Here is a 144,179-nt window from a genome sequence, read left to right as displayed (position 1 = left end):
TGCAGTCAATAAATGCTACATGAGGTGCCTGCCTCCCTGCCTGTAACTGCAGCCCTAGCATTCAGGAAGCAGAGGCAGGACATTCTTGTAAGATGGCTAGCTAGACGAGCTAGTTCGTCAGCTCTGGCTTCAAGTGAGAGACCCCATGTCAGTGTATACAGTGGATAGCAATTAAGAAAGATGCTCAGTGTCAATCTCTGGTCAACACACGCATGTGAACACACACACACACTTACACACTCGCACTCACACACGTACCACAGACACAGATAAGATGCACACACACAGACACACACACACTTATACCCACTCACACACACACTCAAACTCAAACTTTCACACACTCACACACATATCATTCCTATGTATTGTTATGAATCATGTATTATGCATCATGTATCATGTATTCATTATGTATTATGTATCATATACCATAATATATCATATAATATGTTGTGTGTGATATGTAATATGTGCGATACTATATATCACACACCACATATTGCATATCATATTATATTATATTACACATTATGTATTATTATCTATTATATTTGCTATATTATATGTTATACATTATACTATGTACTGTATATTATATATTATGCATTATATATTAATTATATATTACATAATAATGTAGTATGTTATGCTTATGCAGTATGTAGCATATAGTATATATATTTTATACTATAATATACTAATAAATATACCCTAGTGTATATAGTATATATACTATATATAATATAATATGTTAATATACTCGATGTATATATATTATATAATATGCATAGTTTTGTATATAATATATAATATACTACATATACAATATATTTATAATGTTATACATATTAGTGTACTGGTTGACTTTTATCATCTACTTGACACCATCTAGGGTCACCTGTGAAGAGGAAAGCTCACTTGAGTAATTGCCTCTCTCAGATGCCTGTAGGGAACTCTTTTGATTGATGATGCAGGAGTGCCCAGTCCACTGTAGGCAGCAGTGCTCTGCGGTTCCTGCTTCTGATTTCGAGTGTGTGCCCATCCTCACATCCCTTCATTATGACCTCTGACCTGAAAGTGAAGATGAAATAAATCCTTTCCTCCTCGTGCTGCTCTTGGTCATGGTTTTGTGCAGCAACAGAAAGTGAAATTAGGAAGTATGACAATATTGCTTTTTGCTCTTTGGGATTTTAAGACGTATTTCCTCACAGCTTTTTCTTTTGGATTATGCTTTCTTGGGTCGTTTTGGCATGCCTCACAAGGTTTTGTTGTTTTAATGTCTACACTCTAACAGAGCTTTTCTCATCTCTGTCTTTCCCTCATTGGGATGTCTTTGCTGCGTCCCATCGTATATCAAGTATAATGACATTATTTGAAAGCCCCTTCAGAACTAGGTAAGAGTTAATTAATACCCAAAGTCCTACAAGTACCCAAAGAAGTACTTGAAATCTAGTTGGGGTCTCAAGAGAAGCAATGCTTCTCTGTTAGAAGACTCTAGCTCAAAAGGAGGCTGGAGATGAGGGAGGGTTTGCTTATCCAGGCAAAGTCACAGAGGATGAAGACCTTAAAGGACAACTAGGTGACTAACAGAAAAGGAAACGGGGTGGGGCAAAGGCAAAACAAGCCAGTGAAAACCCAGCAGAGATAAAGGTAAACAGACGTGACATTTGCTTCTTTGCAAGAAGAGCTGGTGAGAGCTCAGTTCCTATAAAGACACATCTACAAAGCTGTAGGGGGGCATTGATTCCAAAGCTGTGCCCCTTTCTTCCTTCCCTCAGGAGGAAACGAAAGGAATGACATAGACTCTTGAGCATGAGTCCCGCACATCCACGAGAAGAGCCATCAATGACATTTCATGCCTGAGACGTGAGCTTGTGTGTACCTGCACTAGAACGACAAGCAGAACTTTTTTCCATTTCCATCTGACATTTTCTCACCACCACAGACTAAATCTTATCACTAATATGTCGAAGACAATGGCACACAGCGAAATAAGACACCCAAATGGTGGTTACATGCCCACAAGATGAGGTCACTGGTGCGAACAATCTCACTGGCTTGATTCACTTTTTAAAACCAAATCTAACCCGAGATTTGAAGCCATGGAAGTAGCTGTGGAAAGAGCAGAGACCCAAACTCATAATTATAAGCTCTTGTTTCACCACGTGCCAAGAGAGAAACAGTTCTCTCTTCCATCAGGGTGACCTTTAAATTCCCAGCTCTGTTGGATATCTAACACTTCAAAAAAACCCAGCAGTCCTCTACAAAGAACAAATAATAATCACAAAAAGGTGTCTGTTCTGTGGTAAAGCAAATTCCTGACAGGTTCCTCCCTAAATAAAAATAAATGGAACGGCTCGCGTAAAATTTATGTGGTCCACACAGAAATAGTTGGACTACATCAGGACCTCAAAAATGTCTGCTGAAAAACACAAGAACCACATAAGGATGAACTTCCTATTGATGAGAACTTCTGGATTAAGGAATCCCCTTCAAGAGAAGCAAAGGGGACTGTCACTGCTGGAACCTTTGAAAAACATACCAAGTACTAAACACTGAAAGCATCAATTACCTGGAGCATTGAGATAGGACAAAAGTCCATCTCATCCCCAAATGCTCAGGCTCTAAGAGACCAAGGCAACACTATATTTTTGTTTCGTATCTAAAGCTGCTTTCCTTCAGTTCTGCCATTGTTTATCAGACCCATCAAGCTTGTAAAAATAGTTATTGAAATGTAAAGAAGAGGTTCCTTTGATAACCTATTCTCTCCAAACTCAAAAACCCCAGGGGGCATGCTCGGCCTGGGTGTCTAATCTACTGTGGGCAGCAGGCTTAGACAGGCTGCTTCACTGGACCCGGGTGGAGGGAAAGTTAATTAGATCCCAGAGACTGAACTAGTAGCCAGTGCTTCAAGTTAACTCTATGTGTGCCACGGTTTGTCAAACCAAGTTGACACTTAAGAAACTAGTATGCGTAGAGGGTAATACTAAAAACATCTGAGGTGTACTTAAATTTGAGTGATTGAAAGAACTGAGCCTCGTCACAAGATGGTGGAAGTGAAAACACACCTTGAAGACGTCAGCAAGAGCGACAATGTGCTATATGGTGGCAATGCATAGAGACCTCATGCTTAAACGCTGGGAGCAGCGTCATCTGTGCTCTGAGCGGTACTGCACTGAGTAACTTCCATTAATCAGAGCACAGATGCCTCTGTGAGAAATAGATGCAGTGAAGAGACTTCTCTCGACACTATCCTGTGAGAGTTTTCAATGCGTCTCCCTTCCTGGGCTTTGGGAATGGGAACCTCTCATATGTGAATCTCAGGTTCTCAATTAGTTCTCTAATAACCTTTAATGATAACACAGTTCCTAATGAACTGACTATCTGTTTTACTTCCTGCTTCTTTTCGATATCCATGAAAGAAGTACAAGAGGATGGAGCCAAAGTAATCAGTATGAACAATGTGTGTTCACATGCACGCACGCACACGCACATGCACACATCAATTGTCAATGCTTGTAAAACTATCTATGACTCCTAAGTACCTTCATGGAAGCCCTAACAGGTCAATGACCAGATTGCAAACTTGGGAATCTGTTTATGGAAGTAGGTAGGAAGAACATGATAGAGACAAAAATAATAGACATAAAGGACAGAGGTGATATAAACTAAAATATTTCTGCAAAGAAGGATGATCTGCTTGACTTAATTGATCACAAGGTTGCCACAGCTTCACTGGCAGAACTTACTGTCAGTTGTATAAGTCGACCTAACCCATGTGCCTCGAGGGTTTTATATGTATTTTCTGTGGTTGGTTTGTGATTCTCTTAGCAGCTGTCCGCCATGGCCTTGGGTCACTGATGTGGTTCTTGTGTTGCTCACAGGTATTTATGAGACTCGAATGTGGTCCGTGCATAACTGATGTGGTCTGCACAGGCTTTGAGGATCTTTATTTTATGTTTTCAAAGAGAGATTCATTTAAGATGACTGTCTGTGCAGAGGTTGGGGTTTTTCTGGTGGTTTGTGACCTTTAAGATAAGTCTATCAGTGGAGAACGCAGCATAGCCCTTGATGGCCTGTTAACAAAGGTACTTTGTCCCTGCAGTCATTTCATTATAAGACTGCTTTGCCAACGAGTCTGAGACCACCTACCTTCACACTAAAAACACAGCTGACATCTGTCTCTGACCCAGACACATGCCCTCTAGACTTCTCTGTAGCTGAAAGAAAACATTGCAGCCCAGGCCAGAAGAAAACAAGCACTTTCCCCTGCGTTTTCTGTGGGAAAGAGGAGTTGAAACCCAAGTTAATATATTTGAAACATCTAGGGAGAAAAACAACAGAGTTCTGAAAACCAGTTAGCTCCCTTGCCCTTTGGTATGTTGCTTGCAGAAGACTTACAAAGAAAACTTCTGTTGTAGTGGCAGACAGCAAGTGCAACCAGTGTTATGGGAGACATTAACTCCCTTGGGCTGGGAAAGTGGAAGAATCAGGTCCCTATATTCACAAGCTGTTTTCCTTAGTGTCTGAGACTGTTTACAGGGTTTTAAGAACTTCATTAGGAGTCTGCTTTGCCTGCTTGATACAGTTACCATGAGCACGCTAGAGAACATTTGAAAGAGACAATTTGTTACATGTAACATCCGGAAGAGTTGAGATGTTCTCATTCATTTTAATTGTTTTTTTTTTAACTAGTGATTTATCGTGAGTTTTGCCTACACAGCCATGTTAAAATCGCCCTGAATACATGACGTGACTATGTCTCAATGCCTTCTTCTCACAAACCCTGCCTTTGCTAGAAGATATGTGATTCGACCCAAACTCATTTTACTTCAGCTCGGTCTTGTAAAACCATTTGCCGATATAAAGCTCAACAACCTGATAGTCCTGTGAATTGTCTTGCTCATATTTTTTAGTCACTAAATTAATAACAAATTTAATGTACTTATACTAAAATAAGGACGTTTCAGGCTACTTGGCAATTTTTGCACGATGTTCTTCTCCACTAAGAAGAGTTTCTACTAAGCCTACTTGATTAAGATTGAACCTTAGAATTATGGTTCTCTAGATATTCAGGGTACCAACATTATTGAGAAATACATTTTATGGGGATGAAGAAATGACACAGTTGGTAAAACATTGCCTGTGTAGGCACAAGGACCCGAGCGTAGATACCCAGCAGTCACACAAAAAGCTAAGGCATTGTCCTACACACCTGTGAAGAGAAACGTTGCCAGGTAGAGCCTCAGAGGTCACTGGCAAGACATTTTGCCAGTCAGTGAGCTCACTTTCAGTGAGAAGCTCTGTTTCCAAAGAAACTATGCAGAGCAGAAAGTTCTAGCCAAAGATACAGGATGTCTGCCTCTGGACTCTACATACATGAGCACGCATGTGTGAACACACCTGCATAAATTCACAAACACAAACTGTGCAAGTATTTAAAAAGAAATAGGATAATAACTATACCTTGCATCGAGTTCCAGACAATCTAGAACAAAGTTCTCAGGCAGCCATTATTGCTCTTGCCTATTTTAGGTAGAGCTCTTCGGCCTGCTCTGTTCAAGTCCCCTTTAACTCATTTAAATCATAAGTAGAATTTTACTGCTTGTTTTCAGGTCATAAGTTGGGAGTTTAAATACATTCCTATAGATATCATCTGCTCTAGAATGGACGGATAACCCCTACATATAATCGTACCTAAAATAATTAGAAGCAAATTCCTTTTAAGTACCAACCAAAGGACTGTCCCCACTTTTATTATAGTCTGTAAATCTGCACCATAGCCTTAGAAGCATCTCCTTAGTGAATGGTAGAGAGGAGCAAATTCATACCTTGTCAAAGGCAGATGGCTAGTCGGTGGCAGGGCTTTGATGGAACCCAGTGTTGTTCATGTTCTCAGCCACTAAGCCAACACCTACAATAGGACGCTGATTGTTGGATTATCTTTTAGACTAAGGACCATCCTGTTCACTCGGACTGTCCACATTACAGGGATAGTTAGCATCTGTTGCTTGATTCTGAGAGGAACTCATTATCTCTGGAATACCCACATATTCCTCATGTCAAACCGGCATGTTCTTCAATGGTCAAACAACTACATGTGTGTCCACCTCGCGGTAACTGTGTGTCCAAGTGAGGTATATGAGAATTCTTTGTCTGGGATTGGTCATATATGAGAGTTAGTTCATCCTATGGCATGAGTGGATAGCTTCAAGGACAGCTGATTCCAGAACCAACAGAAGACAAACTGCAAACTGTAATACTGCAGGCTTTGAACCTGTCCTAGTGACAAGGGCTGTGTCAGACCATGGCTTCTTTCACTTTTCAATCTGGTGTGACCATGGCAACCGTATTGTTCCGTGGATGTAAAAGAGATTCCCAGTTGCATTTTCTATGTCTAAATAGACACTCCATCTCATTTGACCTCCAACCTCTGTAATGGTTTTGGAGACTGACCTCTTCAATGATCCTTCTTTCCTTTTAACGGATGACACAGCACTGAATAACTTGTGTTTTTTTGTTTTTTTTTTTTTTTTTTTTGAGGGGCAACTTTAGCCTGGTGCCTTAACATTTGCGTAAATAAGATAAATTATACTCTGATGCACTAATGCATTCTGAGGCAATCTGTTAAATGAGCAAGTAATTAGTTGCCTCATTCAAAAATCAAAACAACTGACAATTTCACAGAATTATTTAATAAATCGCTAGAAAATGTAATATGCCCCTGAGCTAAGTCAACGAAGAGAGCCATTTGTAAGTAAGGATGATGGATAAAGGGAAAATACAGGCAAAGGGCAGGCCTGGAGGCTGGGGGCCAAAGGTCAAAGTGTGAGTTTCTTATAGGCAGGTACACATTGGTGCATTCTTCTCCTCTGAGTTTTGACAAAACAGAGGGAAGGGGATTTGTTAAAGATCTTTTTTATAATGTTTCCCAGAATGTCTAAAAAAGAAATTCTGTGTAGCCGAAAATCATTTCTCTTCTTTGCTTTTCATGTCCTTGAAAGACAGAAGCACACTAAGAGTCCATTACAACTAGTGTGTGCTCATGGTGGGAACTCCATTCAGAAAGGCCCTGTCTTCTTGTCTAAAACTTTGTCCCCCAAGCACTAGATATTTTCTCAAGGATTTATCAGCTACATAAAAACAAATGGAAATTTTAAAGTGAAGTGTTTTTAAAGCTTTGAAAAGTTGTGAAAGCTATTAAATGTTCTTTTAGGCTATTTATTTTTAAAAGTACAAAAAAAAATTCAGCTGGGCATGGTGGCACACGATTGTAGTTAGGGAGTTCAAGAAGCTAAGCCAGGATGAGCACATGTCAGGGTCAACCTGGGCTACATAGCGAGTTTTAGTCTAGCCTAGGTTACATAGTGTTTATCTCAAAAAACAAGAAGGTGGTGAAGAAAATTAAAATATTTATTTTTTTGTAAGGCGATATTCATGTCTTTGTTAGCTTTTACAAATATTTGAATTGAATACATATTTTGCATATCACTCAAATATTTTTAAAGCATCAAAATGCATGCTTCAATATGCTGAAATATTCCTTGCGATTTTAGAATCAGAGATCTTTTCTTGAGACTGTGTCTTATTATAAACTTGTGTTTGGGGTCAGAAAGTAAAAGTTATTGAACCATAATTCTTGCAGTGTCTGTAAATCCTTTTCAAAATGGTTAGTGATGAAATAATTTGACGTTCTGAAGCCAAGTGAGTCAACTATTCCCTGAAGTAGAAAGGTTCATCTGGGCAAGAGTTGTTCCTAAACTGGACCTCAGTAATAGCGTTGGTCCCAGAAACAGTTCCTTTCCAAATAAGCCATTGATCAACTACAAACAAGGCTGCAGGTTTCTGGCGTACATGGAATTGTTATTTTCCCTCCCCAGGAAAACAACACCCTACACCAATATTCTCCTCTGGACTGTAGAGTGTGCACATCTTTGCTTGCATTTAAAGTTGTAAAGAGAGTTGGAAGATGTCTCAGTGGTTTAAGAACATGGACTGCTTTTCCAGAAGACAGGAGTTCAATTCCCAGTCCCCACAGCTGGTGACTCACAGCTGCCTGTAACTCCAGCACTATGGGACCTGACACCTCTGGCCTCTCCAAGCACCTTTCACTCACATGCTTCTACTCATAGGCAGAAACAAACACGTCTATGAAAATAATCACAATAGACTTTTAAAGCTGTGCAGCAATGGTTTGAAACCCTTAACACGAATCTCTTCACTAACATGAATAATTAAAATAGAAGATCCTTTCAAAGACTGTGAAAGCAGACACATGCTCTCCTGAACGATGTGTTAGCATCCACAGATGTGCTGTCGAGGTTAAGTGAACCCCAGGAAATACTGGGTGATAGGCAGACCTTGTACAACTCACTTGCAAGGTAAATTAGAGATTTCTTCTAAACCTTGAAACTGTAGTCAATTTATGAAAAGTGTTTGCTTCAATAGAGAATTCTACCATAAAAATATTTTTAAGCTATGCTTAAGTCAATATTTCTGTGTGTACTATAAATAGATTTATATGATACTGATGTCTGTGTGTATGTGTGCTTTAGATTTCTATGCTATTTTGAAGTATACATATCCATGTTCTATAAATAGATGTTTTATATATGTAAGCTATATATGAGTTAGTATAAAATTAGTGATAATTTCAGTAAATTATATAAATTTTATTTATGAAAATTGTTAAATACAATTTTCATGAGTTAAACTACTAATAGAACAAGAGTGGCCAGGGTACTGGCTCATGCACAATGGAACATGCGTAGTAGAATTTTACTGCCATTTTCACCTGATGGGGCAATCAGGTCTGTCCCCTAAATACCACAGAGGGCACTGAATGGAATCTCAGCCAAGTGTTTGTCCTGTGAGTTTGGGTTTGTTCTTCCTGTTGTAAGAGCGTCAAAGTTTTAAGACATTTTTTCCTACCTGCTCACTTACGAGAAGTTTACTTTCATGTTCCTGAGACACAGTCTCATGTACATGGACTCGTGGGAGGCCCCACGTTAGCCTCCACCTCACCATCTAGTCTAGAATGCCCTTGAACTTCTGATTCTCCTGCATCCGTCTTCTGAGGAGAGGATTTATGGGTGTGGGCCATCACATCTGATTGACGCGGTGCTAGGAATTGGATCACATACAGAGCTTTGTGTATGTTAGACAAGGACTCTAACCACTGAGCCTCTTCCAGACAAGAGATTTCAACAGTTATCATGGCTAAGTCGCCCTGAATACTGACGCCGATAACGTTTTCTCCACTGTTGTGTCAGTATTTGTAAACTTGCATTTCTTCCTAGCAGGTGCTGTATTTAGACTTAGGAGACAGAACCTAAATATGACTACTTAGGGACCAGAGATCCAGGAATGAGCAGTAGTGTGTAGTCCACAACCCACGTCATTCCCTTGCCAGCCATTCCCTTCAGTGTCATGATCCGGAATAGCTATTTCTGCCATTTCATTCTGGAGGTTTCTTTGCTCTAATGACAAGATTAAATGGAGTCAAAATGAAGTAGTTCCTTCATACTTTAGCTTGACTCCAAGTCTTTTGTAGGATTGGGCCCAACTCTCCATGATCTCACTTTTAACCTGTTAATATGTGTGATGTGACCTCTTAAGTTATATAAAAATTTATTCCATATTGTAGTTGGAGCCATGGCTCATGGGCTAAGGAAGCTACACATGCCAGGTATCACAATCACCTGTAACCTCAACTCCAGGGAGATCTGATGTCCTTTACTGGCTCTGTAAGAAAACACAGAGATACAGACACACACACACACACACACACACACACACACACACACACACACACACACACACACACACACACACGTATGCATATTCCCAAAAATTTAAAATAAAAGAAATGTTATAGTAATAAAATAAAAACGTTGTACTCCCATCCAGTCCTCTGACTGAGACTGCATCACCTCCATGGTTATCCTTCTCTCCTGTCCTTCAAGATACCGAGTTTGAAGCCAAAATAAGCCATGAGACATAATGACTTTTGTCACATTAATGTGAAAAGGTAAGTCAAGCAAAATATAATACATTGTTATGTTTTATAGTATATTGAATAAATAATGTTATGCTTTATGGTATATATAAGCTATACTTAGTTTCCTTCTATGTTTAATCATATATTTACTCTTTTTATGTTTTTTCAAGTTTTAAAACAGTACAGATAAAAAGGTATTACCCACTGAAACTAACCCAACCCAAAGCCTATTCATTTCCCTGAATTCTTACACAATCAGAGCAGACACTCAGACTCCAAGCGTGGAGCTTCACGTGATTTTTATGTTTGTACTGATGAATATATTCATGCACTTATCCACCACCAAAAATGGAAAATCCAAGACAATTAGAACTAGGGAAATAGTTACCTTTATACCCTCTTTCATAACTCATGTCCATACACTACATGGTGTCCTTCCTCATCCCCTAATTGTCAGCAGTTTTATTCTCTTTTCTACATATTATACTGTACATACATGTACATTTTCCTACACACACACACACACACACACACACACACACACACACACTATTGGCTAGATCCCACGTATAAAGGCAAACATGCAGGGTTTTTTTTTCTTGCTGAAATTATATTACTTTACATATTATGTGCCCTAAATCTATAAATTTTTAACATTCATAATAATGTTAATAATATATTTTTATTTCCCTAAGTTCTGATTTGTCTCACATTCTATATTCTTTAGTGTCAATTTCTCCTTACAATAGCTAACAGGTCATTTGGACTCATTCATCTTCAAAAGGAACGTCTTCAGGAGAGTCGGATAATGATAAACAGTCATGAAAATATTCAAGTAGTTTCACATGGTAAACATCCTGTTACCGATTTGTGACTCGTTGGATCATAAGCAAGGCATATTTTGCATGAAAAGAAAAGTTGGATTAACTAATCTCTGAGCTCTTTCTCAGCTCTTAACATTGTGGCACTTATTAAAAATGATAGATCTAAGCTCATGTTAATAAACACCTTAGGCTGAGTATGATTGCTTATGTAAGTAAGTCTAAGGAAGCCATATATAACAGATGAGCGCTCTCTCTCTCTCTCTCTCTCTCTCTCTCTCTCTCTCTCTCTCTCTCTCTCCTGTGTGTGTGTGTGTGTGTGTGTGTGTGTGTGTGTGTGTAACAGATGGGCCATCTTCTTCTTTATGCTGGTCTGCCAACAGCTAGAGCTGAGGCTTACCCTGACTCTGTTTTCTGTCTGTGCATCTTGCTCCCCTAGCTGGGCCACCTTATCTGGCCTTGGTGGGAGAGGATGTATCTGGTCCTGCAATGACTTGAGGTGCCAGGATGGGTTGGTAACCACAGAGTCTTCTCCCACTTCTCAGAGATGAAGGAACAGGGAGTCGAAGGGGGACTGCGTGAGAGGGAACTCAGGGGGCTGAGATGGGGGTATAAAGTGAATGAATGAATGAATGATGGAGGAATAAGGTAGATGACATTTTAAATGGCACCTTCTATAACTCCCCTAAGCCAGAGAAAGGGTCCAGGAGGTCATTTTTCACCAAAGAAGGACTGTCTGAGAGCCATGTTTACAAACACATTCCTTTGCTGATTGTCTGCAGCCCTTGCAAGGTCAGAGCAAGGAGTCAAGGCCTTAGCGGGAGGCAGAGGCAGTGATGGGTGAATGAAGCCTTTCTCAGAGTTGAAGAGCCATCCTCAATGAGGCCACTCTTTCATGGGAGATGGAAAGGAATCTGATGATGCCTGTTTGTGCTGGCTGCCCATGTCTTGAAGATGCACAGGTCCAGAGAGTGACAGAGACTCATTTTTCCAGGCTGAGGCTAATTTGTGTTCTCATAACACTGTGGGAACTTGAAAATTCAAGCCACACAGGTTTGTCCCAAGCCTGCAAATGAATAGTTCTCTGCTCTCAGAGATACAACCCCCTAAACCACCTCTTCATCCATTAAAGATTCACTTAAAATCTTAAGGAAGAAAATGCTACACACACACATACACACACACACACAAACACACACACACACACACAATTTAGCACATCCTACAGGATAAAGGTTATCAAATGAATAATGCTTTCTTAGTCATCAGCATACATGAGAGCTAAGGCAGCATCAGAAAATATATAAGTTCAGAAAAGACATGAAATAAAAAGGTTAAAGTATTCATAAATGTTCATGAGTACCATTAAAGTTGTTTATATAGGACTAACAGCTTTCCAGAGATCCTGAGTACCACAGCTCCGTACAAGATGTTAGCTCTCCAGTCTTAGCTCTTTAGTTCAACTTTCAGGAAATATGCACTGTAGCTATTGTATTATTGTTACTACTGATTTTCAGATGCATACTAGGATGAATCTGCCATTTTCCCTAAATGACTGGTAGAGGTTGTTACCATTATGACCCAAATGTTACCATTATGTTAAAAAAATATCTATAGGACGAACTATTGCTTATGGCAGTATAGTGGACTAAACTAACTAAACTAAACTAAACTAAACTAACTAAACTAAACTAACTAAACTAAACTAACTAAACTAAACTAACTTCCTACTGAAAAATCTAAAGGGTGGGTAAGACAAAAGCTCAGGTCACCAGACAGTAAAGCCTAGCACGGACAGACGTCAATGGTTCTGTCCGGGTGAGACATAACTAGAGTGAGGCAGCGAATTTGGCTTTGGGGTCAAGTGTCCTCAGAAAACTTTGGGCTTTGTACTTGCTTCTGTGGCTTCATGGCACACAAAGACAGGAGATAAAACTCACGGGCTATTCAGAATTGTCAGCATGTAAAAACGCATGTACCTTCAGGGAAATTGTCAGCATGTAAAAACGCATGTACCTTCAGGGAAATTGTCAGCATGTAAAAACGCATGTACCTTCAGGGAAATTGTCAGCATGTAAAAACGCATGTACCTTCAGGGAAATTGAACCAGAAAGGAAAATGCTTCCATGTATTCTGAGGCTGAAAAAAAAAAAAACAAAAAAAAACCAAATAGCTTAAGAGCCGTGGCGCCCCCTGTAGGTGGGGAGCTGTGCCTTGAGGATACTGTGTGAGCTCCCAAGTCAGTTTATACTGCGTGAGTCCCCTGAGGAATTTTCAAACCAAGACCCTAAGATGGCAAGGGGCTAACTGTAACCCTAGCAAGAAACTCACAATCTTCCCTGGAAGAACTCTCAAATCTAGAGCTCAATTAATTCCCTAGGCAACACTCCAAAAAAAATGTTGTCAAAACCAGTAAAACAGAACATAATGCGGACAGTGAGAGACCCTGCCACCATGACAGTCTTTCATCTGCCAAAGTTATAGACCATGATATGGAAGAATGGACTTCCTACTTTGAGAACGATGAAAATAAAATAAAAATAGTATTTGAGGAAGGATGAAAGAACTACTGAGCACAATTCCCAAAGCAGAAATGTTCAGGGCACAGACATTAAAGGAACGACTCTTACGTAGTCAATAGGAAATACTAATGACTAAAGTAACGTTTCATTAAATAGAATATAAATTTGAAAAAAAAAATCCTGAAGACCAAGTACTGAGTCCCAAACTAGAACCTTTGAGAGAGGTTTCAGAGGCACGGACGATAAAGAGAGAAAATTCAGCATCCGTTAGACTGCTGTCCCAGGACCAGTTTTTTTTTTTTTTTGAAGAGATTAAAAAACTACTTTTCTGAAACTTAAAAATAATAACTCATGACTTAAGAATCCATTTGAATCCCTATTGTGATAAATTAAAAGAAACACTCACCTAGCTATAACGAGTTAAATATCAAAAAAGTCTGAAAAGAGAATCAAGGTAAACAATCAATAAAATATTATGTTGGAAAAAGATGAATTGAAAGTATGAGATAATCATGTACTTGCAATAGAGGAGCTTTATTATAGTATATATATTTATTAATGTGCAGCATATAATATATGCAAATAATATAATATATGAAATAATATGAAACCTTGATTTTTTTTAATCTTTAATTTTAGTGATGGTTCTTAAACACTTTAACCTACCTTGCAGTCCACCATTACCAAAGGGAGTGGAGAAGAAAGGATATAGGGGAGGGAGGGCAGCAGTGGGAGAGGGGTGGGGGGAGTGGGGGGTGGGGGAGTGAGGGGGAGGAAGTGGACCTGTTTAGATAGGTTCTTTGGAGCAACTCCCATCTGTGTTGTCTGGAAACCAGCAGTTCAGTTCACAGGTCAGTAGCAGCAGCAGCTCAATCAAACACTTCACGGCTGTGCCAGCCGTCCAGTTGGGAAGAGCTGGGACAGCAAACACGAATCAGCAGTGGTGGCACTACCTAGCAGCTAGGCCTCAGCCTCAGCTCGAATCAGCAGGAAAAACCAGGAGGGAGTCCAGGAGAAGTTTTTGGTTGTGAAGTTTTGGAAGCAAAGATCAACAAAGAGGGGAGTCCCACAAATGTTGCGTGTCTAGCTGTACCAGCAAGCCAAGCTCTGTCTCCATCACTCCGGGGAGTCCTGTTTCTACCCTCCAAACATCTCATGTCCTCCACATGCCTTGCCTCATCCTGGGTCCTGCCTCAGCAAGGGCATTCCATCAGTGAGAGGAATGGGCAAGGAACGGCAGCACACCACCGTAAGTTTTTTGGTGTGGTTCTCTCTATAGAGTCTGGACAGATATAGCTCAACAACATTATGTAAGGCAGACCGATACATGCATGTTGTTAGCAAAGAATCCATCGTCACGTGTTTTTACACATGCCTGCTTTAGCAGAACATCCTCTCTCCTGTGTCTGCTTCAGCGAAACCTTCTTTCACAAGTCTGTCTTAGCTTTTCACCTGGGTCCACTTTAAGGAAACACTCCTTCATGTGTTTGCCCCAGCAAAACACCATCCAACCGACTTTCCAAAGAACTTCAATAATATGCAAGGATATAACAAATATGTAAAGTATCCTTCAAGGACGTTTATTTTTAAAGTACAGATTAGAAAAGGCATCAAGAAAACCTGCACCCAACTGAATTACTGGAGCTAATTTCGAGAAATAACACTGTTAACACTTGGAAGAGTACAACAAAATCCAGCAGGTATTTGAGAAAATAAATATCAGGTTAAAGTTATAAGCCCTTCAGAAGTAACTTAGGGAAACAATAGCTAGGTATTGTGATTCAGGTCTTTAAGGTCCTCTTACCCTGGAGGTCAGAGAAAGATGGCAAGCTAGAGCCCATCTTGGTATGTTGCACTGAGTTTTTGACCAGGTAGAGAGATATTGCAAGGGTTTTTTTTGTTTCTTGTTTTGTTTTGGTTTTGTTTTGTTTTGTTTTGTTTGTTTCCATCTTTATTAACTTGAGTATTTCTTATTTACATTTCGATTGTTATTCCCCTTCCTGGTTTCCCGGCCAACATCCCCCTAACCCCTCCCCCTCCCCTTCTTTATGGGTGTTCTCCCCCCATCCTCTCCCCATTACAATCACGTTCACTGGGGGTTCAGTCTTGGCAGGATCAAGGGCTTCCCCTTCCACTGGTGCTCTTACTAGGATATTCATTGCTACCTATGCAGTTGGAGCCCAGGGTCAGTCCATGTGTAGTCTTTGGGTAGTGGCTTAGTCCCTGGAAGCTCTGGTTGGTTGGCATTGTTGTTCATATGGGGTCTCGAGTCCCTTCAAGCTCTTCCAGTTCTTTCTCTGATTCCTTCAACGGGGGTCCCCCAAGTTTTTTTTCTTAAACCTGCAAGAATTCATCTATTCAAGCCACCAACTTCAAAAGTCAACAGATGTTAATTCAGACAAAAAGACGATCCCAGATATAAGTCCAAAGAAAAGTAACTGTCAAAAGGGATGTGCATTAGAGCCAGTGAGATGCTCAGAGGATAAAGGGATTTGCCACCTCCGTTCAACCTCAGGACAGCATCTTCGAAGAAGATTACACACTCCAGAAGGCCGTCCTCTGACCTCCACAGATTCGCCTTGGCTCACGAGCCAAATGTAAATATAGAGCGTTGCATACAGACAAAAATAAATGAAAAGGTGTAGAAAAAGTTTTAAACTGATTCACTCCATAAAGCATTTATAACAAATTTTAGAGTTTAAAAAATGACAGATAAATACATGACATGCTATAAAGAGGCATAAAATATAAATAATAAAATAGTCATAAATCTAAATTTATAGCACAGATTAAAATTGAGTAATATTCCAATATAGAGATAAAATTTTTATGTAAGTAAATCTAGCTGTATCTATTAACTATAGCTGTAACATATACATAAAGATTAAACCTCACAAGAAAAGAAAATATATAGTAGAAAACACTAATTAAATAAACCTATGGAAGCTACTTTAATATATCAGATAATATGGGTCTAAGGGTATTTATTGAATAAGAGAATAATTAATTAATAAAGAAGACATGTTAATACTAAACTAAATTTAACCAAGTGAAACATTATCCAAGAAAAACCAGACATTTATGGAAAAGAGATGTTTTTTCCAAAGGACAAAAGATTTGAGAACATCCCTCTCCACAATTGAAAACAGGAAAAACGTCAGCAGAAATCTATTTGAGTGATACTATTAAGAGAAAAGTTATGGTATTATGACATGCAGCACATAAAGAATTAATTATAGTTTGTAAGCAAAATGTCTAAAAACTAACCATATACTGGGTCTTAAATCAAAGTTTTCCAATGTCAAAGAGTTAACTTACTGCGTATTGATAGGATCTGTACCATAAAGAGTTGCTGTTGTTTTTAACATTGGTGTTATTGGAAATTTTTATCAGATCAACCAATTAATTTTTCATTTCTCTCCAAATAGGAGACTATTATATACCTGTGAAAATAGATTACTTCTGCTAAGTAGCAATGTGTATATCTCACAAATATGAATTTGAATGAAAAATATATTTCAGATATGAAGGTCAAACATAATTCTATTCATAGAACTAAATAATATATTGCAAGGTAAGAGAAACTAGTGATAAAGTAATACATTAGTTCCCAGTGTTGAATGAAAATTAAAAAATTACAGCCTGACATGATTTAAAGGTTTTCAACCTTCCCAATGCTGCAACCCTTGAATGTAGTTCCTCATGTTGTGCTGATTCTGGACCTTAAAATTACATTCATTGCTACTTCATACCTTTAGTTTTGCATCATAATTAAATATTTTTGGAGACAAAAGTTTGCCAAGCAGGTTGCAACCCACAGGTTGAGACTTAATGACAGTACTTATTATCTCTCTCAATTTCTGATGTTCCTGAATTTACACAAGGCAGAAGGACATTCTCCACAATTCTGGGACTTGCAAAACCAAAGGCTGTGTGATATAGAATGACCCAGTGGCCCTTTCACTCATGTACCAGTTGTATGAAACTGTTTTCTGCTCATTGGTTAGCAGAAGTTATCAGCCAGGATAGCATGTGGCCTCTCCATGTGTCTTTCCACTGCTAGAGGGGGCTCTGAGTGTCAGCATCCTTAGTGGGAAGGCCTATCCTGAGGAATTAGTCTCTGCAGTTGCACTGCACCATCCCCATGGACTGTGTTGTTGTGGGTCATCACAAGCTGTCGTTCAGATTCAAGCAACCATAGACATAAATTCTTTGCAGTTCTCTCAGGAAGAGAAGGAGAGGGTATTCCGGAAGGGCTCCCGGAAGTCTTTTAGGTAATGGCAGGTATTCCTTCTTAAAGCTAAAAGAGAGGGGTGTTACATGATCATCCTTCCTCATCTATTCTGAAATCCCTCCCAAATTCGCCTCCCCATATCCACCGATTGCTTAAAACTACCAAAGAATCAACATTATTTGAAAATTAAAACTCAGTTCTCTAAATATGTCCAATTAGAGTGTTCCGTGTTCCTCAGTTTACCATTTTGATTTCACTCTGAAACCCACATCTGGTTTGCATTATACAGCAACTTCTAAAAAAAGATTTTTTTCATATCTTAAGTGTGGACAGACATTTTGCCTTCATGAATGTCTGCCCACCCTGAGAGTCCAGAAGACAGTGACGGATCCCCTGACGTGGAGTTATACGTTGTTCTGAGATACCCCATGGGTGCTGGAAGAGCAGCCTGTGCTCTTGACCTCTGAACCACCTCTCTATCCCCAAGGCAAAATTTCAATTCTTAAAAGAAGACCAATTAGAATCAGAGGTCAGTGACTCCTGATATGCCTAGTTTCACATCAACTGGACACAAGCTAGAGTCATCTGATTGGAGGAAACCTCAATTGAGAAAATGCCTCTATGAAACTGGGCTACAGGCAGGCTTGTAGGCTATCTTTTTGATTGATGGGGTGAGAAGGGCAGCCAATTGTGGGTAGGGTCACCCCTGGGCTGGTGGTCCTGAGTTCTATAAGAAAGTAGACTGAGTAAACCATGGTAAGCAAGCCAGTGAGCAGCACTCCTCCATGGCCTCTGCATTGGCTCCTACTTCCAGGTTCCTGCCCTGTGTGAGTTCCTGTCCTCACTCCCTTCCATAATGACCAGTGCTATAGGAGTATAAGCAAAAATAACCCTTTCCTCCCCAGGTTGATTTTGGTCATTGTGTTTCCCCACAGCTATAGTCACCCTGACTAAGACAACTCCAAAACTCATTTGTTTTGTACCAGACTATGTGTTTCTGCTTTTTCATCTGCATAGTAATTTATGTATGAACTTGTGACATCCGTGTAAGAGCTTCTCGTATTTGTAAGTAAGATTGCTTTGTGTGTGAGCCTTTTGGATCTGGGTGTGAGCTCGTCCTACCTGTGGACACTCTTCAATACTTTTACTTAAAAGCAATGCATTAAAAATGGCCCCTAGGGCTCGAGACCCCCTATGAACAACAACGCCAACCAACCAGAGCTTCCAGGGACTAAGCCACTACCCAAAGACTATACATGGACTGACCCTGGGCTCCAACCACATAGGTAGCAATGAATAGCCTAGTAAGAGCACCAGTGGAAGGGGAAGCCCTTGGTCCTGCCAAGACTGAAACCCCAGTGAACGTGATTGTTGGAGGGAGGGTGGTAATGGGGGAGGATGGGGAGGGGAACACCCATAGAGAAGGAGAGGGGGAGGGGTCAGGGGGATGTTGGTCTGGAAACCGGGAAAGGGAATAATAATCGAAATGTAAATAAGAAATACTCAAGTTAATAAAGATAACAAAAAAAAATGGCCCCTAGAATGAAGCAGATTCTTCGGGTCTTTTCTGAATCATGAAGAGGACAATTGTAGTTTGCACATTGGAAAGGCTCAGAGCAGCCATGTGGGCTCTGGTCTGATTTAGAGTACTGACTTCTGATTTGTTAACACCTTCAACTAGTGTGGACATCTAACATACATGTAGAATTCCGGGCCGGGTTTACATCTTGGGATTGTGTGTGTGCTTTGCATCCTGGTTAACACTGCTTAAGTTTGGCATGCCTGGTGGCTACGGGGCCTCCCTGAACTAACTTTCCTGTTAGAACATATTCCTTATGCTCCAGTCTGTCAGATTGCATTGGTCACACAACTCCTGCCTGCCAGGCATTGTGTGGAGCCCTAGCTAATCTGTGACTTCCTGCAGCGTTGATGTTTATAGTCTAGTGAGGTTCTAGATTGGAGGACTTGGTTTTGTTATACAAAAACATCTAAAGTTTATCTTTAAATTTATAAAATGATAAATTCTCTTCAAAATGCCCCATTTGAATGCTCATAGTAGCTCGAGGCCATAATCTATTTATGAATATAGCACAGAATTTGACAGGAGCAAAAGCCCAGAGTATAAAAGAGAAGCGTGAAGATGACCAGGGTTGTTAGGTTTAGAACCTGTGAACCCTGGTGATCTCAGCCAGATGCTCTGCCACACAAACAACGTGGAAGGAAGGAAGAGGAGATTTATTGCGTGTGGTCACATTGAGGAAGAGACAAATAGAGAGGCTCAAAGATTCCCACATCCGCCCGTGGGATTCTGACAAGGGGTTAGAGTTAAATAGAGGCCAAAGACAGTGGTAACTAAGCAGTCTTGGTTAAGATGAGGCCCCACACTTCAATGACCCATCATTATTTCCTCCCCGGTTTGTTGACTGAGAATGAGTGGACAATTGTCAGAGTGGTATTGAATCCCTTCCTCAGACATAAGCTCCCGGGACAGTGCCATCAAAGCTCCAGTCTTGCCTCCTAGCAGCGTGCAACTCTCACAGAGGAAGTCCAGTTCTTTGGACTCATGGTCTCAGCTGAAGCCAAGGGGATGCTTTTGCTCCTGACAGGAGACAGGTGCGACGGTACGGCAAACTCAGTGAGTAGCTTAGAGTGTCCGAGTTGCCTGGCAAGCAGCCATTTTTTCTATACCTAAAAAGCGTGCTTCATGAAATAACTGAGAGTTCCAATGTCAGAAACTTTGTACTTCCTACACGATACACATTTTAGACTATATATTTTGACACTTTTGGTAAATGAATATCCTATTTTCTTCAACCACACAACCTACATAACACCTAACAAGTTATTTACATAACTGATGAAATATTGACAACTTTCTATGTTAAAAGACATTATCGATTAAGTCCTATGGTACTGTAAGTATTCACTGCCACAGACAAGGCAATTTATGCTATAAGAAGTGTTTATAAATAAGGATGCTTTGTTGTGTTCCTTTCCTATTTGTTTCTTCTTTATTTCTGTCACCTGTCTTGCTGTTCCAGCTAAGCCTTCAACCAATGTAAGGAATGAGAAAGCAGACTATGGGCATCGTTGCTCTTCCTCTTGATTATGATGGAAATGCTTTGAGTACTTATTTGTTTAGCATGATGACAGTTAGCACAAAGACCCACAACTTGTTTACATGCAGAGAATGAACGACTTTAGAGGGCTCAGCCCTTAAACTGGACATCTGTGAGACAGCCGCCTCCTGAACTCTCGAGGATAAGGTACTCTTGGCAGAGGTGATGGATGACTACCAGAAAACATTTTCTCAGGACACAACCGGGCAAGTGTACCTATGAACTCACAATAGTTGTGATAGCTAGCATAAGACCTGAACAAGATCAACACCAGACAAAAACCCCAGCATGGAGAGGGGAGGTGAAGAAAACCCATGACCCTAGTAGAGGGACCATTGGCAACCAATGGCAGCTAGGAGAGGTAGAACTAGCTCTCTTAAAGGTTGTGGTGTCTAAGGGGCTATCCATGAACCAGAAGATGGTCCTGGACCTATGTGCAAGCAATCTGCACTAAGTAGACTCAGTGGGTATCACATACACACACACACACACACACACACACACACACACACACACACACACGCCATACATGCCAAACATGTCACATATACATATATACATGAATGCACACACACCATACATACATACACATACACACACATACATGCATACACACATGCCACACATACATACACATATACACACACATGCATACACACATGCCGCATACCACACACATACATATACATGCATATAAACATAACACACATGTACACATACACATGTGCATACACACAAAGACACCACACACACACACACACATACACACACACACACACACACACACACACACACACACACCACACACCACATACACAAAAGTTGGAAAAAAATGATTGGGGGGAGGAGAGATGTTGAAGAGGAGGAAACGGAAGATGGATTCTATCAACACAATCTATGCATGTATGAAAATTGCAAACAAAAATATTTATAAAAAATGTATTTGATGATTGTGACTGGCTCATGAACCTTCCTCAGTCTAGGCCAGCGCTCCTGCTTTCAAGTGCTTGCTCAAGCCAGGGAGGAGACAATGGTATCTAGGAAGGATCTGCTTTGGTTTTCGTTCTGATCCTGGGTGTACCCAGGATGTTTCTGGAACTACTACAAAGTCAGTAGCATTTACGAAGGTTTTAAAAACGTGACTGCTTTCCACAAAATGTTCTCTCGGGTATAAGTAATGGTGAACGAGAAATGAAAGACTTCTATAGGATTCCCCTTGCCTGGCTTCTACCCCATAAAAATAATGCTCAGAGGAAACTGATCTGCATCCAGCTGTGGAGCCATTTGTCATATGGAGGTCATTTTCCATGGGACCCTGAGGCAAATTGGAAGCTACTTACCCCTTAATTAATTTTCCTAAAAGTTTGGTGGAAACATTAACCTTCATAAGCTGAGGGAGATGCCATAGTTTTCCGTGGTGAAATGCCTGTTTCTACACACTGAGTGAATGTGTACACATGTGAGCAGATGTGCACAGCTGGTACAGGTAAGGAAATATGGCAGGGTTGAGAGAGGAACGCGGATAGTTTATTTTGCCGTCTCTCCTAAATCTATCAAAACATCCTCCTTTGCTTCCTATTCAAACACTGGCGAATTCCTCAGCAACAAGAGTATATATTTGGGGTGTGTTTTCTTAGTCACCACATCAGTGTCAGGGATAAGAAATATTATCAGGTATGTGCGGCTTCCAAAAATACCACATTATCAAAAAAAATAATATTGTCCCAAGTAGGTCAACCATTCATTAGAGTCTGGGTAACACAGTCACAGACTAATGTCAAGAAAGAGTGGATCTAGGCCAGCAGAGAGAAAAGCACTTTGTTTGCCGTAGACCAAACATGGACACACAGATATAAAGGAGGAAATTACTTCCTCTTCAAAGGGTTTTTTCCTTCCTTTCCCTTTTTTAATCTTTAAGGGTTCATTCATTCAACAAATATTTATTAACTGTCCACTACATTAAATATGCTGTTCCCGGAATTTGGGATTTGGCAGTAAAATCTTCTGTTCCCATCCAGTAGGGAGACAGAAAATAAACAGATAGTCCCTTGGGCACTGATGTGCCGTAACTCCAGGGCACACATCTTCCGTTTCAAATTCAGCAGCAGCCAGCATTACACATGACACTTAGCACTGGTGTGAACGTGTCCGGTGGTTTCTATAAATATCCATCAGCTACACAATATACAAAGAAGCTAGGTGATATTGTCTACGTATTGCAAGCTGACTGGCATACGTGAAACTGGCACCAAGCCAACAAAGGGACATTAAGTTTGTATGCTGAAGTACAGCTAATACTTAAAATACAGTTCACAATACTATGAAAAACATGACTACCTTTGCAATAATTCACTTATGAGACCATGTAATTATATTTCTAGCTAAGCACATATTTGCATATATGCATGCACACAAATTTATGTCGTATGGGTTAATACATGATGATCAACAACTGGTAATATGCACTGTGGTGTTGTGATTATAGAAATGACAAGAAGCCAATAACTGTGTAGAGTAGTGGTTCTCAACCTGTGGGCCATGACCTTTTGGGTGTCAAATGACCCTTTCACAGGGGCCACCCAAGCCCATTGAAAAACAAGGCATTTTACATTATGATCCATAACAGTAGCAAAATTGGTTGTGAGGTAGCAACACAAATAATTTTCCGGTTGGAGGTCACCACAGTATAAGGATCACAGCATTAGGAAGGCTGAAAACTACTGGTGTGGAATCATGAGCGAACTTTTATTTACGTCAGAGCCACCAGGGACTTTTTCTGTCTACAATTTCCGATTAGCCTTTGGTCATCCCTTGACACCTCTAGCTGCAGCCAAGCCAGGGTTTGGTACAAATAAGACAGGTTCCTTCCTGGGTTAAAGAACCAACCCCAGATGTGTCAAGGGTCGAGATTATTGAAGCCAAGGAACAACACATAGGAAAGATGTGTGTGAACCAAATCTCAGAAGTGGGCACCGGAAGGCCCCTCGTCACATCTTCCACTTTGTGGTTTCTCAATTCAGATGGTGGCACTCAGTGGGCTTCCTGTATAGAATTCCTAAAGATGAAGCAGACAGGACATACGTGTACCTCAGCAGCGGTTTGTATGAGATGATGTCCCAGAGTAAGGGTTAAATTATAGAATGTCATTTAGGTCCCGCATTCACGCAGGCACCAATCCACTATCACAGTGCATTCCATGGCTTGCTAAGTGCTGCACAGGAAGCTCCTCGGGGTGAGTAGTGAACAGGAGGGGTGATTAAGAACAGTGACTGCCCACGTTCCATGAAATCTGTGACCAGGACTTGGCTGCAGACTGCCTACTGTATATCACATTAACGAGGCATCACTTCTGATGCTCAGTGTCCCCTGGCAATGAGAAGGACAGCAGCGTGGTTGACACTGGAAAGAAAGGGGTAAGGACAAAGTGATCAGCTATCCAACCTAGGCAGAGCCAGAAGTTAGGTAAGCGAATGCGTCCTTGGGAATACATTGCTAACAGTGGAGAATTGAGCTCACACGGGAGCAGGGAGGAATTCTAATTGCATGTTAACTGTCAAAACACAGTGGGTTCAAACTCACATCTTCTCTTTAATTCTTTATGTTTTGCTGGTGGGCCAGACCTCCGAAGGAAGCACTTTCAGTTTCCATCCTGATCATTAACAACATGGATGTAGTTGTGATGTTTGTGAATTATCTAGCAAGGGAAAAGACCGAAAGCATGAGAATGAAGAAGCCCGCAAATCTTTCCGGGTTGATGGGAAAGCAAACACAGCCCTAATAGGATGTATCTTCCCAAGCCACATGGTCCTCTCTGAAAACACTCAAAGACTCAACTCCTTGTCTTTCACAGGAAGCGGGTATGATGTCTGCCAGGAAAACCACTCAGGCTGTACTCTGGGGGTTGCCTACTCTTCCCCAGAGGGTCTGCCACAGGCCTGAGAAGCACAGGGGAGAAGCAAACTCCCGCCAAGTACCTCAAGCAGTAAATGAACACGCGATCTGTTTGTTTTCTTTGAAATATATTTTTGAAAACATTCTCCGATCCAAAATATGTGTTTTCGATTTGGCTTGCCATGCCCTGGACCGTGAGTGATGTATTTTATCCATATTCATCACCAGACACAAACTTTCTATTCATAGCCCACTGGGCAGTATGAATTCTGGTTTCCAGGAGGCATTTCCTTATGTGGTTCACATATGGTAATATTTTACCACAGGCCTGGCTCCAGTGGGGGTATTTGCATTCCTCCGAGGCCTCGGGTTAAATGTAAAGGGGTCGTCCTTCAACACGCTGTTTCATGTCAGGGAAAGGTAGGACAGTGTGTTCTTAAACCCTTGCTAGCTTCAGGAATGTCTAACCTGATTTCCTGCCATAAATATTTTATTTGAAGAGGGAAGAAAAAAAAAGAAACTTTTCAAATATGCCAGTTCAAACTCAGTGCAGACCCCTTCAGCGCAGCAGCTCTGCGGTGATGGGAAACCAGCCATGTGGTCCCTAGAGTCCAATACTGGGAGGTCATGGGTATCCCCATGGTCCTCCTCCTCATGTTTGGTATGAGGGGAAGTCACCTACCTGGGGGTTTTCTACTGGGTGGTAGAGGGAGAATTGTGGGTGGCAGCATAGTTTGTGTGCTGAGAGCTTGGACTAGAAACATGTTTACCAAAGGGTGGCTTCAAAGCCTCCTCAAAACACCAGTCTCTGTCCCCACGTCCACCTCAGCTCTGGAAAACAGGCCTTTGGTCTCAGGTAGGAACCCTGGTTGGATTTCCCTCTGTGGTGTGCCTGATGCCAGCCTCTTTCCTTTGCTCCTTGATGAGGTGATACCAGATAATCACAGGTTCCTGCTGGTGGCCAGGTTTGGAGGGTACCATGCAGGGTACGCCTGTGGAATGATATCTGGAGTGATCCGGATTTTGGAGGCGAGTTAAGCTGCCGCTTAGTTTAAACCAGTGAGCTCAAGCAGTCCCTTTGCATGGTCCCTTACCCAGTCACACCTTTCTACTCGGCCCTGGTTCCCAGAGCTGCCAGTGAACTGAAGCTGAGAGACCGTGAAAACAGAAGCAGGGGAGAGGGGTAGGGAAAAGGCCTGTGTTGTTACTCTGGGACCCAAAGATCCAACTTTCTCCAGTTTCGAGCTCTCTTTCGTCGCTTAGGAGTCTTGCCTCAGAGAAGCTAGACTCCTATTCCCTTTGCTTTGCCTCTGTGGGAATGCTGGGTACTCGGGCGGGAAGAGAGCTGTGCTCAAGGCCGTTAGGAAGCAGCCAGGGTGCTCCCACTTTCTGACAGGAAACATTTCTCTGGAGCAAAATGGAAGCCGAATCGGGGTGTTTGTTGATATCTTTCCCAGATGCAGTCTCAGGTTTCCCTCAAGGGGAACTCGGGAAGGTCCTGTTTTCACTATTAGACTTGGACCCATTCACGCAGACTTGTCGCAATCGCTGTTTTGACTGTTTTCAACCCGACTGGCGCAAAGCTAATAACATCGGCCCAGGCCAGCTGTGTCAACAGAGCCCAAGGAATTATTGAATGGCTAATTCATTGATATTTTATAATGATCTTGTATGCGGATGGTTTGGTGATTATAATAAACAACAGATATTTAAAAACCAACCTACAATCTGCGCATTCAGACGGTCACTTCACCAAGAGCCTCATGGCTCCAGGCTTAAGAAAGATCTTAACTTCTATCTCATTCAGACATGCATCTGTGAAAGGAAGAATGACACTTGAAATTTCTGGGGCACTGTGAGATGCAGAAGATCCAAGGCTAGGAGACATGATCCTCATCCTTAGCAGAAAAGGAAGATGGGTAAAGAAAGTAATATCACAATTACAATTGGAAAGATGTTCAAGGAGCAATGGAAGCAAGAGAGACTTAGTCAGGTGGAGAGGTGAGTGGTCAGGAACATCCTTTGGCTAGAGAAGAGAATTTCTGTTGAGCTCTCAATGATGGATCAGATCTACTAAGAATAGAGTGGGCATGTGGTGGATATTTCAGCATATGGGAAGATAAAGACATAAATATGGACAAGCTTTAAGAACCAGAAGAGTCCAGAGTTTGCTAAGGTTGGAATCGAGTATGCTGCTTGGGGCTACTGGGAGTGAAGGTGGAAGGATTATGGGGCAAGATGATTTGTGAGAACTTTAATATCACCCCACTAAATGTATGCTGACAGCATAGCCTCCCTGGGGACGCCAAAGCAAGAGTCTACCTGGAGACACGTCTATACCACTTACTTTAGAAATATTTAAGCAGGAGTTTTGAAGACTGCTGGGGTTTTTTTTTAAAAAAAAAAAAGGGGGGGGGAACAAGGTGGGTCCCTACAAGGGACATCAGAGCAGCTGCTATGTCACTTCAGGAAAGGGGCCTCAAAGAAAAACTGGAGGGCCATCAAAGCTACTCATGAGGTTGAGGAAGGAAGGTTACAAGTTCAAGGCCAATCTGGGCTATAGTGAGTTCAGTTCAAGGCCCAAATGGGCAGTTTAGAGCCTGTTTGATTTTTTTTAAAAAAAGTAAAGCTATGAATGGGGATTCAGTTCTGAGGTAGAACACTTGGCTGACAACCACCAAGGCCCAGCACTCAATCCTAAGTACTGAAAAAGGACAGGAGGAAAGGGGAGGAATGGGAGAGAGAGGAGCTTCTAGTTCCAGTAAAGAAATCTGTGCATGCCTATGCCTACTTGGGTAATAACTTCTCAAGTGTAAAACACATCAAGAAGTATAGCAGATCTAACCCTATTTGTAAGTTAACAATTCTTCCTGCTGCCATTTCACCAGTGCTAAGAGAATACACATGCCCCCTGGATCTGAGAAAAAGAGTTAATTAGTCGTGGCAATTTCTATAAGTGATGTTTAGAAACCCTTATTTTAATAGGGATTTTATTCTTATTTTTATTTTATTAGATTATCTTAGATGAATAAAACCCTCCATCACAGGAATACAAAAATATCTATTCCATGTAACTCATACGTTCTTTCCTAATGTCATTAATGGCTTGGCTACTTCAGTGGAATCTTAGGATGCTTTGTGAAGAAAGTAGTGACTTCATTGTATTAATTTGCAGATTAAGTATACCCTTGTTACTGCTCTGAATTTTAATAGCCCAATTAGCATGTGTCTTCCTGCTGGCCATTTTAAAGATACAATCTATTTATGTGACTTAATGCTTTGCAGTTGCTACAGTTTGCCTGGACCCCAAGGCTTCTGCCACGAAAGCCATTACAACATTATTCAGTGACGTTAGCATTGAATAGGCAACAGTCGGTAGCTTTGTGTCTGACTCCTGACTATCATCTGAAAATCCAAGGCCTTAGAGTTTTCCCACAGGTTGATCTGGTCATAATGAAGAACATTTGACAGCCACCAGGAGAGTGCGGTCAGATCCCAGTGAGGTCAAGGATGATTGAACAGAGAACTTTACTGACATAAGGAAAGGTCTAGTGGGTCAGGTCTAGTGGATCAGTGGATTAAGTACTCACTGTGCAAGCTTGAGAACTCAACAATTTGACCCCTACGATCCCTGTCAAGTGCTCAGTGAGCATGGTGGGCTGCCTCTAATTCCAGCGCTCAAAAGACAAAAGACAGAGACAGGATGCCTGGGGCAAGCTAGACTAGACTACTTCTACCTTTTAGGTCTGTATTCATCGGAGAGACCCTGCCTCAAAGAGTAAAGACGAGATGTGGTTTCGGGAGCCTCCCACTGTCAGTCTCAGTGCCCCAGTCCCCACACACAGGCATTCGTGTGTATACCATGCGAATTAATAAAGAGGAGAAAGAAGTAAAGCCATTGGGTTATCTGAGGGAGAAAACGCAGGCTGGGAGTGAGGGCCTGTGTTTTAACAAAAGAGCCTTACATTTTGAAATGAGAGGAACCACATCCTAACTCCTGCCCCATAGTTAGGTTTGTTTGCTTTGTTTCCTGACGCACTTTGAATCTCATTTCTGAAACTACAAAGCTTCGGATGCAATCTCTGAGCGCGTATCAGGCTTAGGGATACTTTATGTCACTTGCTTAGCACATCAAAGTGTTTTGTGCATCACTAACTGTTCCCTTTACGATGTTGTTTCCCACGGATGATGAACTTGGCATCTCGCCGCTGTCCAGCCAAACCCAGGCTGCTCTCCATCTGCAGGGTCACCCTCCAAATCACCTCTTTCTTTAGTTTTCACATTTAGTCAAGGCGGCTGTTGCCTGCCATCGAAGTACTGCTTTCTATACATGAGCTCATGTAAATACTGTAAGCAGCCCAAGGGGGAAGGAGCTGTCTTTACTCCCACAGAAGGGTACATAAAGGATCATAAGTCGTCCAGGGCATACTGTGAAGTCAGCAGAGACTCGAAGTCTAAGTGTGACTCTAGAGATCTTAACTGCTGCACCTCCCTCCCAACCCCTGTTTCCTTCTCTCCATCCCTGCCCAAGAGCACCTTGTCTCCCCCATCTCATCTTTCCTAGGGCCAGTGTTCCACATGTTACTTATTGGTTTTCTAACTCTTTTGTGAGACCCAGAGTTCCTTCAAACCTATATCTGTCAATTTTTCTGCAACCGTTAGAAATTGAGTTCAAGTAGGAATGGTTTATTGTGGTCACCTTTCCAGAAGTCCTACCATTAGAGTCACTTGGTTCTGCTCTGTCTGTGTTTGCTGCAGTGCCCAGGATTGTGGAGGGAGCACATGGGGGCAGCAAAGCCGCTATCACATGCATCCAGAAAACAGAACAGGAGAGAGAGGAAAAGGCTGAGGACCGGACATATTAGAGGGGCTTCCCTTCTGTCATTTACTTATTCTAACAAGCTCTTCCTCTTAGTTTATATCCCTTACTATTCCAGTCACCTGTGAATTCTAGCATGAATCACTGCCTTCACAGAGCCCACTGCTACCTGAGGACCACGCTGGCCACTCATGAGACCTGAGCTGTAGGGAAGGCATTGGAGACTTAAACTCTAACAATGTCCTGCACTTTTCTCTTACCGTAGTGAGTCTTCTGGTACTGGGGAAGGAGTGGACATACTCCAGGGTCTTGCTATTTGTTGACTTGGATGTCTTTTCCAGATAGAAAAGAATTCTGTGTATTTCATGCTTAATATTGACCTTGATAGAAAGATTTTTCTCCCATCATAGAAGACCAGACACATTTATAGGAAGTTTCCCTTCTAATTTTCACTTTACTTGTAAGCTTCCAGGAGTGAGATAATTTAAGTGTTGCTGTTTTTGTTTTTGTTTTTCTTCACTAGGGAAAATTATGGTAGGGAAAAAGCAGGAGAAAACAGATTTTAACTGATATTTTGATGCAATTAATGGAACTCGTCAAGAAGTGCTTAATTTCCAAACCAGAGTCTATATCAAATTAAATGTTCAAAATAAAACAAAATGTTGGGTGGGCTCTTTCGTAGTTTTGCTTTGTATCTTGTAGCAGATAAAGTACTAAAACCATTAGTTCTGTAGAAGGGAGGATGTTTTTAATGAAACAAAGGGAAAATTATTTTGGGTTTGTAGCATGAGTCTTACAGTAGTTTATAGTTTTTAATTTTTTCATGTATTTTTCTTATTTGTGTGTTTTTCTCTCCCCTTCCCCCTCCCCCCTCCTCCCCTTCCTTCCTCCCTTTCTCTCTCTCACTCTCTGTCTTTCTCTCAGAGCTCAGCATGTGCTCACACATGGGCATGATGAAGGTCAGAAAACAACCTGTAGGACTAAGTTCTTCTGTTCCACCGTGTGAGTCCCAGAGATTGAACTCAGGTTGTTGGTTAAACAGCAAGCTCCTTCATCCACGGAGCCATCTTGAGAAACCCCAGTTCATAACTTAAAACCTCAAGGGTATTCGTTAGACAGACCTAGGCTGAGCCAGGAGAAGAACAGCAGTTTTTATGGCAGCATTTCCTGATATGGGAGTCATACTCGATACTTTTACTTCCCTGCTGTGATTAAACAAGCTCCTTTGAAATTCCACAGGAAGAAACATCGATTCCCATTGGCCCTGCCTCTGGACCTGGACCTGCTCTGCAAAGCCCTTCCTGCCCCAACCCTGTAGGAGGAAGCTGTGTGTTCAGAAAGCACCTTCTCCACATGGCCATTGGTTTGGCATTCGGGATCTTCTCTTCAGAAGCCTTGCTGTCTTATCAAAGTAAAAATATTACAATTTTGGTTTTCAATAAGCCTTACTTATAATTTGAACCAAACTCCATATCCTTTTCATCTAAATAATAGTCAAAGTTTCATGTGATTTTTGAAATTAAGACCAAATACTTGTACATTTTTAAAGGGTACTATTCCTATAGATTTTATTTTTGTCACCTAATGAGCTATTTATTAAAACAGGCTTTCTATATAGCCGCCAAAGCTAGACAAGATTGATGAAGCTAGAAAATGCATGCTGAAAGGGACCGGATAAAGATATCTCCTGAGAGACACACCCAGAGCATGTCCAATGCAGAGGTCAATGCTAGCAGCAAACCACTGAACTCAGAATAGGACCCCCTTGGGGGGAATTAGAGGAAGTTTTGAAAGAGTTGAAGGGCTTGCAACCCCATAAAACAACAATGCCAACCAACCAGAGCTTCCAGGGACTAAACCACTGCCCAAAGACTATACATGGACTGACCCAGGGCTCCAACTGCATATGTAGCAGAGAATAGCCTTGTTGGGGCACCAGTGGAAGGAAGCCCTTGGTCCTGCCAAGGTTCGACCCCCAGTGCAGGGGAATATAGGGGGTGCAATAAGGGGGATGTATAGGGGGGATACCCATATGGGAGAGGGGGAAGGGAGGGAATGGGGGCTTATGGACAGGAAACTGGGAAGGGGAATAACCTTTGAAATGTAAGTAAAGAAACATATCTAATAAAAAATTAAAAAAAAAACAGGCTTTCTGGTTTTTCCTGTTTCATTCCTACTCTGGATGTAGGTATCAGTGACAGCCATTTTGAATTAGATTAGGAAACTGTGTTTGTGGTGACCGTGGTTAAGGTATATGTATGGTGGTAACAGCAAATATGCAAAATAAGCGAGTAAGTAATAACAGGTGATGTATCAGTACTGAGGGCCAGCGATGCCTTAAGAGCAGTGGTTCTCAACCTTCAGAACGGTTGACTCTTTAATGCAGTTTCTCATGTTGTGGGAATGACGTAACCCCAGTGGTGGTTTGTATAGGGATGACACCCATAGAAGCATGTATATAAATACTTGACCCATAGGGAGTGGCACTAGCAGGAGATGTGGTCTTAGTGGAGGAGGCGTGGCCTTGTTGGAGGAAGTTTGTCATTATGGAGGTGGGCTTGAGGTCTCCTATGGCCAAGCTATGCCCAGTGTGGCACACAGTCCTCTTCTGCTGCTCGTGGATCGACTCTCAGCTCTTTCTCCAGCACCATGTCTGTCTGGAGTCTTTCTTGCTTTGCATCATGATGGAAACGGACTGAACCTCTGAAACTGTAAGCCAGCCCCATTTAAATGTTTACCTTTATGAGTTGCCTTGGCCTGGGTTTCTTTACATCAGTAGAAGCCCTAAGATACCTCCCCAACCATAAAATGACTTTTGTTGCTGCCTAATGCCAGTAATTTACTACTGTTATGAATAATATACAAATACCTGTGCTTTCTGGTGGTCTCTGGGCAGGGGTCGAGACTCACAGGTTGAGAACCACTGCTTTAGCGCTTTGATTCAGGTCCGTTCCCGAGTTATAATTCCATAATACATAGGAATGTATTATGACTATAACGTTTCCAAATGAAAGGACCCAAAAGATGAGGTGCTAAAGTAATGAGCTGGTCTCATTTTTGCCAGGACGATTGTTTTTGTTTAGAGCCTTCCAATCAGAACACATGTTATACTTGAAAGAATGACCTGGGCCCTGTAAACTGGTCTTACTTTTTAAAATCCTACCTCAGCCACTCAGAGCTATATAATTTTAGGCAATTTGTTTAAGATGTCTGCACCATGCTTGCTTTAGTTATGAAAAGGAGGTAACTTAGGACAACTCAAGGAGCCACTGAAAAGAACCGTGCACTGCACCTATTAAAGACTCAGTGAAGCTTGGCTTTGATCAGTGCTCCCCTCAGAACTCTGGGACCAGAGGCACCTCTCCTTGAAATGGAGCCACTGCCTGTGCTGAAAACTTACAACCATTTCTATTTCTCCTTTCTCTTCTAAAAAGCAGTCCCTGTTCTCTTTAAACTATCAGGGGGGAACATCGTCTCCTTTTCTTTGGGCGTGGAAGGACTTGCAAGCTCAGTCATGAGGATGCTGACTCATCTCCACGGAGAACAGCAACTCTGTAGAGGGCAAGATCTGTAGGCTCAGCCCAGACACACGTCAACAGCCTCAGTGCTCAGTAGGAACCAGAAAGTCGCTTTGCGTTGAGAGAGAAGAATACTGATGTATTAGGAGGCTCTTTCACTCAGATGTTCATGAGGCAGCTCTAGAAGAACGTGGCTGAGTAACGGCAGCCTGACAGAGCAGAACTTGTCCTGGGAGTGAACGATGTTTACTAGGAAAATAAAGTTTTCTGAGAGCCTTTTTTTGGACTGCTGAGTCTCAGATCTGTAAACCAGTAGAAAAACAATGTCTCCAAAGAATGCGACTCTCAGTGGGTAATAACGGCAGGGCTCTCTTTTCATGCCCAGGCCTTTCTCTGGGAAAAGGCAAACCAGCACCCTGCAGGGGGTTTTCCAGGTTGCTTTCCACCAACACTGCCCAGCTCTGGCAACCTGTGTTGACGGGCCAGATGGAAAATGTTGAAACAAGGACAAGCATGTTCTTCCAAGCAGCCGAAGCTGCTGGAATATTCTTTGGATATCGTTCCACTTTTCCATATTCTCCAGCTGAAGAAGGGAAGGATTGGGCATACTGTGCTCAGTGGTGGCCATTAGACCGGACGGATTGCTGTGCATAGACTTCAGGACTTGGTGGTTTACGTGCTACACTAGGCGTGGACTCCCATTAAACTTTCCATGGCTGAGAAAGTGGCTACCGAGGGGGTGGGGTGGGGGTGATTTTCTAAAGAGAGAACTGGCCTTTGAGGCAAGTTCAGAAAGAGGAAGCAGGGTTGGGGTAGATGAAGAGATGAGAAGAAAAGCATGTGGAAGAGAGAGAGGGGACTCAAGTGTGTACGGAAAGCCACCTCCCGGGAGTTCCTAACTTGCAAACACCCCTACTTCTTGCTCTCCTCTTCGGCCATGCTGCTCCTCCTCTCTGCCTGCCCACCCCTTCCAGGGGCAGTTTGCCCATTATTCTCCATTAGCTCCTACTTGGTACAAGACAACCAAGCTAAATGGACTCCTCATGCCACCTTGTGGCAATGCATGAGAAACATCATTTTTTTTTCTTCCTTTTTAATTATTTTATTTACATTCCAGTCATTGCCTCCCCCACCCCCACAGTTCCTCATCTCATTCTTCCTCCCCCTTGCCTCCAAGAGAGGGTGCTCTTCCCCACCAGATCTCCCCCTTCCCTGGGACCTCAAGTCTCTCGAGGATTAAGCACATCTCCCACTGAGGTCAGACCAGGCAGACCTCTCTATGTATGTGCCAGTGGCCTCAGGCAGGCCCCTGTATGCTCCTAGTTGGTGGTTTAGCCTCTGGGAGCTCCCTGGGATCCGAGTCTTCTTAAAAGGTTGCTGTGTCCGGAGTCCTTATCCCCCTCATGAAGCTACTTCCCTTCTAGTTCAATGATTTTTTTCCCCATTTTGGGGAGACAGCATTGGGGGTAGAACTGAGGTTCTTTCAAAGTGGTAATTTCTCTTGTGATGGCTGAACTTTGTCCTTACACATCACCAGGAAATATATGAAAAACTACCTTCTTGTTCAATGGCCCCCCCCTCCTCACACAGTGCATAGCCATTATGGTGTATTGTACACCCTTCTCTGCATCATGACTGGTGTCTCCCAGAATCTTCTTTGCTCCTGGAGATTCAATAAACTGACAAGCACATAGTGAACCTTAGAGGCAAAATAAAGGGTTTCTAGAGAATTTGAAGAATCCACAGCACTTAGATAGAGTTCAAGGCTAAAAAGAGACATGAGGGGCTAGAGAGATGGCTCAGTGGTTCAGAGCACTCACTGCTCTTCCTGAGGTCCTGAGTTCAAATCCCAGCAACCACATGGTGGTTCACAACCATCTGTAATGAGATCTGATGCGTGTGTGTGAAGACAGCGACAGTGTGCTCACATACATAAAAAATAAATAAAATACTTTTTAAAAAAAGAGAGAGAAAGACACGAATATATAACCAAAATCATGGAGGAAGTCATTGGCAAATAGAATAGTCAACTGGAAAGAAAATAGTAGATTTTTCTCTTTGTTTCTAGCTTAGAAGGAAATTTCAGTTATTAATGTACAAAGTTCTGTGTAAGATAAAAAGATGTTGGTAGACCGAGTGTCCCACAATAGGTAAGCCAGACAATTTTGCCTGGCCCTTACAGCAGCCCTGGGAATGAACTACTGAGGATAGATTGTTAGCCTAAACCTAAACTCCTAAAGATGGGTCCTGAACCTGTATTACTCCTGCGCTTGTAGCAATCACAAGTTTGCTCCCCTAGTGTACACAAGAAACTCCTGGAGCAGGCTCAGGGTGCGATGCTTGGTAGGTAATCTTCTTGGCAAGTCTTAGTTCCAACAGCGCAAGTCTGTGACCATTCTTTGGTCAAATCTTCTTTGTCATGGATGTCAATGGAAACTCTGTGTGAATAAAGATCACATCTGATTTTTATCACACTGAGCTAACAGACTTTCCTTCTTGTCATGGTATAAATAAAAATTGTGTTTCATTTACGTGGTTCAATCTGTATGAAGGGTAGATCGTGAGAAAGGCTCACAGTCATCTGGAATTCACACTCCCGCAGCATGTGGTACCCATGGTCCACATCTCTCTTGCTGATCGAAACTGAGGTAGACATGCTGGGACATCTATAGCTGTGTGATGTCAAAGCAGGGATTGCTACAGGCTTAGGCCTGACATGCTTTGAAACATTTCCCAGATTTTGTTGAAGCATGGTTACATTTTCCATGCAACTGATCCATTTTTTTATATTTGCTGAAAAGTGAGACGTGGGGAAAAACATGGAAAGTTCCTACACCTACAAAATGCTTGTTTCTTTATGTTTCTGTGAATTCTATGTAGACATTACTCAATGCTGTGAACTTGAGGGTGGGGGGAATGGTTCCTTCTAACACATTCAATTGGGAACCTGCATCTATCATTTTATAATATTCAGAGGCTGAAACAAAAGTTTGGCTTTCTCAGTGTGTTAGAACCTGAATTGAAAGTTGTGAGCAAAATAATAACCGAGTTTGTTCAAATGATTAGTCGTATTAAAATATTTATATAATTCGACCATTTGGCTTTTGAGAAGCCACAGGTTTATGTTAAATAACTTTCTGTAAATACCATTGAAAAAAACAGAGCTCTGAGAACCATACATAGAAGCATGACTTCAGCCCTCCTTTCCTAAGACTTCTGGAGAACTGTGGGGATGAATATTCTTATATAAATACGGTCATCCCTAATAGCAATTATGTTGACTGTAATATTACCTCAGTGATACAGAACACCTCATATTTAAAAAACATTTTACCAGAAAATATGTCATTTAGTTTTTATGAATTAAATAGATGGGGTCAACTGTCCTTACTTAAACTAATGTTCTAGGAAAGCTCTTTCCTTAGTGGATAGGTGGGTGGGTGGATAGATGGATGGATGGGTGGTTAGATGGATGGGTGGATGAACAAACTAATTACAAATAATACAAATTGATTCTACCTTAAAGCCATGCTTTTTATAAAGTCATACTGCCAGTAAGTGAAAAAGAGAAAAAGTATCTATGTTTAATTGGTGCTTTGTAGAAGAATAAATAGATGGTGGATGAATGGATGGATGGATGGACAGATGGATGATGGACAGATGGATGGATGGATAGATGGATGGGTGGGTGGGTGGGTGGATGGATGGATGGATAGATGGATGGGTGGGTGGATGGATGGGTGGATGGATGGGATGGGTGGATGGGTAGATGGATGGATGGGAGGGATGGAGGGATGGGTGGATAGATGGATGGGTGGGTGGATGGATGGGTGGATGGATAGATGGATGGGTGGATGGGTAGATGGGGTGGGTGGGTGGTGGGTGGATGGGTGGATGAGTAGGCAGATGGGTGGATGGGTGGGTCGGTGAGTAGGTGAATGGGTGAGCAGGTGGGTGGATGAATGGGTAGGTAGATGTGTACATGGGTGGGTAGGTAGTTAGGTGGATGGATGTGTGGGTAGGTAGGTGGATGGATGGGTGCATGGGTGGGTGTTGAGGTAGGTGAATGGGTGGCTGGCTGGATGTGTGAGTGGGTAGGTATATGGGTGGATGGGTAGGTGGGTGGACAAATGGATCAATGGATGGATGGGTAGATGGGTAGAAGGATGGATGGATGATGGATGGATGGATAGATAGATGGGTGGGTGGATAAGTGGGTGGGTAGAGGGATGGGTGGATGAACAACTAATTGCAAATAGTACCAATCAATTCCACCTTAAAAGAAATAAATTCAAATAGCTTATCTTTATTTGTTGTTTTTGCACCTCTTCTTTATGCTTATTACAAGTCATCATATTTGATCAGCAAGTTCATGTATGCACATATAACTATTGGAACCGGATGCTTAGGTATTCGTTATTGTTGCTATTGCTATGAGTTAGGAAAAAACCTGAGCGTTCCTTGGGGAAACAGAGAGGAAACACTACATTCTAAGACACGATATGATCTTCTCAGCTTTTGAGAACTTGGAACATAGAATAGGAAAAACGATGAAAAGCAGGACATAGACCACACAGGGCCCAACGCTTTCCCGGGGAAGCCCTCCTGAAGACATAAAGAAGTTGTAAGAATGTTCAGAGAAAACTTCATTTTTTTCTCTTGATAACTCTTGTAAAAGGATATGAAATTATCTACTATGGTTTGGAACCTCAGTATCCCACCAAGGCCCATGTCAGTCTGTGGTGGTTAGGGAGGTGGGGGCATCACTAGGAGGCAGGAGTTAGTGCAGGAAGTTAGGCTATTGAAGGTGCGCTCTTCTGAGTGCCTGGGGCACACTTGGCCCTATCCCTCACCTCTTCTTTCCTATCATAGGACAGACAAACTCACTTCATTATGCACTCCTTGCTGAAATGTTCTCCCTCACCACAAACACCCAGGGATGTGAACTTGCCATCGCCTGAAATCTCCAAATCCTTCCTTTGAAGTCGCTCTTTTTCATCAAGCATTTTGCCACAATGATGAAAGCCCGACACAAGACCTAGACATGTATTACACATGTACATTCAAAATTACTAATTTTCAATAGCGTGTATCAACTTATCAAACCTTTGTACCAAGTTACTTTAATTAACCGTAAACGTTCTACGTAAACATTAAGGCTTATTTCTGATTCTTAGTTCCTTTTAAACTACTAATAGTGTTATTTTATAGCAAGATTGTGGCTGGTATTTAAAAATCCCATTATGTACTTTTGTATCTATAATTCTAGGAAAAATTAGAAATGAGAATTTTTCCTTTTGCTCTCAAGAAATTCCATTCGTCTTAAAAAAAAAAATCTGATGAAAACATTGGTTCAAAAGTAATTTAAGAGAGGCAGGGGGAAGACAAGCAGACCAGGAAGGTTAAGAGCAATGAACACACCTCCCTTTTCTCCCGAATTTTAAATGGACATGGCTATTAGATTTTGCCAGGAAAACATGCTTAAATGAAAATTTATGATGCAAAAATCGAATGCACCGGTAATCTAGAATCTCTAGGCTCATTCACTGTAAAAGAGTGTCTACATCAAATGCTGAAACAGATGCCCAAGGCAGGTCTTACAGAGAGTCTGAGAAGTACGTGGGTCAAGGGTGACATTAGGATCATCTCCTGACCACTGCTCCTGGCTGGCACATTATGGTGCAAGTCATGGACAAAGTCTGTGCCAAACATCTGCAATGGATTTCAAGGAGAGGAATGGCCCGCAGACGGAGGCGCCAGACATGCCAGTCTGTCGATTTAATGGAGTATGAAAACGTTATTTGTAAGTTTCTAAACGCACACGATACAATATTTAAGTTGCGCGGCAATGAGCACTGATATGTAAGTGTTCCGAAGTAAAGTGCTTGTATTCAGGACGCATACGAGGAAAGTTCGTAACTGAATGAGATTATGATTGCGTAGGGTGGGAAACTATGAAGATACAGACACTTATACTCTTTAGAGCTTGAAAATGCTAACCCACGAGATGGGGATTTTCAAGGGCATTTAATAAATTGACTCAACTCACGATCTGCCAGTCTAGGTCAATTTTATCAGTGTCTTAAAATATACCCAATGCCTAGTACGCAGGACATACATACACTGCAAGTGTTGCTGGACCCACATAAGTAGATGAAGTAAGTGCTCATGAAAACTAGTCAGAAGCTAAATTCTCCCATTCCTTTTTAAATCTGATTCCATTTTTTTTTGAAATGGTGTCAATTTTCCTTAAAGATACTTGCATGTCTGTAGTCACCAAGGTGACTGGTTGATGAGTCCATAGTCCTTTCTATCACGGTCAGTAAAGTTACCACACAGACCTTGTGCCTGAGAGCAACACCAAGTATTCCCACAGTTCTCCAGCCTGAATCCCAAGCAAGCTCTTCTGCTCAGTATTGAGGGTTTGGAAGCAAGATGGCAGCTAGGTTGAGCTTTAGGAAAGAATTGTTCTTCGGTGACATCCAGGTTGCTCTGAACTCAGTTTTCTAGCACTTTGAAGACCGAGGTCACTGTCTTCTTGCGGGAAGTCGGCTGTCTGCTTTCCCAGCTTTCCAGGAACAGCTCAGTCTCTTCGCCTTCAGCCACTTCTGTCAAGCAGTTCACACGGCTATGCTGAATACCTCTCTCATGCTACAAATATGACTTCACCCTGCCCTGCTCCCAGCAACAAACAACTGCTTTCAGAGGGTTATGTGATTAAATTAGGCCACCTAGATAACCTCCATTTTCTGCACAACAACCAGAATGGAACCCTGAGGTTTGGGGTCATCTTCAGATCCTGCTTACTGCTTCTCCTCCCCCACCCCCACCCCTCCATCCAGTGAGCTGTCAGCCTCTGCACCCTCTCATTTTCTTTCCTTTGCATTACTGTCAGACAAGAATGAATGAACTAGGTAGAAGAGATGGGGGTGACTGACAGCGTCTTCCACCCAATGCTAAATTCCTCGCAATGTTAATTTTTTTATGTAAACCTTAAATATACAGATCTGGAGGAAAATATATTCCTATTTCAACCATATCAACATCTTTAAACTATAGGGACAAACAGAGATTTCTTTTAATTTTACTATGCATGTATAGCTAGCTAGATAGTACCAGACTTTTCACCCATAGCTCTTCTTTTTTTTTTTTTTATCTTTATTAACTTGAGTATTTCTTATTTACATTTTGATTGTTATTCCCTTTCCCGGTTTCCGGGTCAACATCCCCCTTACTCCTCCCCCTCCCCTTCTCTATGGGTGTTCCCCTCCCCATCCTCCCCCCATTACCGCCCTACCCCCAACAATCACGTTCACTGGGGGTTGAGTCTTGGCAGGACCACGGCTTCCCCTTCCACTGGTGATCTTATTAGGATATTCAATGCTACCTATGAGGTCAGAGTCCAGGGTCAGTCCATGTATAGTCTTTAGGTAGTGGCTTAGTCCCTGGAAGCTCTGGTTGCTTGGCATTGTTGTTCATATGGGGTCTCTAGCCCCTTCAAGCTTTTCCAGTCATTTCTCTGATTCCTTCAACGGGGGTCCCGTTCTCAGTTCAGTGGTTTGCTGCTGGCATTCGCCTATGTATTTGCTGTATTCTGGGTGTGTCTCTCAGGAGAAATCTACATCCAGTTCCGGTCGGCCTGCACTTCTTTGCTTCATCCATCTTATCTAATTGGGTGGCTGTATATGTAACCCATAGCTCTTCTTAAAGCAGAACCTTCGTATCTCTGACTTTGGGACTTTTTTTCTAATACCTTCTATGCTCTCCATTAAGATATATTCAACAAACTAATTGATTATGTTGATATTTAATAAACATGGGGTAAGTGGTTGTGTCATCTGCCTCTTTCACAGGAATGAAGTAAGAATCAGATAAGAATTCTGTCTACGTAGATGAGTTATTGCCCCTAATTTAAGATCACAGAAGAAACAATATTATAATAGGTGTCCCAGGAGCAAGGAGTACCCACAGAATATTTTTTAAAAAATATTCTTTATCATCAACACTAAAATTTATCAAAGAATTAATTACTTTTTAATGATATGCATACCGTATCCTAAAAGCACTCCTTCTGGCTACGATGACACACTTAAAGTTTCCACGACCGCATGAGTTATCACTTTGGAGTATTTAGAGTATTCTCTTAACTTTACCAGAATCTCTGGCTCCAGTGTACCTGATTAACCCACAGAACCGCAGAATCTCTCAGCAGAGTCCACTGCTAATGCATGTCAATTGATACTGGCTTTAGCATCAACTTCAAAGCTATCTAAAATGTAAATATTATATGCTTTCCAAAAGTAAGGCACCATCCAATTACTGGGCAGAGTTGATGAGAGGATTAGAGCACGTATCCAGACTGATGAGGGACCAAAACGTGCTTCTGTCTGCCACACAAATGACAAACCGAAAAGATGTGCAAAATATTTTGAAATTCTAGGTCAAAGATCACGCTCCATTTCCAAGAACCCATAAAACCCATTTGCAGCCACACAAAGGAAGTATATGCTTTTGCAGACTTAGAAGCTCTTCAGAAGACAAGCTGGGGTCGGCCATTCTGCTGCTACCCTGCTGAAATGCATGCCAACTGATGGACTAGTTGTCTATTTGAAGTTAGACTCTTGTCACATGCCACTTATTGTTGTAATGAAAGGCAGTGTAGATGAAAGTTCTTTTAAACTGCCTTCTGGTGTTTACATTTACAACAATGTTTGCACAGGTGTTGCCCAAGATAAATAGAAAATATGTATTGTCTCCTTAGTATCCAAATGGTGACTTCCAGAGCAGCACCATACTGGGCCATTAGCTCCTTTCAGGTGTCAAAATGATTTCCTCACCTGAGGCTTCCATTCATGAGGAGAATGGCAGCTAGACACTAAGAAACCTAGAATTAAAAAAAGAAAGAAAGCAAAAGAAGAACACGAGGCTGATTAAACCACAAGTCTGCAGTAGTGTGTTGTAACTTTTACTTCACGATTATAAAACTAAATTTAGATATTCAACAACAACGCCCAATACTCGAGGCCAATTGAATTGAATTTCTGAGAACTAAGAAAAATTAATGAAATGAAATGGGTCATTTTTAAGGGAAATAACTTCTGCACCATAAAAGACAGCCGCTTTTTAAATCAGACCAATTGGATTAGGATTTCGTTCTCTTTCCTATAAAGGTTGGTTTTAGTTAAATATAGTAACCAGAATCTACAGTTTTGGCTTTCCTGCCTTGGGCATTCTTAGGTTCAATTACCACTGTTTTTAGTTTTATACAGTTGTTCCAAGAACATACCTTTTCTCAAAAGCCAGTATGTCCTCTGCGTTCAAAGAGGCAATTTAAGCAAAAGGTCAGAAAAAGCAGACTCCCTAAAAAACGTACTTCACTTGCGTCTCGGAATTCATACACAGCTGACTTTCTTTAGTTCAGTCTATTCTAAAGAGCAAAAGCCCCAGAGGAATTTATAGTTACAGCTCCACAACCTGAACCAGCACTGATCGTCTAGCTGGCATTAGCCACAAAGATTCAGTTAATCCCTGGAGGGTCCCTCTGATTGAGAGGTCAGCAGTGAAATCCTAATTGTACAATGTCTCTCGAAGGGGTGACGGATAGAGGACGTAATGGAAGGATGTGTGGTAGCCGTATTTCTGCTATGTTGTGGGGAGGGGACAAGCTGAAAAAGTGACAAGAAGTGAACCCCTAGAATAGTAGGAGGTCAGGAGTCATGAGTGACTCATGGGGACTTTCGATGGTAAACATCATTAAAACCGGAGTTGACTCTGGTGACTCTCACAGTTATTTAAACAATTAGGAGTGGAACAATATGTCTTCTGCTGGAGAAAGAAACTGCCTAAATTTTCAAAGGTCTGATCCATGCAAGACACTCATAGATAGCTCTTTGTTGGTTGATGCAAATTCATAGGGTCTACGGACATGGACAGTGGGCTTAAAAGTGCTTGGAGTTTAAGACAGCATAATGGAGGCGTGTGGTAAAGTGAAGAGAAGGCTAAAGGAAGGAGGGTTGAATAGTGTGGCCAAGACTATCAGGGCAACCCAAAGACCTTAAAATAATTAGGCATGTTGCCACTCACATTGTGATACCTTATAATTATTTTACCTAAATGTTGGTAAAATCTGAAACGAACAGTGCTCTTGTGAATTGCACTTTGCTTAACTATTTTCAAACATTAGCCCAAATCTTGCCTTCCTGGGGTAATTTTATCTGATCATCAGTCTCCGTGAGAATCCATCAGTGCAATGGGAGCTTTTCACAATCTCTCTTTCTTGTAGTGCATCCTACAGAAGTTCTCGAATTTGCCACCTGAATTACAATGTTGATTCAGAGCTTTGTCGTTGAACTAGAGAGGGCTACTTCGTAAAGACACTTGCTATCAACGTCCGACAGCTCAAATTCCAGCCCTAGAATTACACAGTGAACGGAGAGAACTGGCACCCAGGCATTTCCTCTGTCTTCTGCATGTACACTACATAAAGTGAAATAAATAAGCGAGATTCTCTAATCTATAATTCTATGTGCTTTCTAGTTAAGGGACCTTTCAACTCAGCTTTTCATCCTCCGCATCTTAGCACTCGCTTAACACCCAATCAGCATTCGACGCGTGTTGCTTGACACGAATCAGCCAAGGGAGTTTTATAAGAACAAATAAGTGTTCAGTAACAAAGGAAAGGTTGATACTCAGGTAGGCAGGCTGATATGAAAGTCAATTCTACAAGTGTAGTGTCTAAAGTATACTTTAATGCTGTGTAGGTCTTTGACCGGGATACAACAGCCCTTCCAACAGCATTTGCACAGTTATGTTGCTGTTTTCTGCACCCCTGCATCGACCTGACGTTGAGAGAAAGAATCTAGGAAGAGTTTGAGAAGGAAATTAGACATGGAAGAATAGGAAAGGGGACAAATGGGAGGGAGGGAAAGTCAATATTAAAATTTGAGACTGTGGTAAAGAAAATATTATTAAAATGTCTCGGGGTATTTTGATAGGGTTGCAAGTATCTAGGTCAAATAAGGCTCCCAGACGTGCGTTTTCGTGTTGACAGTGATGGGGCCAGATGAGACTCTGATTCTTCCCGGTCTCCGCCTTATCCCTTAGGTGCCACATACACATCTGACTCACGTCAAAACAGAAGGCTGGACTCCTCCTATAAGAATGTGCTGGCTGGCAATCTGGGTGACCTTTAAGAATCAGTCATTCCAAATGGGCATTCTAGCGGAGGGAGTAAGCCTGCACTGCCGCGTTTCCACAGACGCTGGCAAGGAGTAACACTTCCAGTTACAAGCAGCACAATTTTTTTTTTTTCGTTTTCAAACTGACTGCCCAAACCTTCCAGTATTTTCCATAGAGCTGCTGCAGAAAATAATGCCAGCCTCAAGTTGAACAGGATGTGAAAACTCTCCCTCCCTGTTTTGAGACAGTCGCCCTCCCGTGCTCCAGCTCTGGCTGCTGGCCGCCTTTACTCAGCCCTGTGTGATTTGCGTAAATTGTTGTAGCAGCCAAATATTAGGAGCAAATACTGGGCTATCTTCTTCCCGTGTCAATGAGTTCTTCCTTTACCCCACGGCAGCCGGCACTGCACCGCAGTCAGAGCTGGTCCTACATCAGGCTTCTTGGCTCACCATGGGTAAACACAGCTGAGCGGCAGCTTCCAGTCCTGTCCTTACTCAGCCTTTTTTTTTTTTTAAACCTTTCCAAGATTAGGGTCCAACTGCCGATGCTTAGTCTTTCATTAGAGACTGTGTGGAGCAGGGTGGAGGCCGCCAATACGAGCCTGGGTGGACTTTTAAAGCTAAATAGAGATTAAGATCCTGGGATATTAGACCACTTTGGGATTTCTGAAAGCTCCCATGAGTGAAATGTCAAGGTTTTCCTTTTGAATATTAGTGGAAATAGCTGTTATTCGAAGGGAAACACATATGTACCTACTCACACATAGGTATACCTACACATGTGTACTCACATGCTTTCCAATAGAGACATAGATCTGAGGGCAGGGGAGGCTATTGCTTCCTTTGAGGCACTGTGTGTGTGTGTGTGTGTGTGTGTGTGTGTGTGTGTGTGCGCGCGCGTGTGCATGTGTGTGTGTTTTGTATGCTGTGTGCTGTGCGTTGTGTGTTGTGTATGTTATGTTGTGTTGCATGTAGGTTGTGTGTGTATGTGTGTTTTGTATGTTGTGTGCTATGTGTTGTGTGTGTATGTTGTGTGTGTATGTGTGTGTATGTTTTGTATGTTGTGTGCTACGTGTTGTGTGTATATGTTGTGTGTGTGTTATGTGTGCATGTATGTGTGTGTTGTGTGTGTGCATGTGTATGTGTTATGTGTGTGTTGTGTGTGTGCATGTTATGAGTGTAGTGTGTATGTGTGATGGAGGATGCTAATTTTTTGGCAATTCCACACTTATGTAAGTGCACTGGGATTACCACACTCCCATGACCATCTGTGCTCCCGCTCCCTTGTTGGTCTGCTTCTTTCTTCTCCCCCTTCTTACTTTCATTCCCCACCCCAATTTCTTTGTCCAGGCCCATGCAGACAGTGGCCCTGCATGTGCTCCTGATCAGCATGTCTGTGCTATATCCGGAGCACAGCATCCAACTGCTCTCTCCTCCATGTTGGTCTCTGTGGTCCTTCCACCTCATCTCCCATGATGCTCCTTGAACTTCAGAGATGCTGGGAGAAATGTGGAATCTGGGGCCATGATTAGTATATAACTTTTCAAAAATATTTATTTATTTATTTATTTATTTATTTATTTATTTATTTATTTATTTTTACACTCCAGATTTTATTCCCTTCCTGGTCCACCCTCCGACTGTTTCATATCCCATACCTCCTCCCCAACCCTCCTGTATCCACAAGGATGTCCCCACTTCGCCCACCCCCATCTATCTCAGTTAGGGTCTTATTGCTGTGAACAGACACCATGACCAATGTAAGTTTTATAAAGGACAACATTTAACTGGGGCTGGCTTACAGGTTCAGAGGTTCAGTCCATCGTCATCAAGGCGGGAGCATGGCAGCCTCCAGGCAGGCATGGTGCAGGAGGAGCTGAGAGCTCTACATCTTCACTTGAAGGAAGCCAGGAGCAGACTGCACGTCCTCAGGCAGCTAGGAGGAGGGTCCCCAAGCCCACCCCACAGTGACACACTTCCTCCAGCTTCAGCAAAGCCATACCTTCTGATAGTGCCACTCCCTGAGCCAAGCATATGCAAAACATCACATTCCACTCCCTGGCCTCCATAGGCTTGTTCAAACACATGAGTCTATGGAGGCCATAGCTAAACATAGCATAATAAAAAAGTACATTGAGTCCAACTTCTAAAGTTCCCATAGTCTATAGCAGTATCAACAATGTTAAAAGTCCAAAGTTCAAAGTCTCTTTTGAGATCTAGCTAATCACTCAGCTGTAATCCCCGAATTAAGACAGGCAATAGCTGGGCAAACTTCAAACTCTGCCATCCCCATGTCTGATGTCAAAGCGGTCTTCAGACCTTCAACTCCTTTTTCATCTTTGTTGACTACAACTAACTTCTTTCTCTTGAGCTGGTTCCACTCCCTGTTAGCAGCTTTCCTCAGCAGATAGCCTATGGCTCTGGCATCTTTAACATCTTTGGGTCTCCAAGGCAGCGTGTTTCAATGTCTGGGATCCACACATGATCTTCCAAAGGGCTGGCTTCACTTCTCCAGTTCTGCCCTCTGTAGCACTCAGGTTGATCCACTCCACTGCCTCATCTGTTCTTGGTGATCATCCCATGGTACTGGCGTCTCCAATATACTGTGGTCTTCCATTGCAACTAGGCTTCACCAGTAGCCTCAACTCCTTTTGCATGACCCCCTCATGCCTTCAAAACCAGTACTACCTGGGTGATTCTTACACACTACCAAGTCCAGCCACAGCACGAGGTACAACCTTGACATCTCTGGAACCCAGCTCTCAAAAAACACTTTCCAGAAGATTTCACCTCAGTGATGCTGATCTCTTTCTTAGCTCCAGCTGATCAGCATCAATTGTCCCAGGAGTCTCCTTCTCCTCTTGAATATAAAGCCAGAGACGCATGGCTGAAGCTGCTGAGTTCTGCTGCTTGCAGGAGCTGGAACATGGCCCCCTTGTTCTATTATATTTCTAACTTCTTTACTGCCTAAGCTTAACTGTCCTGAATCTTGCTCTGTAGATTGACCTTGAATTTAGAGATCTGTATGCCTGTCCTGGGATTAAAGGTTTGTACTAAATTGCCTGGAGCTAACCTAGCTGGGTGGGATCTTACCCCAAGGTCATTACTCTCTTAATTTAATTTAATATTCTTGAACACAGGATCCAGCTCCATTTCACTTCCAGGTGTGCCTTTAATACTCAAACCATATATTCTGTATTTTTCCTTTCTCAACTTCCCTTTTTTCATTAAAATGCTCTTCATGAGACTTAACCAGAGAACAAAGTCTATGATGGACATTTCTGAAACTTCTTTTGTCTGTGCAATTAATCTGAGTCTTTTCACTTTATCTACAGGCAGACTCTTCAGACAAGGGCAAAAAGCAGCCACATTCTTCAACAAAATATCACAAAAGCAGTCTTTACAGCACATACCGAAATTCTTTTCCTCTGAAACCTCTCGGGCCAGGCCTGCACAATTCAAATCATTCTCAATAACAAAGACTCCCGAATTCCTACTAAGATAGTTAAGTGTCATTTAAAGTATTCCAGTGCTTTCCAAATCCATAGTCCCAAAGTCCACATTCTTCCAAACAAAAGCATGATCAGGCCTATCACAGCGATATCCCACTCCTGGTACCAACTTCTCTCTTAGTTAGGGTTTTATTGCTGTGAACAAACACCACGATCAATGTAAGTTTTATAAAGTTTTAATTGGGGCTGGCTCACAGGTTTAGAGGTTCAATCCATTATCATCCAGGCGGGAGTATGGCAGCATCCAGACAGGCATGATAGAGGAAGGAAGCCAGGAACAGACTGAGCATCCCTAGGCAGCTAGGAGGAGGGTCTCCAAGCCCGCCCCCACAGTGACACACTTCCTCCAACAAGGCTACACCTTCTAATAGTGCCACTCCCTGGGTCAAACATATGCAAACCATCACACCATCCAAAATCAAAATAATAATTTTAATGAGGAATAACCTTAAAATGGAAGAGATAACATAATAACGATCTAATAATAATAATCTTGATAATCATAGTAAGAAAAAGAGTTTAATTCTGGCTCATGATTTTAGAGACCCTGGTGCATGACTGGTTAGACCCTTTGCTTTTAATCTGCAAAAGACCAGGCTACTTTTCAAGGAAGAATTAAATATGCCATACACAACATTTACAATGAGGGAGGGGCCTCTGAGCATGCCAGAAGGGGATTACCTTGATTGTGAAAAGAGTGATCTTGACTGTGGTTAGGGCCATTCTGTGGGAGAGATTCCTGGACTGTATAAAATGAAGAAAGCAAGCTGAACACGAACATGCATCCATCCACCTCTGTTTCCTGACTGTGAAATCCATGGTGACCAGTGGCTTCAAGCTCCGCCCACATGGATAAACTGGACCCTTGAACTGTTAACTTTTCTCTGTGAAGTTGCTTTTGTCAGAATGTTTTACCACAGCAACAGAAAAGAAACTAGAATGACACTTATCAAAATATATCCTCCCCCAGTCCTAATCACATGATTTCTTCTAATCATCTGGCCCAAAGTTCAAAGACACACAGGAGCTGTCATGAACTGAAACTACCTAGCTCCATGGGGGTTGATGACAAACCCACAAACAGTTCTTCCCCTGGAATACTTAACCACTGAACTTCAATTTTGTCATCCATAAATTAGGCTAATAATAGCTTACGCCCCACCCCCGGTTATTTTTTTGTGTGCGGGTTCTAAATTGCATGTAGTATATTAAAGATTTAGTAGGGGGCTGGAGAGATGGCTCAGTGGTTAAGAGCACCGACTACTCTTCCAGAGGTTCTGAGTTCAAATCCCAGCAACCACATGGTGGCTCACAACCGTCTGTAATGGAATCTGATGCCCTCTTCTGGTGTGTCAGAAGACAGCTACAGTGTACTTATATACAAAATAAATAAATAAATCTTTAAAAAAAAGATTTAGTAAAATACCTGGCATATTATAAATATCAATACATATTAAAATAGTTATAATTTTTATTACAACTGTTTATACATAGAATATTTGTAATTAAAACAAACAAAAATCATTTCAGTGTTTCACAGCCAAGTGTTTCTCAGGTTTAAATCTGCTTGGCCTGATTGAGTCATGCTGTGGATAAAGGCACCTTGGGGAGGGAACAGCAATGGCAAAATTATGGGCCTCAGAATCTGGACACACAAGCCTCTTAGCAGAGAGACAAGAGCAGGGACCTAAAATCCAGCAGAACTCAGTCTAACTTCTCACTCTTTTATACTTTAGGAGAAGGTAAAGAGAAAAACAGCCATGTTCCACAGTGCTTCCAACAACAAGGCCCAAATGCATAACAGTGGTCTCCTAAGAATATAATGGGCCAGAAAAACTCCCAACACCAAGTAACACCATAGCTATATTAGTGACATAATGCAACATTACACGTGTGTAGTGATCTGGTATAGATATGGTAATGCCAAGCACTGGAAACTGTAGTATGAACAATGACATATGGTGCATAATACTGTCTCATGACGACAAACATTTGTGCACCTGTGCTGTGGTAAAAATAAAAAATGGATCGGCGGCTACTGTTACCTGTGAGTTCCCACTCTGTGAGGATCTTCAGGAACTGCATTCTCTGGATGTCTCTCTGCCATCTGCTTTCTCACACTGACCCCCTTGACACGCCTGACACACACATCGCGTTCAATATTTCATAGGCCATTCTACCACGATAGCCCCAAGCATTCTATAGCCACCCTCTCTAGGTTGTCTCTCTGCTAGCCAGGAACTTTGCTCACATCCCCTGTAGCCCAGTAGAATCAAAGTTCTAGAAACTTGTAATTTATCCATCAGATTTATATGTTAAATTCTCAGTCCACAGTACAGCCACACAATAAATTCACTGCCTATTAATAAAGATATAAACCACCTACCTAGACAAGATAAAATTGACCTAGAATACCTGGATCTGAATCATCCTGTACCGTAGTCTCCATCCTGATTCTGTCCCTTCTCCTCCTCCTCTCTCCTTCCTAGAAGTTTTCCTCAGCCTTCCCTTCCTTCTCATCCAATGAGAATCAAATCAATGTAAATCAAAATTATAACCAGCCCTGACAAGAGGTTGAAACGTCCCTCTGAAACTTCGCAATCCAGCCCCCATCTTCTGCACTGTTCTCAACATTTTGTTTTCTGACTGGATTAACATACTTCAGTGAGAACGGTTTCCTCAGGACGTCCATCTGTGCGCTGAATCTGTGCGGCCTCAGGACTTTGCTTCCTGCTCCACAGGCTTCAGCTGCCACTGCACCACCAACTCCCCAGTGCTCTTGAGGCACGTGCTGGACATGGTCTCTTCTGTGGGAAGTCCCTGTGGCAGCTTCAGGGGCTGGATGCGTATCAAGTGTTTAACCACTTTAAGCTTTGCATTCACCGACGGGATGTTCTTGTGAATTTGAGGGCTGTGTGCCTTCTGCAGTCCCAGCATCTTGATTGTATCTTTCTCCCAGTATGAACGCTTCTTTGTGCTTCTTATTCTTGTAACAATGTGCAGTTTATGGGGGTTCTGGGGGTCTCCACCGTATTTTTCATGATCTTCAGGTCTAGGCTGAAATACTTTATCTGGAATTCTTGATGTAGTAAATTTGTGACAAATCCACTCTGTACCAATGAAGGATTCTGCACCTTTCTTCACAGTCTGTAGTCTGCCTGGAAGCCTCTGAAATACTGAGCACAGAACCCCAGCCATAGGTGTGGGAATTCTTCTCTTCAGAGGCAGCGACCGCTGTGTCCACTCCGAATGCCCTGTTCTCAACATTTTTATCTTCCAAGCTCCCACAGAACATCCCACTCTGAGCCCTCAACACTCAATACTTTTCTAGCCAAAGTTCCAAACTCTTTCTACAACCCTCCCAGAAACATGGCCAGGATTGTCACAACAATCACTCACTAAGATCATATCAACTTGTCTTAATTAGGGTTTCTATTACTATGACAAAACACCAAGGTCACAAAGCAAGTTGGGGAAAAAAAGAGTTGGTTTGGCTTACAGATTCAGATCATGGTCCATCGCTGGAAGAAGTCAGGACACGAATTCAAGCAGGGCAGAGACCTGGAGGCAGGAGCTGATGCAGACGTCATGGAGGGGTACTGCTTACTGGCTTTTTCCCCATGGCTTCCTTGGCCTGCTTTCTTATAGAACTCAAGACCACTCTCCCAGGGGTGACAATCCACAGTGGTGGATTGAGTCATCCACCATCAATTAATAATTAAGAAAATGCCCCACAAGCTTGACTGCAGCCCAAATTTATGGAGGCACTTTCTTAATTGAGGTTCACTCCTCTCAGATGACTTTAGCTTGTGTCAAGTGTCCTAAAACCAGCCACTACAGGTTTGCAAAATTTTCTTTTTAAAAGCATATAAGATGGAATTTATTGTTTGCCTTATGACAGATTAACAGGAAATATAAAATTTTAGTTAAACCGTGCATGGTGATATATGCCTATAATTGTGTCACTGAGGGGTTGGACACAAAGGATCAAGGTCAGTCTTAGCTACTTTGCCAGTTTGATGAGATAGTTGATAGATAGATAGATAGATAGATAGATAGATAGATAGATAGATAGATAGATAGATAGATAGATAACTGACAGACAGACTGACTGACAGATTTGATGAGATAGTTACTTACTTAGATAGATAGATAGATAGATAGATAGATAGATAGATAGATAGATAGATGATGATGATGGATGATAGATAGATAGATAGATAGATAGATAGATAGATAGATAGATAGATAGATAGATAGATAGATAGATGACTGACAGACAGACTGACAGACAAGAGCTGGAGGCAGCTGGCCATACTGCATTCTAATTTGTAGTGTAAATCTTTTCTTTTATTTTAAAGGTGTACAGTACATTATCTGCAATCTATTTTTACAATCGCACCCCAGAAATTCTTGCTTCTTCCTCTCTATAACCTACAACCCTTTAATCAAGTCTTCCCTTACTAAAGTTGGGATTGATTCTACAAATTTACCATTCTCTCTGCAAAGTGACATATCAACCACAAGAGGGCACTAAATTCTCACTAGCTTGGAGCCATTCTGGATAGTTTCAGAAAGTTCCAAGTGTTTGAAAACAAAACAAAAACAAACAAACAAACAAAAAACCCCTTCTGTTACCTGTCTTTTGTACTGAGATGTTGTTGAAACTGGTGAATTCATTTTGAGCTAGCTCAGCTCTAAGAGCAAGAATACAAATGTGAAGCATGGTCAACGGAGTTATTTTTCGTCTGGGCCACACGATGGCGCCTGTTCCTCAATTACAGCTGCACTGCAGTAAAGAACCAGAGTGCTTGCTCGCCCGCTCTCTCTCTCTCTCCCTGCCTCCCTCCCTCCCTCCCTCCCTCCCTCCCACAGACACACACTCTGAACTCTCATTTTGGAAATAGAATTTTTTTAAGTGCTTTTTAGCCTCTGGGTTTCTTTTTCTTTCTTTTTTTTTTTTTTTTTTTTTTTTTTCCGGAGCTGGGGACCGAACCCAGGGCCTTGCGCTTGCTAGGTAAGCGCCTACCACTGAGCTAAATCCCCAACCCCAGCCTCTGGGTTTCTATTGCTGCCACAAAACACCGTGATAGAAAAGTAAGTTGCGGAGGCAAGGGTCTATTTGGCTTACGCGTCCACACTGCTGTTTCATCAAAGAAAATCAGGACAGGAAATCAAGCAGGGCAGGAACCTGGAAGCAGGAGCTCATGGAGTGTCCATTGAGGGTGCTGTTTGCTGGCTTTCTCCCCCATGGCTTGCTCAGTCTGCTTTCTTATAGAACGGAGGACCATTAGCCCAGGGATGGCATCACCCACCATGGGCTGAGCCCACCTCATCAATCAGTGATTGAAGAAGTTGCCTTACAACTGGACCTCACAGAGGCATTTCCTCCACGGAAGCTCTTTCCTTTCTGATGACTACATTGTGTCAAGTTGCCATACAAGATCAGCCAGTACGCTTTTAAAAGAGACCTGGCAACTTTAGCTTTATTTTCTCACCTCATTTAAAAGGTCTGTAACTTCTAGACAACAGTCCCTCTAGAAATGATCTAACATTAAAAGTTGAAATGAAATTAAAAAAAACTATTATCATTTTAACTTTGTATTCTTTGCCAGATTCCAGTCCATGTAACAATGTGAATTTCCACATTGTCCTTAGTCTCCTGTGTGTTAAAAGTCTTAACAAAAGGGAATACATGAACCATGCTTCATCCATAGAACGGTGAAAAAGATGCTTTTTGCTCCTGAAAAGGTGGTCCTGCCGGGCACAATGGCCCATGCCTTTAATCCCAGGACTCTGGATGCAGAGGCAAGAGGATCTCTGTGAGTTCAAGGCCAGCCTATTCTACATACTGAGTTCCGGGCCAGTCAGAGCAATGCAACATAGTAAGACTCTGTCCCATAAAAACAAAAATCAAGGAGCAGCTGCGTTACTTTGTAGAGCAATTTCAGTTTTGCCTCTCTCTTGATTATTTGCCTCACCTCTTCCTTTCTGGACCTTAGCGTGCTCATTTAGTGATAACAGAAAAAAACTGACAACGGAAGTCAGTTCTTCTACTTCCTTGTGCATCTGGTGACAAAGTCTTCATGATCAGCAGTTGAGTCCTGTTAAGCAAACTGAACAATCGCTTTCTTTGACATCTGAAAATGGTTCTATATACAAAATTTCATCAACATGATCCATCATGTAGACAAACTGAAAGACAAACACATGATCATCCCATTCCATGCCAAAGAAGCCTTTGACAAAATTCAACACCCCTTCATGTTAAGAGTCTTGGAGAGATCAGGAATTCTAGGTACATACCTAGACACAATAAAGTCAACACGTAGCAAGCTAGTAGCTAACATGAAATTAAATGGAGAGAGAGTTAAAGCAGTTCCACTAAAATGAGGGATAAGGCTGCCCAGTCTCTCCCTATCTGTTCAACGTAGTACTTGAAATTCTAGCTAGAGCAATAAGACAAGTAAAAGAGATCAAGGGGATACAGATTGGGAAGGAGGAAGTCAAAGTATGATTCAAAGATGATATGATAGAATACATAAGTGACACCAAAAATTCTGCCAGGAAACTCCCACAGCTGATAAACGCCTTTAGCAAAGTGGCTGAATACAAAAATTAACTCGAAGTAGTCCTCCTTTACATAAACAATGAATGTGTTGGGGGAAAAGTGAGGGAGAAAATACCCTTCACAGTAGCCACAAAATAAAATAAAATATAAAGTATCTTGGTGCAGTTCTAACCAAGCAAGTAAAAAAGCCTATATGACAAGAAGTTCAAGTCTTTGAAGAAAGAAATTAAGATCTCAGAAGATGGAAAGATCTCCTATGCTCACAGATTGGTTGACTGAACATGGTGAAAATGGTCATCTTATCAAAAGCAATCTACAGATTCAATACAATCCTGTGGAGAGCTTTTGGTGCTGCTCATAGAAATTTGGCAAGTACCTGTCACTGGGCTCAAGAAGTAGACTCAGATAAGAATGTTCATATCTGGGCTAAACACAGCCAAGCAATGTGTGACTTCCCTTTGTCTTGATAATCCTGTTAAGCCCTCAGACCCAGTGACTCTGGGCACCTTATTGCTTTGTTTCATTCTTACCTGGTGTGATCTCTTTGATCTTTACCTCACTTGATCACTTTCTCTTTGATAGGAGAACTGACCATGTTCTTTGAATGTACCTAGATTGATATAAAAGCAGACTGAGAAAAAGTAAAGCTGCTTCAGCCTTAGAACTGGCTGGTGTCATGTTAAATGTTGTCTAATTGCCTTTTTTTTTTTCTTTTCAATCCTCAGTCCTGCCCTGGAGAACCTGTTGATTGACTGAGCTGGCTTGGTTACAATTCCATCAAAATTCCAACAAAATTCTTTAAGATCTTGAAAGAACTCAATTCTCAACTTCATATGAAAAAACCTAGGATTGCTAAAACTATCCTGAACAATGAAAGAACTTTTTGAGGTATTACTATCCATGACTCAAATCAAAGATCCAGAAATAAACCCACACACCTATGCACACTTGATTTTTTACAAAGAAGCCAAAACCATACAGTGGAACAGGAAAAGCATCTTCAATAAATGGTGCTGTTCTAACTGGATGTCCACATGTAGAAAAATGCAGATACGTCCATATTTATCACCTGCAAGAAACTCAAACTCAAAGGGATCAAAGACCTCAATTAAAATTAGACACACTAAATCTATTAGAAAAGAAAGTGGGGAATAACCTTGAACTCATGGATTCAAGAGACAACTTCCTAAGTAGAAAACCAATGGCTGATACTAAGGTCAAGAATTAATAAGTGGGCCCTCATGATCGCATGAAACATGAAAGTTTCTGTAAGTTAAAGGACACTGTCAACAGGACAAAATGGCAGCCTACAGATTGGGAAAAGGTTTTAGCCAACTCTACATCTGGCAGAAGGATAATATCCAAAATATGTAATGAACTCGAGAACTTAGACACCAGAATACCAAATAACAGAATTAGAAAAATGGGGTACAGAGCTAAACACAGAATTCCCCACAGAGGAATCTTGAATGGCTGAGAAACACCTAAAGAAATGCTCAACATCCTTAGTCATCAGGGAAATGTTAATCGAAATGACCCTGTCTTACACCCATCAGAATGGCTAAGGTAAAAATCTCAAGGGATAGCACCTGTTGGTAAGGTTATGGAGCAAGGGGAACACTCCTTCGTTGCTGGTGGGAGTGCAAAGTTGTACAACCACTCTGGAAATCAGTTTGGTGGTTTCTCAGACATTTGAGAACAGTTCTATCTCTGGATCCAGCTACACTCCTCAACCCATACACAAAGGGTGCTCCACCATCCCACAAGGCTGGACTGGGGTGGAGGAGGATGGGGGTGGGGGGCTATGGTGGGGGTGGCAATGATACCTAGAAGGGGAGTCTCTCTCCCTTACCAAAGGAGAAGGGGGAGGAGAGGAGGAGCTGATATTGAGATTTAAGTGAATAAATTAAAAAATGTTTCAAAAAATGTGAAGAAAAGTGATGGTCAGCTGTCAGTATTCATCAGAATTCACGGACATGAGTGTGATTGTTCCCGTGATTCCTTTTATACCGAACCAGTTGTACAGAGACACTCAGAGGCAACATTTTTTCTTATAAGAAAGTTAAATGAGGCTCAACACACAGAAAACTAGAAGTAGCCCTCATGTCTCGTGCTCAGTAGTGCGTTTGATTAAATAAACCATACAATGTGCTTATTTCTGCTTCCAAGGGTCCTTTCCCGGGTCTCGGCAGCCATTAGAATCAGGGTCACATCGAAATCTGTCTCAGTTAGCTGCATAGATCTTCTCACTGCTAGGGCCCCTGAACCCGTTCAGAAAAGTGTGACCATCCAAGGTCCCCCCAACCAGGATGGATTCTGAATTTCACGTCTCCTTCACATGCCCTGCAGGTGAGGATCAAGACAGAGGCTATTCCGTCTGTTTGGAGTCCATTCTTCCTCAGGTGTCAGGCTTCTCTGACAGACAACCCTAGGAAGCAGCTAATGTTGACCAGAGCGGCGTCACAAAGACCATGAAAACCAAGCAGTTGAAGAGGGTCTGCTGCGTCTGACCGAACAGCTTAGGCTATAGCTAAGCACTCACAGTAGTTGCACTACACAGTCTTTCCTAATCCTACGGTGTATGGGAGTCCTTGGAGCCATACATAGTTACGAGACACCCAAGGAGAACACAGTTCCAGCTTTGTACCCAGCCATGCCTGTGTAAAGAGGTCTCCCGGGTTGGCTCCTCATACACAGGCTTTTGAAGTTCTCCATTCTATTGTGCTTGCTGTGCTCGCTTTCCTTACCAAGAACAATAACGGTAAGTAAGCTACAATAAATAAATAATGACATAATAATAATAACAATAATAATAATAAACAAAGACAATAAATATAGCATTGATTCACTCCCAGTGGAAATCATTTGGTTTGGGTAACTCAGGTCTCAGGCATTCTGAGGCAGAAATAAACACAAAATTTCCAGTACGGGTATCTGAGGTGATTATATTTCTCAGGCAAGTATTTAAATGGAAAATATATAGAAAAAGTCATAGAATCTGATATAGACCATCCGCACAAATAAAAATGAGTAAAACTAGCCACAGAATACATCAGTATTTCCTCAAATGTAAAAATTATTCGAATCAAGAAGTAAAGGCTTTAAAGCATAATATTTATTTAAATGACAATATAGTTTATGTTTGTAAGACAGGAAGGGCTCAAAGTGGAAAAGATACAGTTTTTCAGATGATTTTGATGACGTCAGTACACGATAACTTGATTCTTTCATGAATCACATGAGATATTATACAAAACCTTTAATTCCATTAAGCTTATTACTATGATCGAAACATTCAGCTTAATGGCTGAAGATAGGATATAAAACAAGATTTAAGCAGCTAATACAAAGAGAACCAAAAGGATAAGATCCTCAGTTGGTGGAAAATTTATATCGGAGGTCAGCTTATTAACTAATATAAAAATAAATCTATCATAGGAAATGTGACTCAGGTCGACCCAGAGGGTAACACTGAGTGGTGAGGAACCTTACAGACCCCATGGCTGTCTATTCTTCTGTGGAATCTTTTCCCATCTAGAACCCTTCACAGCAAGGGTTTGCAGCGCTCCGTACTTTTTCTCAGTCAGCAGTCAGCCACCGTCACCTCTACACCTATCAGAATCTCTGACTTTTAAGAGAGTTGCAGAGTTTAAGAAAAAAAATTCCCACCGAGCAGCGCTGCAGAGACTGGGAAATACTTTGATGTGGGCTTGGGCATCGATCGACTCTGAGTGAGGAAACGAAAGATGCAGAGATAAACACCGAGGTCAGAGGGCCATGAGTAAAGTCGTAGAAAACACAGGGACTGGGACAGGACGGAGAGAGGGCTATGCTCACACTGGGAAGTTACACCAGAAAGGAATGCACAGAACATCGACTTTTATGAGGAAACCCAGAGGACCACCACAGGGACATCGCTCAGGGAGCCTGGGAAGGAAAATGGAGGGAGCGTGTGCGCGAAATGAGTTTCCAGGTTCTTCGCACCCATCCATCGCTTCAGGCCTAACGTGAACACAGTCTTTAACCTGACTTGAAAGGACAGTCTCGTATTCCAGACTCCATCCTGACCACGTACGGCAGTCACAAGCCCTGGGCGCTCAGCATACTTCCGAGAAGCAGAGAGCATCCCAGCAAGGGGAGGGGGAAAACGCCGTGCAGAGGTGAGGACGCTGATGTCCCGCACACCAGAGGTTCTGCTTTATAAGGGTTTTTGATGTCAGGAGGTAACGCCGTCATCCCTTGAATCTGAAAAAGAAAAACAGGCAAGCCTTGCGGCAGCTGTTCAAGGGCAGGGCTGTGGTCTAGCTCAGTTCAGTGGTCTGAATGAGAAGGGCCCCCAACCACGCATCTATTTGCATATTGGGCCCAGTTGGTGAACTGTTTGGAAAGGATTAAAGGTGTGGCTTTTTCCGGAGTATGTGTGTCACTGGGCGTGGGCTTTGAGGTTTCAGTTAGTGTTCTCTGTGTGTGTGCCTCTGTCTCTCTTACTGTCACTGTCTGTCTCTGTCTCTGTCTCTCTGTCTCTGTGTGTGTCTCTGTCTCTCTCTGTCTCTATCTCTGTCTGTCTCTGTCTCTCTGTCTCTCTGTCTCTGTCTCTGTCTCTCTGTCTCTGTCTGTCTCTGTCTCTGTCTGTCTCTGTCTCTGTCTCTGTCTCTGTCTCTGTCTCTCTCTCTCTCTCTCTCTCTCTCTCTCTCTCTCTCTCTCCTCCCCTCCCTACTCAGACAAGAATATAATCTCTCAGCTCCCCCTCCAGCACCATGCCTGCCGGCTGCTGCCAGGTTCCTCACCATGATAGTCAGAGAGTTAAACCCTCTGACACTCTAGGCCCCAGATACACTCTTCTATACCAGTGATGCTCAACCTTTCTAACTCTGAGACCTTTCAATACAGTTCCTCATGTTATGGAGACCCTCCCCCAACCGTAAAATTGTTTCATCGCTATGTCATAACTCTATTTTTACTACCGTTATGAGTCACACCATAAATACAGGCAGAATATCCAAAGGGATTGTGACCCGAAGGTTGAGAACCATTGTTCTGTAAGTTGCCGTAGCCACAGCATCTTATCATGGCAGGGCACCTGCCTCATCACCCCCACTTCTGCTGGAGATTAGGTGATAGGCTGTCCTTGCTGAAGAAGCTGCAGGTCCCCATGGTATCTAAGGCTGGCCTTGCATTACCACTTCACAAGCATAGTTTCAGAATAAACGTCTCTCTTCAAAGGGAGTTCTCAGGGACCAGAGGTTGTCCACCGTCTCACGTGATCGCTGAACAAATTAGGTAATCAAACAGCAAAGGACACCCCGTCCACTGGTTTATAGATGAGCGCCTGAAGCTCGGGCCTTCCTTTTGGGGACTCAGGTAAACTGTGGTAACCAGGTTCCCAGAGGATGGAAGGCTGGGCTTACCGACCACTCTGCGTTGTCCGCCTTGGAACACCTCACGTTCACCGGCAGGCTAAGGACGAGCTTGTTGAAGGACAGCCCTTCTTTTTTGGTCCATTTAAACTTGTTCATTGCGTCCATGAAAGAAAGGTTTCTGTACTGCTTAGGGCTTTTGATAATGAAAGGCCACGTCCTGAAAGGAAATAATCACAGTTGCACTGCATTACACTTCCTGAAGGGTTTTTTTTGTCATTTTAGCATAGACTTCCTGCACATTCACCTGTCACATGCAGGAATAACCCCACATAAAACATTTAGGGACTCATTAGATGTTTGGAGGAATCCGCTCCAAATAAAGGCATCCTTTTTTTTCCCCTTTCATGTTTATTTACAAATAAGAGTGTTTCCGCTGCATACGTGGGTGCAGACCATGCACATGCCTGGTGCCAAGAGAGGACAGAAGTAGGGTTCAGATTCCCCAGAACTGGAGAGTTATGGGTGGTGGCAGTGTGCTGACATTTGGGTGCTGAGAAACGAACCTGGGTTCCCTCTTAACTGCCGAACAATCTCTCTAGTGAACAAACGGGGAGGCTTTTAAAAGAATATTTCTTCTTCAGGCACAAGTTGCTCTCCCTTGTTTTTATTGTTTTAGGTGATTTTTATTTATATTTTTTTTTTCAGTTCCAAACATCTGTTGCTCCGTGGTTTGTTTTGCATTGTTTCATTTTTAGGGGGATTCTTTTTGTTCAAACTTTCTTTAGTCTTGAAATGTTCATACACAGACACAACAAAATACCATATAAACATCTATATACATATACATATATATATTCATATACATATATATATACATATACATATATATATACATATACATATATATATATACATATACATATATATATATCCCGTTTCATCCTTCTGCCCTCATCCCCCAACACACCCCCTCCCAACTTCATGTCTTTTCCTTTCCTTTGTTTATAATCCACTCGGTCCAGTTAGTGCTGTGCCTACGTAGATGGGTGCAGGGCCCTCCGTCAGAGCATGGGAATCCTGAAAGTGGTTTTTTACTTTTAGGCAGATTATTTTGCTTAAGAAAGCTTCTCGGGGTTTGAGAATTCCAGCTAACATTACAACGAAATTGGTAAATATTAATGTCTGAACGGGATATTGTTGCTAAGGATATAAGAAAGAACAGTCTAGAGCCTTGAAAGTTTCTGCATCGGGTATAAAGTTCAGAGCACCCAGTGGAAATGCCTCTCTACAGCCGCCGTCCTGCTTTGGCTGCTTGGGAGAACCAGTACAAACGATCTAGTTCTGAGTCCGTGGTTTAAAGCATGGAAGCTCTGTGGTGGCCTCTGCCTATAACCCCAGCATCCAGACAAAAGGAGGATAAATAGTTCAAGGCTAACTTTTGCTTCGCAGTGAGTTCAAGACCAGCCTCGAGCTACATGTGACCTGATGTCAAAAAAAAAAAAATTGTAATGAGAAAATTATACTTTGCACCCAATATACTCCACTTTCATGGGTACCCTTACAAAAGACACATTGGTTTTAAATGCCAAAGTAGGGAAAGATAACACAAGGGGGTCTCAGCCTGCTTGAAAAGCTGTTCAGGAATCTGCTGCCTTTTAATGTTGTACATTATTGGTTTCTGGAAAGAGAGAAGTGTAAGTATTTATGCATCCAAAACTTTACCTTAACTAATCAATCTACAGCTGTTACCCAAGATCCTCAAGAGCGACCAATGGGCGTCAGACTTGTGTTAGCCCCGCAGGACGATTCGGTGACTGTTAGTAGTCACAGATAATCATTCCTGGCTGCTGAATCCATGGTCTAAACACTTGGTCCCAGCACTCTGACCATTTGTTGTCTAACTTGAGGTAGTCCGGGTGCCACCATTTTAAATAAGCTAGACCAGCGTGACGGATCGGAGGGGAGGGATTATAAAGGGAATATTTTCACGTCAAATTTGAAAATTATTTCTCTCTATTCTAAGAAGTGGGAGCATGAGCGAAGTGGGTAGCATTTGAGCAGGGTTATATCCTCCAGTCCTCCCTCCCAATTAAAGTCAAAATGTCTTTGTAGAATCTTAAATGCACCATTTCACACTCTCTTCCAAGTTGAGTTCAGGAACTTCGGAGCGATCTGCATCACACGACATTAAATATATCACACAGTTTCCTAAGACCCGTAGCATTTTCTCAGCAAACCGTGGTGGCAGATAACCCAGGATTGCAGTAGAGCAAACCTTGAGTGGAAAGAAGCCTATTAAATTTGCATATTCTACATTTGACATTTGCTCCTAGTTTTATTTAATGATATTTATTTTTTTAAATTTTATTTATTATAAGATAATTTGGTATTAAGTATTATAATAAACTGAGTATGGAAATGGAAATACAGGAGGTGCGCGGGAGGGTCACCGAAGTATCTGCCTGCAATCCCCTGAAAGACCACAAGGGGGCGCCTGAACTTTTACGAAGGCGTTTGATGTGATTAAATGTAAAAAAGTGACTTTTGTGCAGCTTGGCTGGCCGAAGTGAATACTGTAGGCCTTCTGCAGAGATGACTTTAGAACCTTCGATTCTATAATAAGACATTAAATTAATATTTATGGGGAATTCGGAGCATAAAAAAGAGTGGAAGCTACATGAGTTGGTAGGACAACCAGAGAGACGGGAGCAAACCCAATGGCTCAAGCACTGGAGATGATGCTTGAGACTGGGAATCTGATAGATAACCAGTCTCTCGGAACCTCTTTGCCACATACTTTGTCTCTTTCCATCCCTGGTAATAAATGTCCTTTTGGTCACCTCTAACCTTTAATGCTTCGCTAAGAGCACAACTCAAATTACTTCCTGCAGAACCGAGAGAGAAGCCTTGCAAAAGCAAATATACTAAGTATTTATTTGAAAAAAGTCTACACATTCTAGCAGAAACATTCACCCTGAAAGTAACAAGTACTAGCCGGAGGATTTGATGGTGCTTGCCTGTGATCCCAGCACTTGGGAGGTGAGTTCAAGACTAGCCTGGTCTAAAGAGCAGGTCAGGGTGACACAGAGAAACCCTGTGTTAGAAATTAAAACAAAGAATAACATGTCCCCCTCTATTACTGGAGTCGGACGGAGTCAGGAGAATGGAGAGTGTTACAGAAACTAAAACAGTGTCTAACCAGACACACTTATAAGTAGATGATACCAATAATCACTGTAGTTGATTTGAACTAATTGCATTAATATTATACTTTAATACTGACAGATAATTTTCCTTTGTAAGTTGAATTTAAACTCTGAGTCACACTTTTCCTCTAACACAGCAAAAATGTACAGCAGCGCACAACGGTATAGAGCGCATTTTAACTTTTTCCCGGCAAAACATAAACAATTTTATTTGTAAGTTCAGCTCACTCTGGGAAGCATTTAAAATTTAATGACTTTTAGACATGGCTCTCCTGCTCCATATAACGTAAAACCAGATGGAAGAAAAATAACGTGTGCGTGTTAATTGTTAGCCTCCTTATCTGCCTGGAGCCACACTGCTCCTTTTAAAGGTCTTACTGCTGGAGTCCTTCTTGGGAGCAGGAAGAGGCTTGGGGAGGAGGAAGGGAAGTGGCTAATCCCAGCCTAGAAGCAGCACCAGGTCCATACAGTTGAATGAATGGCCCTACAGATTTGCTCTCCATAGCACAAATAAACATATGGTCAGAAATTAGTAAAGCAAACAAAACGTTCATTAATGGACTTTCACCCCTGGCCATGTGGAGAAACTAACACCAGCTCACTGGGGGAGGGGAGGCTGACACTCACAAACAAAGCTGTACAGAGTCTCTGGCTTAGGGGACTGGAAAACGGGCACGGGAAAACCCTGACCCAGAGGAAATGAAGACATGTCACGCGTCTGAACACTGTGTTCATTCCAGAGTTCCGCCTGTGAGCAGTCCTTGGATCACAACGCAGAAAGGAGAATTCCCAACAATAAAACGACCATCTCAAGGAACTGAAGAGATAAAAGTCAGAGTTAAGGGAGTCCAAGGCGATCCTTCCAACCTGAGTCCTGCAGGGGTGCCTGGCACACAGAGAGCTCTTTAAGTCTGTATTAGGAACAGCCAACCTAAGTAAGGAGCCAACCAGACGGAGGATGGAATTGCACAAGGATAGACAAAGAGTAACCCGGGCAACGCTCCCAAAGCTGGTGCATTTTTAAGTTCCGTCTAATCAGAGTGGAGGTCTTCGCTGATGACACAGGTCAGGTGTTTAGTGATGACCCAACTCAGACGCCTGCGAACGGGGCAGGCTTTAGTCAAGCTGCATACATGGCCCTAACTATGCATTCTAGAGTCACAGTGACAAGGATATTAAAGAGTTAGAGACTGTCTGAAATTACTCAGCATGGGAGCAACCATGGAAAGATAATCTAAAGACAGTTTAGGGAAACATCAAGCTTTGGGGACTGCAGAGAGGCAGACCACAAAAAGGTATTAAAACATAAAAGGCAAATATTAGTTACAAAACAGGTGAAAATCGTCTAAACTAGAAACTGTAAAACAGAACTAAGGAAGACGAGAAATCGCTTCAGTGAGTGAAGGGCTTCATGTTCACACCGCGCAAACCCCGTAGGTTGTGACTATTGCTTCGCTTCTTTGTTTTTTTAAACATCTTGTTCAGGGTTGGAAACAGGGGATGTTCAATTGCTAATTGGGGATGGCCAGGTTTTATTTGGTGACGAAGGGTTTCCTTCTGCACGCCCTGAGCTTTCTATAGCATGTCCAGTAGGATTTGGAGGTTTCTGATTGGCTATTTGTTTTAAGAAATTGACAGATTGTCTTAATCATCTACATGAAAATATAATGAACCTAGAATATCAAATTAATTTATTAAACAGCAAATAGGAGTTTACAGCCTTTATTCTGCTATTTAAACCGTAATAATTAAGTGTGGTACTGATGTACCGTACTACACAGCCATGAAATAGAATCCCACCCAGAGTCAACATATGGTCAAATAACTCTGCAGCAAAAATCCCAAATCTCAGAGTAAAGAGGGGGGTTTCAGGCCCCCAAGACGGCTCAGGACACAGAAGCCTGTGACTAAGCCTGCAATGTAAATCTATCCTTGGGGCTCATAAGGTAAAAGGAAATAACTGACCCCTGCATGCTGTCCCTCGCACATACATACACATTCACACACACATACAAACTCACATAAACACATACACACAAACACATTCACACACATTCACACACATGCACACACACATGCACATACACACATGCACACACACACACATGCACATACACACATGCACATACACACATGCACAAATGCACATACACACACAATACACACATATACACAAATACATGCACACACACATGCACATACACACATACATACACACATGCACACATACACACACAAACTCAAATAAACACACAAACACACACATACATACACACACATGCACACACACATACATACACATATATGCACACACACACACAAACTCAAATAAACACACAAACACACACATACATACACACACATGCACACACACACACACACACATGCACATACTCATATATGCACACACACACACACACACACACACACACACACACACACACACACACACACTGAAAAATACCTTAAAGGCAGTTTTCTTTCACTAAATGGTGAACCAGAAACTTAAGGGCTCTTTGGAATGTCCTTTGGATGGTGTGATGTTGGGACAAACATGTGAAGGAATATTTTGCTAAAGTGGACACAGGTGTGAAAGGCTCGTGAAGAAATGCTTCACCGAAGCAGACACAGAAGAGAGGATGTTCTGCTAAGCAAGCACATGAAAGGACACGTGATGCAAAATTCTTTGCTAACTACATGCAAGCATTGCTCTGCCTTACATTGTGTAAGTGAGCTGCGTTTGTAGGGACGCCATAGAGAGAAACGCACTAAAGAACTCTCGTGGTGTACTACAGTTTGTTGTTGCTTCCAAGGACTGGACCTGATTGGATGCAGGTGCCATGCAAGGCACATGGAGGGCACAAATAGGATTCCACAGAGTGACGGAGACAGAGCTTGGCTTGCTGGTACAACTAGCTGTGCAATGCTTGTGGGTCTCCTGTCTTCGCAGATCTTTGCTTCCCTGAGAGAGGCCCAGACAAGAATCTCTCCTGCTGGTCTTTGCTGGTCCCTCCTGCTGACTCATGCTGAGGCTGAGGCCTGGCTGTCTCCGCTAGGTAGTGTCACTTCTGTTGCTAACCCACCTCTAGTGAACTGGACTGCTGGTGTATCCATGAAGTGTTCGTGAGTGGGTTGAGCTGCCACTGCCTGTTGACCTGTGAACTGAACTGCTGATTTCCTGACAACACAGACAGCATCTGCTCCAAAGAACCTTTCTAAACAGGTCCACTCCTGACCCCATATCTTTCCTTTTCCACAACCTCTGGTGGGTGATGGGTTACAAGGAAAGTTAAAGCATTTAAGAACCATCAAATAGGGTTTGACAAAATTAAAGTTACAAAACGGTCCTTTGAAAACCAACGAGCATCGAATTTGCCACAAGAAAAATATATTCAAAATGAATTATCCACCTAAATGTAAACGTTAAACTGTAAAGTTTCAGAGTGGGAAATGATGTACAGAAACGACCTGTGGCTCAGTATCTAACGGATGAATATCCACAGTATAAAGAGTATTTATAATTCAATAAGAAAACAATCCAACTGAACAATATACAAAACAAGTATAAAAGAGTAAAAAGGAATATCACAGACAGACTCACGAACGACTTCGGGGAACTTACTTTCTTGCTATACTTCTGAAGACTAACTGTAGAGTGCTTGTGGGATGCAACATGCCAAACAAGGGACAGGCAGGCTGGCTGGAAAGGGGTACACTTGGTCCCAGTACCCCTTGATGCAGTGTTAATGGTTACAACTCCCTGAAACTGTATTTCCACAGTGACAGACATATAGGAAGTGTATCCACCCTGGGACTATTACTCAGTGAGAAAAAGGTGCTGACTGATACAGCCATAGACAGCGACAAATCTCAGAATCATCTTTCCTAAAGGAGCCAGACACAGAAGCATGTGCCATAACTACATTTGCATAAAAAGAACAAATTTACATTTATATATGATAAATTATATATAATATATATAATAGTGAAAGAGAACAGATATTCAGCTTCCCAGAACTTTATGGAGGAGTTTGTCAAGCCTCTTTATGTTACGATTAGTTAGGAATGGTGTGATATAGATGATATTTCCTAAAATTATATTTAAAATTGGCACACTTTGATTTTAAGTTATGCCTCAAGTGATTGACATAAAAGATAAACAGGGCAGCTGGAAGCAGGTCATCAACAAGAAAAAAAAAAAAACAAGGTGTAGCACCACAACATAACCTTCACAAGCTGACCTTACTGGACTTAAAACGGTCTCAGTAGTATCTACGACCTTCACATTCTCTTGGGAGTGACTGGAAGGAACATAGCCAGATGGAGTCTCCCAGACAGGAGGCAGGTTCCAGGGTGGCAAGAGACTGGACAACCCTGCCCAGAGCTGACACGTTCCTCCATGAAAGCGATTCAGCCTACCAGAGTTAAGGCAGCTTCCAACGGTAGTAATAAAGCCATGGGAGAAACAGTGCACACATTGAACCAGGGAGCAGCCGGTCCCACTCCACAGCCCTTTACCCTCAAAATATGAAAGTATCTGTGCAGAAAATGAGTCATCTCACCCTCCAGCTGTGGTATGGCAAGAAGAGAGCCTAGGTTCAAATACGTTTGATGAGGTTTTGGACAGAGCCCTCAGAATAAGCAAGAAAAGAGGTGGGAACCATGAAACCAAAAGGCTACAGAAAATCATGTGGTACGACTTCCACCCTACAGGGAAGGCGGAGGAGAGACCGCTCAGAGGTCGAGAGTATGTGTTGCTCTTTCAGAGGACCTAAGTTCTATTCCCAGCATCCAAGTCTCACAGCACACAGCTGCCAATAACTCAGGTCCAGGCCCTCTGGAGGTGTGACCTCTGCCCTGTGTGACCATCCACATCCATGTGTACATAACCTCCCCCATACACATAATTAAAAGCAATAAAAATGAATCTTTAAAAGATACAGGAAAGCGAGCATAGAAGATAGTAGGGACAAATGAAACTGGAGAAAGTTATAGAAATTGTTTCCTCTCTAAGTTTATTTTAATAATATGAACTTAGTAGAGTGAAATTTAATTTAAGGATCAAAACCTCAAGTGTAAGGTAAGAAAGCAATAGAATAATATGAAAGGCGAACTAAGAGCCAAAGAAGAAAGACAAAATAAATTACAAACAACAAAGTGCACATGATGACTAAGGAGAAGTGTTAGTGTTGAAAGAAAGTATTTGAAGACAAGCATGGAGTTCACATCGATAATTCCATAACTTGACAGGGTGAAGCAGGAGGATTGTTATGTCTGGACTACAGAAAAGCTTTGTGTCTCAGCTCTTGCCTCCAAGAAAGGAAGAAAGGAAGGGAGGAGGGAGGGAGGAAGAAAAGAATAAGAAGAGAAAAAACTCTAGGGAAATTTTTAAATAAATTAGAAAAATATACATATAATACAACAAAATTTCTGTGAAATAAAAAACAGTGGCTATTTGTACTGAAAGAAAATTTGATCCAGAGGCTCAACATTTAAATATATTCAATTCAAATGAGATGTCTTAGTTTGGGTTTTACTGCTGTGAACAGACACCATGACCAAAGCATGTCTTATAAAGGACAACATTTAATTGGGGCTGGCTTACAGGTTCAGAGGTTCAGTCCATTATCATCAAGGTGGGAACATGGCGGCCTCCAGGCAGCAAGGTGCAGGAGTTGAGAGTTCTAGGTCTTCATCTGAAGGCTGCTAGCAGAATACTGGCTTCCAGGCAGCTAGGATGAGGGTCTTAAAGCCCATGCCCACAGAGACACACCCACTCCAACAAGGCCACACCTCCTAATAGTGCCATTCCTTGGGCCGAGCATATACAAACCATCATATTCCACTCCCTGGCCTCCATACGCTTGTTCAAACATATGAGTTTATGGGGGCCATACCTAAACATAGCTTAATGCAAAATACATTTAGTTCAACTTCAAAAGTCCCCATAGTCTATAGCAGTCTCAACAATGTTAAAAGTCCAAGGTTCAAAGTCTCTTCTGACAGCCATCCAATCACTTAACTGTAATCCCCAAGCAAGACAGGAAACCAGCTGGGCAAACCCTAAACATCTCCATGTCTGATGTCAAAGTGGTCTTCAGATTTGCAACTCCTTTTTCATCTTTGTTGACTGCAATAACTTCTTTCTCCTGGGCTGGTTCCACTCCCAGTTAGCAGCTTTCCTCAGCAGATGGCCCACAGCTCTCAAATCTCGAAATTTTGGGGTCTCCAAGGCAACTTTAGTGTTATAACTTTTTATTTCAATGTCTGCTACCCACATATGATCTTCTGGGCTCCTCCAAAAAGCTGGTGTCACTTTTCCAGCTCTGCCCTCTGTAGCACTCTAAGCTCAGGTTGATCCACTCCACTGCCAGTGTTGTTCTTGGTGATCATCCCACGGTACTAACATCTCTAATACACTAGGGTCTTCTGCTGCAACTAGGCTTCACCAATAGCTTCTCATCAGCTTTCTTCATGGTGTCAAGCCTCAAATCCTTTGCATGACCCCTTCAGTCCTGGGCTGTCAACTACAACTGACACTGCACCTTCACCAGTGGCCTTCCATGGCCTCTCACAGTGCCAAGCCTCAGCTGCTCTTCATGACCCTTCATGTTTTCAAAACCAGTGCCACCTGGGTGACTCTTACACATTACCAAGTCCAGCTGGAACATAAGGTGAAACCTTGGCTATTTCTGGAACTCAGCTTCTTTGTGCTCTCTGAAAACACTTCCCAGAAGATTTCGCCTCAGTGATGCTGGTCTCTTCTTAATCACCTCTAATTTCTTAGCTCCAGATAACCAGCATCAATTGTCCTAGTAGTCTCCTTCTCCTCTTGACTCTGGGAGCCACATGGCCAAAGCTGCTGAGTTCTGCTGCTTGCAAGAGCAGGAACATGGTTCCCTTGTTCTATTACATTACCACTGGCTTTCTGTTTCCAACTCCTTCTTTGCCTCAGCTTGTCTATCCTGGATCTTGGTCTGTAGATTGACCTTGAACCCAGAGATCTGCATGCCTGTCTCCTTGGATTAAAGGTATGTACCACCATGCCTAGACTTAAGCTTTTCGTCGCCTAGAACTTGCTCTGTCCCAGGCTGGCCTTGAACTCAGAGATCTGCTTGGCTTTATCCTCTGGGATTAAAGATGTGTACTACCACCATGCCTGGATCTAAACTTAGATGGGTGGGATCTTGCCCCAAAGTCTCACTCCCTTAGTCTCTATCTCTTAGAATACAGGATTCAGCTTTATTACACTTCCTGATTCCCCTCTGATACTTGAAACACATATTTTATATTTTTACTTTCTAAGCTTGCTAAGCTTGTTCAAAATGAACTTCATGAAACTTAACCAGAGAACAGTCTCTGCTGGGCTTTTTTGAGACATCTTTTGTCAATGCAATTAACATAAATCTCTTTACCTTAGCCTCAGGTAGAATCTTCAGACAAAGGCAAAAAGCAGCCACATCCTTCACCACAATCCACCCCCCCCCCAAAAAAAAAAAAAACAACAAAACAACAGTCTCTAGGTCACATACTGGAATTCTTTTTCACTGAAATATCTTGGGCCAGATCTGCACAGTTCAAATCACTCAGAGCAACAAAGTCTTCCATATTCCTTCTAGGAAAGCCCATTAATCTCCATTTAAAGCATTCCACTGCTTTCCAAACCCCATGTCCCCAAATCCACATTCTTCCAAACAAAAGCATTGTCAGGCCTATGACAGCAATACTCCAGTCCCTGGTACCAACTTCTGCCTTAGTTAGGGTTTTACTGCTGTGAACAGACACCATGACTAAGGCAACTCTTGTAAGGACAACATTTAACTGGGGCTGGCTTACAGGTTCAGAGGTTCAATCTATTATCATCAAGGTGGGAACATGGCAGCATCCAGGCAGCATGGTGCAGGAGGAGCTGAGAGTTCTACATCTTCACCTGAAGGCTGCTAGCAGAATACCGACTTCCAGGCAGCTAGGGTGAGGGTCTTAAAGGTCATACCCACAGTAACACACCTACTCCAACAGGGCTCCACCCTCTAATAGTGACATTCCCTGGGCTGAGCATACAAAGGTGAACACATGAGAATTCCCATATTTAGAAGAAGGATTGCTCAATAAAAAGAAAGCATGACCCTGAAATAATATAAAGACAGTCTAAATGAAAGAGTGTCAGATATGAAGGAGCTTTCCTAAGTGAAGGCCCTGGGAATACATCCTGACAAGTCAAGATAAAGAAATCCAAGTCTAGAATTCAGAGAAAGACTAAGAATAATCACTGAATTGCTTTAAATATATATGTTATATTAGCTATTGTAAGCAATGTTTGTTTCATTATTAAATGGAACATTAAACATCTTGAAACATACAAAAGTTGTAAGTTACAGGCATATGGTGTGGGAAATGAGAGAACAGAAGCATATTATCACATTTCCTGTCCTAAAAGTGAAAATGGTGACAAAAATTTGTTCTGATACTTCAACGTCTCTAGGATTGCATCCGTCCCCTTTGTCTAATAGTGTCTCAGAGAGTGAGAACAATAGCAAAACCTAGTTGAGTCAACAAAGGTTCTGTTTTAATTTAACTTCTTTGTCCAGATAAATGGAGACAAAATTATAACCGTTCAGCTTTTGTTCGGGAAGTGCTCGATTTGTAGCTTTTAAATTTAATTTACTCATCTTCATGTTGGTATCCACATAACAAATTATCTGTAATAACCTCCAGGTAAGGTCCGAATGGTTTCTTTGGGACAAGATTTGAGCTGATTGCTTCTGCCTTCTTTTGAAACACATGCTCTGCCCCAGGAAGCTTGTGTGAGCTCAAGCCTGGAAAACCTATAGATACCCCTTGATTCCAGAACTGATAATCCAGGGAATTTTTGGACACAACCTCCCCTCATTTCCAGCCACGGTCTACCTGCAGTATACATGGAGAGTTGGTATGTGGACCACAGAGAGCACACGCTTATCATCTGCCCTGGATCTTATCTTTGTGGGTGCTCCATTTTTCCTTGTGTTTTTTGCCAGATCCATAGAATGCAAAAGGAAACTGCACCCCCCCCCAGAATGGACAGTAAAATGAGTCAAGATGTAAATGCTTCAACTCTGCTATCAAAACCACCAACTAAGTCGAAAGGTTGCTATAAAATGTTTACAAAGAACATCCTGTCTAGTCCATCAAGATATTAAAAACACAAAGGAGGGGACATGGGTTGACATGATGGGGTGCATTCTTTTCCAGCGCTGGATCCTAAAGAGTTATTATTACATCATTTTAACCAAAGTAGAAACCACAAAGCACCTAACCCGTCTCCCTTCTTCTGTCCTGTTGTCTTGTACCTGGTTGGCTTTGCCTTCACTATCATGTACGTCTGCATGATGATGGGCTCAATTAAGAAACAGTTATTAAAATTGAAACATCTCATTTTAGAGTAAAGGTCCTCCTCTCGTGGTTTTACACAATACATTTGAACACAAAATAAAATGTTATTTTTCTGGGTAATGATAGCCCCTTGCAAAGTAATTCTCTCTGCTGTTGCAAGTGGTAAAAATCCATTTCCTGGGAAGATAGAAATTAGGGAGAGTGGCAAAGACCATCAGGCAGTGAGAGGGTCTGTAGAGAGGCTCCAAGGTGAGCATAGAGGATGAAGCAAGAAGCATCCATTCATTTGTAAATGTGCGACCATTTGGTTTTTACATCTTTGCTAAACACACACACACACACACACACACACACACACACACACACCCTTAAGACATTTCCTGTTTAGTATATAAAAAATAAAGAGGAAAAATCTACTTAAATTGAAAAACAATATGATACCAATATTCGAAGTTGGAGATGTAAGACAATGGGTAATAGGCGCCCTACCTGGGCCAGCCTCAGGGTTTGATCCTAGCATTGCAATATACCCAACAGGTACACATGAAAACACACACACACACACACACACACACACACATACACACATACACACACACACACACACACACACAGGCATGCATATACACACACATACACACAGCAAAACCCAACGATTAAAATATTTAAACAAATCAAACAAATTTAAACAAATTACACTTCTAGGGGTTGAACACGGGTCCTCAGGCCTGGTGGCAAGGGCTTGTCCCCACCAAGTCCTCTCATTGTCCCTTATCTCAATGTTCTTTAGAGTCATATTTTATGTGTTGTTCTGATGTCTATTACTATCTTATTAATCCCGTGTACTTTTGTGTAATGATGTCATAGTCTTCCATTTGCGAGCCTTGAACTTTCAGCAAGTTCTGCGAATCGACTAAGAAAGGGATATTGGATTGTGAACACTCATTTATGACCACTGTGTGGTATTGAGTAGTCTCTCAATCTTAGTCTCTGTTTTCTCCTCTACAGAGCTGCCATTCCATGCCCTGTTGCCAACCGGACTTATGTACTTAGGTTAAACTAAGCCATGCGTGTGAATACGCTTAGTAACCGCTGCCTCAGGCCCACATGTGTGCTGTGATTATTGTTTTATGATCACTAGAATATGCCTTCTGCTCCCCTGGTCACAGCGTGGCTTGGAGAAGAACAGAAGAAAACATGTCTACACGTGATCAACCATAAGGTACTTTGTTCAGACTTTCTGATCGTTGTGTCACTTGGAACATACGTTAGATTGTGTTTGTGATTTCTTTGACTATCTGCATGATATCGTGTTTTCATTAAGTGCTTTTTAATCCTGTTTTTAAGAACATTCTCAGAAGTCTGCACATGGTTCTGTCTATCTTACATCAGTCTTTTTCATTTTTAAAGTTTTAACTGTCAGAAGGATCTTCCTGCTAAGACAAATCGCACCCTCTCCGATTTCCATCAACCATCCTCACGGTTTCTGATGATGTCCCAAAGAACGCAGACTCCTTTCCAGCATCTCCTGTAATGCAGCCTTGGCACGATGCCGCCATGCTTGTGTCCTGATGCCACTCCCTGAGCTCTTCTTCCCTTTCTCCTGCTGCTCCCTCAGACGCACTCAGCCAACGAGCCATGCGGGGACTACGACATCTGAATGTAGCACCACTTCTCCTTTTCAAACCAAGGCCTGAGGTGCTCTTGGCTTTCAGTGGACAATCGCAGTAAATTCTTGACCCCCTCTTTCCCCATTTTACCCATCTACAGTCTTTTCTTGTTACCCTAGTGCAGTGGTTCTCACTCTGTAAGTCACAATCCCCTTGGAGGTTGCCTATCAGATATTTACATTACAATCCACAAGAGTAGCCAAATTATGGTTATGATGCAGCGACAAAATAAATTGATGGTTGGGCCTTACCATGACATGAGGAACTGTACTAAAGCATTAGGAATGGTGAGAGGCACTGCAGGCTTAGACAAATGGTCTTTGCTTCTATCCCATGTTGGCTTCTTTTTGTACTACTATAGAATGATCTCTGTGGCCCAGTCTACTCCTGACCCCACCTCTTCACACGGTGTCTGCTGTACTTCACTCTGTCCTAGCCAAAGGCACCCTCTTGCTCAAATCTGCAGGTCATGCCATGTGCACACACACACACACACACACACACACACACACACACACACACACACTGTCCCTTTTCTCCCTGCATACAATGCCTTTGACTTCCTATTGCTGGCTCCTCAACCTTCAGGTCCCTGATCAAATATCACCTTCCATGAAAGGTTCTGACTCTTCTGCTGTTACTCTCTCCCTTTCCTTCTTCTCACCATTTTAACATATCTACTCCTATTTCAAATTTAATGTCCATCTATTTGTCTCTTATACCCCCTGCAAACTCTAGAATATAACCCTAAGAAGAAAAGAACAATTTTTGTATTTAATCATGCTAGTTTCTATGATATGCAGCTACACACTGTTCACAGAACAGGCCTGAACCTGCCGCCTTCCTAACCATGATTTGTTCACCTGCACACGGAGGCACACAACCAGGGCCCAGCCCCTGCGAGCAGAGATAGGAGATCACACATTTGAAGTAAACCCAAGTACTGCAGGAAGGCCCTATCTAAGTGGGAAAGCCTGCTCGCAAGGTTCACTTTGGCTGTTGCCTAGGGACTTAAACAGTTGGGGCTTTGCTAAGCTGATATAAAACTTTCTCTAACTTACCTGAAGGCTCAGACTACCTCTGCAGAGGGCAATTCAGGGAGCGTGATCTACAGAGCTTTCCTAAGAGACCTCACTTCAGAGACATCAGCTCGACCAGTTGGACATTCTGTGTGGCAACCCAGAGAGGCCTCTGCTAGTGTGGCTGCTCTAAATTTTGCTTTTCCTTTGTATCATTTCCTTGTAAAACTTATCCAGGAGGTCAGCTAATGGCTGACTCCCTTAGGCCCTCCTAGCAACCACCAATCACAAGGCTGCTTTGGAGAAATTGGGACACGGCAACCAAGCTTACTTGGTCCTTTGACTTCCAAGCAATCCAAGAGGGCGGCACATAATATAAGCCATAATATGATAGCTGTCTCAGCGTGAAGACAGGAGTCACTCTTGGAAGCCCATTAGCCAACACCACTCACGTGACTGGTCTGTAGATCTCCTTCACGCCGATGAACTGTAGCTGCTCCATGATGTCTGGGATGCTGGCGCACCGGGTCAGGTTAATTCTTGGATAATAAAGAAGGTACGAGAGGCACATTTCATTCCTGGTGCTCAGTCCACCCTGAGAAATGGAGACGTTTTACTCTGCAAAGCTTGCAGGCACAGAACACAAAGGCAACCAAAATTATTAAAGAAACAGTGAATTGCGATATTTCCTCAGGAGAAAGAAATCATTAGTCGCATGCTGAATCATAGAGACGTTAGATTTAGCAAAGGCTGTAAAAGTCAAGTATCTGAAGGCAAGTATGATCGAAACGGAGGGAAGACTTCAGAAATGGCATTGGAAAGAGAAAACTCAGACAGGTAGGGTGTTAAGTGCTGAAAATGCAAAATAGAGCGAGCTGTCCACAGGAGCACCCACAGGAATACCCATGGAACACATCCACGGCATGGGAAAGTCCACAGAAGGTCCATGGGACACCTATGGAAATCATTCAATAGCACATTTGCTAGGACCTAGGGAAGAATTAATGAACTTACAGATTGATTGACAGAAGTAATTGAAATGACAGAGAGGAAAAGAAACTTATAAGAAGACATGTTTCTTTTTCTTATTATGAGCAGTTGTCAATCATGCCACCATACTTAAATCAAAAACCCTACACTGCCTCGCTTATCTGAAAGCCCCGTTGTGAATCCTCAACCAAATGTGGGATTGTAGGCTCTTTGTCCTTGCATTCTTCACAATTGTGAGCAGGTCTTTTTAATTTACTGTTGTCTGCAGACTTGATCGTAGCTACCTTTGATCTAGGTAAGGCAGTTCCCTCCTAGTCCTGGCTATGGCCCTTTTTTTAGCGCTCCCCCCGCCCCCGTGATAGACTTAAGTTTTAGGAAGTTTTTCTCTGCTTCTTTTGGAGACATCATATCCTCTTCCTTCAACCTCTTAACATGGAATGGCAGGATATATTTTCTGATTTAATTCAGTTTTATGTTCTTTATGTAAATCCAAACCAGTTATAATAGTACATTTCTACATCAAACGGGATGCAATCTGTCAATATTTTGCCAAGGTATCCACTGGCCTGGCCTTAGTGTGCAGCTTTAGATCAATGATTGTATTCTCTTCATCAAACATGCTGCTGGGAGATGACTTCTACTTGTGTTCCTAGAAGAGAATGAGCAATGCACAGAATATCTATTTCTTGAAAGCTTGGCAGAAGTCCCCAATAAATCCGAGGGGACCACATCTCTTAAGGGTCAGAAGCTCTGAGTTCATGTGCTGCATTCTTCCTTTGAAGTCCAGAGTTATCTAAGTAAACATCCAAGTAGACCCAAGTGATATAGCCATGAGTTAATGCCTTGTCTATTTGATGGGGACAGTGTTAAAGATAAAGAAGGGTAGCTTCCCCAAAGCACCAATAAATTACACAGTGGTTATTACCGCAGTGCCATTGGGGTTTCAAAGTCTGATAAAACACGAACAGAGCTCTCAGTTCACCTTAGGATGCTTCATGCATCAGAGTTTTGCTTTAAGGTAGGAATGGACTTTTGCTTTGTATTTTCTTTTACAATCAAAGGTTCTTTCTTCCTGTCTCTAAATGAACTCTAAGGCTAACATTTTCTTACCCAAGTCATTGCAGCTCGGTCCTTGGTGTTATAGCGGCATTCAGTGATCAGGTTATCACCCTGGAACAAAAGCAGGAACCTTCAGGTTATGGTTTTAGACCACTTGCTTATCTAATTCATCCTTGGGCCAACTATGTATATTCACGGCACGAGGGAGAATAGCAAGCCTCTCGATTCAGAAGACTTAGATCTGCTTAACTCGTTTGTTAATTCACTCAGAAAGCAAGCAAACAAGAGGACTCTCCAAGTTCGGACCAGACTCTGCTGTACTCTAGATGAACATCTAGATAAGAAACTAAAAAAATCTGGATACAATTTGTGTGCCTGAGCACAGTGAGTAAAATAGCACTTACTATACACAGCTGTGACGAGGACATTTGATGCCATAATTAGTATTTAGGCTTTAGTGGAGATAATTATTCAGTGAACTGCTAGTCACAATCTTACTGTGCTAACTTAGACATCCATTATCATCCTTAAAGTTCTTTAGTTACAATCTTACTTCCTTAGACATTAATAGTGATTTATTGTTTTAGTGCTTTCCAACTTTTTGAGCATTACAACACACATAAAAATGATGGTTTTTTTATATAGCTTTCTACCATGTAGATAAGATATTTCTGCTGTTGCCATTTCACTTTTGAGAACAGACTTAAAGGGCCAGTGAGAAGACGGTTCAGTGCATTGGAGCTCTTGCTATCAAGTGGGACAACTCCAGGTTGATTCCCCAGGGGCAAAAGAAGCATTTTCTAAGTACATGGGCCATAGACAGGCATCTCTGGCACCAGCCCCTGAGTTTTCCTCATTGCACCGGACGTTTAGTTTCTCAGTTGCACAGCATAGGTATATGCTGCTATGACAGGAAGGGATGGGCTAAAACAGCCAGCCAGGAGACCAACACAAGAACAGAAAGGAGAGTGTAGAGGGAATCACAACAAAGTATTCCTTCTCAAAACATCTTATGCCTGTGGAGGTGTACAGGTTATAAAAGGAACCGTGAGTCTGAGCTATGAGTAACATATGATCATTAAAAAACACATAGGTCCCTCTTCTCTCCACTTGTTACTTCTATTTTTCCATGCTCCTCCAAGTTTGTCTTCTTCCTGACAGTTCATGCCTTCTAAAACGACTGCAAGTCTAGTTCACCTAGAGAAGACTTGTGTGTCATGGCCATCTAACAAACTATGTGGTGATCTAACTTTTAATAGTCTGTTTAAGGGTAGGAAATTGTATGGCTACTGAGGCTGGTGAGCATAGAAGGGAGACAGAAAAAAATGAGAACTTTCGCTACTGTAAGACATACATTCTCTTCTTCCAACCTAACCCCAAGTATTGGTACAAGTTGGCTCACCATGCAAAGAGTACTGAGCGCGCGCACACACACACACACACACGCACACACACACACGCACGCACACATGCATATGCATGTGCTGGTGGTGACTGACCCTTTTTTGTCCCCCAACATGCAGGTCATAAGGATTCAAAACTATGTCCAGTTTCTACAAGGCCGCTGTGGATTTGAACTTCTGCCCTCCTGTTTGCAGAGCAAGCACTCTTACACACTGAGCCATTTCTCCAGCTCTGTTCTTCTACTAGAAGGATTACCCTAGGTTCATTGTTCACTCAAAGGAAACTAATAAAATGTGTCCCCTCTTCAAGATGACATATCATAAAGGTTGATTTTTCCATTATCATAATTGCAACCTAAAGGCTCAGGAACCAGTGATCTGAATCTGAGCTGTTCAGTTGTTTAGTTTCTTTCTTTCTTTAATCAAGAATTTGCATTGCCCCCAAGGAATGGTAAGAAAAGCAAGTTTCTAGTTTGGGAAGCAGATCAAACACATTCCAGACTCTGATGTAAGCAACACCCACTGTGGGTGGCTTTAAGATTTTGAGTGAGCAATTCTCTTGGCTAGCAGGAGCCCTACTGCATCTTGGGAGCTAACCCTCATGACAGTCCCTGGAGAAGAACACACAGGCGTACCGGTAAGATTGTCTGTTCTTCCCTCAGGTACTGAAACTCCTGGAAATTGAAGTCATAATCATCATCGTAAGCCAGCAACTGCATTTCCTCTCCCTGGCGGAAATGACGCAGCCTGATGCCTTTGCCTGCCAGGTGAGCATGGAGGAGAACCGCAAACACGTGGATTCCACTTGGTTTCTCAGTTCCCAGGGCCTGCAGGACAGAAGGAAGCCCGATTAGCTCCTGGAGGGCATGCTCAGACAATTCAGGCATACTTGAGGTACAACGGTCAAAATGATGAAGCAATTTAAGTAAAACCCTGAGGTGCCAAACACCTTGAATTTGGATTGTTGACTTTTCCGTGATCAGCATTTGCCAGGGGAAGGAAAGGAAAGGTAGCAAGCCACACTGACTTAGTTTTGTCTTCCCTTCCTCTGAGAGATGAGAAGTCAGACAATGGTCCCAGTGAAAAGATTACAGCAGCAGGTCAATAACTGCAGAATGCGAACTCTCCAGAGGAGAACCTGTTCCCACTTTCCTGATAAAAGAAAGCATCCTTCCGGGTGGAATTAAGTGATTTGCCCTGGTTCTGAAGCCGGTATGTGTTGTCATGGTAATTTGAATCAGGGTCTAAATGACTCAACAGAACATGTTCTTCCCACTTCGCCGCTGTACGGTCACAGAATCCCATATTTCATAAATAATACGACCCATATTGAAACGCTTTGATTCAAGAGAAAAATCTGTTAATGGGAGTAGTTGTGAAAAGCCTACGGTTTACAGCTTTCCTTGTGCACGGCGTATTTCGCATTTCTCCTTATTAAGAGAAATAAGTATAAAGCAGATGAAAGACAGAAAACAAAAGTGAGTAATGAAAAAGTAGAGGAATAACAGGTAGAACAGAGAAAGGGAGAAAGGAGAAAGAAACCATACAAGTGAAGAAAACTCATAAAATGCCCAAAGGAAGTAGGGAAAAAAGTGGTCATGGGAGGAAGAAATCACCTCACAGGTCATTCTGCCCCCCATAATTCTTCTCTTCCATCCTTTGATATGCTAAACGGGCAGCAAAAGGTCCTGCCCAAATGACATCAGTGGTTTTCCAAGAAGCCATCGTTGAAGACATCATAAACATGCAAGGAAACTTTCACAACGCTGCGTCTGAGGGCATGAGTTATCTGGAGATGTCAGATTGTGGACTGGGACACAGCTTACCTCCTTTAGGCACTCCCGAGTGCAGTGACCCTCAGAACGGAACTCGGGCATCCCTGGAGGGATTGTGTGGAAGAGGCTCACCCAGAGGCCGGCCTCAATCACTCCTGCATCGTATCTCCTCGTATCCGTCGTATGGAAGAACCTCAATCCAGAACTGTCTATTAAGCCTGTAACAAGAGCACACAAGGTAGAGAGGATTTGAATACTTCTAAAAGGTTTTCACATTCATTTGAAATGGATCATTCGTTTCTGTTAAAAAATCTCATGAGGAAAAGGAATACAAGCAGAAATGAATGGAAGACAAAAATTACCTTTGTGAACAGAAATTAGAACACAAATCACCATACTGTTTATAACCACCATAGACCCATACAGCATGCTATGAGGATATGCTTGAGTGATCTATCAGACATAATTCACTGTTACCTAACACAATGACACAACCACCACCACCACCACCACCACCACCACCACTACCACCACCACCAACAATAACAACAACAACAAGATTAAAGTCATTCATTATGAGATTGAGTAACCTAGAAGTTTTACTTTATATTGTTTTGGGGTGACTTCAAATCTTACATATAAACCATTCAGCTACTGATACAGAAAGCTACTAAAGGTTAACTCTGTAAGTTTATTAGCATGCTCTTATTCATTAACAAACTCATCAGACAGTTATTGAGAGTTGATATGTGGTGGGCATGATGGGGTTAAAAGACAAATAACACATTCTTTGCTATGACATGTTACTAAAGGGAGGGAGACTATGTGACCCAGATACTATAAACCTGTAATTAATTTTAATTAATTGAAACCTTTCCCACAGGTACCTAGACGTAGATCTATGAAGAATCTGTTTTTATGAGGAAAGTTTTGTAGACTACCACTATATCCTCCTGGCTCAATTAGGTCAACAATTAAATACACTCACGCTGTCAGGTACATCCCTTTTGTCTCAACTGGCAGAAACATGTAATTTTATTTTAATTGTTTCTCTTTCCTACTGGACTATAACTTTTGTTTCATTTGGTTTTGTTTTGATTCAGGGTCTTACTATGTAGACCAAGATGGTCTCAAACTGGCAATCCTTTACTTTTGGACCCAAGTATTGAGATTACAGATATTTACCATTATACAGAGCTTTGACTATAGCTCGCACAAATGAGAAAGTATCTTTTTCACTCATATTAATCTTCAACACAGAATAATCATGCAGGGATGTTTAATGTTTACTGAATAATCATGCAGTAAAATAAAATTGCTTTTATTGGTGATTTCACATCTAACCTACTGATTCTTTTTCTTTGCTTTGGAAAATGGTATGAGTACATTCAGAACTTAAATTCATATCCTCACATCCACCTCTTAACAGACAGTTTTCATCATAGATATCTCTTGAGTACCATTGTGGATAGCCTATCAGACAACGAGTTGCCGGTAGCTTTTAGTGTGACAGATGGTAGCTCTGTCACAAGTTTTTTCACAGACAGACAGACAGACAGACAGACAGACACACACACACACACACAAATGTTTAAGGCTGGAGAGGTGGCTCGGTTTAGAAAGTGCTTGATCTGCAAGCATGAGGGCCCGGGTTACATTCCCAACATGCCTGGATTACCAGTACTGAGGAAGCAAAGACAGAAAGGTCCCTGGGGCTTCTTGATAAGTCATTCTGGCAAAATCAATGTGATGCAGCTTAGTGAAAGATACCACCCATGTCTTAGTTACTTCTCTATTGCTGTGACGAGACAAGATGCCCAGGAGAACTTACTAAAGAAAGAGTTTACTGGAGGGCCTGCTTACGGTTTCAGAGGGTTGGTCAATGACTCTCAAGGTGGGGAGCATGGTGACAAGCAGGCCCGGCACTAGAGAACAGTAGCTGAGAGTTTAGATCTTGAGGCAACAACCATGAAAGAACTAAGTAGGAAGGGCTGGTGTGGGCTTCTGAAATGTCAAATGTCTAGTGACACACCTTCTCCAACAAGACAACTCCCAATCCTTTCCAGTTTCACCAACAAGGGACCAAGTTAACCAAATATGAGTCTATGTGAGCCATTCTCACTCAAACTCCCCCATCCTGTCTTAAAAAATGAAGTGGAAGGCAGTGGAAGAAGGTACCCAACATAGAACTAATGTCATGTCAGCATACATACATACATACATACATACATAAATACATACATAAATACATACATAAATACATACATAAATACATAGTGCATCCATTCTGTCCATGTGTGCACATGTGCGTGCACACGCACGCACACACACACACATACACACACACACAGAGAGAGAGAGAGAGAGAGAGAGAGAGAGAGAGAGAGAGAGAGAGACGGAAAGAGGGGAGAGAGAGAGAGAGAGAGAGAGAGAGAGAGAGAGAGAGAGAGAATCTTCACATGTATTTGGAACTAATTTATATGACAAAGGAACTGCCTATTTTCCTACTTCCTGGTATCAAGTATGAGAATGTATTCTTAGGATTTGTGACCATGGATGCCCATTTGTACAGATGCTGCTGGTTCACGGCTACGGCACCAGCTAATTCTGAATAGCACCCTGTTTCGCCATTAAAAGCATCCTACTTTGGACATACAAGTTAACACTTTCCAACATGAAATTTCCTACTTCACTTCAACTCTGTTACAGACGACAGTTATAATGGAAAAAAAAAAAACAAAAACCAGTAGGTAAAACAAAGAAAGGCCTTACCTTTCTTTCGTGCTGGATTATCGTAATGGACTTCTAAAAGCACATAACGAGGATCTGGTGGCATGCCGAGGGATAATCCAACATGAGGTGGATAGGTAAAGCCCTGAATATGGGGAAAAAGCCTTCATGAGACAGCGACTTGTGGAAATACCTAAGAGTTCTGGTGCCCAAGCCCAACCACTCCTTCAAGATCCTTCAGCTTTTAGAACACAGTCACTCACTAAGCACTGATAATTTAAGGGAAGAAGGCGTTCCTATAAAAGCAGAGATATAAATAAACCTCTGTATATTTTTGTGTAAGGGCAGTGTGTTTTGACTAGAGTGATACACGCGGGAGAAGCACAATCAAATGATTGTCTGTGGGTTGGTCACCGTTGTTAGCCTTACCTCTCCACCAATGCCCCAGGCGAAAATCACAGTTTCACAGGTGAGGAAGGCGTCGGGCATATTTGGGTGGTAGCACTCATGGCCAAAGTCCAGGACACTGTCATTAAAGTTGCTGCTACATTGATACAGCAGGATGTGATGGACCAGGCTCTCGTGGCCTCTCTCTATTATTGGCTCCACCTACACAAACACAGATAGCAGGGAGAGGGTCATGAGTGAGAGAGCCTTCCCGCATCCTGCAGTAGGCACGGAAACAGCAGCAATGGTGTGTGTGTGTGTGTGTGTGTGTGTGTGTGTGTGTGTGTACATATACATACATACATATATATATATATATATATATATATACACACACACATATATTTATATTTATATAATAGCACATCCCTCTCTGTTATATATAAGGTAATGAGATCCAAACGTAAGTTGGCGACGATGGTGAAGATGACAGTGGACAGATGATAACAACAAAGATGAGACAACTATTTACTCCAAGAGTCACAGAACTCCACGGATGTTCTCTTTGCATGTGTAACTCATGCCTGCTTCCCTCATTCATTCTGCAGTGCCCCATGCTCTCCTCCTACATCGCTATTATTCCTCTCGTTTTCTCTTCACATAGAATAGTCATGTCAAGGCTACCGGCCCAGACTCTCTGTCTTCCTCTTTTCCATGCCAAAATATTAACCTTACCCTACTGGAGGTGACAGATCATATCTTAGTCATTTTTATATGTGTGGCTTGGGCATGAAATGGGCTCAATAATGGGTACTTTTATTTTAATAAAGGTCACATTCTAACGACAGATTAGGGGGCCAATTTGGGAGCTAAAAAACCAATTATTGGTGATTGATGACTATGTTACTTTTGAAATGTGAGGGGGGAATCTGAAACCAGTTAAAACAGGAAAAGCCAATTGGTACTGATGGCCCATGTGAACCCATTCTTTTCTATTGAATTCATCTTAAGTCTCCTTCATAGCACTTGTCTATTTCAGTCGGGAACATATGACATCTATCCCCACATCCAGATGAAGTGGGAGTCTCAGTTAGAGGGGTTCTTAAGATGCTGCTGCAGTCCCCACATTCTCAGAGCTCAGGATGCTTCTGCTTTAACTTTCCCTCCTCACAGGCAGGCACTGCATTCGGAAACCCTTGCTTGCTCTCTACTTCAGACTACAGATTCAGATGAAGCGTCTTCAGCCATTTTCTCCTAGGACATTGCATCCATCTCTTACTTCTGTGGGTTTTCTCTTTTGAGTAGGAAAATCCAAGCACAGGGATGTAGTAGGTAGAGGTCTGAAGTAGGCAGCTAAGAGATTCGGCTTTAGAAATTAAGTTCTATATTATCCACTTGCATATTTCAGAACCCCCGTTTACGGAAAGAAGGGAGCACAAGGCTTTGTTTGTGCTTATCTTTAAAAGGTCACAAGCCTGAAAGTTGAGACTGTTTTTCATTTGCTTGAAAATGGCAGTGATGGTTCCAATGCGATTATAAAATTAGCCCTGATTACACAGAGCTCTAATTCAGACCTTTCTATCAAAATTTTGTTTCCCTATCTAGTTTGAGCTGTCCTGTGATGTTATAAATGTATTTGGGTGCTTCCGTTCACCCAAAAAGACAAAACAAAACAAAGATCTCAGCAGGCGATGTTCAAAGCCATGTGAGGCTTTTGTTATATGCCCTGGAAGAGTTCTAAGTTTGCACCGAATTCTGCAAAACAGAACCCAGAAAGGAGCCACAGAATAAGGAAAGAGGCAGATGTTACCAAGACAGCTTCTTCAAGGCATAATGAGAGGGAGCTAAGAGTCTGAGATGCAGGGTGATGGTTGAGTTTAGGGAGTTCAAATACTACCTAACAAATTAAGAGCAGTTTTTGTTGTCTTGCAAAACATTGGAATGAATATTTCAGGCCACCAGATTACCGGGCATTCTTGGAATAATAGTATCTATCCTTCATCCAGCAACTCTCATGTCTCAACTTCAACGTCATCCTTCGTTTCTATATCTGGTCTACATACTTAATATTAGTGGCAAAGCTATAAGTTAAGTGTTACTGTCTCTCTCACATAAAGAGAGATTCGCAGAGATTGGGCAACAGGTCACAGATACTTATAGAGAGGGGGACAGAGAGGAGAGGAGAAACTGGGCTGTTCTGACTCTGACGTCTCTTCTGGTGGGAACACGCTATAGCAGGAAGGTGTGTTGGAAAGCCACCAATGCTATAAGCCACTACCAGCAGGAGGGAGATGAAGACTTAGACTCTAGACTGCAAGAGAAACAACGGCAGGCATCACAGGTTAATGCCAGGAGGGTCTCTGGGAAACCACAAGCACACCAAGCTGCCACTGGGGAAGCTGTATCAGGCTGGAAGTCCTGTGCTGGGGATTACTGATCTCCTCACTACCCAAGTCCCTTGGTCTGTTGCTGTGTTCTTTCCTTAAAGAGAACAGAAGACAGTGTGTCTCCAGTGAACCTGCCAGAGCTTCATGGAGAATTTGATTATAACTCCATGTGTGGATTGCAAGTTGAGGCTAAAACCTAAAAGGAAAAACACAAGATGAATTTTTGAGGAGGAAACTACTTACAAAGGAGACCTGACACGGACCTGGGTACTGATTGGAAAAGGAAATGAAGGGTAGTTTGGAAGAAGCAGTGACCTTTGAAACATAAAGGAAGCGGGGGAGAGGAGAAAAGAGAAGGCAGTGGTCTAGCCCTGCCCCCACCTTGAGCTGGGTTAAGAACGTCTTTGTGGTTTCAAGATGTCTTGCTCGCACCTATCTATTACAGCGTCTTGGAGAGCTGGTGTATCACCTGTTCTGAATTTTGTACCATAATTTAACAATTTTCAGATCTCTACTTTTATATGGGGGTCATGACTGCCCCTGCAATTGTTTGGAACACAGAAAACACAGGCTACACGTGTCCCTTGTGATTAAGACGACCTTTATCTCAGAGTCAATCTTTTGTGAGTTTAGCTTGACTTTAGCGTAGTAGTAAAGAGGAGAGAAGGAGCTTTCTTGCCCTATCCGACCGCAGGGCACCAGTGACTGGAATTCTTTGGAACGGTTTCTGTTTTCTCGTCCTTCCAAGTTCTCTGCCTAAGATGTGGTTCTTTGCCTGTTGGAACACGAGTGGAGGAGTAGAAGGAGGCTCTCCAAAACTCAACGTGCACTTCAATAAATTAAAATGTAAGACAAAGGGAGAGGTGACTGGAGGAATCTGGGATAAGCTGGGACTTCTGTAAGGTTCTATCACTTGTCTTCCCGCTGTTCCTGTTCCTGGTGCCTGGCTTCATGACCCCTCCACTCCCTATCCCCCAGGCCCACGAGCGAGTCCATGGGAAAGACCATAAACCCTGGCAAAGGGGAACCTAACAATACATTCAACCGAACTGGGTGTGGAATGGACTCTTCATCCCATAAATGTCCCATTCTGAGAACAAGTCGGGGATGAAAACAAAGCTACTGTTGATGTGGTTTCTAAAAGCCAAGAAGAATGAGCTTGGCATGTAAAGGAGGTGACAATAGGAGACTGAACTAGGGTAGAAATGAAGAAAAAGAATGAAAACAAAAAAGAAGTAGGAAGAAAGCAGATTCTGGGCAAGCATTCCTGCAGTCTAGAATTCCCATGAGAATCACCGTCCTATACATACCGCAATTGTCGAGCTTGGGGATGGGTACCCAGCCCGTCAAGCTGTCCTTGGGTTTCTTAAGCTCTAACAAGTGTTCCACTGCCCTTGAAGGGCCACAGCAGGAGGTCAGCAGATGTCACAAGTGACTTGTTTCTGCCCTGGTACAGTGGGTTCCACAAAGACAGCACAGAGAAGATCCCAGACCCAGGGAAGCTTTAGTATCTAAGGTTTCTGCATTAGTCCCTTCGTGCCATTCTGAGTTAGTCAACCTTTTCTCCTCAGTTAATACACTTCTCTTCCTCCAAAGCTGGTTCACTTTCTTCCCCGACCCCTACCCCCATTCTGGCTATCAAACACAAACACAGATCACCTGTTCATCCGTGTTGCCTGAACACACACCGCCCGAAGTCGCCTTTTTTCTTATCTTAGAAACATTGCCACCTAAAGTCATTCTTCCTTACTGTTTTAACTGGATCTGGGAAAGTTATTACCAGTCATTTCAGTAAATTCCCTGTTAGGAGCCGTGTGTGTGTGTGTGTGTGTGTGTGTGTGTGTGTGTGTGTGTGTGTGTGTGTGTGTGTGTGTGTAAGAGAGAGAGAGACAGGCAGACAGACAGACAGACAGACACAGAGACCTGACCAGTAAAGCTGAGCAGGTACAGCAGCTGAGCATTTTTCTCCAACAGTCACAACCTTCTTTCCTTTACCAGCTGCCCAGTGCCCTCATAGTTCCATTAACACGACGTCTCAGGCATGAAAGCCCCATTTCTTCTTACACACATGTTCATTCTTACCACTGTCATCGAACCCATTCATTTGCCCAGCCCATCCATCAGCCTCCTTCATCAAACCATCTTACTCATGTTTGAGAACCATTCTGTTTCTTGGGATGCCTCCTCTGACTCTGGCTCATGTGTGTCTTGTCTCTCTGTGTTTTCCTCAGTACTGTGCATAGCCGGATGCCAAAGTCTGGGTTTCAAATTCGAAGTCTGCCATTTATAAGTTTTGTGACCTGATGCCACTTTCTTTACCTTGGTCAAAGTCAGTTGTCTTAGTAATGAGTGGAAATCCAAATCAAATTTCAGTCTACTATAAAAACTAAAGGGTGAGCTCATCCAATCCCTAACTTACCGTAAACACTGGTGAAGTTATACTAATTCAGACCAACTTAGTGGATATTTCCATTTTTCATTGAATGCAATTATTTTGCCTGTGTTTTCCCCAAATTGAAAAGCAATTCATTGTTTTTCTCATGCTGCCAATTTATTGCATGGAGCAAAGGTTTTCCGAACCTTTAGAGAGAGAGAGAGAGAGAGCACAAGATCGAGCATGTGTGTGCATGCCTGTGTGTATGTGTGTTTGTGTGTTTAGTGCATGCACGTGTAAGAAAGTTAGCAAAATACACCATAGAGACAAACTCCTGCACATACATGTACACACATCTCCACTAATAGGTATGCTCAACACACAGAGAGACACACATACACAAGGCCACACTACATACTCTCTGACATGGCAGTGCTGGTGTCCGTTTAAATATGCATTGTTTTTGAAAGATAGATTTTTGTTTTGTACATTTCAAATTCTGGGAATTTGTAGAGGATCAAGTGTGTCTATGTTATAGACAAAATGGTTTAGAAAATATTTAAACAGGTTTATTTTTAACCAATGTATGGTCTGCAGTGCAGCCTTATGTCAAGAGATGAATATCTCTAGATTTATGACAGATATACTCAGGATGGACAGACAGACATAAATGAACTTGCTATAAGGGGCATGAGCCTTGCAGAAACAGGGAGCCTTTGACATAACTACATACCACGGCGGGACAGAGAAGACACACTATGGAATGGGGTACTCTCGTGTCTCGACTTTATTATGTGTCCTGCTCCCCAATCCCAGAGAAGAGAACTAAATGCAACAAAAGAAAGAATTGGAAGCATCTGTGTGTGTGTGTGTGTGTGTGTGTGTGTGTGAATTTTCAGAAAAATACAACTCGGACATTAGAGTTCAGAGCATTTTGCTATTCCCTTTAACAACTCTATATGCTTGGTTTGTTTTGCTGCAAAGAAAATATTAATTCACAGTACATATTTAGAATTCTGATTTTTATCACTAAATGGCCTAGGAGAAGTTACCTACCATTATGGCCACCTTGTCCCATCATGTAAGGTGATCATGAGGACCTGTGGCCTCAAAAGCACCTCACATCAGAGAGTACCAACCCAATACTCATGCTCACATTTCTCTCCATAACCTTCTATTTCTTTGAAAATTTAGACTATATTTATTATGGACCATCATAGTTAATTAGTGGAAGTTTGCACAAACCTTCAAAGTATTTACTTCTATCAAGAGACTCTCCGTATGCTGATGTGCAGTTAGATCCAAACAGGTTCTGACATGCTCTGACCCAGGAGAAACATTACAGGAAATAATGTGCATTGCATTTCCCACGGACTTAGGAGAAAAGATTTAAAAATGTTTTCAGCATAAAGACATGAACGATGTTTGAGAAGGAAGGCATATGTGTATTGATTTAAACATTATTCAAATGTGTATATACATATGTGTCATTATGGAGTGTTCCTGTGTGCACCCTTTCTGTGTCTTTATATATCAGGCAAACTTTCTAATTTAAATTTTATGGCTGTTTATTTTCCAAATATTGAGTTAATACAGCACAATTGATCTCCTCCTATAATTTGCTTTTAAATTTTTATTTAAAATACTAACTATGCTATTTTGTCAAACAATGCATATATTCCACTTGAAAACTCATTTATGCCCCCCTGAGGCCTTCATCTCTTAAATTAACCAGTATGGTTTAATTACTTAAAGATGCTGTAAAACTTTCACAGCCCAAATGTGTGGAGTCCTTGACCGCTTCGTCCCCTCGTGGGACGCCAGCAAGTGTATCACAGTCTCTCCTGGATTCTGTATCGAATATTCCCACTCTCTGAGTTGTAGTTCCATCCCAGTCTCCTTGGAAGATCTGCCTGCTGGGCTTATCTTGTTTGTCTTTTGTTATGTGTTTCATTTTATTATTATTTTTTAAATGTATGATTTCAGGGTCTTAATGCCAACATGACAGGACAGAACTTAATTACCAACAGATGGCTCTCACAATAAAATGTCACAGCCCCAAAGTAGAAATGGAAAGAATTTTCATTTAATCCAATATGACTTACAAAGAAAAACAAGTTGAATCTCAGATACTTCATGTTCTAACTCTTACCCCTCTTGTAAGAAAATAAAAACTCTTTCGTCATCAAATTTTGATTGCCTGTATTAAACATAACTTATCATAACAAATTTGTTAATTTTAAATAAAGCATACTGTTTTAGCAACTATTCATCATAATTTAAAGGTTTATTTGCTAGGGGAATTCAATAAATGAACTGACTTTTTTTTTTTTTACTTCTCGTCTTGTTTTTACTTCTGAGAGCAAGGAAATGGCAGTTTTTACTTCTTCAGACACCATCTAAAGGATGAGATCTAATTGCACACAATACAAATTAGCAACATTGCTTCTTGCAAAAAAAAGTCTGTTCTGGACTCTGTCCAAAAGCCCAGAATTCATTACTCTCTCAAAGGCCTGCAAACTATATTCTCTTTTATCAGTAACCAAGGCGGGAGATACGATGCTGATTTTCCCTGAGATTCCAAATAAACTGGCTTTAGACCTGACAACCACCCGGCTTAGGCAACAATCGTCTGCCTCCCTGATTTAGGATTTCAGCTGTGCAACAGAACTCATCAGCCCTGCCTTCCAGTTAAACCCAGCCTCCTCAGACACAGGTCACTCTTTTAAAGTTCATTTGCCCTAGAGAGAAAACAGATGTGTAGAGCATTGTTACAATTCACCAGATCTTTCTCCACTTAGTCTCGATTCGAGTCACTGATTCTATGGAGGTTTATGGAGCTCTTGGGATCTGACGATCAAAGATGGCCTAATCCAGCCATCCAGGGACTTAAAGTTAAGACAGCTAGAGGCAAAGGGCGACCACCATTGTTCATCTGCTGTGCACACACACTGCTCCATGTATATCGCCATATTTAGTCTTATGTCATCTTTTTGCGGCCTTGAGACTGGTTTACTATTCTTGCTTTATACACAGAGAAACTGAGGACCAGTTAAGTAGCATTCAGACAGCTTCTGAGTACCGAGCCTGATTCACACTCAGTTTAACGTCTTCCGTCTCCTTTTGAAGACAGCACTGCTGACAGCTACTCTGGCCTGTGCAGACTGCAGGGGAATTGCAAATCGAGGACCGGGGTCGGGAAAGGAATTAGAATGAGACCCCGAATTATGTTTGAATTATGGCATTGTTTCAAAAGTCATCTTATCTTATGGAGTATTTATTGGCAGCAAAGAGAAATATTTTTCATTGGAAAGACATCGTTGTCCTTGTCATTGACTTGGGACCCACCATTCCGACAACTGAGACGTACAGTCCAGGGTCAATGAGTAAAGCCTGTTGCACGTGCGTGAGGCTTGGGGCGTGCAGCGTGCAGGTCAAGCTAAGCGCGGTTCTGTGTGTCTCCAACTCCAGCTCTGGGACTGTGAGGCAAAGAAGATCCCAGCTGGCCAGCCTGTCTTTCCTAAACATGATAAGCTCCGGGTTCCATGAATGGCTGTCTGGCTCAAAGCAGAAGGTGGAGAGCCACTGAGGAAACGGCATGATACAGCTGTCTGGCCTCCACACTTACACACGTGTTTACCTGCCTGAGTTTGCACACACACACACACACACACACACACACACGGTGTTGGTATCAGGAATTGCCTTTAGAGCGGCACCATTTGGTCACTGTTGCCATGGCAACGGCCACACATTTCCAAAGACCTTTTGGCTCAATTCTCAACTCCACCTGGGAGTAGTTACATCGCATTCCAAATGAAAGGCATTACCTTCTGCCCTCACTCTCTCTTCTCTTCGCTCTTTCTCCGTTCTCTTCTTTCTCTCGCCCCTTCCCCTTGTCTCGTTCCCCCATTAAATCTCACCACGTGGAACCGTGTTGGGGTTGGTTTGGTGTCCTCTTTCCCCAGCCGATATCTGATATTATTTACATCACACGGGAAAAGGAAACACGATGTTTTGTGTATTACAAAAGATAAACTGATAGGTTGTTGTAGTTGTGTGTTTTTCTTGTTCTCTATGTGTTTAAGTAGGAGGTAACATTTTTTTAAAGTCTCCATTCGTAGGACAATTATGTAAAAACTGTGAGAATGATATCAGTCATATCAGGGGGTAGTGGATTGAACACTGCAGTTACTGTCTGTGAGTGAGGTAACTAACTTCTACTCTAGTAAGTTTGTCTGTCTTCATAAATGGGCCTACACTGCATTGCCTTCTCAAAAATTTAAAGCTTCTGCTTCCTTCCACCTAGGCGACTAAGTTAGTCTTCTCCCACAGATGTCGACACTCCGAGACCTAGGCATGTAAGGGTCTGTGATTCACAAAGATGATACCCCAGACTCCGATTGCAACAGCAAGGAGTGTTTATTCTGCAGAGAGGCTGCATGCAGGGGTCCACCATACATACATCGGGATGGAAGACAGAGAAGTATGGACTTGTTTTGGACTTTTCCAGTTCTGGGAAACAGAAACTCAGGCCTAGTGTCCCAAACTGCCAGTTTGCAGCCTGTCCTGGAGTCAGCCTGGCTCTGACTGGCTTAGTCCTCTCAGGCAAATGTCTTCTTAGTCTTTGTAGCTGTTTGCTTGTGTTTTATTTAATTGACACATAGAGAAAATGTTTTAGCATTCTTTACCTAGGAGCTACCCCGTGAATTCAGGCTTTGTAACATGGGCCACTCATCTTAACCTTCCAGCAGAGTCCAGCAAGTTCTGCATTCCCTCCAGGTGCTCCAGGAGGGTCTCAAGCAGAAATTTGAGATTTTTAGTCTCACGAGACCTAATCTGACTTGTCTCATTGTTGTTATTGTTTCTTTTTTTTGTTGTTATTGGTTTGTTTTGTTATTTTTCCCTAAACGTGCCACCTCCTTTTAAACAAATGTGATAGTTTGCTAGAATTTAAATATTCATAGGTTGAGAGCCATAAAAATTACACTGAAAAGGGATCTACTTACAAGTGAAACATAAAACACAGGGGTGATTTATCCTATACTCGGGTATTTTCCGAGGCATATAAAAGTCAAACTACATTTAACTTTGTAATTCACTCTCCTTAGGTGCTCAAAGAGAAGGTTTACAATCTTAGAAATGTGGTGGATGTCTTTTCTTGGCAGACGAAGAAGAGATCTGAAGAGCTGATAAACTGAACCGTAGTTCTGGTTCTAAGAAAGAACTCCCCATACTCTCTCAGCTTTGAAGCATCAGGTCCTTTTAGATGCTTATCTCGGAGCCAATGCCCAACAACAAATGAATTCACATGTCCTCTGCCACAGCTCTCAGGCCCTGTGTCCCCTTGCCCAGGCTGCTGTCCCAGCAGCAGTAGCCTTTCCTCTCACCCTATCCTGTCCAAATACCTACGACACAACTTCTAGCTCTAGTGAGCGGATTTCTAACTTTTACAGCAGGCCATTCCGTTTCTCCAAACACAGTAGTTTTGAGTACAGAAACGATCCAGTGAGGGGAAGCGCTTCTCTCCCGAGGATCCAAGTCTGATATTCAGTGCTCAAGAAAAACCCTCCGTGCAGTAGGGCATGCCCATAATCCGAGCACTGGGAAGGCAGACAGGAGATTCCCAGGCTTGCTGATTTGTGCAAATCAGTGAGCTCCAGGTTCAGTGAGAGACGCTGTCTCAAAAGTCAGATGGAGAAACAATGGACCCCTTGTTGAAGTTTACTTCTACATTTATAAGCTTGTACACATGTGCTCATATACACATGTACTCACATACAAATGTACTCATACATATATGTACTCACATACACTTGTGCTAACACATACATGTACACATGTACTCACACACGTACTCATATACACATGTACTCACATACACTTGTACTAGCACATACATACACACATGTACTCATACACACATGTATACATGTACCCACACACATGTACACATGTAGCTCACATATACATGTGCTTTGTTTCTGCTCAAAACAAAACAAAACAAAACAAACAAAAAACCCAATTCATTTCAGGGACTGGGGAGATGTCTTGGTGGGTAAATATGCTTTTCCTGCAAGCACGAGGGCCAGAATTTGATCCACTACCCATGTAAAAAGCCAGACATGGCTGAGTGAAAAGCCAGACATGGCTGAGTGTGCCTGTAACCCCAGTGTAAGCAGCAGAGAGCTAGAGGGAAGTCATCCAATGTCCTGCTTTGCCTTCTGTTGGTATCAGGAATTGCCTGTAGAGCGACACCGGTTGGTCACCGCTGCCATGGCAACGGCCATACAGTCCCAGAAGACCTTTTGGCTCAATTCACACCTCCACCTGGGAACCTTTATGTCACATTCCAAATAAAAGGCAGACTACCTCTGCCCTTGCCCTCTTCTCTTGTCCCTTCCCTTTGTCTTGTTCCCCCATTAAATCTCACTACGTGGAACTCTGTTGGTGTTGGTTTGGCGTGCTCCTTCCACACGGGCATGGCTGATATTTGATATTTAATAACAACACCTTCTGTGTATATGCACAGGGACATACACACCCACACATCTACATGTACCACACACATACAAGAACAGGTGTGACAAAGAAAGAAGGGAAAGAGAAATACACATAAACATGCTAAAAAAAAAAGGGAAAGAGAAATACACATAAACATGCTAAAAAAAACCACAGACTTCTTTTAGTGGCCTCCCCTGCGCGATCTTTCCGGGCCTTTCACAAGCCCTTCAGGCTTCCGCAGTCCCATCTCTACCTCCAGGCTTTTGATCATGCACTTAGAAACTTCTAAAGCCCGAAGCTGACAAAACAGTCTGGACCCCTCAACACTTGAGCGTCTGGCAGAAGGCAACAAGGTATTCTGAACCTCCCTTACAAGCATCTATGTTTTCAGCCACCAGTTGGCAATGACCAACATACCTAGTGCTAAAAGGATGCTGGGAAGATAATCCCATATCCGTGGTAATATCAGAGACATGATAAAATCTAACCTGGTGAGTATATTAAAATGCATAATGTCTATACCCTCGACCAGTGCGTCTTGCAATTCAACCCTCAGTGGCATTATCAATACTTAAGGTTATGCTCATAACCTTATAAACGATGGGCAAAAGCCACAAGTCACTTCGAGTGCTCATTAGTGAGAAATGACTGCAGAAATAAGGCTTACACAAAGCAGTTAGGAACTAAGTGCTTATTATATTTGAACCTGCAAAAAAAAGGATGGCAATTTGATAAAATGAATTTCAAAGTGATTTTAAAAACAAGCTAAGTTAAGCCAATAAAACTTATATAATAAGTATTTCTTTTAACATAAAATTATAATGAATATAGATGTGTATCACCATCGGTCAACTTAGAGACATCGTTAATCTCTTAAAAACATTTTGAAAAAATGTTTCCTACTCCTATTTGCTCAACAATTAGGTAGACTTTGGGTTTGGTTAATTTTGGTGTGTAATTTTTTTTTATTTGCAAGGTTTTTACTAGTGAAATTAAAGCTTAAGCAGGAAAAATATTTGAGGAATTAAAATAAAAACAAGTGTCATTACATTGGAAATGAAGCAACAGGAGTTGGTCTCCTGTTGGAAAACAGAGCATTGTGTTAAGGGACAGAGCTGAGGACATTCTCCTTCGCCCTCCTACGAGGAGGGATCAAGAATGCAGCTGTTGTGACTTCTTTCAATACCTCCAGTGCAGAAAGCCAGGCTTGACAGGGGAATCTCCTAGGATTATTAACTCAGCTGAAGATGTAAATTATTCCATAACGTAACCTTAGCACTCCAATAAAAAGAATGTGAAAATATGTGATCGCATCAACAAACTGTTGGAAATTTTTAATTGTTACATATATGGAAAACATTACTCAGAGAGCTGCTGTTTCCTGTCTATCATTGCAAAGAACTTAGTTCTCTGACCTTGTGAATTTAGTGGCTGTAAATCTTGCAAACCTAACCTCAGTAGAAGAGAGGTTGCACAACACAGTGTTCTGGGTAGCAATCTCCTAACTGCTTAGAACACAGAAATCCAAAGCAAAGTTGGTCAATGGATTGAATACCAAGATATAAAGGAATTGATATACTCCAGAGAATCCAGTCAGCTATAAATAAATATTTCAACTTTCTACTCCGAAATATCCTGATAGAAATCAACAAGATCAAAGTGAATTGCTTCGAATTATTGGATAATTGCATTCAAGTAGTTAGAGTTTTTTCAAAGGCTCTGAAAATTTCTTAATTGTAGATTATTAAAAGATGACCATACATATACATACTGGAGATTCTTTTCAGATTTCACATGTTAAAACGGGAATGTAGACAAAATAGCAGCAATTTATGACTTAAATTTAAATTCGAGTTTAATTAATAGGTTGATAGTGAAGTTATTTTTTTCACTAGACTTTATTTTTTTTTAACATCCATGAAATGAAATCTTGACAAAATCAGACAGCTAGTCCAGACTGTCAGACAAGAAAAAGGACAATAAGGTGACACTGTTGCATCTCCTGGCCTCAAAGGCTCACTACATTTTCAAATAAGTTCCAGGATCATTTGTAAACAGGTATTGTATTTGTTTCTTTGTAAACAGGTATTGTATTTGTTTCCCCAGTACAGAAACCAAGACTCCAAGAAGTTATTAAAGATCGAGGGTGGGCCAAGCATTTGAAAGACAAGGCCTTCAACCTCAGTTAACTAAATAAAATTAAATCACCCCACTCTTGTGGTTCACTGTGTTCACATTATCTATGTGTACAGCAGTCATGGAGACCAGGGCATTAGACGAACAGCCGTCCTATCCCACCTCTAGCTCTATGGCTTTGGAGAAGACGTCTGTCGTTCTTCTGGCAAAGGTGTGACTGTTAATCAAAGCAGTGTCTGAGATGCATTAAGCCATCTGTAAACACGCGTGTTATCTAAACCTTGGCACTTTCAAAGCATTTGCACTTACATGTGGATATAGACACTGATACCAAGATCACGGCAGTTAAAGGAAAAAGCTAAGCCTTTGCTCGTAGCTGTCATGGTCACAGTTGTGATGAGGAATTTGCACTGGGCTTCCCTCCAAAGGGACGAATTTTACCTTGAAGTCATGAAGTCACAGGTCAACTACTGTGGGTATTAATAACTAACTGGTCATAGTAGAAGTGATTGTAGAGAAAAGATGGAAGGGTCCAGGGATACGGCTCAAGGGTTAACATGCTCACTGTGAAAGCCAGATGACTCAAGTTCAGACCCCCAGAATCCAGGTAAAGGCAGGGTGTGCGTGAAGCTTCATTTTTAATTCCAGTCCAGGAAGGCAGGGTCAGGGCTTCCCTGAGGTAAACCGGCTAGAGAGATAACTGATGGGTGAGCTCGGAGCTTTGTGTCCTAACTCAAAGAATAAGGGGGGCAGAGTGAATCATGGGCACCTCCCGACATAGAGCACGGCACTTGCACACGCGTATGCCCACACACAGGAAAGCAGACATGCACATGTCTACATGGGCCAAAAAATTATACACACATGAAACAACAAAATTACACGGAGAGTTTAATATTCAAGAGAACTAAAGGTACTTTTAGGGAGGTGGCTTTAGGGTGCTAAATTTTCCTTTTCCTTTTTGACCCAGAATTTTGCTACAACATCACGGGCTGCCCTCAAAGCCATGATTCTCTAGCCTCCACCTCTGGAGTGCTGAGGTTATAAATGTGTAGTAGCATGACTGCTTAAAGGAATATTTTTGCTTAAATATTGGGTGATAAGCAAATAAATGATCTTGACATCATTTTAGGCTTGTATGTTGCCTTAGTTCAGGTTTCTGCTGCTGTGAAAAACACTAGGACCAAAAAGCAAGTTGGGAAGGAAAGGGTTTATTTAGCATACACTTCCACATCACAGTCCATCACTGAAGGAAGTCAGGACAGGAGCTCAAATTGGGCTGGAACCTGAGGCAGGAGCTGATGCAGAGGCCCTGGAGGAATGCTGCTGATTGGCTTGCTTCCCATGGCTTGCTCAGCCTGCTTTCTTATAGAACCCAGGACCACCAGCCCAGGGATGGCACCGCCAACCATTTGGTTGGGCCTTCCCCCACTGATCACTAATTGAGAAAATGCCCTACAGCTGGATCTCGGGGGCATTTCTTCAACTGATGCTCCTCCCTCTCTGGTGATTCTAGCTTGTGTCAAACAAACAGACAAAACCAGCTAATGCATATGTCATAAAATGGAAAGTTAAATTATATAAACCTCTCTGGAGAAGCCCAGGTGTGTCGCATACATTTAAACTATTAGGAAAGGTTGAAGGACATTGACACGGGAACAGACATTATTTGAACATTCCGATAAACTCAAGTTGTAGTCCCTAAGGAAGAGTCCTTTATTTCCACAAGAACTGAAGGACCACCACCAGAGTTGTAGAAACAGTCACAGCTTCATTTCTCATGATATCATTTAGGACAAAACCCTGTAATCCCACGTAGGTATAAAAAGCTACAGTTCCCTTTTGATATTTCACAGTAAGAGTCTTGGAACGGTTGGGGCATTCAATGATTTAAAGAAAACTACTTTCCTTTACGAGAAGTCAGTGAATTTGACTTACATGCATTACTTTACGTAATAAAAGGCACAGACACAGACAGCACTGAAAACCATCTCGAACACCTGGTCTCCAGACACTCTCTTGTCCTTTGCAACTCAAAGGTGTGGATGAAAGGATGGTGCTGGGCAGTTAAGATACATAGTGGGCAAAGTGAGCGTGTACCTAGATGGCAGTGTTGTCTAGAGCTGCTGTGTTTCAGGACTTCTCCAGGCTGGGATGCAATAAATATGAAGTGTATGCTAAAAGCTATGCATATGGTCTTGCTTTGACTCAACATTTAAAATACATACAGTGATTTCCTGAGAATTTGGTCTCAATGATGAAACTGTTTCCTTAAGATTTGGCAACAGAGGGTTGGGGATTTAGCTCAGTGATAAAGCGTTTGCCTAGCAAGCGCAAGGCCCTGGGTTCGGTCCCCAGCTCCGAAAAAAAGAAAAGGGAAAAAAAAAAAAACATTTGGCAACAGAATATTTAAAGACATTCTTTTAAAAGTCAGATAGATGGCCTTCAGTACTGTTTGAAAAAACCCCCCTTACATGTAAACATTAACGTACAGACAAAACTTCAGTGTACCAGTTTCACTAGAACATAAATCTTTTTCCCTACATCGAGAAAGCATCCTCTAGCTTATTTTATAATGGAAGGCGACTGTAGCTCCAGAAAGTAGCTGGGTTTTCACAAAGAAATACACAACACACCAAGGAGTAAATGATGTCAATACTATAAACTGTTGAATTATAAAGAATTGCTCTTAATAATGCTATGTGCACGGTCCTCTCTACAGAAGTTCAGGTATACTGTATGCCATGTTGCAGCTTCCCACAGAGGCTAGAAGAAAGCACTGGACCCCCTGGACCTGCACTTACATGGCGTTCACCATGTAGATTCTCAACATCAATCCTGGGTCCTCTCTAAGAGTAGCAGGTGCACTTAACCACTAAGCCATTTCTCTATGACCTGAGTTCTTCATGGGCACAAAACCATATCCTGATGGTACATGCTCATTAGTGTTTGGTCAGCCTTCAATATGTACTAAGTAATATTATAAAACATAGTACTAATGATACTGTGAAAGCATTTTACTGTGTTCTATGAAATATTAATATACAGCAAGAGCCTGAAGTGGAAATTTAAGGGCTCTTTGGAAAGCCAGTTGGATGGTGTTTTGCTGGGGCAAACACGTGAAGGAACATTTAAAGTGGACACAGGTATAAGGCAGACTCATAAAGGAACATTGTGCTGAAGCAGACACAGGAGAGAGGATGTTCTGCTAACACAAGCACATGAAAGGACATGTAATGAAGGATTCTTTGCTAACCACATGGGTGTATTTGTCTGCCTTACATTGTGTAGTTGAGTTACATTTGTCGGGACTCCATAGTGAGAAATGCACCAAAAAATCTGGTGGTGTACTGCAGTTTCCTGCCACTTTGGTGGACTGGGGCTGATTGGATGGTCTTGCCGAGGCAAGATACATGCTGAGGAAAGGCATGTGGAGGACACATGATGTTTGGAGGGTGACAGAGACAGAGCTGGGCTTGCTGGTACAACTAGCTGTGCAATGCTTGTGAGTCTCCTGTCTTCGCTGATCTTTGCTTCCCTGAGAGAGGTCCAGACAAGAATCTCTCTTGCTGGTCCCTCCTGCTGACTCATGCTGAAGCTGAGGCCTGGCTGTCTCCACTAGGTAGTGTACTTCTGTTGTTAACCCTTCTACCAAACTGGACTGCTGGTGTATCTGTGAAGTGTTTGCAAGTGACTCGAGCTGCTGCTGCCTAAGAGCCAAAATGTTAATTTCCAGACAACATAGATGGGGGAGTTGGCATCAGGATTAACTGTTAAACTTTTCCAAAGAATATCAACAACCACACCGTCACACAGGAGTTGGCACCACACTTAGGGATTTAACTTAGATAATTTTAAGCGGTGTCCTGAGGATATGAACTAAGCAGAGTAACAGTGACTCACCGCAGCAGACAAATATATAATGTTTAAAATTTGTTGTAATTTCCCCCTTCCTAAAATAGTTGTATTATTAAGCTTTTCTTCTGAATTTTTGATGAGTACATAGTTTAATAATGGACAAATTCAGTGTTGAGAATGTAAAAGCTGTGAAATATATTCATATTCATATATTCAACTCATGAGCTATACAAACTTTTATTAAAAGTCAGTTTCCACTTCAGGCATGACAAAGATTTCATTCATAAAAAGTATAATAATTCATTTTTGCATCAACTATCAATTTGCGATGTCATCCTGGTTGTATACTAATGATTTTTTTTAACACAGAAAATTATAATATAATCCTCTTTAGGGACACACAAATTTATCTGCATTTTTTCTGTAATTATAACATAATTTTGCATCGTAACTTAATCTACCAAGGAAGGCAAAGGAGTAATTATAAATTTATGAGTTTATAAATCCTCAGCTTTCCGAATTCCAATATTTCGTGAATGAAGAAACAACACTCTTAAGGATTGCTAATCACACAGAACCATCTCTTGGTTTCTCAGGATTTACAGTTTTCCAGGGGTTTGGGTAGCGTGACTTTAATCTCCTGGAGGAACCACGGTCTCATTAGTTTTCAGGTTGCCAGTGGTTGGGGTAGGATTGGAATCTGGGCCCCCAGTGCTCCTTAGGCAGCCAGTTTCTCTAGCTTTCTTCCCAACGTGTCTTTTCTTGTTCTACGGCACCATGGGCATTTTGCCACACGCTGAAGACCAAATGAAACGTCGGTGTGTCATCTCACGGGACCGTTTATATCGACCACGGTTGGGGTGGGGATAACGTGGCCCATTACCGTTGTTCTCATATCCAAGGAAGCTTTGTTTTTTAAACTCTACCAGAAGCTGCTGACCTGTCTCCGAGCATCCTCGGGCTGCAGCACAGGCTCGGGAAGGTGAGAGCCCAGTGCCTCCTTTTCACTTAAATTATTATTTAATTCTTTTCCCTGTACCATCGTCTAGGCTCAGCATTCTGCCCCTTTCTGGAAACATATGCATAATTCTTAGCCTGAGCATCTGAACCTTGACAGTCAGTAACTTCCTAAATCACTCACGAGGCTTCAGATGTGTCATCGGTGTCATTGACAAGTGGGTTTCTTCTTTTTTTTGGGGGATGGTGAAAGGTCAAGATTTTATTGTCTTCATAACAAAATCAGCTTAGAACTGGATCACTTGGCCCTTTCTCTTCTTGTCACCTCCTAGTTCAAAATGCTTGCATCTCTTAATAGCCAGCGTCCTCTTAGATCTGCAGTTGGGCTCAACTCACTCCAGTCTCAACACAATCTTCTTTGTAGTTTTAGCCTTTTTGCGGAAAATGGGCTTAGTCTGCCCGCCGTAGCCACTCTGTTTCCTGTCATAACGCCGCTTTCCCTGGGCATACAAAGAATCCTTGCCCTTCTTGTACTGCGTCACCTTGTGGGGTTCGTGCTTCCCACATTTCTTGCAGAATGTCCTGCGGGTCTTAGGAACCTTCACCATGTTGGCAGGAGTGCTATCAGCTCAGAAAGGACAAGTGTGTTTATGTTTAGCAGAGCACTAACACTCTGGACTTCTGTGTACTCAGATGCCAGGTATAGTCTGCGAGCTCCCAGGATTTTTAACCCAAGGTCTTCGAAGGCTCTGGTGGGGCAGCCTTATGTGGCCCAAGAAGTAGGCTCACATTGTATGGGACTCAAAAGCAACCTTGCCCGATATTGTTCTGTACACTTCAGAGTTTGTTAAAATAGCACAGCTCTTGTTGAGTGCCCTTACCACGACGGAGAAAAAGGAACATTAGGAAACTTTGGGAGGTGATGCAAATGCCCTTTCCCTTGGCTTTGGAAATAAGGTCAGGGGTAGGTACATGTGTTCGAACTCACCACACAGTGCACATTAAACATTTGCAATTCTTTATGTAACACGAGTCTCAGTGAAGCTATCAAAACAAACAGGAAAGCAGCTCTCGCTCTCAGAAGTCGACCGAAAAGACACAAGGCTGAAGCTGTACTACCTGACCTCTCCACATAGATTCTTTTCATTTTACCACAAATATGTTTGGAGGTGGAGGAGTCAGAAGGCTTGAGTTAATAGAACGATCGGACAAAGGTCTGTTAGTTTTTCTCAGAGGATCTATGCTCAAATCTCAGTCCTGCTTCCTATGGATTCTATGGAGTTGAAAAAGCTACTTTGACCTTGCCTGACTCCACAAAGTTGTGGAAAGTCGGTTTTATCTTGAGAAACTCTGAAATCCTGGTGAGATGATATATCTAAGTAGCAAAAAGTAAACAGTTGTACCTACATACTTCCCTGTGTCACAAACTAAAGTCATTCATACACATCTCAGTGTCACCATATCTACTAATCTGCCATACCACTCACTAGAATTTAATATGAATAGTTTTGTATTCTGTCAATAGTCGCGATGATTAAGTCACTTGGCAATTTTACAGCCAATAACTCCCATTATATGTGTTAACGCTTTATCGTGTTCCCATCCTACCTTCTGCATTGAAAGTGATATACTAGATGGGGGTGGGGGTGGGGAATAGAACTGGGTGGTAGACGAAAAGCTAAGGAAAACAAATATCCAGTGTCTGCTGAAAAATGTCCTTATTTAAAGTCACCAAATGTAAGACTAATGGGAGCTCTAAGAATGTTCAAGAATGTCCCAGGGGAGAGTCACCAGCTGGTCTTTGTCCTTAGTTAGACAAGAGCAGGGGTAGGGGGGAGTAGCTTACATTTCATTTGGTTTAGAGTAATGGAGGCAAGCAATGAAATCTAACTCCTAAGGAATCTTTCTTTCCAAATAAAAGAGTGACTTATTGCCTACCATGTCCTCTGTGAAGCCTTTAAGAAAATCCTATATGGCAAGCCTATATGAGAAAATACTAGAACTTTTAGTTCATTGTCTCTGTAATCCCCTTCTAGGGAAGAAAACGAGCAATTACGAGCCTGTTACGCAACAGGTGTTTTCGCTTGTCTTCATTTAATCTTCACTGAGAATTACTTTTCCTACTTTATGGCTGAAGAGGCCAGCTCTGAGAGTTTTCTTTGCCTAAGGGTACTGAGCTAATGAAAAGCAGAGTCAGGATATACCATTGTGCTCCGTTCCAGCCTGTTTCAGTAAAGCCTGGCCTCTGTCTTATCCTACGATTTAAGAGGTTCGAAAACCACGGTCAATTGGCGACATGACTTAGTTCTGCTTAAGTACATGCTAACCATGTAAACACTCATTTGGTGATGACAGCTAACAACTGAGTGAAGTACCTTCATTAGCCCTGTCTGCACATGGTAGCTTAAGACTTAAGTTGAAGAACTCGCTTGGGATCAACATCTATTGGCTAAGGAGCCAAGATTTGAATCATGACATCTGACATCATAGCCCGTGCTTGAGCCACTACACAATAAAGACAGTCAACATGTATGGTTTTATTATTTAGTTTAATGTAGATTCTTTATATCTTCACAAATTTTTATAGAAATGTAATAGTAATTGTATAATAATACCAACAAGCTCACTGAATTGTGGGTTGAAGGATTAAACAGAACAGTTTATTACCCAAGCATAATAAAGTCTCCTGGTTGCCCTTTTAAAAGTTGAGTCTGTTAACATACTGAGTGATTACAATGTGTCTAGGCTTCCCAAGTTCTCTTGGTGGCATGCCCTAGGGACAGAAATAGATCAAAATCTATGCTAATGGAGCCCCTGTGAAGGTCTTTTAACCTCTGTGGGGAAGGGGCACATTTCGCTCTGGACCTACTATAGGCATGTGAGATACCAGAGTATGTAGGGAAACCCAGACCACGGGACATGTGATCTTCAGCACAGACTTTAGTCTTAGTTTTCAGCAAGTCACAGATATTTAGAGGCAGAAAGAGCCTACTAAAATCATCGGGTGAGATATCTTTATCTGACTGGGCAGGAATGTGAGGAACAGGCAAGGTTAAGTGCTGTTTCCAGGGTCAGTGAGCTAATTAGCAGGGCAATAAATCACTTTCATGAATAGACCTTGCTTTTAGAGTGAACTCAGTCCCTTGTAGTCTACATGGCTATAAAGAACACCCAGGTAGCCAGACAAACCCCTGATATATCTGACATAGATGTAGGCTAGGCAGATACAGTGCAAAGTCTTCAACATCCTGACCGTATCAGCAATCTTTAAAATAGGCTTCTTTAAGTCACATCATTACCAGTAACTAACATCTCTACCAGCATTCCTATTAACATCTCTACATCCAAAATTTTAGGTTTAGCCACCACAAATACCCTAGTTTTTTCATTTCTCTCTCTCTGTGTATGTTAAGTATGTATATATTTGTGTGTGTAATCAGATTCCTTAGATATAAGAGATATAATTATTTGACCCTGATCCTCTTTGTCACACAAATTGCCAAAATGTGGATTGTTGAAACTTATATATTTACATCATGAACTTTTACTGGAACGGTGAGCGTTGCAGAGCTTTTAGAAGTGGTGGAACATGGTTTCACATGAGGCTGATTGTGAAAGTGCATTTGTCTCAACTTGTTAAACAGATCCATCTACAGATCCGAAGTTCTGCCCCCAGGGAATATGGTAAGAGAGCCCAGGATGAAAGGGAGACAGTGGTGAGTGAAAGCCATGCCCTGTGGTTAAGGCAGATCTGGAAAAAGCACACCCAACCACTGAGTCAGAGTCAACAGCAAACATCTTGTTCCCACATGATAACGTGAAACAGAAGGTGAGCACATGACAAAGGCTGATGACAGCATGGGCACACATCCCGACAAGACCAAAGAGCATTTCCATGAGGAAGAAAGACAATGGAAAGGCCACTTTAGGGGGAAAACAAGAGTGAGATACACTGAGAGAGAAAAGCTAATTCTGGTCCTCAGAGGATCAAGTAGTTTATATCAGTCATGCTCAAATTCCCCTGATCACTAAAACTCCAACAGTTTACTCCCTTAAAAGAGTAACCTATTAGCACATTTGATGTTTTGTGGCATGCTTTAATGATGAAGTTCTCCATTCAACAGTGTCCTTTTATTCTAAGAAATGACTGAACACAGTAGGGTACCTAGTCAGCAAAATCTATCTAATATATGATATGACAGATGTTTACTCTATGCCTACAGCAAGGAATCCACTATCTAGTAACTATTTTATGATTATACAGTAGTCGGGTTTCAAGGATCTTTCATGCCTATTTAACAGCAGTTATGCCTGAGTTTTCCTCGGAAGCATCCTCCACAATCCATCATTGAGATTTAGCAGCAAGGAAGTCTGATCTCATGGAAGTAAATACATTTATTCAGGGACACGCAAAAAACATAGCATTTCCCTTCAAGAGTGTATTGAAGATGACAGTGTTTTGTTTTGCTTCGATGTTTCTTTTGTGCATTCACTGAAGCATATATTTTTCAGGGCGATCTCTCTAAGTGACATGACTGATAATGTAGAGGTTCACTGTTCTGTGGTATATGTGTTCACGTAGAGGTCATGTAGAGGTCAACATTGGCAGGTCTTCCTCAATCGCTCTCCACTTTAGACAAGATCTAACACTGAACCTGAATTTCAAATTCAGCTAGACTGTCTAGTCAGCAAGACTGGATCTTCCTGCCTTGGTCTTCCCAGCATTGAAGCTACAGGCATTTGACATGGATGCCGGAGATCAAACTCATTTACTCATGCCTGCTCAGCAGGTATGTTACTGACTGAGTTATCTCCCCAACCTCACAATGTAGCTTTTATTCAAATTCCTAAATATCTAGAAAGACTGATAGGAAACCCTTCAGCAACCCAGATATGGAACAAGATGAACAATATGTAAAATTACAGCTATATGTTGAAAATAATCTATCAGCTTATTAGATGTGTCAGTTTGGGCATCGTACTAAATAGTAACCCCCTTTGATTAACTCACAAGTCATGGTAACATCTATGTTAAATGTTAGTTAAGTAAGTTAAGTAAAATATACTCCTCCAATTTCTAGGAAAGAAAATTAGCAGATAAAGACAAACTGTACATAATTAATCAAAGTCATCCTGACTGAGAATCAGCTGTGACTGAACTGTTAGCTCGGTGCTCTGTTCTTTCCCAGGCTTTCGGGAAATGTCGTTTTCAGGGAAAAGTCATTCCATGAGAATCAATAAAAATAACTATCCAACAGCAGCTGCCAGGTTGTCAAAGAGTTTCTGAGTCTGCTGTGTTGAGTAGAAAAAAATCAAAAACAAAAAATAAACAAACAAACAAACAAACAAAAAACACCCAAACCACTCAAACCCCAGCTTAGCCCTTAATCTAAAAAACTCCTGAGGAAGGTCTTGTTACCACTTAATAAAGAGTGGACTACAGGAGACGAGGAATGTAATGCTCCTAGAAGGTCCAGGGACCATGATTATGCTGGGCCACATGGGGAGTATTTTCCTCTCTAATATAGCCAGCTATCAACTAACATTTGTTAGGCCAAGATGTATCTTGTTTGAACTGATAAACTCATGGTGTGGGGTTTCCGTGAAGAGAATTCTCTGATGATAAAAAAAAAAACCCTCAATAGAAACTGTATTAAACCAAGTAATGACCCCAACTTCTGAGGCAGCCTACTGAAGTATTCTTAGTCCTGACGACTCCATCACTTTTGACACCACCTGAAGGATTCATCTGTTGAAGTAAATTCCAAGCTGAAGGGGAAGCCATGGCATGAGAATGCTGGATAAAGCAAAGCCATGCTGGCCTGAGGTAATGTGGGCTGACCATGTGCTACCAGAGGGCAGAGCAGATGGTTCAAACAGATGATCCAAGGCGAGGGAGGTGGGTGTAATAGGAACTTCCATGAGCTGACTACAATTTACACAGTCACAATGTGTGTCATCTAACACACACATTTTCAAACTCACCGTCTTTGCTTTTGAGACTGTGTTGCCAGTAGCCCAGGCTGACCTTGAAATGATAGTCCTCCAACCTTATCATCCTGAGGACTTGGAATACATGGATACCACGGTCCCTGGCTCCCATTTACAACTCAGCCAAATGTCTCAACAATCAAATAGAGCTCAATATATTAGAGTCACAAGAGAATTTGAACAACTAGTAACTTTTATTATAATCCTATCTTCCTCCATGTAAATTATTTATTTTCTGATTTTAGTAATTGTCATTATTTATCTCATCACTTCATAACCCTTATTTTGAATCATTGTTACATGAGTAAAATTAAAATTTAAGACTTAACTACTATCATTAACTTTATTCCAATTAATAAAGTCATGATTAGATGACTGGTAAGTTTTATCTGTTTAGTTTTGTTATTGTACGTAGTCGTAAAATACGTAACCTTATTTGTGGCATTTATGCCACAAATAAGAACTCTCTTTGAATTAAAGTAAAATTTCAATCTTACAAAAATTAATCTATAATCAGTATTTTTGAAACCCACTGAGAACCACATACTTGATAATTCAAAAACAATCTTGTATAAAAGAGAAGAACTGAGGCCTACCTTTTAAATATGTATTTATTTATTGCATGTCTGTTAGTAGGTATGTGCAGGCACTGCAGAAGTATGTAGAAATATGAGGTATTCGACCTCATGTATAGAAGTGGAAGGACAACTTGTGGGAGCTGGCTATCTCTTTTCACCCTTTGTTTCAGGTTGCAAGTCTTCTTAGCCAATGCTGAAATGCCAATGCCAATGTCCCGGAGGACAGCTCCCCAGCCTGGTGAAACCCTTCCCACACAGTGTTAATGCACTCTTGGGCAAGCAGCTGGGGACAATGAAAAACACCTGACCTATGGCTTTTCAAACCATGAGTCTTTTTGTAAGGGAAGGTCACATATTGTCCATAAAGTAACAGAGAGCATCTCCTCTAGGACAAAGAGACTGGAAACAAGATATCTCCAGGAAAGTTCTAGTCTAAAAATCTACTTCATAAACTTACTAGGATCTTACTGTACCATTTATTAAAAATAAAATATCGTTTGAAAGATGGACTCTAAACAATTTGTACAATGCAAATATTTTTTGGACCCTGTTCCTGGTACAGTTTGAGTAGCAGGAACAGTAGGGCCACCTCTATGTAAATACTGGGGGTTGTGTAGCTGCAAAAGCTTCTCCTGTAGGAGGACCTAATTGAGGACTGACTGAAAGAGCAAGGATTGCTAGTGCAAACAATGCCAGCCAATCAGGAACTGCTGTTTAGAAGAGATGCTTTCTCAGGACCAATGAAGGCATGGTGGAGGGTATTAAAGGAACTTTCCACAGTGCTGCTGAGTGCTGCAGCATTTCTCACCTGCTCCCCCGTCTGTGTCCTTGACTCTGTACCAACTTGCTCCCAACCCCCAAGAGCAGGTAGGGTCCGGCAGAGAGCTATCCAGGGAACAGGCAACAGGTTTGATTGACAGGTATGCTGTCTTACTTAGAGGGTTATATTTCATAATATTAAGTAAACTAAACTTTAGGGGTTAAGAGATAAGAGCAGAAATCTATCCTGTGAGAAATATTTCAAACTAAATAATCAATTTTAAAGTGTTATTCACCAAAACTCTCCTCCCTCACAAAATATGACAGGAACCTCTTTCTACTTGGTGATCCTCCTTTAAATCCTATCTTCCTCAAGGTAAAGATCTCTTGGGCTTTGGTAGAATTGCAAATATTGCAAAAAGTCTTTCATGCCACTAATGTTTCTTGCTACAAACATGTAGTAAAGACATAAACGGATTCCAACATACCTATCCAAGGGCCCCTTGCCTGTGTGTTGTTGTGACATGTTTGTGACAAAAAAGCTACCTAAGAACTCTTGGTGAGGTGTCAAGCAAGGAAAGTTACACTGACATCCCACAGACAGACACGGTTATCTTCATTTCATTCAACGCCATCTTTCTCATTAGTAATAATAAGAATAAGGCATGTGAGTGGAAGCACTTACGAACTTTACCACCTATCAACGTTTGAAATGAATGAAGGTCCTACTTTGTGAAATGCGTGTCTTCATTTCAGAACCTGGTTTTACACCTGTTTCTTAAGCCAGAGGCTTGCAAAATTACCGTAAATGACAAACAGTGTTTACGAATATTCTATTTTCTGGGAAAGACTTTACTGACAAAATCGAAGAACTTTGACCCTTCATTAAGTACATAGATTTGCATTCACTTTCCACTTACATGAAGTAAAAAAAGAAAAAAAAAATAGCTTCTTGCAGAGGCAAGCAAAGCATTCATAGTCATATGGTTGCTAAGACATCTGTGGGCAAAATATATGCTGTAAAAGATTGGGACCATCTAGTAATTCATACATTCTCTGTACCCTACACAGCTGTGGAGCAGCCCAGAAACAAAGACAGATCTGGGCACTTGGATGAATACATTTGAAATCAACATGTTTCAGTCACTCTAAGATATGAGTGTTTACACCTCAGGTTAAATGCTGTGTGCTTGGAGGAGAGAATATTACGACTGAGATGTTTACTGCAGAAGGAACTGTGGCTACAACTGTATTCAGAGTCCTTTATGTGAGAGAACAATGCTAACGAAAGGAAAAACCACTGATCCAGATGCACAAGTCATCTAGATGCCGGAGTCTAACCATTTGCTCCTCTCTTACATCCACACCGTCTCATTTCTCACTCTGGGTGCCAAGACAAATGTAGCAACATCAGGCTTCCTACGGGCTCATGCTATTCAGCTGGAAATATTTAACTCGGTCTTATTCCACAATACCCAGTGAGGTTTTGGAGAGCACACAGCATAATATTCAATCTCTTTGGAACTACCAATAATGGTCAGGGCCAGAGGAGAGTTCGTTCATTAATCAATGTAAGAGTGGGGAGAACCCAATCCCAGGCAACAGGAAAAGAGAACTGCATGTCAAGAGCAATTTGAGCTCATTCATTTTGAGCTTGTACAATTTTTCATTTTTAACAATTTGGTAGAAATTCACTAATTTTCTTTTTTCCCATCTTCAAGAAAACACAACAGTATTTTTATGATAAGATCTAGTATTTTCAATGAACCAGATATTCTCAAATAATGTGAAGTGAGAAATGTCACTCTCCTACATAGGATTTATTAATATGTAATATACTATTTAAAATACCAATTCCGATGACAGAAATATTACCTACTTACCTTAGATGTGGAAAGTTAGAAGATAAATGAGATACTATTAAGCTTTCAGTCTCTATCGACTGAGTAAATCAGATAAAACAGTTTCTTTTCTCTCAATAACTTTTAGATACTTAGAAATCATTTCTGTATATTTCCTATTTTCATTTTTTTAAAACAGTTTTTTTCTCCATTCATATCAATGAAGTTGGACCAATATTATAGTCACATACCTTTATCACATGATGCTTTTCTTGGAATATAGGGATCTTAAACATTTGGCACCAGTATGTCGTGCCTTTGTTTGGAATGGGGACCTGTCTTAAGAAAAAGGGGAAGAAAATAAAAAGTCACATTCGGTTGACATGGCAATAAATTCAATAACATGAGCAAACAGTCTCTCACAGACTTTTAGTTAGCTCATCATTTTGTTTAAAAACAGAAAAGGAAAAGAAAATGAAAGAAAGAGAGAGAAAGAAGAAAGAGTGAAGGAAGGAAGGAAAGAGAGAGAGAGAGAGAGAGAGAGAAAGAAAGAAAGAAAGAGGGAACTTACGTTTTGATTTACCAGATCAAAGTATGGTAAGACTGTAGACAACACATTGGCTTTCTCGGGATTCAGTAACCGTAGACTCTTCGTGCCCCTATTTGAGTCATGGTACTTGGGACCAGATTCTCCAGGATCTTCATGGTGGTAGGCCCAGATAACTCTCACTGTGCTATCCTGGTAATTAGACATGGGAATGTTATCTCTCACAACAGCACTTTCCTTACCTCTAACTTATATTTACAGAACTCTCTTTAAAGTAGCACATAAGAATGAAGAAATAAGGATAAAGATATTTAGAGTATCCAGGGAGTTGATTACTATTCCCCACAAAAGCCTAAAATTGACAAAGTAGTAGTGAAACTGACCAAAATAAAGAATGGAAATACTCAAATTAATAAAATTAGAGCTTAAAAGGGAGAATGATATCAAAATACAATCCAGAAACTCATTTAAGAATCCCTCGAAGACTGATATTCAAAAAATGGAAAATTTAGAAGAAATGATAAATTTCTAAAAATACATGTGTTGTGTAGCAATTTCCTCTAGAATAAAACTTTCCATCTTTGATGGACATTATATAAAGGACAGGGTGTTCTAAGTGTGGTAAAACATTCTATCCTGAAAGTAATTCCCTTTAACTTCAGAAGTAAACACCTCAACAACCTCAGGAAGTTCCTGAAACTGACCAGATATACTAGGCTCCTCATTCCTAAATGTATATAAACTCTAAGGACTTCTAAGAGGCACACTCAGACAAGAAGAACCTTTGAGAATACTTTCTAATCAGCTGAGCCACTTCAAAGACTTAGACAAGCTGAGCTGTCTAGAAGAGACTCAGACCCCATCTGCCCATATATCTGAAAGAAGCAGAGGCCAGTTGAACTGATTAAAAGCAAGAGGACAACCTCCTGAGCTGCCTGCAAGTTGTCCAGTGTATTCCAAGTAAGCTGTGACACATGTGGAGGTGAGCTTTAACTAATGTAGCTGCTTGAGTAATTCAGTTCCTGTAAGTACCCTCTAATCCATATTCATGTTAATAATTCCAATAAATTCATTGACTCACCAAGTTTGTTTTGGTACTATCTTTAATCCATTGCTAGTTCTTGTCAGGTGAGTAGATGCTTGTTTGTGTCTACTCATGAGTGTTGCACGAAAACATGACCAACCCAAATTAAACTAAGAGAATATACATGATTTAGGCGTATGTATAACAACCAACAAGATTTAAATAGTAATGTGACAACAAAAAGCTTGTGACTAAATGAATCCATTGCCAAACTCTACCAAACTATTTTTCATATTGAATATATAGGCAAAAATCCTCATGAAAATTCTATCAAACCAAACTCAAAAACACATTACAAAGATCATACTCCATGATTAAGTTTACTCATTCCCAGCTTGTGATGGCTATTCCTAGTTGTCACTTCACTACAGCTGGAATGAGCTAAAATGCAGAAATGGAGGGCACACCTATGATCCAGATCTTGAAGTTGGAAGACACAGGTTTCAGACCTGGATCCTGAGGCCTACTGGCCATGAAAAGTTTAGGCCCAGGCAAAGTAGTACATGCCTTTAATTCCAAGATACTGAGACAAGCAGATCTCTGAATTTAAGGTCAGCCTGGGACAAAGCAAGTTCCAGATCCAGGTGTGGTCTTTAATTTGGACCACCTTTAATCTGGGCCATACCTTTTGCTGGAGGCCTACATAAGGACATTAGAAGAAGGAAGTTCCACTCTTTTTTGTCTGCTTGTACATGCTAGCCAACACATCTGTTGGAACCTTCTTCAGGGTTCCAGCTTATAAAGAAGACCAACTGAAATAACCAGCCTCGTGGGACTGAACAACTACTAGATTCTTGGACTTCCCAGGGTTGGGTTAGTTGGGCTGCAGACTGTAAGTCATTACAACATTCCATAATTTCTGTGACTCTAGAGAACCCTGATTAATACACAGCTTGTAAGGTTGGTGCAATATACACAATCCAGTCAACATCATACCACCCATAGACGCAAGCACAGAAAGCATCTAATCATACTAATCAGGTCAGAATAGGCCTTCCATAAAGTTCAATATTCCTTCATGGCAGAAGCCCTGAAGATACCAAGAATGGAAGGAATGTGTCTCAACCAAATAAAGGTCATATATAACAAAACTGTAACCAACACACAACATAAAGGAAACCTGAGAACATTCTCTAAAGTCTAGAATGAGATAAGTGTACCTACTTGACCTTTATTCACTGTAGCCTTCGTTAGAACACTGAGAAGGAAATAACATTGTACAAGTAAGAGATAAATAATCAAAATTATAGGTATTTGCTGATGACATGTTCCTATATTTTAAAGACACTAAAGATTCCAACAGGAAACTCTTATACCTAATAAACACAAAGGGCAAAGTTGCAAAATATAAAATCCATACACAATTATCACTAGCTTTTCTATATGTCAAGAATAAATTTGTTGACTATGAAATTAGGGAAAAGCATCATTTGCAATGGCTTCAAATATAAAAGATACTTAGGAATAAAACGAAGCAAGGAGGTGAAAGACCTCAATGGTCAAAACTTTAAAGCAATGAAGAAAGAAACTGAGAAAGCCATTGGAAGATGCAAAGGCCTTCCATACTCATGGGTTAGTAAAATTAATATTAAGCATGCATGTAAGTCAATAGCGTGAAGCACTTAGGAATAAATCCATGAAGCTACTGACACCTACTTTTAAACAATGTTCTTAGAGCACACACTGTAGAAGAAACAACATCCTTAACAATTAAGGGAAGCTGGACTTCCACATGAAGAAAAAATTAATAGTTCACCCTGATCAGAAAAATGATCCAGAATGGATCAAATATTGGCCAGATGTAAGACTGGAAATGTTGAAACTGCTATGGGAATACACAGGTAAAAGTCTAGGCCTAGGCAAGGGCTGTTTTTAAATAGAACTGTAAATGATTTCAAAATTGGAAAATGGATGACAGGACATCAGACAGAACCTGTACGTTGAAAGAAGCAATTGTCTGTCTGACGATGCAATGGGAAAAAGTCTCACTCATCAGAAAGGGAAATAGAGTCTTTGGTGTATAAAGAACTACAAAAATTAATCACCAAATCTCCAAATCAGCCATACATCAAATCAGTCATCAGACAGAATAGTCTGTTCTCAGAATAAATACAAAAGACCAACAAGTTCTTGAAACCAGAGTTTCAGATCCTTTGCCAATTAGAGAATTTCAAATTAAACTTTGAGATCTTTGGGAGTGTCCTTGGTGCCACTTTGATTAAAGAATCAACTACATGTGATCCAGTCCAGACAACGGAGTTTTACTTAGTGGTATAAGAGGTCTATAGTAATAGGTTTCCATATGGCCCCCAGTGGCTCCTAATGCTAATTGTCCCTCCCCACATCCCTTCCCTTACTCCTCTCTTCTTTCCCTTCTCCTCTTGAGATTCCATTTCTCAGTCAGAACAGCCATCACCAAGAAAACCAATAACAATGCTGTTGAGGGTATGAGAAAATCCAGCCCTTAATCCACTGCTGACGGGAGTGCAGACATGTGCGGCCACCTCGAAAGTCTGTGTGGAGTTTGTTCAAAAAGTGGACAAACAGAACCATTCCTAGTCCACTCCTGAGTATCCCTAAAGGACTCTATATCCTGCTACAGAGACGCTCACCTATAGATGCTCATTTCTAGTCTATTCAAAATAGCAAGGAGATAAAATCAGCTTAGACGTCCATCAACTGATGAATGGCAAGGAAAATGTACTTACATAGAATGGGATATTACATGGCTGTTTATAAAGGAAACTGTGGTATTTTCAGGAAAACTGATGCAACCCAAAATCACCATGTTGAACAAAATGAACCAGACTCAGAAGTCATCTGTATGTTTTCTGTAGTAAGTATATATATATGTATATGTATATGTATATGTATATGTATATGTATATGTATATGTATATGTATATGTATATGTATATGTATATGTATATGTATATGTGTCTTTGTAGACTTGAAACTAGACTGGGTTTCATGAGAGAGCTGGACGAGATCTTCAAGGCAAGGGAAAGACAGATAACAAAGCAGAAAAAAACTATCAAGAGGAAGAAAAGAATGAGTTAGAAAGAGGAGGGCAGTGGGAAAGGGGAGCAAACAGCCAAGTATAATAACACATTTGTATGAAAATGCTACAGTTAAATCTGCTACTTTGTGTGCTAACTTAAAAATGAATTTAACATAAAAGACACTTTTTAAAAATACTAAATGGCCTTAAGACCATTTTCCACAATAGATTTTTCCTATCGTGGATTTGCAGAAAGTACAGATACAGAAGAAGGCAGTTCTACGTCCGGACTTGTTTACTTTCCATCTCAAATCTGTACGTGGTATGAAATCCCGGGAAATTCCAAGGGGGAAGCCAGTGAAACTGGCTTTGTCTGAACTGAGGAGAGAACCTGCCCGAGGGGGCTGTGGGATGGGAAGGGAAGACTTTGTAGGAGCCTGGGGAAAAAGACTGAGTCCTTCCGCAAATAAAGGGGTTTGCCAGCTCCTTCAAATGAAAATCCTGAGAATAAATAATAAAGAGGAAGCTACTTGCTTTAAGTGTTCTCTTTGCTCTACCGTATGATGACTACAGTAGGTTCCCAACTGCTTTACGATTACGCTATGTGTTCCATGAAAAGCGGTGCAAGCTGTTCACGTGTGTTTTTCCTCCTTGGCTCCTCATGTTGAATGGAAACTAGAATTGCTTTGGAGTTTTCATATTATTTTTTGGAGCTTTAGTGAATTAAATAATACGGTTTTATCATTCTACCAAAATGAAGTGGCATAAGCAGCCCGTGGAAAGTCTCACAGGAGTATATATCCTCTAGAGATTCGATTTGCATATTCATGGAGATAATTTTGTATCAGATCTTAAAATAAGAAACCTCATATAGCATGCCAATAGGTGATTATAATCAACTGACTATTCATCTGGATTTTAGAAATTTACAAAGACAGACCGGTTACAGATCAGATGAATTGCCCCCTCGGATTCAGCACCATGATTATCTTTTGTGCAATACAGTTCTTCAACCCTTATTATCTATTTTCAAACTTTATAGGGAAAAAGCTAAGGATGTACTTTCATTTCTTTTAAATCAACAGCCTTCGAAGAGATTTTCAAAATGTTAAATTTGCATATAAATTCGCTGAATGAAACTTATGGTTTTAACATCGTGGGTGTTTGTCAAGTTTGTAGAGCGTTCGAGAAATTCCTGAGGATCGTGTGACTTTGGTTATACTATGTTTCAGTAGCTCCTCCTCCCATTGTATCAAATACTTCTCACGTGAAAACACACACGGCCTGTGAGAGTCAACACTCTCCCATGTCTTACCGTGAGACTCTTGTCATTGGCATCACATGTGTGCAGGTCTCTGCTAAACTCAATCACTGTGTGAGTACTGTTCTCCATGGCATAATCTAAGTGGTAATCTTGCTGGGCGTCTTTTTCCAACTCCTTGTCTGCATTTGTGAAATAGTCCTGTGGAAAAGAGGAAGAAAAAAAGAACGAAGATCAGGATATTTAAAATATATATTCTTGAATATGAAAAGAACTTAAGAGAGTTTAAAGAACCTTTCAAAGCCCATTCTTTATGTAAACCCACGTTTTGAATCCTGGGACTTCCTAATGGACTGGATTAGTACATATTGAGAGTCGATGGTCTAGAAAGCCAATCTACATTTAAACAACTGGCCTTCTGCGAACAAGCAGCGGAGATCCGTGCTACCCGCAAAGCATCAGATATGAACACCTATTTGAGGTCCTTGTGTGTACAAATGAAAAGGGGAGTCAGGCACAGTGTAATGTATCCCTCCAAGAGAGTCAGCAGCAAAGCCAGAGCCAACCCCGAGCTCAGCCCCCTTTGCTTTTTTGACCTCCTACGGCTTCCGTCATTCATAACTCCAGCAGTGCAGGGAGTCACTGGTAATCTCACAACGAACTTCGACAGCACATGCTCATTACAACGCAACGCACAATAAATCAAGAAAAGAAATGACTAAATTATGAGGTATTGATAACTGAAAAAATATCTAGTTCTGTGTGTTGTTTCTGGGATGCAGACAGGAACAGTAAAGGGGGTGTGGGCTTGAAGGCAAATGACCCGAATTGGACTTGCAGCTGTCCTGATGAATGGTGTTAGACTTTATTAGAAGTCAAAATTCTGAGATCTTTGGAGGAGAGCAAAGTGCGGATAGCTTGTAATTTTGTTGTAGATTTTGAAACAGTCTATAGCTTACCATACTAAAAAGGACCAAACTAAGGTGTTCATTTTTATTGCTTAATGAAAATAGTTTTCTATAGAGTTATATAATAGTTTGTATACAGTTTAATAATGCTTTTCAAATTCTAATGTATTTTTTTTGAAAAGAATCGTGTTGAATTAGAATATGCATGCCATAGCATAACTTTGATGACTATAACTGACCTTAAATTATATCTGAAGAATTGATGGCTGTGCTAGACGCAGAAAACACAAGAGACGCCTTTAACTACATCTGAGAGAGTCACTTGAGTGGCCCTTGGCAAGTTTATTCTCAGTACACTTTAACATAGTTATCAAATGTGTGGAAGTTGACATCCAAGGTCTAGATATGCAAGGTCGTTTTTAATGCAAGAATGCCTCAGATAATTGACAACAAATGGAATCTAACTAGCCTTTATTTATGTCACATTCCAGTAGTGGGTGACAAGTGCAACCTATGCTCCAGGGTCTGCTGCAGCATGCTAGATGTACAACAAATCAAGACAGAATCATTTTCCCATTGTAAACAACACTGAAGCAAGGCGTGCAGGATCATTCAGCTGGAAATGTTGACTGCTGTTAGATGCTGTCAGCCAGAGCTCACAGGATGTATGGCCTTCTTCCCTGTGGTGCCCACTGCTGGATTGTGATGGATCCATTTGTTCTATTTATTTTCCCTGCCTGTAGAAACTCATTACATTAGTTTTGACATAAAAGATTCCCTATATGTGTTAAACAGGAAGGCTGACTGTTTATTCTGAGAACTAATGTTGTGAACATGAAAGCAATTTGGATGGCGTATCCTGTGCTGATGCCTGTGTATCTGTTGGTCTCAATTGCACAGATCTGAGCCCTATAGTGACACCCCAAGGCCTGTGGGAAGAAGGGACTGGGAACAGTTGTGCCTTTACACTTGACCCATGTCTTGTTATGTTCTTCATATAACTATGCGAACAAAATCAATACAACACAAACTGTGATCAGTTTGAAGAGTAGAATAATTATCCTGATCTTTCAAGTGTTTTCCTATATTTGTACATAATATCCATCTTGCTTGCCAAGTTTCCATTCGTCTCATTCCTGCTCACCAAATACTAACTCCCATTATCTACTCTTCTCTGGCTTCTCAAAAAAATAAGCTATGAATTAGGGGAGGAAGCCTCACATATCTATCACTGTAGATCCCCTCATTCTGTCACAGATAAATTAATACTATATATATAAGTCTGTATATGTGTATGTATGTATGTATGTATGTATGTATGTATGTATGTATGTATGAATGTATGATGGATGTTTTGGTACCATGTGCTAGGTAAGTGCTCTATTATGAAGGCATGTCCCCAGTACACTTTTTAAAATTTTTACTTTTTTTTGCAATAGTTTTACTAAGTTGCCAAGGGTGGGTTTGAATTTATTCTGTAGCCCAGGATGGTACTGAATTTGAAGTTGTAATCCGCCTGTCTCGGCTTCCCAAAAAGCTGGAATTGAAGGTCTACGTAATCTTTAATGTTTAGGAAAGTCTGGGGTGAACTTTTGTGGGGTGGCATTCATCTGTGGAGCCAGCACTCAGAAGAATGAAACAAGAAGATTCTTGGGGAGCTCAGGACCTAAGGAACACTGTCTAAAAGAGGCAGATAATCTCAACATTGGTGAAGCAAAATATGGCTGAATGTTCTTAATATTAAATTGATTCATAAAATAATGGAGCCACATAATGATTTTCCCCCGATTTCCCCATTTTAGAGGCTTAGTTATCAGGTATCCAAATGATGTTACCGCGTATATATTTAGTTCAGATCATCAATGGCTGAAGGTCTACATGGCTCCAGGCCTCCCAACCACAGGCATCTTTAGAAGATGTCAACATTTTCCGACCTTCACCCTGTGTCTTCTCTCACAGTGGAAATTTCAGCACCATACTTGAGGGCTCTTTCCTTACCTACTATCTATCCTAGAAAATGCCAACTTATATAAATCATAAATCGTAAAATCTACATCTAAAAGAAACATATAGAACAGGTGGAATAAAAGTGAATATAAATAAAATACAGAGGAAAAGTCACATCAGATTGTGCAGACATTCAACATTTATGAGCGTGCACTTCTTTTTTTTTTTTTTTTTTTTCGAGCTGGGGACCCAACCCAGGACCTTGTGCTTGGGTAGGGCAAGCGCTCTACCACTGGAGCTAAATCTCCAACCCCATGACGTGCACTTCTTAATAAAAAAATGGAAAACTTTAGACAAAAATAAAGAGACGTAAACCAATCAAAGTCACTCAGGAGAACGGACAATCAAAGTGGTCTCATAAGTGAAATGCCTTCCTACCAAAGCACTTGAAACTTTATCAAATGTCTTAAGGAAAGTTAAAACTAATCGAAGTAGAAATTTCTGGTTTCTTCGGAGACTTGGTTGTATCAGGTGATGTTTTTCTGGACACTGTCTTATGAGAGGATATTTTGCTGAGAACAGACACGTGATGTTTTTCTGGAGGCTGACTGGAAAAGGGGCACCTGTGGTAGAGCAGACATGGGATGTTTGGAAAGTATAGTCCAACAGACAGTGGACAATGCTGTGGCCTTGAATTGCCTTGCCACTCTTTGCTGGTCTTCGTTGGGCTTTGCTGACACTGGTCTTCACTGACGATTCTGTGGTATTCGCTCACCTTGCCTTCGCTGACTTTGTAGAGAGAAATGCATTAATGAACTCCTCATGATATTCTGGTGGCTTCTTGTCACTCTTGCAGACTTGGGCCGATGGACAGAGACTTGCAGTTTCTTTTGGATCAAACTGCCCTTGCTGGGTCTTTAATACTGTTTGTGAGGGGATTAAACTGCCCTTGCTGATTTGTGTGCACTGAACTGCTGATATCCTGAAATCACAGACTGCATTTGCTTCAAAGAACTATTTCTTAACAGGCCCACGTCATATTTTACCCTATTAATCTTTCCTTTCTACCACCTCTGGTAGATAGTAGCCTAGAAGGGAGGTTAAAGCATTCAAGAACCCTTATTAAAGTACATTAAAAAAAATATAAGCCTATAGGTCACACCCAACGTGGGTGCGGATGCTTCCTAAACTTTCCTCAAAAGACATTATAAAAAAAATTGCAAATTGATATCTCTCCTAGAACTAGGTATATATTTTAATAAAAGTAAAGACAGAAATAATTAGAAAACAATACTGAGTAATGACTGCAGTCACAGGCTGCAATATTAAAATAATATATCATATATATTTAGACGAGTCAAAAAAAGTAAAACAGTCATCTAAATGTCCTATAAAAAGTCTAACCCACGAACAGTCATATTTCAACAAAAGCATTCAAGCCACTAGAAGAGATTATTCATGGCCAAACCTCTTGAAAAGCATGCAATAGTAGGGCAGTATCAACTCTCAACCATAGAAGGGACACCAATGACCAATGACACAGTTAATGTTATAGATCATGATGAAGAACTGAATTGTCTTCCTGCCCGAGATTGAGAATAAGTCTTGAAAGCAAGGCAAAGAAATTTACACACACACACACACACACACACACACACACACACACACACACACACACACACTCGCGGTTGGGGGAGCAGGGGGAGGGGAGGGAGAGATGGAGAGAGGGAGGGGGGAGAGAGAGAGGGAGAGAGAGAGAGAGAGAGAGAGAGAGACCATACCCCAAGAAGATATTGACAACCCCACTATTAGAGATCTAGTCTATCCTCCATTGTTCTCTGGCCCTATTGAGTCCCCCCACTCCCGAAGGAATGGCTTCAGATTATCATCTTTTAATCGATATCACCAAAGCACATTTGACTTGCAAATCTTGCTGTCACTTCAACTGTAAGGAACCCAACTGGAAACTTGTATTTCTACCCTGTGTGTGTGCATGTGTTTTCCAGATTGTCTTTAATGATCCTGACACCCTTCCAGCTACCCAAATTCAGAGCTCTTGTCTCTTTAACGTTTTCCCTATGACTCCTCCCTGTACAGACAGCTTTGGTCCCTATCAAGTCAGGCTTTGAAAAGCTTAATCCGGGGTTTGTTTTATTTCATTTAGAGCAACCCCGGGTTCGTCCCCAGCTCAAAAAAAAAAAGGAAAAAAAAAAAAAAAAAAAAAAAAAAAAAAAAAAGAAAAGCTTAATCCGTCTTGTTTTATTTCATTTCAACTACTCACGTGACCCTATCAATTAAATGGCTCTGTCAAGGTTTGCTTGAAGATGTCACTGCATTTCTGTCAGGATGTCACTACATTTTATCCAATAGCATGTACTACAACATACTAAAATCTAGATCCCAGGTTCCTTGTTTCCCTCAAACTTACCCTAACCTACCTTTCTACAGTTGTTATGAATAATATGCTCATTGTGTATTATTTTCTTCAAATATTTAAATATCAGCTTTTCACCTTGTTTATACTCTTCCTTTCTACCTCTCTAGTCTTTCAATGTAACTGAGATCCTCTCTCTCTATTAACATTCTCTGCTGAAGCTCTTTCTTTTTCTTCAAAACCCATGGTTCTATTTCTCTATACAGTTTACGTGTTTGCTGCTGTCCTGAATCTCTATTCCTCTGCTTGCATTCCTATGTAACGAGTAGTACTTTCTAGAAAATGCAAAACCATTGCAAGCCAGACACAACTACCAAGAGATGGACAAGTAAACCTAGTAATCTCGTTATATATTTCTACATTTAAAATGGTCAATCATATTGTAAACAGAACCACCCAAAGGTGATCTAATATATTATGTCAACACGTCCTGTCAATTGCATCTTTAAGACCTAGTGTGGAAGATGCTGGAATAGATTAGATTAGCTCCTGGAGTGCTCAGCCTCCTGTGACACTCTGAAGTGCTGTCATGATCTTTCAACCCTCCTATGAAGGTACCTTGGGAGAGTGAACTCACAACTTAGCTGGGAAGTCTATGAGGTGACTATTTTACACAGTGAGGCCATTTGAAAGAAGAAAGAAGAAAAGGATGCATCTGGGGTGTGTGTGTGTGTGTGTGTGTGTGTGTGTGTGTGTGTGTGTGTGTGTGTCTTTCTAGCAGAGGAAAAGTTGAACTTAGGGGAACACAAGGAAGTGTGTGGACAAGAGCCAAGCTCATCCTTCAGTGTTCTGTTGCACAGCATAAATGGCACATTGGAAAATCTTCAGGTGCAATTAAGGGAGGGAAAGGAAAAAAAGAGGACAAAACCATCTCAAACGTCATGTCCTTCAGACATTCTTACTAGGGAAAACAAAGGAAAAAGAAAAAAAAAAGCAAATACAGTGTCGAGAGTTAGATTGGTTAAACTTAAAAAAATGGTAGATTTGAAGAGGTTGTTTACTGACAGCTCAAGAACCAGACAAATTTGCTGTTTGGGGGTGTGGGTTGTTAAAGGAGCTTTGTTGTCCTCTAGAGAGAAGAAAATGACACTGGAATACTAAAACATTAACCAACTGAGAATTCAAATATGGATAAATGATATGATATGATAAAATGATACTGTATAATGCTTGTGATATTAGATTTCCCAGCTCATTTTCATTGTATCTTATTTCTTCCTTGATAATTTAACCAAGTAATGCCCTGATCAGTCCCTGATCTACACAGCACATGGAAACACACACACACACACACACACACACACACACACACACACACACACATACACACATCTGCACTGCACATGCGAGAGCAGTCATTACTCAGCATCTGCCTGCAGTACATGATGGGCTGAGACTTCAAACAAGCACGGAAATGTGGTTCACAAAGCACAGGCATTGTCATGCTAGAATGCTGAGGCCGTTATAAAATTTTAATTGTACCACCTACGCATTAAATGCATCTATTATAAATATCACAAAAAATAGTACAAATAAAATTTCCCAGTAAGATGAATTAAGAGTGGCTGGAGAGAAGCTCAATCAGTAATCATCTGCTGCACAAGCCTGAGGATCCAGGTTTGGATCCCTTCCACCTGTGAACAAAGCCAGGCATGGTGATGTGCACCTGTGACTCCGACACCATGAGGGGTGAGGGCAGAGATAAGCAGATCCCTGACATTCATTGGCCAGCCAGCCTAGCAGAATCTATGAGCATTTAGAGTTAGATTCAGTGAAAGACTCTGAGTAACAGTTAAAAAAAGTGGAGAGGACTCAAGACTCAAGACACCCGATGTCCACTTCTGGCCTCTACACAAACCCTACCACCACCACACACACTCATAATACACACACACACACACACACACACACATTCATACTACACACACACTCACTCATACACACACTCAAAACTACACACGCACTCATACTACATATTAACCCAAATGCACAAGCTCACACACTCATATTTCACATGCATGCACACACATATTACACATTCACACACACAAACACACTCTACTGCACACTCAGACATATACTACCCACTAACATAAACACACACTCACAAACTCACACATCCATACTACAAATACACTCATATTACACAATCATACACACAAAAAACACACACTCATACAGACACACACCCAAACTACACACACACACACACTCATACAAATACACTCTACACACACATACTACACTCTTACATACTAAAACACACTCACAAACTCATTCACTCACACACCCGTACTACACACATACATACTACACACTTTCACACACTCACACACAAACACACACAGAGACATACATACTATACACTCACACACATGCATATGCGCACTCACATACATACACAAACACACACTTACACACACCTATACAAACACACACCCATACACACAGACACACAGACACACAGACTTGCACATATACACACACAATGGCACACATCCTTTTTTACTAATTCATTAAAATAGGATCTCGCAATATGAGGGAGCTCAGTGAGGTTCGAGGGAAGCATAAACCTCACAGAAGCTGGAAGGGTTTACGAATGGGATCATGCAGACGTCACTAACAACGCAAACAGAAGCGCTGACACACAGAACACAGGCTTGGCTGTGCTCAGTCAGCTTGAGTGCTCTGTGGAACAAATATGAAGCACGGCTATCCCACCTCTTGCTTCTTTTGTGTGGGTCTCCATAGATTCTATGGCAGACAGCCCAACTTCCATATGGACTTACATTGTTTTGATTATGGACTATTTTACTGACTACACACTGACCTTGTTCATATTTTCCTAATAAAATATCATCCAAAACTGAGTTAACTAAACCCAACGATGAATCTTCCTTAGCTGTGTTCCAGAATGTATACCTCCTGAAGCACGCTCTCACACAATGTTCTCCCCTGCAACATTTTATACTTTGGTGTAAAAAAAAAAAGAAATGTATAATTGAGGTTTGAAAATGCCATGCGACAACAGTAAAGTAAGTTGCCCCCACTAGCAGTTGCCAGGGAGTTGGCAGTAATTCTTTCTCAGGGCGCCATGAATGCTGGCCGCCATTTTCAAAGTAAGAAAATATACCAAAAAGCTAGCTTTGCTGACAGCATTGCTGGGGTCTCTTGCCCAGAAACACGATCACACAGATGTTCCGTTGCTTCCTGCTCTTTGTCAGTCTTTTTCCTCCTCTCTGAAATGAAATGTCTGCTGTAGAATAGAGCTTGGACGGATGCTTCGTTGAACAGGATGACGCAGAAACTCTGGGGGGTGTGAGAAGAGATATGAATAGGCTGGTTCAGCCCCGGGAGTGGAGTGTAAGCACAGCTGCACAGAGGTCTACGAGAAGCAAGCGTGTTAGTCTGTCAGTCTGTCATCATCTCCCCCAACAGGTGCCCGCAGTTCCTCTTCTGTGCCTAATACCCAGAAGCCTAGCGCATCCCACATTTCTGTTTATGATATCAACTTCTGGGTAATGTTAGAGCCGTGATATAATATTGACAGGATAATAGATACTGCTGAGTTAAAGAGGCATCTGTGAGCCTACATGATCAGGAGGTTGTACAAAGCTGGGCGGGCGGGCTGCATAAACAAATCTTCGCATTTCAGTAACTTTTTTTTTTCTTTTTGTTTGTAGTTTGATTTTTAACATCGTATTTTTTTTCTTTTTTCTTTTTTTTCGGAGCTGGGGACCGAACCCAGGGCCTTGCGCTTGCTAGGCAAGCGCTCTACCCCTGAGCTAAATCCCCAACCCCCACATTTCAGTAACTTTCAAAAGGAATTTCTTCGCTAAGAAATCAAGATGAAATTTCAAAATAGATCTTGGGTGTGCTTAGGAAACAATATCAGGCAAACTTCTCTCTTGTTTCTCATGAGAGTCTATCTGAATCGCAAAATATGAACTCGCGCTTCTTTAAGGTGCCACCCAAGGAACGTGATTTTCTGACAGTGTTGCACTATGATGCACACATGCGCGCGCTCTCACACACACACACACACACACACACACACACACACACACACGAGGTCAGTAGCATCTGTTCATCTCACTTCAGCTTTCATGTATAAAGTCATCTATAGAATTATGAGACATATATGATAAAGTTAACTGTTAGACCCTTCAATCCTAACCATTTGGTGGAAAAAAGTATCTGTCTTAATCATTAAAGTAGCATTATTTTCCTTCCTTCCTAACCCGTCTTCTAATTTAAAAAAGAATGCTTAGAACACCTCACTTAAGAGCCTAGGTTTATATTATCCAAGCAGCAATAAAAAGCAGGCTTTGTCTCTAGGCTCCTCCCCCCTCTCTTCCTCTCTCCTCCCTTTCCTTTTCTCTTGCCTATTCCCCACTTGCTTCTTCTCATGCAAGGGTGAGTCCATGTGCCTGAGTGCGTGCGTGTGTACGTGCGTGCGTGTGTGTGTACGTGTGCCTCTGAATAAAGTATTCACAGACTACTGTGGAGGAGGAGGGATGCAGATTGTGACGTAGAGATATAGAAATCTCTCAGTAATCCCACTGCTTTTAGTTCAGCGGAAGAGAATTGAGCAGAGTTGAGATTCTGACAGGTAAGAAATTGGGACCTGAAGATAGGGTTTCGATCGTGGATAAAGGAAAGGGAAGGAAAAATGGTCGCTCCTACTTTTTAACTGTAGCTAGCAAAAACTGTCATTTACTGAGGTAGGGAAGGCTGGCCGGGAGACTGGTTTGAAATGACTCATGCTCAGTTTGAGCAGAATATCTATACTGCGGTGGGCAGGTCAGAAGGCAGGAAGTATTTTAAGAAAGGTGGAAGCAATGAGCCAATTGGGGACAGGCCTCAAAAACTCCACAACTTGACTCTTGGGGCCTTCTGAATACTGCTTTTGAAAGATAAATATCCTTATTTTTATGTTTTTTCACATTTAAAGATGAACCGATCCACTATATATAGTTAAATATACCTAAGTTTATTAAAGGGCTAAAAATGAGATAATTTCATGACCTTGTAACAGCTCCATACATAACACACACAAAAAACTGTCGTTTTAAGAGCATCATGGAGTGTTTTAACGGTTAAGTCTTCCTCCGCTCATTTCTTGGACTATCCGAGAGCATATGCGTGTTGTGGCTGGAAACTAATTCTGAGGTAAACCTAATCCTGGGGCCCCAGGCATGCTTCCTCCCAGAGGCTTTCCTAGCACGTGTTTGCGCGTGCGTTTTTGTCTGGGAGTGGAGTGCGCATGTGCTCCAATGTCCTTCCTCAGTTGCCATCCACCCCTAAAGTTCCCCAGTGTGACTCGACTGGCTTGCCGCAGCAGCACTCCAGCTTCCACTTCCCCAGCTGTTTCCTTGATTCCGGAGCTCCAAAGACCAGGCAGGCCTCCTGCTTGTGTAACAAGCACTTCATTGTCTAATCTGCCCTTCGCTCCGGGTCCCTGGAGATGTCTCTAAGACATGAGCGCGCAGGGCCGAACACTTGAAGTATGAAGTTCAGGACCTCACAGCCTCACAGGGCCACCCATTCCAAGTTAGCATCTCGGACACAAACACTGATACCAGGCTGCAGTATTCTTCTACCCCTTAAGGCGTGCCAACTAGAGCTGTAGTTTTCTTGAGCATTACGGGTGATGGTTCTGGAGGAAGTCAGCCCGCATGATAACATTCATTTTTTCATTGTGAAAACACTGTCTTGGGGTGTCCAAATTTCCAGAAGTTTCTGTGACCTTCAGAATGCTGTCATTCATCCACCCATCTTTTGAAAACGCTATTCCTAGAAAGGGCCTTTTGGTGTAAACCTCCCAGGACATAGTAAAGTGTCACTATTGAATTCTTTGATGTGAAGAGCTAGCTAACACAACCTCTGTTTACCAGGTCCATTACAGTGAACTGAAACATACCTAGTAAACTGAGGCCTTTACCACATGAAGCAGATTTAGTACAACTTTACAAGGTCGTACACATCCAGTTAGTTTTATTCAACTAAATTGTTACTTTCACTTATATTTTAGACAAATTTTTAGCCTCTGGTTTCCACACATTATTTTAGTGTACTGCTGTTTAAGCCCTCATCTGTAACCTGAGGTGGCCACATTGACGCTGTGTTTGGGTAGATAACAAATATTTATGATTCTAACTAATTCAATATTTTAATCTATTCTCTAAATGGATAGAATGAGAAGCCCTGATAAACGCTTAACTGTATCATTCAGATGCACCACTTGCTTAAGGCCTTAATCTACGAGAACAATAATTCAAACACAAAGGAATACGTAGTCACATCCTACAAATTATGTTTATGGAAATAAATTGGTCTCCAGGCGTTCACGGTCGAAACAATCACCACCCAACTGTCTGCACTTTGTTTCTAGACTTCCTCACATTTTAAGCTCCCTATCTGTATACTTAGCAAATGCCTTTTCAAAAGCTGGGAAGTTCTCATAATTCACTCCTGAATCACTACAGTCATAGCTCTCAATTATAAAGTTCTGTGAGTAGTGTTCTCTGCTAAGAGCTTTAATGCCTATTTTGTTTAATCCTTGCAAAGCCCATGAGCTAAAGAACATGAACTTCCTTCTGCACAAAAAGGAAACTACCACTTAGGGAGGGTTGAGGTTTTGCCAAGGGCCACACAAGAACTAAGCACAAGCACCGGGGAGACTCATACTACCCAGCCTAGAAGACTTCTGGTCCTATCCACACCAGTTACCCAGTCATCTTTCTTGAGATCCTGCCAAGCACAGGGAATTGTTCCTGCTACCTCAGGGAGGTTTGGCAGCGCTGACACAGTCATCAACCTACAATGTTCCATCCGTGCCCTAATAAGATACTAATTATCTGCCACTCCTTGTACCCCTTCTCCAGCTCCCTCTGCATGGATAGCCTGAGGGCATTTTTACAGCTTATTAACGATCTTGAAGAATGGGGGAGGGAGGAAAAGATTATCTATGAATGTAATGAAAAACACGAGATTTTCAAATATAAAAGAAAGCGTTACTGTTAACTCTAATCAGAACCCTTCTCTTGGTAAAATATCGACTGGGGATAACCTGGGGCATCGGACCTTCAGTTAATAATGAAAGAAACAAGGTAGCCTGTGTCAACTGTTACCTGTTTCACTGTGTGTGAGTAGATAATACTGTTGCTTAGAAATAGGACTAGTATAAGCCAGCAAAAGGTGTGTAGTTGTTATAGAGAGGGCTATGGGAAGGAGAGAAAGACCCCTTGCTAAGCATACTTTGAAACACACTTATATTCAAAGGGTAAAAACTGCTGCGATTGTCGCAGCATATGTATTTGGGGAAATACTTAGAACTATATGCAAATTCATTAAATGTGTCTCAGAAGCGTTTCCTCGCTGAGAACAACCACCTTGTGTTTCCATTTTAAAGCATGTTGAACCGCTGCCCAGGGATCACCCCATCAAATGGTGGCTGTGAAATGGCTTTCTATGGACTTCTCTCTCTGGAGTCTTCCAAGCCACTGTAAGTTAAGATACATGATTTCCATCACAGAACCTGACCACAGAAAATCAGTAACTTGCTAACAGACTTGCCTTCCCACTAGAATTACCTCAGGAACCTGAAATGTGGCTTTCTTGTATCCATATGTGGTGGTCTTCAGTGAGGGCTGGGTACTGAGACATTGGAAACTGTGGCAGGAGCACCTTTGCACATGTGTATGGAGGCCAGAGGAAAGTCTCAACTGTCATTCCTGAGGAGGGTCTATTTCAGTTCTGAGACAAGCTCTCACACTGGAGACTTGTGCTCATGGGCTAGGCTAGGCTGAGTGGCTAGCAAACCTCTGGGGCCATTCTATTTCTACTTCTCCAGAGCAGTGGGTTACATGTCTGACACCATGCCTGGCATTTTCACATGGCTTCTGAGGAATGGATTCAAGTCCTTGTGCTGGCAAAGCAGCTACTTTACCAACTGATAATGTCCCCAGTCACTGGGGAACATTTTTAAAAGATCGAATCACTTATTTTCTGAGGTGGAGCTAGATGATATCCTTCCCAATTCTCAATTATCTGGCATCTTATCACAGCTGTGTAGTCTGCCGAACCATGGACCCTCTCTGTCATCATGGCGCCCAACACTGAGACGGACAAAGAGCCCATGTCCAGAAACTCCTTACAACAAAGGGAAGCCATATTTCAGTTTCCTGAGGTAATTCTAGTATGAAGGCAAGTCTGTTAGTTAGTTACTGATTTTCTGTGGTCAGGTTACCTTTTCTCCAGGAAAATAGTTTTCCTAAATGCAAGGTCTTCAGAGTCCTTTATTCACAGGCAACACTCATTTCTTCCTAGTATGTGACATTCTGGGTTGGAAACACTACAGTCAACCACCAAAGACAATCCTCAACACTGAGGGCACTTTTCTCCTGCTTGTGTGAGTTAGACAGGCAGCCACACCTTGTCACACCCCTCCATTTGAATTCTCTGCCCAACAGTTCTCACTTTCTGATACCTTTTTTTTTTTTACAATTACTTGCTTATGGAAACTCCTATACCAAAATATAGGCTTGTAAGACTCCTGGTGCCCTCTGGTTCTATGATGTGCATCTAGAACTGTCAATATTGCCTGAATGGAAGGTCGAGCATCCCAGCATCTTCTGCCTATAGGTGAGCCCTCCACTGAAGCTACTGTATGGAAACCACAGGTGATCTCCATGATGAGTAACCCAGAGTTTCCGCCTATATATTGGCCTCACATGGACCATTTGAGAGTTACATGATCAGCATATCTAAAAAGACTTATCAAAATAAGGGGTACATGTCGGTGACATTTATAGTAGAATAAATATAGTAAGAGACATAGTTCACAGTGTACATGAACATTTGTTCTTTAGAAAGGAAACGAATATGTATATGGAGGCTTCTTATAGAAGTCTAAGTGGCACCGAATCAGCATTCAGAGGGAATGACTGTAGGCTTTGAATCTATCTGTAAGGCACCAAAAAGGCACTTAACAGTTACCCTAGGCCTACTCATCTACAACACGAGAACACAATAGAGGTAGGAAGTTTGAAAGGAAGCCATCAAACTCTGATGGGCTAATGATTGAATACACAAACCAACATTTAGCCTGCAAAAGCAGTGGAAAGACCTCATAACACTTAGGCTCATAGGTGAACAAACAATGCCTTCTTATTTATATAGCAATCAAATTGATACCCCTGGAAGTGAAGTTAATAACGTTATACTCTTATTATTATTTTAATGGGGAAGAGGAGAGGTGTGTGTGCACACAGCATGTATAGACCAGAGGACAAATTTCCAGAGTTAGTTATCTCTTTCCTCCAAGCAGATTCCAGACACTAAACTCAGTTCATCAGGAATGGCAGTAAGCAGTGTATTGAGCCAGCACCCTACAATTACTTTTCGAACAGCCTTTACTCAAATGCTTGCAGTATGCTGTCCTTCAAACAGATATTTTTACTGTAGAGTTTAGCAAGTTAAAAAAAAAAGATATAAATTTGAAGCTGGGTGTGGTGGCCCACTCTTTTAATCCCAGTGCTTGAAAGGCAGAGGCAGGTCGATCTATGTGCGTTCAAAGCCAGCCTGATCTACAGAGTGAATTACAGTACAGCCAGAACTACATAGAGAGAGACCCTGCCTCAGAAACAAAACAAACAGAAAATTCTGGACATGAAAGAAATTATGCTTTATGGGTTACATTTTTTAGACATGTTATATGTAACCCATTCTGTGATTTATTTCTCTCAGGTTTGAAACAAGGTATTGTTAAACACACACACACACACACACACACACACACACACACACACACACACAGAGAGAGAGAGAGAGAGAGAGAGAGAGAGAGAGAGATAAAGAAAGACAGAGACAAAGAGAGACAGACAGAGACAGAGACAGAGAGACAGAGATAGGCAGAGACAGACAGATAGAAAGACAGGGAGATAGACAGAGAAAGAGAGATAGTCAGAGACAAGAAGAAAGAGAGAAATTTGAAAGAAGCTTCCTAAAGAGGTTGTTCCTATTTGAAGGTTTTTTCTATTTGAAAGTTCTTTACTAGTGATTAATTTTTATTAGAGCAAATCATTATGAGGCATCCGTATGCACCATTATTATTGTTGTTACTACCCCTGAATCAAACATTTCCAGAAACACAGTACTCCTTAATGAATTCATCCCTTTTGTGAGTAATGTTAACAGCACCCTTTTACAAACTGAATCAATCAAGCACCATTCGTTTTCTTTGAAGTGGACTCTGGCTTCTCCTTCCAAGATTGCCAGAATCCGCCTCTGGTAGCCCAAAGCCTTGAACTCTGTTTGTCAATTCAGGTGCGTTGTTTCATTGGCTCTGAGGCCGGCTTGTTTCCCCAGGCTGATTATGAAACCTCCTACTCTTGCCAGGAGTAGCTTACAGCCGAGCGCCATCATCTTGTATCTGAACAGTGGGACTTGTCTCCTTGTTTAGCCATGCTGAGAGCAAGAAGCTTGGAAAGGTCCCTTCTTCATCTGGTAGTCGGGGGCATGGTCCCAAGATTTATAAATATCTCGTAACGAAGCTGCAACTGAGCTGGGTCGGGCTTGCACACGCTCAGGGGCTTTGCCAATGTTGCTTTGTTGCAGTTGGCTGGGGTGTGCTTAAAAAGAAGCACATCGTTAACCACAAAGAATGCTCACTGCTTTCTGTGATTTCGGATCTCTTGAGGGAACTTCCTCAGTGAGGGGCCCGGCAGCAGTGACCCAGATGCTCCACGCTGCTCCACACAGAAAAGCTTCAGTTTCTGAATGGGCCAACAAGCAAGGTTACCACAAATGATGACATATGTGTTGGAGTCCATTCACTGGCGACGACGCCTACCCCCATAGGAAGGGTGAATCCATTTTTGTGCAAATCAAGAGCACGTCTGACAATGATGCTCTCTTCTCTCGCTCACACAAACTGGGCATTCATACACAGGGCTACTAGCCTCGAATGGGCACTCACAGTTGCTAAATGGTTCCGATGGGGGTGGAGTTGTTGTGTCAAAGGGGCAAAGAACAGGGGAAGGACAGGAACCCATCAGAGGAATGAAAGTCTGCCTGGTGCGGTTCTGAGAAGTCAGTTGGAAAGGACAGAGTGTTTCCCACCCGGCCCGGCTCCTGCTGACTAGACAATGACCTGCCATCACCACAGAGGAACTGTAGTTCTGTAAGTATAAAGTCCCCAGTTTACCCTTCAGACACTTTATCCTGTAGATTTCCCAGAGGCAGGCTTCCCTTCACAGCAAACCCTCCCTCTCTTCCTTAGCATTTTGACTGTAGCGGGACAGGTACAAATGGTGGTACTTTTCAGAAGGCCAGAAGACCCCAAAGGGGCAAACTGAACTTCCATAATTAACAGGTCCTTCGGTCTGGGTACTGTCTGTTTTGAAACAGCGTCTTATTATGTATCCCAGGCTGATCTTGGCATTGGCATCCTCCTGCCTCAGAATCTCTAGTGTTGGAATTACAGGTGTGTGCCACCATATGGAGCCCCAGGTATATTTTTTAAACTTACCAAGCCTGTTACGTTGCTGATTTATGGAAACACACACACACACACACACATATATATATATATATGTATATATATGTATGTATATGTATATATGTGTATATATATATTTAAAACATTATATATAATGATTATTATATATATGTAATGATTATATGTCATATATGATATATAATGATTATGTTATATATGATATATAAGATGTTACACATAATATATGGCATATATAATATATTTACAATATATGTTTTATATAATATATAACAATATTACACATGTATATATACACATATATGTGTGTATGACCCTCTGTAACATACATATGATATATAATATAATATATAATATATAATATATAATATATAATATATAATATATAATGTATAATGTATAATGTATAATATATAATATATAATATATAATATATAATATATAATAATATAAATATATAATATATAATATATAATATATAATATATAATATATAATATATAATATATAATATATAATATATAATGATTATGTTATATATAACATATGCCATATGTTTACAATGTATGTTATATATGATATATAATAATATTATATATACATACACACGTGCACACGTGTGTGTGTGTGTGTGTGTGTGTGTGTGTGTACATATGATCCTCTGTAAGCAAGCCAGCAAATGTTACAGTGTCATCTACAAGTAGTTCTCTTTGGTTTAACCTGAACCAGTAAACCATTAAAACCAGTAAACCAGGTAACCATTAAAAAAGACAGGTTTGTCAAAGTTTAGAAATCTTATATTGGGAAGTAGGTGCATAGAGAGAGGAAACTGAGTGGCTTAACAGGAGGTGGGGGTGTAGTGGGGTGAGTACCATTAGAAGGGGAGGATTAGTTAATGAATGAACATTGTCTCCTGATGTAAGTAATGTCAAAATAGAGTAGGAGATATATACATATATATATATATATATATACATATATATATATGTGTGTGTGTGTGTGTGTGTGTGTGTTTAAACAGACCAGAGGCATGGTGAAGGGAGAAAGGTGTGGTAGAATCCATTTTTCCAAAAATGGTCCCACTAATGTACTCCGTTATCAAGACAAGGTCTGTGTTTCCCATCCTGAGTCTATGAGTCTGAGGCAACAGCAAAAAGATGTCAGTGACTGACTCAGACATAGGTCGTAAGTGGCCACACTGAGGTTCTACCTTGGCCTCTGGGGATGGTCAATCTGAGACCAGCGACTGTGCTGTGAGGAAGCCAGGCAGCCAGGTGGAAAGGCCACAGTCACACCACAGAACTGGCCGAAGGGGGGCCCCGCCACTGGTCAACCTCAGTCCAGACAGACAGAAAGGTGAGTAAGCCCTCAGATACTTCCAGCCACTCCTCTTAGCGTTGACACAGAATGGCGAGCAGCAGCTGACCCCACCAAGCCCTGACTGCTCAAATTATAGATGAAATATGGCGGTGTGCTAAAATACTCTGTTTGGGGTAATTAGTTTTCTTTTTACATAAGAGTCAATAGCCCAGATAATAACCAAGACTCCCAGATACTGAAGTCACTTTCTAGCACAGAATAAATACCCTGGAAAGAAATTAGACTTGCCTCTCGCTGTCCCATGGGCTTTCATAATTTGTGTTGATAATTGATTCAACTTGAGTTTTTTTCCTTCCTGGTCCAAGATTAAATCATCTGTCAGCTGGACCCCAGTAGAAAGTGTACATGTGTGCACAGACTTGAGACACACACACACACACACACACACACACATACACACACACACACACACACACACAGGATTTCTTTGTTTTCTCTAAAACAATACAAACGAAATATCTGGCCATACTGGATTTATGCTACCCTGAAAACTTAACTACAAAGACTGTGGCTCTCCTGTGCACCCCTCTTGAATCTCCCCTCTTCTCCAGCCGCGCTCTGCTTAGCCTGCCCTCCCGATTTCTGTAGGCATTAGAGTTCATGGCATCTATGGAGCCAAAAATTCTCTCCCTTTTTGCTTAGGAATCACTCATAGTCACATGGGAGTCAACATGCAATTAGAAAGAAGAGTTTATAGGTAATTTTTAAAAATAAAGTCAAAATATTAAGGATGTGAAAGTTTAATTTCAAAACTACATGGAAAAGGCTTACATGTAAGGGGAGGCCATGAAAGGGAGTGGGTGAGGTGTCAGCTTAGGTTAACTCACACAGCCTGATGCCATTGTCCATGCTGTACTTAGTACTAATGCCCCAGGGGACTGATGCTTTCTGTGTCTTTGTTCCATGCAATGTCTATTCTCACTGGGAGCAAAATTGCATGAAATCCAAATTCTACTAATAAAATCATATATATTTCATTAACGAAGCAAGTTTTGGTTTGAGTATAGTTAATTAAGGCACACCTATCATACCACTGTATGAGAAATCTTAAATACATATCTAGAGAAAAGAAATGGTTTTAAGTATTAGAAAATAAAATCTTTCACCCTGGATTACTGGCTGCAATCAAAACATTTCTTTTTATTAATATCATTAATATTTTACCTTATTAGAGAGGTTTTTTTAAATAGGCTCTCTTGCCACCAACCAATTAACATGTGCCCTAAAATCGGAAGAATCTCGAAGGAAATGAAGTGGTAAAGGGAGTCAGGCAAAAAAGTAACTGAGTAACTCATATATGAAATCAAAGAATGTATTTCTGGAGCAACAGAAAATAGGAAAGGCTATTTCCCATTCATTACACACAGTGTCCGTTTTTATTGCACCTCACATTAATAATATAGCTGCTGCCTCAAGAAGCATTCAGAGTTTCTACATCAGTCTGAAAAACATTTAACTCCTACAAAATCTTAGGAATGACCACCCAGGAAAAGCAAGTATTCTGGGTTTAGCAAGATATTTGTGTTGGGTCCATTACTGGAAGTTGGATCAGGATTCTTCCCTTGGACCTTCATTTGATATCTGATTGTGTGAATTTTGTAGAAACGCCGTTGTTTGGGCAAAAGTAGTGTTAGGTTAACTTTTAAAGTGTACCCTATAGCTGTTACCACAGCAAGATGCCTCGTGCCCGCTTCTATAGGCTGTGCAGGGGTTATGATACTCTACAAAAACAGCGTTTGAAGTTATTTTGTTGTACTAGGAACCATCTTCCTCGTACCATGGGAAAGCAAGCTAGTTGTCTAGTGAGGCCTGGGATCAAAACCTCAGCTAACAAATTCCATATCTGAGATGACGAAGCATTGGAAAAGTTACACGTGGGGCAAGTCAGCAGAGCGAAGCCCATCGAGCTTTAGTCTATCCGAGGGGCACAGCACGGACATGGAGAGGAAAGGGTGACTTCGGGAGAAGTAAACACATGAAAAGGTGGCTTGGAAATTTTAATTGCTGTCAATTTATTTCTAGCCAAATATTTCAGCATCAGAAATGAAGCTAAAATATGATAGCACCTCAGTCAGAATGCTGTGAAAATCTATCTTAGAAGACGTTGAAATTCACAAGGGGGCGTTTTTATGCTGCTCAAGGGGAAACACTCTGAGAAGAAATTTTCATGAGGCTCCTTAGCAAAGGCCTGCATTCTTGGATGGAAGTTATCCCGTGAGAAAGTATATATTATATATATCCACTGTGACCCAGATGTTGTTTAGTATCCAGGAAGCCGAACTACAGAATTCTGGTCGTCTCCCTACACATAAAGATGCTTGTATCAGGTAGCATCTACCAGGGCTCTCTCCCCTAGAGCTAACGAGCAGCGAGTGAATCAGATGAACTTTGTTGCCTTTTAAAGCTGAAAACCTACCCTATTCTGCTCGGAGACTCTGCGTTGTGCACAGGTCCCTAAACCTGGTTTCCTTGACAGCTGTCAATAACAAAACTTCTTTAATCAACTCTTCAGGGTCCCTAATTCATCTCGGGCATGGTCTAGTAAATGTTGTCCCTGCTCCTGGAGTGCCCCCAAAACCAACCACTGGAGAATCTCTGCGATTCACAACGGGCAAGTGCATGCAGAATCCGACCGGTTAGGTCTCCAAAACTGTGGTCTTTTCTTTCTTGAGGAGTGGAGGGGAATGTGTGGCCTGTGCGCGTTAAGTAGGGCACCAGAATGCGAGCTTCCCGAGGAGGAAAACTTCCCCCGGGTGAAGACTGCAAATGACATAGGCAGCGACCCCAGGGAGGGCTCGGGTAACCCTGGGGCAAAAGGTGGCAAAGAAGGTGAGAGGGACTCTGCTGCGCGGAACCAGTGTCAGCCTCGCGCTTGGGTGGACTCTGCCGCCCATCGCGCTCCCGGAGGGATCCCAGCTCCGGGAGCTCCCCGAAGGGACGCAAGCTTACCTGGAGGTAGGGCCGCCCGTGGGCCACGCCGCCCACCACGATGTCTGCTGCCGCCATGGTCCCCGTGGGCGAGAAGCCGAAGCCCACGTAGCCGTTAGTGCGCACCTCCAGGCGGAAGGCAAGCCGCTCGCCCTGCCGGCCCCAGAGCAGCCAGTACTTGCCTTCGGGGTCGAGAACCACGCGGTGCGGGTACGAGCGGCCGGAGCTCCCCGCAGCCGTCGCGGGGAGCAGCGCACACAGCACTAGCAGCAGCCAGCCGTACATCCTCGTGTCCCGCAGCACCTGGGCTGCAGCCACTGGGGGGCGAAGACCCCGGAGCCCAACTTGGGACCGCCCCGAGGCTGGCCGCGCCCGCCCGCTGTCCCCGCCCCCCACTGGCGCTGGGTCCTGCCAGGAAACTCCCCAGCCTCTCTCCAGGCATCCACCTGCTGCCTCGGTGCATCGGATTTTGTCCCAGAAGTCTGGGTTAAGAGGGCAGGAACGCGAGGAGCTTCCTGGAAGAAGCAGAGAAAAGGGGACCCAGCCGGGTAGAGGGGAAGGAGAGAAAAAGGAGTTGAAGTGCAGATTGGGACCTACGGAAAGAATTGCAAAGTGTGGGATAAAAAGCATCCTGCTCAGGACCACGGGAGGAAGAGACAGCGGGGAGAATCTGGGGTGCAGTGGAGAGAAAGCAAAAACACCACCACCCCCAGATGATAACTGTACAGTTCGCATCCCTGGCTGTGGACTTCCCTAGCGATGCCTGCTCATGAAGCAAGGCACATCCTCACCCTCATCTCCCTTCAGTCTTTCCTCTTCCGGGAAGAGGCAGGGGTGGGGCGATGCAATTCTTAGTTCTTCTGCTGATTTAGGAGAGTTCCATCGGGATTTGATTTCTTTGGTTTGGTGGGGAAGGGATGACTTCTGCCCACACATCAGAGAAATAGGTCAAGGTCAGTTTTCCTTTGAGACCCTTTACACCTCCCCCACCCCCCTACCGATCCTTTAAGTTCTGGCCATGGTCCTTTGGCTTGTTTGGCTTGGCGCACAACGCTCCTGTATTCCAGATGCTCAGAACTCATATTGAGGACAAATTAGATTCCTCATTAGTTTATGTACACTTTACCATGTTTCAGAAGCAAACTCTTGTCTGATTTAAACATAAACAACAAACAAACCAAAATCAAATGGGATAACAAATAAAGGGAGCTCAGACAAAATGCGGATAAGAACACAGAGAAGAAGCACACTGTTGCTCTCTGTGCTGCTTCTCCTATCCAAGTGTATGTAGATGTCGGTCTAGTGTGTGTGTGTGTGTGCGAGCGTGTGTGTGTGTGTGTGTGTGTGTGTGTGTGTGTGTGTGTTAGAGCTTCTATTGCTTCGATGAAACACCAGGAAAAGCTTCCACATTGCTGTTCATCGGCTAAGAAAGTCAGGGCAGGAATTCAAGCAGGAAAGAAATCTGGAAGCGGCAGCTGAGGTAAGGGCATGGAGGGGGGTGCTGCTTGCTAGCTTGCTCCTCTTGACCCACTTTCTTACAAAACTCAAGACCCCCAGCCCAGGGATGGCACCACTCACAGTGGGCGGGGCCCTCCTCCATCAATCACTAAGAAAGTGCTTAGAGGCTTGCCTGTAGCCCTATCTTATGGAGGCGTTTTCTTGAGTTTCCCCCTCTCAGATGACTTTAGCCTTGTGTCAAGTTGACACAAAACTTCCAACACAGTGTATATGTGGATGTTTGTATGTGTGTGTCTGTGTGTGTGGTGTGTATGTATGTATGTGTGTGTGTATGTGTGTGTGGGGGGTGTGGGTATATGTGGGTATATGTGTATGTGTGTGTGTGGTGTGTATGTATGTATGTGTGTATGTGTGTGTGTGGTGTGGGTATATGTGTGTGTATGTGTACAAGTGTTTGTATATATGATTGTGCATATGTGTGTGTGTGTGTATGTGTGTGTCTGTGTAAAACCTGTACATCTTTAAACCCTGTTAGAAGATATCAAGCTTGCTTCTTTTTTGAAAACCAAATTATATTTATATGAAGTTAATCATCTGCTGTGGAACTTATATTGTAGAGAATTTCAAAATATTGACATTAGAGCTCTGATTTGGAGATGAAGTAAAAATCTTGCAACGTGGGAAATAACTACTCACACATTTAACTCCTGGGTTGACTAGAGTACTTCAAAACCTAACCACCCATTCCTCAAATATGCCTTAAGTCTGCCACTTTCCCCATGAAGATAAATGCTTATCATTCTAGTTTTCCAGGTTATTTTCCCCAAAATAGCAATAAAGATGTCTATTAAGTTTTATGTTAATACATTATGTATATTATATATAAATATAGACTTTTCTGAAGGCATCTTTGAGATGGAACTGCCTCCTGGAGGATTTGGACAGATGTCTAGAGAAATGATCTGTTCCCAGGAAAGAAGGAACTTCTGTCCCCATGGTTAGCCGGTGACAACAGGACAGCATGAGAAAAGACGGATGTGAGGATCTTGGGTCAAGTTAGAGCTAGCAGAATCTGGAAAGAGGTGGAGTAAGGGAACCCTCAGTGCAACTCAGGAAAGGTACTGAGTGCAACTGGGTAAGGCCTGTGCTGCCACAACGTCCTCCGGGGAGGTACTGAGGACAGCAACATACAGTGGTGGTCTTCAAACTTCAACCCTCTACCAGGGCTTCGGCTGCCACAGCTGGATCCCACCAGGAAGAAGGAGTGATGTAGTTAGAAAGAGTAAGAGAGCCAGCACTGGAGACAAGAGAAGTGGACTGCTGTGACAGAGGCAGACTTCCTATGTTGAGTAGCCTCTGCCTTTAATGGCAGGGATGTCAGAGTAATGAAAGCTAAGCTTTCTGTTTTGTGGCCCTTTTGTTACCCTGGAAACCAGTACATCAGTTACATGTGCTTCCTGTGAATTCCGATGCAAATCCCAAATTCACACCTGCCAGGACATTTTCCGTCTTGTCACACAATGCCATGCCTTCTGAGATTTGACTGACGTTATCCCTCTAACTTCACCTCATGGCTTGGCTCTGGGTCCATGCACACTGTGGGTCTGCATTTTGCCAGACAAAACATTCATCCTTGGGGTGCCGGGTTCCCAGAACCCCGTGAGCAGGTGTGGCCAAAGATGAGGGTTTCAGACACGGTGAGAAATGACTGGCTTGAAACTGAGGTTCCCAAACTCCAGGACACCCAGATGCCACTGGGAGAGCCTTGGGCAGGGATTAGGGGGATCAGCTTAGCTCAGGGGTGAGTATACAGAGCACAGAGGGCCCTCCTTCAGGAGACTTAGGCAGTGCAGCTCTGTATGAAGAAGGCATCCCCTGACTGCAGCTCTTGATGAGACAACCCTTGCTTGCCCAAACGGCGTATTCATTGTTCATCGTGGAAAATGTGTGTATATGACTTCCTCAGTGTGGACCAGTGGTTAAATACCTTTTTGTAGGAAGGGATGTCTGGGAAGGGAAGCTTATTGGCTAAACACTGGGAGCTGGCCAAACCTGGTTACCTCATTGGGTTGGAGAACTCCGGGCTCTATGCTATGAGACTAGCTGCCATGGTCCTCATATGGGGTGTCTGGTCATGCGATCCAGGATGAGAACTGATTCAGGAGTAGAGGATATGCCCGCCATTCTCAGATATGAGAATTACCAGGGTTTCGGAATCTGCTCAACCTTCCTAGTTTTTGTCTCGCGACACTGTTCCACTTGCTCCACGGTCTGCCACTCTCAGCGGGACAGCCATGCTGGGCCGTGTCCCCAACACCTTTACAGATTGCTTGCTCTGCCAGGATTGTGCTTTCTCCGCTCCGTTCTTGGAAGTATTTCCTGAGCCTCTTGTGCAATGCCTCAGTCAAGTGGCATCAGTTCCTCAGCCGCAGTGCGTCAAGTTTCAGATGTCCTATATCACCCAGTACACATTAGTGCGTGCGCAGTCTGTGTGCATGCGCAGTCTGTGTGCATGCTTGGCCCTTTAACTGCCACATTGCCTAGCGAACAGACAGGCAGAGAACAGACTTTTAATGAATATCTGTAGGAAAACCAAGTTTAAACTCTAAGTCATCCCGTAAGAGTCTTGTTAACTAAGTGAGCTAGGGAGGGCAAGTGTTAGTGTTGTGATTGAATGCTGTAATTTACATGGGTATTGTAGTGGTTTGGAAGAAAATGACCCCATAGGTTTATAGGGAGGGGCATTAGTAGGGGGTGTGGCCTGGTTGGAGTAGGTGTGGCCTTGTCAGAAGAAGTGTGTTTCATTTTCTTCCTGCTGCCTAGAGATCAAGATATAGAACTCTCAGCTTCCTCTTCTGCACCAGGTCCGCCTGCTTGCTGCCATGATTCCTGCCAGGATGGTAGTGGACTAAACCTTTGAGTTGTAAACCAGCCCTAATTAAATATGTAACTCCTTTATAAGAGTTGCTGTGGTCATGGTGTCTCATCGCAGCAATAGAAACCCTAACCAAGACAGGTATTAAGACAAAAATATAAGCAACCACACATGAATACAGAACACAGAAAGCTGTAAGCTGGGTTGATGAAGATCAGGGAGTGTGAAGTTATTGTCTCTTCTTTTCCCAGAAGAAAATAAATTTTAATGGTAGCATGAAATGTTAATATCATCAAATAAATGATAAAATTAAAGGTACATAGGTAGGCTGTTGGAAAATATGTAAAGCAGTTTCACAAATAATCCACAGACAAGAAAGTAACTATTTAAAGCTGCATGTACTTAATCGTCACTTTACAATGTTGGGTTTGTGTGTATGTGTCAATCAGCACAACTGCACCCACCAACCCTGTTAATTGAATGCTGTGATGGGATGGGCTTCTACAAATTTCATTGAAAGATCAGTTTGGTGACGCGAAATATTTTATACAAAGGAGTTACTGTATTTTGTCATGATTGGTATTACGACTCAGTCTTCTGGGGACTTGAGAAACATTTACACTAATGTATTCATCCCGAGCTTAGTAGAACACATAGAAATCCATCAGTGCAATGGCAACTCAAGAGAGACACTCTACTTTGGCCTGAAGTGGCCAAGTACTCTCAGATAAAATGAAAAATTGTGTTATGTTCCCTTTGTAAGTGCCTGAATTCCCTAGACCAAAATGCTCTCGTCAACTCATTTGGAAATAGGTTACTGCATTAATGCCTGTCTTAAAGTTATAAGGGAATCAGAAGGGAACCTAGGGTGTGGTTCAGTAGTTGTATAGTGTGGTTAACCAGATCTGATCCTTAGCGGTGGGGAAAATAGTTAAGGGGGGGAAGCAGGAGGTCCATTAAAACTTGGTGTACCTCAGAGAAAAGAATGAAATTGAAGGTATAGAGAGTTCGTGTCCATGTTTTATGCTATCGATTTTGTAAAAGTGAAACGAGACAGTCAGGGAACGCTGAAGAGCAGAGCCAAGAAACTAAACTTGAAAAAGCCCTGAAAATCTGTCGTCCAAACACAACTCTGCATTGCTGGCCATTGTCTCCAGAACCTGCCTGCATGAAGCAGCCCAGGGACAGCCTGCTAGGTAAGAATGTGCCAACAAGTGAATTAATTTCGCGAAGACGCCACTTGAAATAAACAGAAAGACAGGAACCCTTGGACAGGGTTCCTTTTCCTCCCGTGTCCCCGGAACACAAGAATAGATCGGACTGTGGGAGAAGATGAAAGAAAAGAAAGAGGAAGGCCGGAAGGAAGGCAGGGTGGGGGGAGCCCTGGAATTATGTGGGATCCCACGTCCAGCCAGATCGCTTCTCATAGTTTTTGTTCAAGAACTGAAAACGTAGTATTTATGCTGATATTCATCCTGTGATGATACACAGCTGATGGACATCGGCCGCTGTGACTGTACCCAAGCTGAGCTTCCTTGCCCCCGCCCTGAACCTCTGTTGCTAAAGTTTATTTACGTTGCTGCTGCGTTAGTCAACTACGCAGGGCTGGCTGCAGGGTGGAGAGTAAGGCAGGTCAGCAGACAGCCAGAGCAGGGTAAGTCAACACAAGGTCATTTGGTAAGCACCAGGGGGTCTGAAAGAGTGCACTTCTTGGGAAGATCACAATTTCCCTGTTTCCTTGTACCTAAGGAGAAACAATAATACTAAATATTTATAAAGTTCCTGTCTTCTGGGGAGCTGAGAGAAAAATATTTATGGAAGTGTCCAGCAGTTCTTCAACTCTAGAATAGGAAACTTGAAGCATTTTCTTGCTTGATAACCAACCTGCACTGGTGGGTAGGTGTCTAGTTCAAATTCATCCCCAAGTCCGTGACAGGAAAGACTGAAGCAGAAACGAGATGTCTCTCTGAAATGTTCACTCTCCAGCTCTCAGTTCATCTCCAGTAAAAACAATAATAAAATTTAAGGCCACTGGGTCTTTGCCTTGGAGCATGCAATAAGGCTGGTACTTGCCCCGTGAGCGCAGGAGGCGCTGTGGGCCACGTGGTTGCTCCTCGTTGAAGTCACCGTTGCTGTGAGTGACGGTAGAAATAAGTAAGAAAAAGGATGAGGACCAAGTGGATTTGCTTCTACTACCTGGAGTCTAGAGGTGGCTTTGAAATGGGTGCGGCTTGACGATGGAAATCACTCTTGGGCTCTACCTGTTGGAAATGTCCTTGTAAAGCAAACTTCA

At 41.8% G+C, this 144,179-nt stretch overlaps 2 protein-coding genes and 1 pseudogene across 2 annotated transcripts; all 3 read right to left on the bottom strand.

Moving 5' to 3' along the window:
* Positions 1-50,331: 50,331 nt before the first annotated feature.
* LOC116894680 (39S ribosomal protein L30, mitochondrial-like) lies at positions 50,332-50,865 on the bottom strand. Its single transcript, XM_032896384.1, has one exon. It carries the CDS (start codon positions 50,812-50,814, stop codon positions 50,332-50,334), a length of 483 nt encoding a protein of 160 aa, XP_032752275.1. The 5' UTR covers positions 50,815-50,865.
* Positions 50,866-57,280: 6,415 nt separating this feature from the next.
* On the bottom strand, positions 57,281-137,838 carry Moxd1 (monooxygenase DBH like 1). The gene is made up of 12 exons (XM_032894895.1): positions 137,575-137,838; positions 116,491-116,637; positions 111,115-111,282; positions 110,795-110,878; positions 83,201-83,380; positions 82,814-82,916; positions 80,093-80,259; positions 78,902-79,093; positions 76,915-76,974; positions 75,267-75,409; positions 59,596-59,764; positions 57,281-58,432 (listed from the first exon to the last, which is right to left on the bottom strand). The coding sequence occupies exons 1-12, from the start codon at positions 137,836-137,838 to the stop codon at positions 58,268-58,270; spliced, it is 1,842 nt and encodes a 613-aa protein (XP_032750786.1). The 3' UTR covers positions 57,281-58,267.
* On the bottom strand, positions 101,622-101,982 carry LOC116892946 (annotated as a pseudogene).
* Positions 137,839-144,179: the final 6,341 nt, after the last annotated feature.

The sequence above is a fragment of the Rattus rattus genome, chromosome 2 (genome assembly GCF_011064425.1).
Source record: "Rattus rattus isolate New Zealand chromosome 2, Rrattus_CSIRO_v1, whole genome shotgun sequence".
Lineage (NCBI taxonomy): Eukaryota > Metazoa > Chordata > Mammalia > Rodentia > Muridae > Rattus > Rattus rattus.
This window is presented reverse-complemented; position numbering and strand designations above follow the sequence as displayed.

Excerpts from the sequence above, each read along its gene's own strand:
- LOC116894680 (XM_032896384.1), bottom strand. The coding sequence starts at position 50,814 with ATGGCTGGGGTTCTGTGCTCAGTATTTCAGAGGCTTCCAGGCAGACTA.
- Moxd1 (XM_032894895.1), bottom strand. The coding sequence starts at position 137,838 with ATGTACGGCTGGCTGCTGCTAGTGCTGTGTGCGCTGCTCCCCGCGACG. Across the intron at positions 83,381-110,794 it reads AAAAGCATCATGTGATAAAG|GTGGAGCCAATAATAGAGAG; the intron begins GTATGTGACTAT and ends GTGTTTGTGTAG. Across the intron at positions 58,433-59,595 it reads CGGACAACGCAGAGTGGTCG|ATTCAAGGGATGACGGCGTT; the intron begins GTAAGCCCAGCC and ends TTTCTTTTTCAG.